Source organism: Argopecten irradians, chromosome 16 (assembly GCF_041381155.1).
Source record: "Argopecten irradians isolate NY chromosome 16, Ai_NY, whole genome shotgun sequence".
Classification (NCBI taxonomy): domain Eukaryota; kingdom Metazoa; phylum Mollusca; class Bivalvia; order Pectinida; family Pectinidae; genus Argopecten; species Argopecten irradians.
The window spans coordinates 11,246,323-11,361,073 of NC_091149.1; the positions used below are offsets into that span (position 1 = coordinate 11,246,323).

At 35.0% G+C, this 114,751-nt stretch overlaps 3 protein-coding genes across 3 annotated transcripts; 1 reads left to right on the top strand and 2 right to left on the bottom strand.

Moving 5' to 3' along the window:
* The first annotated feature begins 6,775 nt into the window (after positions 1–6,775).
* LOC138310577 (solute carrier family 23 member 2-like) lies at positions 6,776–23,751 on the top strand. The gene is made up of 11 exons (XM_069251849.1): positions 6,776–7,138; positions 7,564–7,721; positions 10,273–10,361; positions 13,277–13,395; positions 14,395–14,576; positions 16,202–16,322; positions 17,004–17,160; positions 17,637–17,890; positions 18,404–18,677; positions 19,217–19,312; positions 21,398–23,751. Exons 1-11 carry the CDS (start codon positions 6,971–6,973, stop codon positions 21,583–21,585), a joined length of 1,806 nt encoding a protein of 601 aa, XP_069107950.1. The 5' UTR covers positions 6,776–6,970; the 3' UTR covers positions 21,586–23,751.
* A 1,470-nt stretch (positions 23,752–25,221) lies between these two features.
* Positions 25,222–31,446, bottom strand: LOC138310907 (uncharacterized). The gene has a single exon (XM_069252234.1). The coding sequence runs from the start codon at positions 31,444–31,446 to the stop codon at positions 25,222–25,224; it is 6,225 nt and encodes a 2,074-aa protein (XP_069108335.1).
* Positions 31,447–110,588, bottom strand: LOC138310899 (carbohydrate sulfotransferase 15-like). Its single transcript, XM_069252225.1, has 9 exons — positions 110,314–110,588; positions 62,541–63,209; positions 43,453–43,762; positions 42,973–42,996; positions 39,843–39,944; positions 36,698–36,854; positions 35,459–35,594; positions 32,825–32,987; positions 31,447–32,448 (listed from the first exon to the last, which is right to left on the bottom strand). Exons 2-9 carry the CDS (start codon positions 62,832–62,834, stop codon positions 32,273–32,275), a joined length of 1,362 nt encoding a protein of 453 aa, XP_069108326.1. The 5' UTR covers positions 62,835–63,209; positions 110,314–110,588; the 3' UTR covers positions 31,447–32,272.
* Positions 110,589–114,751: the final 4,163 nt, after the last annotated feature.

Consider the following 114,751-nt stretch of genomic DNA (forward strand, 5'->3'; position numbering starts at 1 on the left):
TAGTTGGAGTAGACATTTATGAGAAATTACAATATGGCTGCCAATGTATAGATGTATATTCGGAAATATCAAAATGACCCTAATCTATTACTAAAATTGTTAGATCCTGTTCGCTCACTTATTCAGGAAACAGTCAATTCCCTCGACAATTGGAAATATAATTCAGATTTTTTTAACCTCCTGTTTACAACCGTGGTCGTGTGTTTAATTGGCTTTGCGTGTGAGTGGTTGACGTAAAACCGGATAACTTGGACTGTTATCAAGGTACAAAACATTTGCGGACATTTTATCAGGAAAAGTACTTAAAACGAAGCTGGACGTGATTTATATCTGGTGATATAGAAAAATAATTCAATCATGATATTCAGAATTATACAATGTAATAGTATTATCATATTCTCCCTTCCTGGCCCTTATTAGATTACAATAAGCTCTCCAATACATGATAACGAGCACGAGAGATATTACAATTTATCCATAACAAAGTCATTTCAATAAATATGTCATTCCATATCAAGGAATATTGTATCTAAAATGCAGTCGGACGATGTGTAATGCATATACAATTTTAATAATATCATTAAGTTTACATATATCATCACTGCTCTTTGGTATTTTACAATACTTCTTATGAACATTTATTTCGTTACAAATGGCTATGCTAAGGCATGAATTAAATTAAATTATATTCTTAAAACACATGCAATACTAAAAGTGTAGAAATGCAGGGAAGGGAATCACAATTTTCAGTATCTATTTGGTTTTTATACTGCCTCATTGTAAAATATATCAAACGCTGAGTCGTAGAAAAATTTCCGGTTTCCTGTATTGTTTGAACTGTTCCAGGACAAGTTGCTTTGGAGGGATTCGGCAGGGAGTATCGGGCGGGGTTCGTACTTATACAGGATATACTTGGGTCCCTGTTATGAATCTTTAACTATATACAACAGCTAGACTGGCAACTAGTCTCTAGAATATTGAAAATAATCTCTAACTTTAGCTTGATTATTTTTGTCTCCACTATATATCTGATTCTAGAGTTTTAAGTTTCAAACTAGGGAGGGGGGTAATGTATTACAAAAGACTCTGCCTAGAAAGTCTTATCAACACCTTAGGGTCTGATGGCCAGCTATACAGCAACCAACACATGTACATACGATAAAGCCATGCTTTAAGAACTACAATATTATATGTGAAGGGAGACAACCCCTGTTACACACAGCTAATACGCACACGAAACAGATCCCTGAACTAATTTACAATGTGCGTTCATATTTCAAAGCGAGTTGTAACAGGGCACCATAGCCATACAGTATCTGAACCGTTTAACTTTCTCAGTCTAACGCAAACGTAACGCAAAAAATTAATCCGTTAGCTAACTCTTACGATTGCTATCGCTAACGATCAACGATTAACGCAAAAAGGCTAACGATTAACGATAAACGCAAAACGATCAGCTAGGATGAACCGGAAATACCGTTATTATAATCACATGTATATTTTAAAATCATGAGCAGATTAAATATTTCTTCAGCAACAAAAGTCCCAGTGCACTAATGATAAAATACAAGCACAATGTCCTAGTACAATAAATATACTATGCAAACACAAACCCAAGTCCCAGAGCACTAATGATAGAATGCAAATGTAACGACTTGTTTGCTACGACCGTTGTCATTAACATATAGTAGAATGATACAATTAATTCATTTTGCCCTGGGTTTGACTGCCGCGTTAGCTTGCAGACTCTTATGTCTCGCTATAATATTCACAGGTACTGGTGAGCATGGATAATGGACGACATCAAATTCATTTTACAGTTTATTAACGTTTAACATATGCAAAGTAAACAACAACAAGAAAATACCTGCGTGGCTCAGTGGGAAGTAGTAAGTAATGGACAGTTTTGCTGCTATCGCCTATAATCTCATATCTCCGCTATCGTAATTATCACCTACCCATCAATGATAGACCAAGCACGTGGCGCAACCCACCGGGCCGATTATCGATAGTTCAACCTCCAATTTTACAAACACCGTTCTCCAGCGAAGATTCGCAAAATATCTCCTTAACGGCTACCCCGAAACTCAATACAGGAGGCTCCCACTCTTTTCCAGCCTACCAACGGCTCTCAACACAAGAGTGAAGACTATTAATTACTATCGAAACCTGTCTAAAAGCGAGACATGCCAAGTCCAACATTGCACAATTTCAAACTCAAAATCGACTGACAGCGAAAAATACACACATATTAATGTTAATGCTTTTCCACACTACAGGATAACAGCAAATTAGGGAAAGGATGGGCGACATATATTTATAAATTACATAAGATTCAAAACTCAGTCCCCACCTTTCAAGGCCCGGTAGGAAACTGAATGTCTCGGCGCAGTCCCGCAGATATCGTGCCCAGCGAAGTCTCGCCAAAGTCTCGGTTAATATTATTTCCGAAACAAATATAAAAACTTCGTCGCACAAATATAAATCCAAGTCACTCTCTCCGTCCCTCTCTCTCACTCAATTTCTCCCTCACGCATTCCCTCACTCTCACTCACTCACTCCCTCCCTCCCCCTTACACACTTCCTCCATCCCTATCACTCCCTCTCATTACCTCCCTCCCTTTTTCACTCCGCCAATCTCATCCACTGCCTCACTCTCACCCACTTCCTCACTGACTCACTCCTACAATTAGGAATTTTCCAAATGAACAGCTACTACAAATGTACTGAAGGACATATCCTATTAGAGAATACCTACGAAAATACAGTGTAGGATCTTCTAACATCTATCAAAGTCGAAGTATTCAGAGGAAAGTTTACAAACGTAGATGTAAGTGTTGTATTAGTACACTGTAACAATTTACGCGTGTATGAGGCGAAACCTGCGGGATGGCCAATCATGGTTTAGGGGAGCTTTGATAACACATTGGCATATTGCGCAACTGTGTTTGCTTAAGGAATACAGCTTCATGTTTAAATTTTATCATATAAATGGAACCGTCGATCTTTCTAAAGATTTATATAGCTCTCTGTTTATTTTTTTATCACTCAAAATTCAACTATTCAGATGAAATATTGTTTTTTATTTTCTGAGAATTCATAAATAAATTAGATTTTTTAATTTTGAAGAAATTAAAGAAGTTTTAAATATTTTCATTTAATTCTCTGTTTGTTTGTTGTTGTTTTTTTTTGGTTTTTTTTATTATTAATTAACGTCCTTTTAACAGCTAGAGTCATGGAAGGACGGCCTTCCATGCATGCGATATATTGCGTGTATGTAGTGCGAGGTGCGTGTTTTGGGAGACTGCGGTATATTCGTGTTTTTAATTCTCTGTGAGACGATGGTACATAACTCTGTACTTACTTGTATATACTTATTCATAGTGAGAAGACGAATTAAAGTTAATCCGCTTATCGGTAAGTACTGCTCCATGTTAATTATCGCCGTCGACAGCGGCAGTTAGGTAGTTAGCGTACAGGTATCACTGTACGTGTAAAAACTATACTAATACACAAGTATTCAAATGTTTAAAAGTAATAACATTAGTTTATTGTTTAAGTATCTGCTGAGCCCTCAACAATCACCAGGCATTTAGGTATAAATTCATTCAATCATTCGTCCGTTAATCCGTTCGTTCGTTCGATCAATCATTCATTTGATTAGTCGGACTATCCACCAGTCAGTATTTCAGAAACAATTATAATGTTCCTCTATATTGCATCTATGAATATTTACGTACATGTAGATTTCCATCAACGGTACTGACCATATGTACAGCGCACCCCCACCCTAAGTGTGTTTAGAAACGTTTTTTTATCAACATTTATGTTTGTTTCAGAAATAATCTACACAGGCTTCCATTCCTAATACATGTACAGACTTTCTCATAATTCATGTTACACGTTCAAAATGTTGTGTATGAGTAACAAAAATATTTATCGTATATGACGGCATGCAATCACATGTTTTGTTGTATGAATAGTTTAGTTTAAACATATTCTATTGCCATATTAGCAACAGAATCGGGCACAAATTAACTCTAAGTTACAAACACCCTCTCCATTATAATGTACAACACATGTTATATATACATCATAGGATGGCTTTATATTATAAATATTTTAACATAATTATTTTTCTTGAAGTTCAACAAATAGAGAAGAAAGAGAAAGATACATGAAGAGAGAGGAAGAAGAGTGGATATAACATCAATAGATCAAATGTTACTTATAATCATTGGTACATGGTTTGTATACAGTATAATTAACAAAGAAATTTGGTGCCATCCAGTACAGTCGACACTTAAAATACGATCACATTTCAAAAAACTAAATATTTGTCACATCCCGTGCTAAAACATGTTTGGAAATATAAAGGAATAATCTGATTCTGCTAAAAAGCAATGATGTCATAATGACGTCACTACTCATATTAAAGGTAATGAAAAATGTTACATAGTTTGTAAGGCGTGGTGATTTTTGTTCTCTAATGCCCCATTTTTCAACAAATCAGATCATATCTGTGCAAGTATTACCAAAATTACAAAAAGTAAACATAAGCACCGATAAACGTTGTCCAATTCATCAATTAGGTTTTAGAAAAAAAGAATAAGTTTTCGATACCAGTGTTCTTAAGTTTTTCAAATGTCAGGGATAGAGTTTCGGCTGCCTTTTTGCAAAACAAATGAGTCTTTGAACACAATCGTTACTAAGATTACTATTTCATGAAACTATTGTTTATGAAGAAAACAAAATTTGTGATTGCAAATGAACTATTTAGTACGTCCTGTATTAAATTAATTATTAAATTTTGAATGTGTAACGCAATTTATGGGATAACCGGCCTATATGTCGAAGAATTTGATTTTACATATATCATGAACGGTTAAGTATGATTCCATGTTGTTGTTGAAACCAGATTAATATTCAAAATCGATTAAACTTTTGTTTCAAAAAATGATTGTGAAGAAATCATTAGTATGTTCGGTGTTATATCTATTCATACATGAAAATTATGGTCACTGTAAATGTGTATTTCGGGGTTTATTGCTAATGAAATCGACACCTTTTTGTTTAAATTTATCAGTAAGTTCTGTAGCAACTCCTTACAACTGTAACAGGAACGTTATACACTATCTACTTAAAGTTGTGTGACCGCATAACGTATCAAAAAACGTGCGCACACCACACAGACATCGTGCGCACACCGTGCTCCCAGATGTGCGATGTTTGCTTGTTCGGTTCGTATCTCAAACCGCACATTGGGTTGATCAATTACATTTACAGTTAGGTAAAGGGTCATAAAAATAACACGAATAGTGTTTTTTCTTTAAAGATGCACCACCATCGACAGACCATACAGACCAACGATACTTGTCATTTAAACAATAATTGGAGCTTAATCATATATATATATATATATATCATATTATAATAATATGAATTAATTTATATTGCTTTTCATTCCGTATAGGACAAATAAAATTAAAAACACAAAGTTTTCAATGGTGGTAATGGTGTAAAGTAAGTAGCTTTTGTAACTGTAGAAAAATAATAAATCGTCTGCTCCTGTTTTGATAGAGCAAAAAAAACATTTGTCAGCGGTGGAGCATCTTTAAAATATGTACCTGGGGTCAATTTGTGAAGAGAAACTGTAATAATAGCAATATTTCGAATTTAAATACATTTTCTCCATTTCAGAAGGCAAATGGATGAGAGTAAGAGTCTAGATTCCAATTTAACTAATAGTTTCAAGATATTATCAAACTTTCTAATTAGATAATTCCGTCTTTGCATATTACAAAATTAGCTCCCTTGCGGGTTGGTATCGATTATAACGTCATTATTTTGTGAGCGCAAATCACGTGGTATGCTCCGAAAATTATGACGTTACGCTCGCAAACACATGCCGTCGCAATCAATACCTACTCGCAAGGGCAGATAACTCTGCAATATGCAAAAACAGAATGCATAATGACAAAAAACCTTGATTGTAGTGGACTGACCTTACTTATTCATAAGACGTCACATACATTACATAAACACGAATGCACAGCAAACTTGTAGTTAGCTATGGTATTGAATATATATTTGGATATGAAAGTGTTATATAAACGTTCATGACATATTACATGCCTGTGGTTACATTAAAAAAACGAAAGGTCAGACATTTTATGCATCTCGGTGTAGCTCAGGTAGACCTTATTTTTAACTGGTCACTACCTTTTTACCGGTAAGTTTCCAATTTGATTGACATATGTAGCCAAGTTCTTACTCCGTTACCTCCAACTTTGGTCCAGTTGTTCAAAAGACTTATCGCAGTTAAAGGACAGTTTTCAAATTAAGATAAAATAATTTCTGGTAATACAAATTTTGCAAAATTTTATAAGAATCTTCAGAAATGTTCTTTCCTGATCTTTTAGGTTATCAAATCAAAATGTTGAACCCTGAATACTGAATGAAAGGGGGAAATTGTCTGCTCAATAAGTTATAAAAACTACGCGGATTAACACAGTTTGCAAACAAAATTTCTTTTATACCTCGATGAATTAAAAAAAAAATCAGTGACATCGATACTTAAATGGTAGAGGAATGTTTCGTTGAATTATTTTTGACACGAACGTCATAACTACAAGATTATACCGATAATCTATACTCCGTATTCGTGCACAAGTAAGGACATATAAGCCAAGCATAAATTGACAGGTATTTAATATATTCAGGTCAACTCTTATGTATATATTTTTTGTCTTCAGTTAACAAGTCACGAAAACAATCTCAAATGACGTTTTGTTTCGGAATACATCTGTAATCACATTGCGTCGCATATATGATATTTAACTGATTTAACTATCGTAAGGACAGTTACAACGTTTCACCAGTAGACCAAATTTCTTTGCTATTGGACGATTCTCATAAAACAGTTTTCGTTTCGCTGAGGCAACCTTCCCGTATTTCTCTGAATGTATTTATGAAAGATTTCAACATGGATGATTTTGCGGCACCCATGGATATTAGAAAACCTGACGAAGATATTGATACAACAGTAGTTACAGAGTATGATAACAAGCCAAAACGACTTCTTTATAACATATCTGACCGTACTCCTGTGCAGATGGCCATCTTCTGTGCTTTTCAGGTACATGTAATATCAGTTATCATGTAATTTTTTAAAATCTTTTTTTTTTACTTTATTCAACGTGTTTGGTTTCGAAATATGAAACATAAAGCTTAAGGGTAATGTAATTGTTCATAATATAAATTACTGTTGTATTTGTCGACTTACTTATTTGAAAACTTTAAACATTATTTTTAAACTATTTTGTGTAACATTGTATCTCAACATGTTCGATTATTATATATATACACATTCTGAGTTGTATCTCAAAGGATTGCTTCTAAAAAGTAATATGGTTTGGATTTTTTGAAAACTTTAAATAGTATAGTTTTTTAACTATACTGTGTTTATACGTGTACACATTCACAGTTGCACCTAAAAGGTAATGCGGGTTAGATTTATCGTTGGGAATCCGTTCCAGTTTTGCTTCACTCTTTCTTTTGCAGCAAGTTCTGATAGTGCTATCATCCTCGTTAGCTGTCTCCTCCTTCGTAGCGGATGCCGCTTGCGCAAACGATTTTCCTGACATCAAGACGGATCTTTTGAGCTCGGCCATGTTCATGAGCGGTCTCACAACACTTCTAATGGTCACTATTGGCGTCAGGTAAGCTGAGTCATAAGCTCTATACCTCTGGTTCGTGAGTTCGAATCCCATGCGGGGAAACATCCACGGTACGATGCCCTAAATGGAATGAGGTACTGATTGCGTATGTACCAAAAGCAAAGTAAATTAATTCGTATGTATGTGTTAATTAGACATTTACATGATTAAACATCAGTTGTTGTTCAAGTGATGATTATCGTTTATGCTCGATGGCGCATCTTTAAATAAAGCCTCTTGTAGAAATTATATATCTATATAATGCCAGTAGGAAAATGTATATTTTATCATCAATGTTGTTAGTTAGCACAGGTAGGGCAATATCTCACGGATTAGGCAGAGTCATGTACAGGTATGCGATAAAACATTAACTCACACCTTTTTATCATTTTTTATCAAAAGGACTAAAGTACTGGTACTTACTGTGACCGTATAGTACAGGTGTAGCAAAGATAAATACCACCCAAGTCATTTTCTATTACTTCCTGTACTACAATTTATCTGAAATTAGCCCCTGTATCTCTCTATTGTTCATCCCCCATTGTTAAAATGGGATATGTTGGCTGAGTGTAAAAACGCCGTTAATAGGGCATTAAGATAATCAAACAAAAGCATATGTATGTTCTAACCTTAAATCTATTGGTTCGCGAATCGTACAAAATACGTTAATGACGCACTGTAACCATTCCTATGAGCTGAAAAGCCAGTAAATTACCACACAGTGTTGTACGAGCACTAGACGAGCCGGGATTCCATAGTATTGGTTTCATCTCTCGGGAGTCCAATCGCTCGAGGGTGATGCGTAGAGGTCTGTGACCGTTATTCTGTATTTGCATATTACAGAGTTATCTGCCCTTATAAGGTAGGTATTCATTGTGACGTCATGTGTTTGCGAGCGTAACGTCATACCTTTTGGAGGAAACGAAGATAATTGCGCACACAAAATAGTACGTCATCATAGATACCTACCCATAAGGGAGCTAACTCTGTAATATGATGAAATAAGATGGAATTGGTGTAGTCTACACATGGTCAGTATAACCAAACCTACACCCATTCTACAAGAAGATCTCCATAATATGGTAGCATGGTGTGATACATGGCTCTTGAAATTGCATCCTGGGAAATGTGTACACATGCACTTAGGAAGGACAAGTGTTAACGATTGCACGTACTATCTTGCTGATACAACTCTAAAGAAATCACAAGTGGAAAAAGACTTAGGAGTAATGATCGATAGCAATCTCGAATTCGAAAAACATATATTTGAAAAAATCAAAAGAGCAAATATGATGATGGCAATAATAAGAAGAGCATTTATAAATTTTGACAAAGAAACCTTTCTATTATAATATAAATCATAAGTGAGAACTCGTCTTGATTTCGCATGTGCTATCTGGTTTTCGCACAAAGCGAAATACATCGAAAAAATCGAAGGAGTACAAAGAAGGGCAACGAAGCTGGTCGCTGAAATTAAAAACCTTTCATACATAGACAGACTAAAATATCTACAGTTACCAACATTAGCGTTCAGGAGACAACGAGGACATATGATTGAAATTTACAAAATAACCAACGGAATGTACGATCGTGAAGCTACGGGATTTTTGAAGATGTGGAAAGATGTTTCGTCGCGGTCGGGAAAAAGAGGAAATTCTTTAAAAGTATACCCTCAACAATATAACACTGTAAAGAGAAAAAACAGTTTTTCACTACGTACTGCAGCGGTGTGGAACAACTTACCAGAGAGTGTTGTTTGTGCTAAGAACTTAAATTGTTTTAAAAATGAACTGTATAGACATTGGAAAAATATCGATCTATTTTATTATTTCAATTGACAACCTGAGGTGATATTACAATCAATAACTGTATTCATAAAGTATGTACAAAATTTGAGTCTGGTGTAGAGGATATATTATCCTGTACCAGAAATCTGTCATTAAATGTCATTTAATGTCATTAAATACTAATTCCAACTCCCAACCTATACTTGTGATGATATAGTGGGCTACAACTGCCGTTATCTGCACTCAATATATTTATTGAATATTTTCACCAAAATAAAATTTTACATTTTTTTTTTTTTTTTTTTTTTTTTTTTTGGGGGGGGTATTTTTCTGACACTGTTTTTGTTTACTTAATTCAAAATTAACCAATTTGACTGGTTGATTAAGCTTAAGACCCAAACAACTAACACATTTTTAAGATTGTCTCCATTGTATGTTGTTTGATGTCTCCTTCTTATAGACCAACTGAAAAATTGCCATATCACTGAAGCAAACTGACCGAAACCAAACAACACTCAAATTTCGACAGCGAACAAACCAATCGTCCCGCTCCCTCTATGTTTAGCGATCAACAATTATAACAAAAACTACTTTAGATATATTTTATCTGTTGGAAAGCGAAATTAAGAATGAACATTTATTTGACTGTCACTAAAAATATTTGAACTATGTTATTTTTTTCCAGAAATTATCCAGTATGACGTTTACATTCTCATGAAAAATGATGTATCAAATTGTTTTTCACACCAGTATATATTCTTCCACAGGCTGCCAGTGTTTCAGGGGTCGTGTGCAGATTATGTTATCCCTTTGATGGCCATACGCATGCTGAACAAAAACGTTTGTGATATCACAGGTTAGTGATTAAAGATGTATATTAGTTATGCTCTCACTCGGTATTTCAATTTTTAGAAATACCGATTCAATATTCATTTGCGAACTTCATTGCCTAAACGGTGCATTTTTCAGGGTGGCGTTCTCTAACCAATGTTTTTTTCTTGTTTTGATATGCACATTTGAGATGTTTTCGACATTTGTTAAAGAAATAACATATCTAATACAAAAAATCATGGACTTTTATTTTGGTCCATATGGTGCGATATAACACCATATGGACCTAAAAAGGTCCATAATTGATATATATACTACTCAAAATTTGCTAAGGATCACTTTTATTTTTCAGTAAATCAAATTCATGTAATTGTACAATATTCATAAAAATGATTAAATGATGTCTTTAACATGATTAAACACAGGCTACAGCAGAAAAACTATGGAATTTCCACGTGTGCTCGATATATTAATTGCGAAACAGAGCTACCCCCCAAAATCGCAAAAACACGGCAATGGGAGCGAAAATGAAATTCGCGTTAAAACAGTTTTCTCGTGTAATTTTCATTTCAGCATATTGTGTGACGTCCCCTAGTTTCAATAACACTGCGACATCGCCGACGCATGCTCGCAATTAAGTCCCGTTTCCGGTTTTGCTGGATGAATGCCCATTCCTCTCGAAGAACCGTTCCAAGTTCTTGCGGTGACCTTGGCTGGTAAACGCTGGAAGAAATGGATTCCTGAAGCATGACCCACACGTGCTCTATCAGATTTAGATCCGGAGAACGAGCAAGCCAGTCCATGCATTTGATAGTTTTCCCCTGAAGATAGGTGACAGTGACCCAAGCTATATATGGATGAGCGTTATCATCAATAAGGATGAATTTCAGACCGATAGCACCAGCATATGGTCTAATGTAGACATCGAGGACTTCATCGCAGTACCTCTGGGTTATCAAATTGCCGTTCGGGAAGACATGGAGATCTGTTTTACTTTGGACACTTATACCGCCCCAGACCATTACAGACCCGCCGCCATGTCGGTCGTGTTCGGAGACATTGGCTGTAGGAAATCGTTCATTTGGTAGTCTCCACATTCTAGCACGCCTGTCTGTGAAGTCGAGACAGAATCTGGACTTGTCTGTGAACAGAACAGGGCTCCAGTCTCTGATAGTCCATCTCGCATGATCGTGGGCCAATGAAAGTGTAGCCTGAGCATGCCTACCAGTCAAGGGAATCCTCTCTGCAGGTACGGAACTTCAGTCTGCATGATTATGTACAGATTGCGTAGATATTCGAGTTCCAGTGACGTTTATGAAGTCATTTCGTAGTGACGTAGCGTCACTAAACCTCTGACGACGAGCTTCAGAAGGAAACTATCGAACGCATGGACTGGCCTGCTCGTTCCCCGGATATAAATCCGATAGAGCACGTGTAGAACATGCTACAGTAATCCATTTCTTCCCGTGTTTACCATCATAGGTCACTGCAAAAACATGGAATAGCCCTGCAAGAGGAATGGGCATCCATCCAACAAAACCGGAAACGGGAATTAATTGCAAGCATGCGTCGGCGATGTCGAAGTCTTATTGAAGCTAGGAGACGTCACACAATATACTGAAATGAAAATTACACGAAAAAATTTTTTTAACACGAATTTCATTTTCGCTCTCATTGCAGTGTTTTTGTGATTTTTGGGGGTAGCTCTGTTTCGCAAGTAATGTATCGAGCACTCGTGAAAATTCCATAGTTTTCTTGTTGGAACCTGTGTTTAGACATCTTAAAGACATCATTAAAGTATTTTTATGAATATTGTACAATTAAATGAATTTGATATACTACAAAATAAAAGTGATCCTTAGCAAATTTTGAGTAGTATATATACAAGATAACGCTTACATAAGTGGATCTGAATTTCAATCGCTTTTTAAAATTGAAATGTTTAAAGTAGTTTGCTTTACTGTTAAGAGCTTCTATCTCGTGTTTTTTTCTGTATTTCGCTATGTTCGAAATTTGTTGCAAAACCCTAAAGACTATTAAAGTGACATGCTATTTCGTCTTCATTATTTTTTTTGAAAACCAACAGATTTGCTGAATTAAGAAATCACAGAAATAAATTGCCACGAAAATGTCTATATCGCGAAATAAAATATCCACAGAAACGCCCTTAGATATGAGAATGCGTTATAAATCACTGCGATTATACGTTGGTTGACAGCATAAATTGCCTCGTGAAAATTATTGACATACTCTAAAACCAACTTTTTTCCCCGTGCAATTGACTTTCGCGAATTTTGCGATTCAAATAAAATCGCGGAAGTTAAATTCTGCGAACTAGCATCTACATCAATGATACTGATAGGAATTTCCAGTCATTTTTTTTTAAATCTGCAAATCTTTTGAAATAGAAATCGCGAAATTAAGTAACCGCGAAAGAAAGTTTGTTAACAGTATTTGTAGGTTTATTAGAGACCGCACAACCAAATGGAGTCTAGTCATCTGTCACTAATTTTGAAGAATGGCATCTCGTATACCTCAGTGAATAAAAAGAAGATTTACCATCTTGCCAAACTTTCATGTGGGAGGTGCCATCTAATGTTGAATTCCGCACCAAATATTGACCGAAATATTTATGAAATTTCAATATTGATTTGACCTCACCCTGTCAGAAACACACTTGACAGAATTTTAAAATTTCTTTACATAATTTACATCTACATGTATTGCCCAACCCACACATTAAACATTTGAAACTGATGCGCCCTGAATATCCAATCAGCAGGCTCCAAAACATTCAACTCTCTATGAAATCTTGAGCCCAAAAGGGAATTTCCAGGAATCTATTTTTGGTTTGATTCTGCGGTACCCAGCGATGATTACATCTCACCCGTGTTATAGGTATAGTGGACATGTTTTATAATCTGTTAAAACATGTTACAGATCCACAGACCAACATCCATACCAATAACTCAACAACAAATGGTAGTCTACTCGAGAACAACACAACAATGGACATGATAAGCCTGAAAAGGGAACTAGCTTTTTCGAAACTGCAAGAGGTAAGATATTGGAAGACAACATTTTGCAGATGGCATCATTTCATTAAAGAGACAAACTTTTCAAAGTTAATTTTCATCTGACATGCGTGTTCAAGTTTATTAACCCAGCCAGGAGACAGAACCAAAAGCCTTCCTTACATGGCGAGCGTCTATTTGAAGGCCAAAAATAAGTGCCAAGGCAGACGATGGGAGAAAGAAAATCAGTTAGGAAGGAGGAAAAAAAGATCTGGTCCTAACTTAAGTCGTATTTTACGATCATGCAATAGGAGCAGCAGCCACAATGATATAGAACTATAGAAAGGACAAGATTATAAGACATTTTTCTTTTGTTTTCCAGAAGGTAGAATATTCCTATCCTTCATATCAAAATGAAAGAGAATGTTTCTTTCATACATCGACGTTAAATTGCAAATATGATATCCTGCCAGTTCAAGGAAAACCGCAACTGAAAGTCAATTCTCCATATATGAAAATTGCGTGATATTATATTACATCTATCTTGTTGCTTGCATCTTTTATAGTAAAACCAGCTAGTTCTCGAAAACAAAATTTGTTAAAGTCCCGACTTACCCTTATTATCAAAAACCTTATTTACTTTGTTGATAATAATAAATAATTAACTGGTTGCATAACATTGCCTCCTTTCACTATATTAATGATATAAATAACGTAACACAAAAAAACTAATTTGATGTAATCATATTATATAACCAGTTAATTATTTATTATAATTAACAAAGTTACTAAGGTTTTTGATAATAAGAGTAACTTTATATGTTGGTAATAATGAGTGATTATGATAATGAGGATGAGTTATGATGAGTTATGATGATTGTGATTAATCATTAAGTTTGAATGTCAATCACGGTGAGAATGAAAATGAGAATAGAAAATAGGGTTCATGAATAGAAGGACAATTTGCTTTTGTCTGTATATTGCTGTTGTTGTAAAATAAAACAATTACCGAATATGTTCTATACATGTGATAACACCTTACAGTTTCAGGGCTGTCTTATTGTGGTTGGATTAGTCCACTGCCTGATAGGGATGACAGGTACAGTCGGTTTTCTACTCCGGTTTATTGGGCCGATCACCGTTGTACCTACTATTTTACTCAGCGGCATATTTCTGTCAAGGGCGACGGCGAAGTTTGCTAAAGCCCACTGGGGAATATCAATTATGTAAGTTCTCCTGTTAGTGAGACCGGGGAACTATCCCGTTTTTTGCATATTGCAGAGTTAGCTCCCTTGTGAGTAGATATTGATTGTGACGTTATGTGTTTGCAAGCGTAGCGTCATACTTTTAGGAGAAAACGACGTGAATTTCGGACACAAATTTATGACGTCACAATAAACATCTACCTGCAAGAGGAGGTAACTCTGTAATATACAAAGACAAATTAATTTAAGTAAAGGTATGACTGTCTGTCTGTCTGTCCGTGTGTTGGTTTCCAGCCGATGACTTGAAAACACATTGACGGATTATCAACACTTCATAAAATTACATCGTATGTTCAAATATAGTTCGGAATTGATTTTGGGGTCAAAAACGTCAACCACAATGATTACTGTTACTAAAAATAAATTGTTCTTTTGGTTTCCAGATGAAAACGTATAAAGGGATTTTGGATTCCGTGTAAATTGTGGATTTACACGAAACTCTGAATAGTAACAAAATTTTGGATTGATAGGTTCGAGTTGATATTGAGGTTGAAAGGTCAACTAGATTAATCACTCACACTAATAAATATATGCTAAGACGTATTTTAGTGATTGTTTTAAACAAGCGACTGAACTTTGTTGAGAATATACATGCAAAGTGAAATACGAAACGGTTTTTTTTTAACATTCGATTACAATGAATTGATATGAAAATAACAGGGCCCGGCATCATAAAACTGTTCTCGGACAAATGTTTTACTCAAGTATATGATTAACATAGACTTGAGTAAAAACTTTGTCTGAGAAAGTTTAATGGTGCCAGGCCCAGATCACTGTAAAATAAACATGGGTTTGATTTATATTTCTGCGCTCTACTAATCAGATACAAAAACAACACGAAATACATGTATTATAGTCTACACATCAATATACAATATCATTTCTGCCATGTATGTAGAGGAATCATTTCAACATGTGCTGTTCTAACGCCCTGCCTACAGTGCTATTTTTTCTCAATCAAAAAAGGGAGTAGACGATTAAGTGTTTTCTTCATTTGCAAAAGTTACTTACTTTACAACATTACGATCATTGAAAAGTTTTAGCTTCTAATTTAACTCAAGATAAAAATATCAAAAGTATTTTAGTGCATGCCGGAAAAAAAATCCTCGGCACTATATTCTCATAGAATGAAGAACTGATTGTGCACCAAATGCAAAATAAATTATTAGTTCATAATTTTTGTGTAAATCAGACATATATACACGATTAAATATCAATTATTGTTAAAATTATTAGTATCGTCAATGCTCTGTTGGCTGTGGAGCATTTTTAACTACTAAAGACAATCGATAAAATAAAGAAGAACGAGAATGGAATGACTTATGGTGCATTGTGATGTTTTAACGTAGACGTTGAAGAAGGTAATTTGTTCTATACTTTGTATTTACATATTAAAGGTTTGCTACAATTATTTGCATATTTCATCAATCAGATTTCAATTCAGATTCCTATTCGCATTTCATTTCATAGTGATATTTTACTCTGAATACGTATGTTATATGGAATATTATGTATGATAATATTATTGAGACGGAACAAAGATCCTGTAATACATCTAAGTTATGTTTTTCGGTTTGAATTATCAGAACAGCAGGGACGGCCATTCTTTTATCACTTTACCTGGGACATAAGAAGATGCCATGGCCGGCCTGGTCAAAACGGAGAGGGTTCTATTGGTATTGGTACCCATTTCACCAAGTATTCTCGGTACGTGGTAAAAGTGTCCTTTGGCAACAGTTAGTTTGAAAGATTAGAAACAATTATCATCAACGTGTCGTCAAAATGATCTTCATTGACATCTTGATGACGTCGTTGCCTGAAGCAATCCCAGTTACCAGTTTAAAAAAAGATTGCTTGATGTGCAAATATTTGCAGTATTATCAATGACATATATTATGGCAGTTTTATGTAGTATATTGTACATAATCGTAAAGTTATATGTGACTGGGCGAACATTTTGACATGCTGTTTTCAATAATTCCTTAAAAACCACCAGGTTTGATATAAATAAAGCTGTGAGAATCATTGAAATGGACAGAGAAACATATATGATGCCTTACAAACACTAGTTACAACATAGAATGTATACACTGTAGAATTCTTGTTTTTTATGCCTTATGTATTTTTTAATATGAAATGAAATTGTAAATTTAATGTTTTTGGCATTACTGCCAGACATCATTTTCAGCTTTTATTTGTACTTGTAAAATGAAAACCTATCAATTGTAAAAATTCTAATTCCCAAAATGTTTGTGATTTATAATATGAAATATCATAAACTCATCTTGATTCTTGAGCATGACAATTACGGCAAATACAAATTTAATATAATCTTGATGTGATCAAAGAATAAGATAACCACATAGTATATTTTGTATCTATTTGCAGATTTTGATCGGCATAATGGTTGGATGGGGGTTATCGGCCATTTTGACTCTGACGGGTACATTGCCGGATGATCCTGCTAATTACCAATACGTGGCTCGTATAGATGCACGCTCGGGGATCATCAACAGTGCCACCTGGTTTAAAATGCCTTACCCAAGTTGGTATTTTAATACTATTAATATGTTTGCGCTCTTTCGTTATAACGAACATATATGGACCATCAAAATAATTTCGTTATAAACATAGTTCGCTTTATAAATATTGCAAACATCGTATAAGAACCTTGACAGGGAATGAAAAATTGCTTCGTTATAACCATGAATTCGTTGTAAGTGTGTTTATTATACGTATTTTTACTGTAATTGTTCCTGTGGTTTTTTCCAGCTGGCTTAATTATCATTAATTTCGGTAGATCGAGTGCGATTCCATGTGCAGAAGTCGATTTGTAAATTACCGGCATAGTTTTCTGACATAGCATAAATATCGGCACAACACACATCAACTTCACTAGCCAATGCAATAAACTAAGTTAACGATCACTTAAAAAACATCGCATTGGAAATTAACATGTGGTAAAATGGAAAGTTCTTTGAACAATATCAGTTATATCAGTTTGATTTTCACAAATTCCAGATCAATTTGGACCGCCATCTTTCAATGCTGGTATTTTCATTGCCTTTCTCATCGCCACCGTAACTTCAATCTTGGACTCGATTGGAGACTACTACGCATGCGCCAGAGTGTGTGACGTACCTCCCCCTCCACGACATGCAGTAAACAGGGGGATAGCTATCGAAGGGTTCGGCAGTATTCTCTCTGGCATGATTGGTTGTGGACACGCAACAACAACTTCCGGTGGTAACATAGGGGCAATAGGAGTCACAAGGGTCAGTGGCTTGAGATATCAAATGAATACGTTATTGTAGGATTAAGTGTTGTGTTACCATGTCATAATTGCGATATTATACTTTATTATGAATAGACACATTTGGATGTGGTAACGTATATGGACTAATAGAACTTCAGCCTCCAGAGGCGTTGCAATCCTAGCTAATAAAAAACTCTAGATTTCAAATTCCAGAAAAGATAAGAGATAACGATTGATGACTACTAGAATGTATAATCGATAATGATGATATGAAATTGTTTGGAAAATTGATTATTCTCTGCTTCTGACTTATATAGGTATCAGTGTTCTTGTACAGAAAAAAATACCTATGCAATATAACAATGTAATTATCAAAATGTTAGTGATTTGTTGTGGTAAATAACATATTAAAAGTTTCCCTTATTCGTATTTATAAACATTACGGCATATATAACTGTCAAGTCCATTAAACCTCCTTTTTTAAAACAACACTTTACAAAGAAAATTCACTAAAGGAATATATTGATTACAGGTAGCAAGTAGAAACGTGTTTTGGTGGGTGTCCCTCATATACATGGTGTTTGGACTTGTTGGGAAGGTCTCGGCAATCTTCATTAGCATCCCTCTGCCTGTCCTAGGCGGCGCTATGATCATTATGTTCGGGATGCTAAATGGGATCATCCTCTCTAACCTACAAGTAGTGTCCCTCTCGTCGACTCGAAACCTGGCGATAATCGGGACTAGTATTCTTGTTGGCCTGATGATACCTTACTGGGTTGAAGCTTATCCTGACGATGTTAATATTGGTTTGTATTGATTGTCTTCCCTTCAGAGAATTATAAATTAGAAAATGAGTCGGTATAAATGTAATCTGGTTTTGTGTAAAGCCCGTGCCGGTATCCCGATGCATATCACATGATTAATCCCTGTGTGTCGTTGTCCGGTGCATGGGACAACGTTTTACTCAAATATTTGACATTATGCTGTGTTAACGATTTCATATATAACTGTTAAAACCTCTTTGTCAAAAGTGCAAACAAAGTCATAAATAATGTACGTATATTCCATGGAAATAACATGGTAAATATTTAATAAATGTACATAGCTATATTTACAAAGATATCCTAAAAAAATATTTTAAATCGTTTACATATTTTGCATTTATAAACTTATTTCACGTTCATTATTTGATGTTTTTCATAATGACCCAGCTTATCGACAATAGAGACAGCATTATCGGTTCATTGTCAATACAGACATAATTAATTAATCAAAATTGAAAATAATGTATACATGTACCTTCTGATATGACATTTCATTAAGTTCCTTATGTTTATCTTTCTAGGGAATCCCTACTTCAACAATATTCTGAAAACCCTCCTGGTAAATCCCAATTTGTGCGGTGGACTGACTGCGTGTTTTCTTGATAACACAGTTCCAGGTATGGTTGCTATGAGAGCTTGTGAAGGGGAATTTCACATTTCAATTCTGATCTGATCATCAGATACCGCAAACTAAATTTCTATCGCGAACTATTTTATTTGCGAATTTCGCGATCAAGGTTAATTCGCGAAGGTTTATCTCCACGAATTTTTATCCTCCAAAAGTTTTCCTCGACTAAATTCAGTGGTATTTCCATTCAAATTTCGTAATCTTAATTTCCGCGAAAATATATTTTAAATCGAAAATGCGAAATTTTGTTTGCGCGAAAGAAAGTTGATTTACATAAGGATACCTTTCACTTCACCTATATTTGACTCCAATTTTCAAGAACACTTTCTCCTCATGGACATTTTTTTCTCCTTGTTACAGACGACTTTATTCTCCCATACGTGACAGGGTTATAACGCGGTTGCTAGGGAAAAGATATATCTGTCCTTTACCGGGGTAGGGAAAAGACAGCTCACACGCGCTAGATAATGACGTGAAGTTATCATTACATGCGGTGTCTATTGTCGACGCCGTCATTGATTTTGACGCATTGCGACATTTCTATGATGGCTCTTTGGAAATATTTCTATATAACTGTATTTTCAACATGTTTCGTGTAAGTATGGGAGAAGAAGAATCAAACATGGTCTGTCAGGTGGACAGGGATACCTCAACCTTCGTGAAAGATTTTGGCCGTCAACCCTCGGCATGCTTCGGGTTGACCAGCCATAATCTTTCACTCGGGTTGCAATATCCCTGTCCACCTGACAGACCCATGGACGATTTTATTAGTCCTTGGTGTCTTGATTTTAAATATTCATTTTTGTCATTGAGATATTCCAGCTGTCTCTCTCAGTACACCGCTGTAGTGAATACTGCAAATAGTGGCAGACAGTATCGAATGGAGACTCAGTAATATCAATATCAAGGAAAGAAATGCACATGAATCACACACAAAAAGAACCACTACCTTTCCGAAATAAAAAAAAGCTTAACAAGAGGCCCTAGGGCCTCAGGTGACAACCATGGCAAAAATCATTTAAGAAATTAATTAGATAAAGTGTCATGGTAGCCATCTTCAATTTAGGATCAACCAGAGATGTAACAACACTTTGTCGGGACCATGTCAGGATCATTTCATGAAAGTTACAGCCAAATGGCACCGGTAAAACTTGAAAAGAAGTTCAAAATGTGTTTTCAAGATGGTGGCTATGATGGCATTTGGATCAACACGAAAAATATCAACACTTTGTCGGGACCATGTCATGATCATTTCATGCAAGTATCAGCCAAATCGCATCGGTACAACTTTAGAAGAAGTTCAAAATGTGTTTTCAAAATGGCGGCTGTGACGGCCATCTTAGATTTTGGATCAACTCGAAAAATAACGACACGTTGCCGGGACAATATAAGGATCATTTCATGCAAGTTTCAGTCAAATCGCACTGGTAGAACTTGATAAGAAGTTCAAAATATGTTTTCAAGATGGCGGCTGTGGCGGTCATCTTAGATTTCGGATTAACCTTAAAAATAAGTAAGTTTCAGCTAAATCGCACATGTAGAACATGAGAAGAAGTTCAAAAATGTGGAAAGTTAACGTTCTGCGTACGGTGGACGGCGGACGACGACGAACGAAACATGATGACTATAGTTCATCCTGACCCTTCGGGTCAGATGACCTAAAAACAATAATAACATCTGAAAATTAATATCGATAGTCTAAGATAATGTTCAAACGCGAAACAAATGCTAGATTTCCTAGAATTTCATGTTAATCAAACAGTTCAGAAGTTGATGAGAAGTGTGGAATTAACGTTTTAATTATAACATTTGCTACTCCACATAATTATCAATGTTATTTACATTCCCTTTTGTGAAATTAAAAGCTGTTTTGGAAAGGTAATGGGCCTTTAGCGATATATTTATGGAAGACAACCTTATATATTTCCGTGGTAATTATAGCCTAATGCAAACATTCATGTCGAAAATACTTCAAATTGAACTTGTTGAATGTCACATTGTGATTCTTAGGTTTAGTTGATTTGACTTTGCTCCCTTTTCCAAGAATGTATATGAATGTCTATGGTATTTCTAGGTACATTAAATGAGAGAGGTATCACAGCCTGGCAGGATCCCGACGAAGGAGCCAAAATGCATCAGTACAGCGAAGGGCTGCATGTATACAACCCTCTGATTCCTAGGCGATGGATGACATTCAGGCTGTTCAAGTACATCCCATTTTGTTTGTACAACCCGAAGTATTCGGAGAGCGGTTCCATATAATACAGAAATGAATATTGATAGACCTGAATAGTGTTTTTCATGTTATAAAGATAACTCAACAATATGAGTGTACCCTTAATAAACTGTAAAGCTATAATGTGTATTTATGTTATACAACTACATTATTGTGACACGAATGAAGTTAATAAAGTGTTTGGATACATTATTGCTGCGCCGCTCTAGGCGTAGCAGTTTGTTTCATAAGAAATCCACGCCATCTTTCTGTTTCGTGAAGGATAGTCATGTAGCAAGAAGTTTGAATCAGAAGCTTGATCCGTGTGTTTCAAGCATTGCCTATTGATCAAATATTAAAACGAAATACGTAAACAGACTTGAATATGTCCGGATTCGGACGACATGTTCCTAATTTACAATGAATCATGGTCACGCAGCGCTTGCATCTGCTGATATTTAAATGTAGAACAAGTATTCATGATTAAGCTATTATGAATTTGGATTTTCCCAAAAATAACCAAACATTTTTAAGGAACCTGGTTCAATTTACAGATGGAAAAATTATATCTGTAGTAGTATACTATATTGTAGACATTATTTTTACATTTCTTAACAGAACACCATCGTGTAACAATAATATATTAGACGGAACATGGAACATTTACATGTACAAATACGGAATGCGGAATGACAGTAAATTGCGGAATGAAAACGGAACATATAAAAGAAGACAGAAGCATATTAAATAAAATGCAAATTATGAAACGGTTTCCTACAGAGCATTTCAAATTGCTAAGCAATACAATCGCATAAAATTCTAAATTCTTTCCAACCAAACAAATAAGCTTCCGCGTAGCCCATTTAGCTTTTTGGAAAGCCAATATGAATAGAAGCAGATACAAAAGATCAAAATACAAAATATCCCAGCAATATTTTGAAACTTGAGGTGACAACCTTTTCTAATTTTGCTAAAGCATAATGGTTTTTCATTAATTTCGTTACAAAGCAACCGAAAATGGGAAGTTTTACAAAAAATACTGAAATTACTGCACGTAACCGGTTTTTATATGACTTTAAAGTCAGAAGTGTTGGACATAACAATTGTTTTATAATTCTAACTTGGTCTTTACAGTTATTTCCAATAACTATCAATAGCATTTTCCGAGGTATAATCAAGAATGCTTTGAACTGATGTATTGAATTTGAATCTACTTTTTTTGTTGCAGTTGCCTATTTTTCTTTAGTAAGTGCATATGTAATTCAGAATATGTACTGCAATCTGCTTTGATAATGTCGCTCTAACGAAAATGTTGTCAAAATCAGTTTGAACCAAAACACGAAAAAAACGAAATGGCGTTTTGATGTTAGCGTAGCAGCCACATAAGGTTTTGCTTATAAACGCGAAATAGATCTGAAGACTTATTTCTTCATAGTCAAATATTTTGTGTTCTTGTACGGAGGGTAGGTAATTGTTTGCATGGTGTGTGTATGTCTATTTTGAATGATACTGTTCGGATACCTGTAGTGTTTTTTTAGAAACCTATATGTGATCTTTTAATCTATTGTTCGCTTAGAAGCTCACAGAATTATTCTCCAATCAGATGTTAAATATATTTAGGTGAGATTAGTGACCGTATACACAAACTGACGTAACTATGGAATTCCCCGAACATTCCCGAGGAAAGCCCTCCGGTTGTAGCCCCGACAGGTGGTTCATTTTGTTGTTTATTACAATGCTTGTAAAACATAATCTGTTTTGATGTCCAATACATATTGAATTGGATCTGATAACAACTCTTTATTGTATCAATCTGATTAAAATACAGATCCTTATTAACACTACTTTTGATAAGAGCATCTGAGAAAATCCCATAAGGGGTCATGTCCAGGTGACCTTTGAAAATGGCCAATCAAATTGCTGCTTGCAAAATTTTGACAGTGAATTTCAGGGGACGACATTGTTTGAAAAACTGTCAGAATTATTTTAGTTAACGTAGTCATCTCGCCCAAAGAGCCAAAGAAAGCTTATTATGTATGTTTACTGGGACGAAATATCGTTTTCAATTGATATAACAAGGTGTAGAATATGGATTTGATTTGAATTCCACGTGATATATCCTATGGAATTTTGTCAGATCCTCTATTTAACAGTCTTGAGAGCAATATAAGACTAAAAACGTCTTTGAGTGTATCATAAATCCAAAGAAAATCTTTCATCTGTGATTTTTTTTTTTAGATTATCATATATCGCAAAATCTTACCGCAGCGTGAACTAAAAGTAGTCCGATCTTGCACTGGGTTTGTATTCACACGCAATTGCAATTATGCTAATTTGAACGCAACTCCCCTCCCATTGACTATATAAGGGCATATGTAAGTATGTCCACATATAGAAAGAAGGTCCATCGAATCACAGACAGATAAAGATAGAATATCTTTATTTTCAACACAAGGTTAACACAGAATGATATCGCTCAATGTGATTGAAGAACTCAGGTATATGTATTTGTGTTTATATATGAGAACATTTGTGATGATGAGAAAACATTTTGTTTTATACGCGCATGCCAACAAAAGACATGCTTGAAACAGTGCTTGATGGATCTAAACAGGATGCGACATCAAGGACAACAAGAAAAGGTGGAGAAAAATGTAGACGAACTTCAATTCTCCGCTTGTTTGATGAATTCTTACTTATGTCTATGCGTCTTCAGTGACAACGTGTAGGATGTGTTCATTCATGTTTGATTATGGTGGAGTGTAACATGTCGTAAGTATTTAAAAATAAGTTTCCGGCAACCAGGATCATAATTGACTATACTGCAATTAGTATTGAACCTCCAAGCTCACTACAGCTTAAATCTCATATGTATAACGATAATATTTCTCAAAAAGCCTGGAAGTACAGTCAGCTAGTATGGTCTCGTGTCATTTATGTCCGAAGTTTGGTAGCACCAATGATCAACAGATTACTAAACAAGATTGAGTAGTGAACCTCAGCGAACTAGATGATGCAATTACCAAACACTACACCCTTACTTCTTTATGTCTACATAGCTGTCGGATCCGTTTTATCAGCGTTAATTCAAATCAGTCAATTCGACCACCCAACACTTTGTAAACAGTTCAAATTCACGTTTATTCATCAGTATCATCAAAAATATGCATTTCTTACCGAATACCAATGTCTCCTATCTTGATTTGCTGAGTTACACAGTAGCTGCTAACAGTAGTGGTGATAGGTTAACCAAAATGTGTTTGCTGATATCCAAAATAATCCCGACAGATTTTCCATTTCCGGTGCAGACAACCCAAGGGGCGCAACTCTCAAGGCGTGTAAAAAATAGGAGACGTCTGCCGGGCAATATATCCGGAAAAAATATTATTCACCCAAAATCGGCATTTACATACCGGCCCCTTAATTGCTGTTCTACATAGGAACACAATTATCTAGATTCTAAGTAAATGCACCAATTTTGTATCTAGATATGATAATTAACTGAAATTCAACTTATTGTGGCAAATAAAATGTTTCGAAAACACATAAAACTGTATGACTTCGAATCTTAATTTTCTGAGTCTCTTTTCCAATGTCCTACACATATTAGTAGTTTTATTCTCAATTATACGAGTCATTTTTTTTCTTCAAAGTTCACATATTACACATTAAATCATGAGTGCTCACATGTCACAAACATCAGATTCCAGAATGAGGCACAGTTTCTGAATTGGTCGCGTCAGAACCGAAGAGGCGGTCTTAACCTTTACGATTCTTACAGTGTCTTTGTTGTCCATGATAACCTCGAGCACTCGTCCCATGTTCCAAGCGTTTCTAGGAGAACTGTCCATCACTAGCACGAGATCACCGACTTTCAAGTTTTTCTCAGTTTTAGTCCATTTTTGTCTGCTCTGAAGCAAGGGTAGATACTCCTTGATCCATCTGGTCCAGAATATGTCAGCCAGATACTGAACTTGGCGCCATCTCCTCTTAACGTAATTGTCCGTTTTCTTGAAAGTTCCAGGAGGGAACCATTCACCTGGTCGAAGTAGAAGGAGGTGATTCGGTGTGAGTGCGCGCACGTCATTCGCGTCGTTCGATAACTCGGAAATTGGTCGACCATTGAGGATGGACTCGACCTCACAAAACAGAGTCTGGAGATTTTCATCGTCTAGCCGGACGGGTTGCTCGCGCATGACTGAATGTAACACCTTTCGAACAGATCTGATTAGCCTTTCCCACACACCACCGAAGTGTGAAGCCGAGGGAGGATTGAATTCCCAATGAATTCCTTTTGCAGCCATGCTGTCGCGAATCTTGTCACTATTAAGCCTCTGAACCTCTTCTCGCATTTCTCTTTCTGCACCAACTAAGTTAGTTCCGTTATCAGATCTGATGAACTCCGGTCTCCCTCGACGTGCGATGAATCTTCGAATCGCATCAATGCACGAGTCTGTGTCAAGAGAAAACGCTAACTCAAGATGAACTGCTCGCGTACTTAAACAGGTAAAGATAACTCCATATCTCTTCACGCAGCTACGACCACGCTTAGTCTCAAGTGGTCCGAAAAAGTCCATTCCGACTTTTGTAAAGGGTGGTTCGTCGGGAACCAGACGTTCGCGGGGTAGATTGGCCATCTTTTGCCTAGAACACGGCGCCTGATATTTTCGGCATATAACGCATCGCGACACCACTCGCTTTATTGACGCGTTTGCTCTGATAATCCAATACCTTTGACGAAGTACAGTCAAGATTGAGTTTTTCCCGAGATGTCCAACAGACCGATGTACGTCTTCGATTAGAAGTTGAGACATTCTTGATTCCTTGGGTAGAATTATGGGGTGTTTCGCGTCAAACGACATATCTGCGCGTTCAAGTCTTCCTCCTACACGCAAAAGGCCGTTGTCTATGTAAGGGTCCAGATCGCGAAGCTTCGATGACTTATTTACTTTACCACAATGTTGAAGTAATTCAAATTCCTCTTGAAAGTCTGTTCGCTGTACATACCGCGCGAGTGCCATCTCAGATCGGTTCAAAGCATCACTCGTCAGAAACAAAGATTTCACTCGTTTTGGCGCTTCTGCCAACCTACTTTGTCTATCGGCAAGTATCGCTGTTTCCATCATTTTTTCACGGTTCCGCGTGTTGGATTCAGATGACTTTATACGGTCAGTTATGTCTTTTGTCCGTTGAACAGCTGCTTTCAGATTTCCGATTGCCGTTAACATCCATGCGGTGATTCTTTTCAATTTCGTGTAATCCGAGAATCGCGTTAACAGTCTGTCCATTCCCTCACATGAATTGGTCTTGTCCAAGGATGCGGTGTTCACCACACGTTTCACTTCCGCGTCATCGTTTTCAATTGTTTTGTCCAGTTGGTACTCTGGCCATTCCGATTCCGATTTCCACAGGAAGTCTGGTCCGTTGATCCATTGCGGATTCTGCCGAAACTTGCCGATACTCAGACCACGAGAAGCACAATCAGCAGGGTTCTCTTTCGTATTGACGTACCTCCACTGATTTTCCTCTGTAGCTTCGCGAATGACCGATACACGATTGGCGACGAAAGTGTGGAAACGAGCGTTCTTATTGGCTATGTATCGCAACACTGATGTACTGTCTGTCCAGTAGAACGTTTCATTGATTGGGAATCCGAGTTCTTCCTTTATCATTTTACACAGCTTGACGGACGATGAAGCCGCTGTAAGCTCCATTCTTGGTACCGTTACAGTTTTCAATGGCGCAACTCGTGATTTCCCTAGTAGGAAAGAACAATGAATGCGACCGGTTTCGTCGATAAACCGAAGGTAAAACACCATTCCTAGGCCTGTATCACTCGCGTCCGAGAAGCTATGAAGCTGAACTGACGTCACATTTCCGAAGTCACTGGGTTTGTAACACCTCTCAACTTCAACGTTTTCTAGTTCATGTAGTTGCGAGATCCATGTGTTCCACTTGCGAAGATCGGTGTCAGTAATGTCGTCATCCCAACGTATTCCTTGTTTACACAAATTCTGTAGGATCGACTTGGCGGTCAAGATGAATGGCGACGCGATACCAAGAGGGTCATAGACTGAGCTGACCATCGAAAGGATTCCTCGTCGTGTAGGGGGTTGGTCTTTCACGTTTATCTGAAACCCCAGCGTATCTTTTTCTGTGAACCAATGTACACCCAAAGCACGTTCGACTGGTGAATCAGATTCAAGGTTTCGCTGTTTTGATGTCGCGCGGTTTTCCTCTGGGATTGCCTCTAGCACAGCCGCACTATTACTTGTCCATTTTGTGAGACGGAAGCCGCCTTCCTGACACAGAGCCGATAGATCGTTGATCAAAGCCTTTGCCTTTTCGTCGGATACGGTCGAAGTCAAGCAGTCGTCGACATACATGTTACGCTTGATGGTTTCCGTGATAATCGGTTCAAACTGATGACCTTTTTCTTCTGCTGTACATTTTAGCGCGAAGTTACAACAGCTCGGAGACGAGGTTGCTCCAAAGAGATGACTAACCATTCTGTACATTTTGGGTTCTTTGTCGAGATTTCCATCAGGCCACCAGAAGAACCTCAAACAGTCTCTATCACTTGGTGGAACGATCACCTGATGAAACATAGCCTCCACGTCACCTACGACAGCCACCTTTTCTTCGCGAAACCGGATTAGAACACCTAGCAGTTTGTTCGCGAGATCCGGACCTTGGAGGAGCTGACTGTTCAGAGATACGCCCATGTACGATGCAGAGCAGTCAAATACGACACGGATTTTTTCAGGCTTTTTGGGGTGGTATACACCGTGATGAGGCAAATACCAAACACGACCGTCGTTTCTCTCAAGCTGATCATCAGGAACTGGCTCTGCGTAACCTTTGCTCAAAAGATTGTCCATAAAATTCACGTAGTCCGATCTGAATTTATGGTTTTTGACCAACTTATTTTTCAGGCTTTTGAGTCTCTGCGTGCCTTGCACATTGTTGTTTGGAAGTTTGACGTTGCGATCACGAAACGGAAGAGCTATACAGTAGTGACCGTTCTCAAAATGTACAGATTCCTCTACCTGTCTGAGGAAATGTTCGTCTTCTACAGAGTTTTCACGTTTGTCGTCGATAACACGCTCCGGGAAATCATGGTTGAATGATTTTCTAACAAGTTCATTTAACGTGATATCGCTTTCTACTTCTGCCCGATTCACATCCAGTTGTGATGCATCATCTCGTATGATATTCCACACGATCCAACCCAAGCGCGTTCTTGTGGCGTGAGGCGAGCCACTCGGACCGATAAGAACCTCAAATGGGGTGTAAGCGTCTGGGACGTTATTTCCCAACATGATTCCAATGTTCGCATCAATGTTCGGTATCGATATGTCAGAAAGATGAGACCACTTCGATATTTCTTCATGTTTCGGTATATGGTGCCGCGAGACTGGCATCTCCTCTTTAGTGTACACCTTTGGCAGACTGACTACGTTTTCCATGTCTAAGTCACAAACTTGAAGTCCATTCAAGGCGTAAGTGTTCATTTTGTAGGGATTACCCATAGTGTTCAGAGTAACCTGAGTTTTTTGACCACTTCCACCCAGTTGTTTCATTACGTGCTCCGTACAGAACGATACGCTGCTTCCGGAGTCAAAGAACGCGTAGGTTTCTACAGTATGAGGTCGATTCTTAAGTTTAACTTTAACGGGGATGATCGCCATAGCACATGAAACGTCTCCGGCCCCTACTCGACCTTCTTCGGCAGAATAATTCATATTTACGACGCCTTTCACATTAGTTTCGTCGCTTTGAGATTTCAGTTTTAAGTTCACTTTCGATTTGTCATGCAAAATCGTAGGATGTTGTCTGTTGCATGTCGCGCACTTAAGTCGATTTCTACATGTTCGCGATAAGTGTCCTTTCTTCAAACATCCAAAACATAGGCCTTTCTCACGTAAGTGTTTATATTTGTCTTCAAGGCCAAGTGCCTTGATACCAGAACAGTCACCGACTGAATGTGAGCTAGAATCACAGTACGTGCACTTGAGTTCTTGACTAGGTCCAGTAGATTTGGGAGTTGCTTCAACGTTAGCTGCGTTAGAGACTGCTGTACTTCTCGATGGTTGGGAATTAGAAGTGCGTTTCGCTTGAACTTTGCTACTTTGTGAGCCGTTAACAGCTGCGGTTCCGTACGTGGGATCGTTCGCCTTCTTTGCTTCTGTTTTTACGAATGTAACAAAGTCTTTAAATCTCACACGACCTTTCATCTCTTTGGTACGGAAAACAATATTGCGCCACTTATCATGCATGTGGAAAGGTAATTTACACATAAGTCGCTTAATGTTCTCGGCGTATTCCAGAACATTCCCAGAATTCATGCTTTCCGCCGCGTTGTCGCATTCAACAAGAAATAATGCGAACTCGTCCAGCGATTTGGAGTCACCAGCACGTATTGTAGGCCAATCTAGAGCTCGTTTAATGAACGCAGTCGCTGTGACCTCATTGTCGCCATATCTCTCCTCTAACTGTCTCATAGCTGCGTTATAAGCGCGATCTCCACTCAGATGTCCGAATCCTGAAACCACTTTGTATGCTTCCCCAGAAGTTAATTGTTCTAAATAATTCATCCGCTCGTCATCATTATCAGTGTTCGCGACAATCTTTGCCTGAAACTGTCGAAGGAACCTCCTATATTCGAGCGGATCACCGGTGAACTTTTTAATCTCTGGCATCGGTTTCCTCAGATGTTGAACAACAGAGTTTATAGCATCCTTTGTTGAATTAACAAGCGTTGCGTTATCTGTAATAGGCGTTTCGACGTGAATTGCATCATTCCGTTCGGTAGTAGGCGCGACCGGTCCAACAGAGTTCGAAAAGAGAGCGCGGTTTGGATTTGTTGTGTTTTGTCCGAACGAAGGCGCACTGGTTCTAATTGAGCTTGACAAGAACGGTACGTCATAATTAGTCGTGTTCTGTCTGAACGAAGGCGCACTGGTTCTAATAGGGCTCGACAAGAATGGTACGCTAGGATTTGTCGTGTTCTGTCCGAGCAAAGGTGCACTGGTTATTATAGAGTTCAACAATAATGGGCTATTATCACTCGCGACATAACGTTCCGGGGTAGGAATGCTGGGTTTGGCGTAGTAAGTTTGGGGAACAAATGCCTGTGTCCTACATTCACTAGCGTCAGTTTGTTCTAAGTCACTGAGCATTTTACTCTTTGCATTGGCTACAGCTAAATCTGTGTTTAATTGAAGTTCTTCCTCCTGAAGTTTTAAGGACACCTTGGCTATTTCAATCTCACGCCTTTTCTGCAGTGCCAGCTTTCTGGCTGATAATTCAATTTTTAATTGCTCTTCTTTCAGTCTTTTTGCTGATATTTTGCTCGATGATGTTGACCTGCTACTACCAGTACAGGAACCTTCATCATCTTCATCATCTTGTTCATGCTGACTTTTGCTGACAGATACTTTAACGAAATACTCCTCTATCTTAGCTTTGAAGTCTCGGAGAAACTCATCGCGGGCAATAAACGATCCGGTATAGAGGTCCCTTTGATCATTATCTGTCTCTCTTTGTAAATAATGTTCATGTATTTGGAGAAAGAGTTCATAGTTTTGCATCCATGACGTGTACTTTTTGCTTATTACTTTTACTGAAACATTGTCCGAGACCATTTCACTAATATAATCAGAAAGTCTCTTTAAAACTTGATAATGGTTGTTTAATTGATCAAGACTATAGTCTCTTCCTGTTTGTGTAAAAGTTCTGACACGTTGATCATGACGTTCGAGAGACGAACTTTCATCATTTATTTGGGCATCTGACGTTTCGGCCATCATATTTTTTTGTTCTTGACCGTCGGTTTGCCTTTTGTCTGCATCGACCTTGGAGAGGTCTTCAACATTACCGTCTACATTTTGACTCATATTGTTCATTTCGGTAATGTTGACTCACAATTTTGGTTAATGTTGTCGGATCCGTTTTATCAGCGTTAATTCAAATCAGTCAATTCGACCACCCAACACTTTGTAAACAGTTCAAATTCACGTTTATTCATCAGTATCATCAAAAATATGCATTTCTTACCGAATACCAATGTCTCCTATCTTGATTTGCTGAGTTACACAGTAGCTGCTAACAGTAGTGGTGATAGGTTAACCAAAATGTGTTTGCTGATATCCAAAATAATCCCGACAGATTTTCCATTTCCGGTGCAGACAACCCAAGGGGCGCAACTCTCAAGGCGTGTAAAAAATAGGAGACGTCTGCCGGGCAATATATCCGGAAAAAATATTATTCACCCAAAATCGGCATTTACAATAGCATTGTTTCTAGGTATAAAGTAAGATATATATAATATATGAAAATTATATAAAATATTATTGTTGATCATGTCGATAAAGGGGATTGTATTTATTTTATAACTGGAGAGGAAAAACGTAGCGGCCAGACCGGTATTCGAACCCGGGACCTCCGAACACTAGCCGAATGCTGCTCTACCGCTGGTCAACGATGAACGATCCAGTCCAATTGTGCTACACTCATCCCTCCTTTTCCAAAGTCCTCGACCTCGAAGATATACGAAACCTTTATACCACCGCCGTGGGTATTTTACTTGGGCGCCAATTTTATAACAGGAGAGGAGGAAATGTAGCGCCATACCAGGATTCGAACCCCGGACCTCCGAACACAAGCCAAATGTTATATTGCTGAGCTATCTGGTCACCGATGATTGACCGAATCCAATTTCTCTACAACTTGCTAGGTCTCCCATAAAAAGACTGAATCGTTCAATAGTGTTGAGAGTGCTTGGTTAAACGGCTTGTAAAATTGTTCTAATATTACTCTGGTCTTATTGAACATCTCACCAACTCTTCTTGCAGAAAGTTTCCTTTGATTTAAAATTGGGTTTCTGTTTATGTAGTTATCAACATCTCCTTCAAAAAAAATGAATATGCATGCTGTTAAATTGAAAATAGTTTATTGTTTACAATAATAAAAAAAAAATAATATTACAATATGTTTGCCCATGTATGTCAGTAGTACTTACACACTAATATATCAAAAAGTTATTTATTCTGTTTTTAGTAATATATCGAAATGTAGCATCATAAAACAAATAATATTTATACAATTTCAACAATCCATGGACAAAGTTCGTTTATACCATTCCAGATGAGTTTTTAAGGTCATAATGTAGTTTAAACAACATCAACTATTTTCATTATTTATTTTCTTTTAGATTCATCAACAAAGAAAATCTTTATTAGCATGATAATAAATAACGTTATTAATGTGATAATTAATACTTACTTAAACGTAGAAATTTAAATATTTTAGATGCGACCAAGGTTTGGTTCTTAGAATAGTCATCCAGTGAAGTGATGAAGAATTGTTTTCTGGGAAAAACTGTCATCCAATCCTCAAGGTACACAGAATATAGACCTATAGTCAACCGTACATCTCCACATTTACCCTACAAATCCAAAGGCAATCGTAAATCTCTACAAATAAACATATTCACCCGTAAATCCTACAATAGTTACAATAAAAAAAACGTCATATAGTAAACCGTAAATCGTCTTGGAGTACTCCTAAAATGCAACGTACTGTTGTCGGCAGTAAGGCTCTATAACTACATATATGTGCCATAGTAACCAAAACAACACAATGCAGTCGGCCTAAAATATCTACTGATCACCGACCAATTCTCGCTAAGTGCCAATTTTCGCCATCATATCTATGTTAAATCTAAAAAAAAAGCCCAAACTATTATTAGCTAAACACAATGCCACATATTCAACCGTACATCCCCTTAGTGATCTCCTACCAATTTTATTTCTGGGATATATGAATTACTTTATCAGGAGATAATGACTATAGACATGTTACGGATGGCAAGCCATACTAGTCCTTACACGTTATAACAGTAGCCGCAACACGAATGATTGGATCAATTCTACAGAATTGTGACTTCTGGAACTCCATCCTTTTGTAATTTAGACTCCAAGTCACGAGACAAACATATGGTTGTATAAGCACCTTTACTCTTTAACTGTTTTGACAGAACTCTTTGCAGGCCCAAAATGGCCTTCCAAAAGAGACAGACAACTAAAGATCCTGTAATAGAGCACTTTTCATAAAACCCTGCTTCAGGAAAGCCAATACCAGAAGAAAACGTCTAACCCTACCAGCTACCCTAGTAAAGTTGTAAAAGTAATCTTATTCTTACATAGTTACCCTAGTTACAAAATAAAGTTAATAGTAAATTATAACTCTACATATCTACCGTAGTGACATAGTAAAGATGTGTAGTCAGTCTACAGTGTAGTTGTTTCATGCATTATAAGTCAACCGTCAAATCTCTTAACCCGAGATGTTGGGAATAACCCGAGGTCGGAGGTATGCAAAAGCTATTAACCAGTCAATAGTATTTGGGAATTTGTATAACATGGAAACAGTCAAAATTTCTTTATCTATATATATACACATATATATAAAGAGAGAGAGAGAGTCAGATATTAAGCAATTATACTTATACATGTTTATATGAATATCGTAGTTAAAAAGCTGTATAGTCTGCCCCTGCAAACAAAGTAAAAGTAAGTCAAAATACTCCACAGCTACCTTATATTTTAATAAAGTCTTTTGTTGGTTGATTAATCGTTTAATAAACGATTATCCTTACGGCTTTCAAGTACATGGAATGATACAATATGATATAATTGATGAAAATGCTATTAATAAATATACGGCAACTTAATTATCTGTTGATTCCTATTCTTACCTTACGAATCAGTTCAAATTGATTATAACCAGCCGTAGATCTCCATAGTTATTATAAGTAAGAGACTCACATGCCTTTATGACCAAATGATCATGCACTATTCTCTATTTGCATATTACAGAATGATCTGCCCTTGTGGGTAGGTATTGCGGGTATAATACTCATGACTCTGATTCAACTCATAAAACCCCTGAAATTCAAACTAGTACAATATATTATGATAGCAGTAACGATGACTCTGGCCATGGTTTGATGAGCCTTTAACCCAGTGTCAGTTTGATTAGCCATTTACAAAGGTCATCTAGACGTGACCCCTAATGGGATGTTGTAAGATCCTCTTATCAAACGCAGTAATGTTAACGATATGTATTTAAATCAGATTGCTGTCTAAAGAATTAAGTTCTTTATGGAAATTCTCTATGCTTGTCTTGTATTATAAAACAATAATCCAAAAATATCCAGAAGTTTTTTTTACCACTTCCAAGAGAAAGTGAACCCCGCGGTAATGAAACTGCAAACTTTATAAAGAACATTATGACCCTTCCATATCTGAGGATTATTTCATTTTATTTTACAAGGAGTTTGATAAATGTTTTATTTTAGGTTTAAGTGAAGATGGTTCCTTTGGTCCGGTTGTACAGTGTCACAAATTCGTTTGCCTACTCTAACTAAAACACTGCGAAGTCGTGTATCTAGAGTACATCAAGATGTTTGTGTTATATCTCAATAGCATCTAAAACGATCTGTTTAAGTTCAACCTTAAATATTTACAGTTTGCACTGACATGGACTCAATAAAACACGCGCGGCGATTTTATTGTTACGTGAATACTTGATGGCGTAGCAACGTGGGATCATGACCCCACTTTTGGCGGGAACATATTAATGACTCGATTCCAATCAGCTGTTCAATCGAATTCGTTGACGATGACGGGAGAGAAAATAATTTGTGTATTTAGATAAAAAAAAATATGCAACTGCCGCGGGAATTGATAACATTCATTTACTTGAAAAACTGTAAATATAAGGAATAGATGTTTATTTTGATTATTTGTTACCCGGCTTCGGGGGTTACATAACGTACACGTGCTCCATTATCATTATACCCTCCTAACCTCAACAAAATAAGCAATTATTCCTTAAATATGGCCAACAACGTACCTTGTAGGCGCAATGACGCAGACTATGTGTCATTAGGCAATCTTTAAATAAAGCCACTGAGCGGCTAACTCGGCTGTGAAACACTTCGGCTGACTTTGTTTCGTCCGGATTGAAAAACAGGTAGTCAGAATACAACCTGTAAAATTTAAATAATGATGTAGAACTATTCTGTATAAGCATACTACAGAGTTATCTGCCTTTCGGGTAGGTATTGATTGTGACGTCATGTGTTTGTGAGTGAAAGAAGAAACCGACGTCAATTGCGCTCACAAAATAAGGACGTAACAATCGATACCTACCTGCAAGGGAGCTAACTCTATAATATGCATAAACGGAATACCTTAATTAATATCATAGGATTATTTGTGATCATTTATCGAATAGTTGATTTTTTTATATATCATTTTTATATAATTACAAGCTAATATTTATTTATCTCTCATACATAAACAAAGCCAAAATAGAAATACAAAAGTTATTGATGTATGGTAGCTATATTCTCCCTTCTCTTTAAACGTATTGATAAGAATTTTATTAAATAAGAATAACTATACAATACATATTCACTTGCTGAACTTTTGTGATCTAGATTTCTATATGTACTTGGGTAGTATCAAACTATCATCGTCGATATTCCAGGGGTTACTATTACTGTCGTTATATCCATCCCCTGTACTATCTAAAAGTATAACTGGAGGTAAGAGAACAGAGCAGGTAATTAAGTCCTCTTGTGTACATCAAAAGAAATGTATAACAATACACTGACTGCGTGGCTTTTAAGTTGGGCGTCGCTCTCTCTGTAGTCTTCAAATGAAGTCTTTGCATGTGATTGGTCAGATTTATTCTCTTGATCTGCCTTCAGTTTAACTATGAGATAGTCAAAGGGTGGATATAACGACAGTAATAGTAACCCCTCAGTATCGAGGATGTCAAACTATATACGGGTATATTTACGGCAAAGTGGTATCAACATCCTGATAAAACAAACTGTTAGCATAAGCGTCAATTCTAGTTGCGTTAAGTCTAACAAAATCACAGGAATGGTCCTTTTAAAGGACGATTGTAGATATTTAGTGCATATTTATGCCGCAAATGGGAAATCGTAATAGATTCTGACACTGTCACACATTAGGGCTAGTTTCGATAGTTTCGATAGCAGTGTGCACTTCAAGCAATATTTAGCACGCCAGAATTTCTTCTGTCAACTCACCTAGAACAATTCTATTATCGGAGACTTACCGGTCAACAGGATTTCTAAGTATTACAAGTAATTTGACATCCGGGAGAAAATGACGTACTAAATGTGCATTGAGTAATCCTGGTTCCTCGTCGTTTTTATTTTCAGGGAATTTCCACCACCATTGTAGATCCCATAGCGTCGATTGGCTGCCTTCACCTTGATGTACAGTTCAAGGATAAAAACATAATCAAAGAATACAGTTCATTTCAAAGAAGTATATAATTGTATATCAGCATCAAAGATCGTTACATTATTTTTCACCACAATAGGTTGTATTTTTTAACTAAGAGTCAGTTAAAGATACTCTACCGCCGTCAGAGCATAAACGATATTTATTATTTGAACAATGATATTGATGTTTGATATATATATAAACTAGTCAGTTGTTATTGTTTTTATTTCTTATAGATTTCGTCCGTAAGGATTTTTCTTCAAATTTATTATATATGTACATATAAATCTAATTAACAAAAACAATAACCTTGCAATGGTGGTAATGGTGTGAAGTCAGTAATATCTTTCGTAACAGAAGAAAATACTAATTCATCTGCTCCTATTTTATATCGAGAATAGTACGTTTTGTCAGTGGTGGAACATCTTTAATCAGTATTAATGTTGAATAGCAACTTGTTCAAACCAGACAAGACAGGAACTCATTCGGATCGGCTGACATGCTCGATTAACTTTGACTGGATTGATCTTCTCTTCTATATCACGTCACCCTTTGTCAAGGTCATCAGTATAAATAACCTATCTTTTAACGATACTGATTACTGTATTTTCCGGAGTATATGTCTCGACTTTTTCCATCTGAAAATCGGGAGTGCGGCCTATACCCCAGTGCGACTTAAAGTGGACAACAAATAGACGAAGTTTTTTGCATTATTACGTCGTGATTCACTTAAGAAATAAATCAGCAATTCATATACAGTACTAGTTACAGCTTAAGGTAGCTCCTTTCTTTTGGGAAAACCTATGTTATCTTTTTCTAATGATAGTTCTCATCAATTTTCATTTTTCCTGTAGAATTCAAATATGCGAAAAAAGTAAGGTTTTCGAACTATTTTTTTGGAGATATTTGAGCTTGAAATATACTAATTTTGCAAATCTGCTAATAGAAAATAGAAAAATAACTTAAACTATGTTTTTTGTAGTATTAGGATAAATGTAGCTCAATCATGTTGATCTCTTTTCTTGTAACTATTGTACTATTCTAAATATGCAAATTGATTTTCTTTATTTCCCAAAATCGATGCGTAAAAAATCATGTTTTTGCGTATTTTAACCACTTAACAAATCAATGAATAAGCCAAAAAGATATATTTGAATATGATTTACCTAAGAATATATACGTGAAATCCTTGATCAATTTTTCACAATTAAGCAAGCTTAATGTTTGTAACTCATATCATACTCATTTAAAAAAAACAATCCGCGAAAACACCATTTCACATTAGTTCAAATATTTACGTTATATTACATCTGGTTTTCTATATATGAAGGGTTTTAAGAATTTTTTTTTTTTTTTACTTTTGTGGTCACGGCATATTTAATAATAAAGTTTAGTACATAAAACCTGAATAGTCCAGAACATGTCTACTCTGAAAACCGGAGTTATCTTTGTAATCTAACTATACAATTATGTAAAAATTAACTGGCGACGTGTTCACAGCACGGAGTAAACAAGGCAAACAAAACTACCGTACGATCATGATGAGTTAAAAATCTATACATTATATGTCTGTCGTAATAAAATATTGTATGCCATTTTGTTTATGGTGTACTCGCCACATTTGGTACGCGAGACTTTCAAACGAAAATAGGTATCACTTTATGATCTTCATTTGATTTACTTAATTATTTCAGATTTCGATACTATATGTAGTCAATTTTTACATGATGAAAAACTATCCAATAGCCCGGCGGATTGGTGACACAATTGTGCTATTATGGTTACAAGCATGAAACTTGGCATATATGTCAAGAAACATATTCTGAGTGAATTTTGATTAGGAGCCACTTGAAAAAAATTCCTAGACAAATATGGCGGCCATTTTTCAAAATGGCCGCTACAAACACTAAAAATATCAATTTCATTCAAATATATGAACCTTTTCATTGTCGTTTTTACTAAAAAAATGTCAAACAATGGCAGAATAAGGTACACCGAAAATATGTTATCAAATAAGAATTTGCATTATTGTCATCAAAACAACAAAATGCTGAGTCAGCAAAACGCTTTATGGGACCATATTTTACATTTCTAGTTATGAATTGATAAAGACCAATTATATAATATATTCACAAGAATGATATCTTTACTTTTGATTGGAATATTCGTCAAATATAATGGACCCATATGGATCATGTCAGAGTTCAAACAAAGGATGGACTCAGGCACTCAGATAGGGTCATCTACTTCACAAAAGAAACTCATGTTTTCAATTTTGGTGGAAATGTATCAGATATTATTTTATATGCATGATGGTATTAGGAATTTCTAGCAGATTTTTCATAGAGTAATTTATAGGAATCATTGTGGTTTATGAAGGGGAAAAGGCGACAGCAGATCACCAAGTAAGTGTCCAAATACATTAATTTAAGCATTTACTGCCCGTCTGTCTTAAAATTTATATGACTTCGCCAGTTGCAAGATGCACATTCAAGAAACGATTGTATAGTTCGAATCTGATAGTAGTAATGAGGTTTAATTCAACTTAATTCGACATCACAAACATAAACTTCCAGTCGTGAAAGGATTTGCTATCGTAGTGTATCGGAAACCATTCTGGAATTTAAAGCAAACCTCGCAGCTTCCGGTATAGACTGGCGCGGTTCTCAAACGTATCGACCTACCTTAAAACAATCAATGAGATAACTTGTTTATTGTTTAAGATTTCCAAAAAATCGTCATACAACATATTGCATTCAGGTGTATAATTTAACGTGCTAAGATATAAAATATTGTCAAAGGTATAAAAGTTAATTTTGAAAAAATCAGTGTGTTATTTATACGTCCTAATGTTTACTCATTATGGAACTTGGCTAGCCTCCTAACCAATTATTGATTGTTTTACATCTTCTCGTCTTATGCCTTTGATAGCGGATTGATTCATTAAAATAAAAAGGAAAGAAAATTCTTACCAGTAATGAAGTTCATTCTCTGAGTATTGTTTGAATCGTGAATTCGTTCAGCCGCAGAATTAAAATAATCGATATATTCTGTTAATGTCCATGGATCAGTACCTGGAACGAACGAAAACATCTATTAGTTACATATATGCTTATATTTTGACTCAGTTTAACAAAAATGTCCATACATTTCTTGTGTAAATTACGGCAAAAACAACATGTGTTCTCATGAGAAATATAGTGTACATTTCGCAAGTGAGGAGGTAATGACGACATCGCATACGGGGTTAAAGGTTACGAACATTCGTACGTTACGTAGCTTTGTGAAAAGGAACTATGGTATACAGTTCTACATTTTATGAATTACAATTTATGAACTTTGTGAAAAGGAACTATGGTATACAGTTCTACATTTTATGAATTACAATTTATGAACGCTAAGTACAGCTGGGTATTGTTTTAGTTTCCATTTTTTAAAGGAACATGATGAACTTTCCCTCTGATGAAAACACTTTTTCATTAAGCTTCTGAGCAATTATATATCCATTGCATATCCTCACGAAATATTTCACTGAACATAACCTTGACATGATAAAACTGATTCTTTGTAACTAAAGTGAACATCATGAAAGTATATTCTTTGTAGCTGTAGTAAACATCATGGAAGTAAATTCTTTGTAGCTATAGTAATAATCATGGACGTAGATTCTTTGTAGCTACAGTATAAATCATCGAAGTAGATTATTTGTAGCTATAGTAAACATCATGGAAGTAGATTCTTTGTAGCTATAGTAAACATCATGGAAGTAGATTCTTTGTAGCTATAGTAAACATCATGGAAGTAGATTCTTTGTAGCTACAGTAAACATCATGGAAGTAGATTCTTTGTAGCTAAGTAAACATCTGGAAGTGTGGAAGTAGATCTTTGTAGCTATAGTAAACATCATGGAAGTAGATTCTTTGTAGTTATATATAAATCATGGAAGTAGATTCTTTGTAGCTACAGAAAACATCAGAAGATTCTTTGTAGCTAGTAAACATCATGAAAAATTTTTGTAGCTATAGTAAACATCATGGAAGTAGATTCTTTGTAGCTATAGTAAACATCATGGAAGTAGATTCTTTGTAGCTATAGTAAACATCATGGAAGTAGATTCTTTGTAGCTACAGTAAACATCATGGAAGTAGATTCTTTGTAGCTATAGTAAACATCATGAAGTAGATTATTTGTATAGTAAACATCATGAATTAGATTCTTTGTTAGCTACAGTAAACATCATGAGAAGTAGATTCTTTGTAGCTACAGTAAACATCATGGAAGTAGATTCTTTGTAGCTACAGTAAACATCATGGAAGTAGATTATTTGTAGCTATAGTAAACATCATGGAAGTAGATTCTTTGTAGCTACAGTAAACATCATGGAAGTAGATTCTTTGTAGCTACAGTAAACATCATGGAAGTAGATTCTTTGTAGCTACAGTAAACATCATGGAAGTAGATTCTTTGTAGCTACAGTAAACATCATGGAAGTAGATTCTTTGTAGCTAAGTAAACATCATGAAGTAGATTTTTGTAGCTACAGTAAACATCATGAAGTAGATTTTGTAGTATAAACATCATGAATAATTTGTAGCTATAAACATCATGAAGTAGATTTTTGTAGTAGAAACATCATGGAAGTAGATTATTTGTAGCTATAGTAAACATCATGTAAGTAGATTCTTTGTAGCTACAGTAAACATCACGGAAGTAGATTCTATGTAGCTAACAGTGATTTTTGTAGCTACAGTAAACATTGGAAGTAGATTCTTTGTAGCTACAGTAAACATCATGAAACTAGTGACTAATTAGCTACAGTAAACATTATGAAAGTAGCCTCTTTGTAGCTACAGTAAACGCGTCTTGAAAGTAGTTGACTTTATAGCCTGTATCTGTTGTGGCGAATATGACCAATATCACAAAATATACATACTATCAAGTATATCTATAATGATGTCATAATTTCTGGTTATATAAAAAATGGAAATTAACTGTTAATTTATAGAGTTACAATAAATATTTATTCTCATAAACCTAACTATGTATATATGTTTTATATAATTGTTTGTACCACCAATATCGGGAAAAGACTAAGATAGGCTATGCCTGATGTCTAATCCAATTGACACTAACATCTTTTGTCAATAAAATATTTGGAAATTGAAATTAAAAGCAGTTAATATTTAACTACAGTAAACATCATGAAAGTAGACTCTTTGTAGCTCCAGTATACATCATAAAAGAAGTTTGTAGTTGATCTTTTCGACCAAAACTCATTCCTAGCCTGTGTGAACTACAATTAATTCTTCTCTAACATTGACCTTTTTTGTTGACCTCAAATTCCCCGTGCTTCTTCGTGAAATACCATTGCATGACGATTACACAATATTAAAGTCATCATCTGGAAACCGACTGCGCATACAAGCAGACGAAGAATAACAATACAGTCCAATAAACACGGGGCTAATAGATCTAAACTTGAAGCTTTACCAACGGATAAACACTGTTTCCAAAAGTTCTGTACCACGTGCAGTTTCACAAATATACATAAAGAAAAGAAATTTATGAACCATGTTAATACAGGCATCAGTATATATTAGTTATGAAATTATTGATCTTCTCAGGTTTTTTTTTTAAGTTTTCTAAGAAATACATTGCCAGAAATTGTAAACATATGTAACCGAACTTTTGGAGGGCAGTGTATTACAAAAGTGAAATACTTTCTGAGGTCAGCAAAATTATTTGTTTGTTTGATTCATTAATGTCCTATTAACAGCTATGGTCATGTAAGGACGGCCTCCCGTGTGTGCGGTGTGTTGCGTGTATGTTGTGCGAGATGCGTGTTTTGGGAGACTGCGGTATATTCATGTTGTGTCTACTCTACAGTTGTCGCGTACCTTGAGAGAAAGGGTGAGGGTTGTAAAGTGGAACTGTTGGAACCAGTGCTATATCACTGAAGCATGCCGCTGATGGCACCAATCTACACACACACTCGGTCACATTATACTGACAACGGGCAAACCAATCGTCCCACTCCCTGTATGCCGAGCGCTAAATTATAGTTCATATGTTAAATGATAAAATGCAACATAAAATACTTACTAGGGCAATATTCAGTATCCAAATCTGAAATACAAAAATTAAGAAAAAATATCAAATCACATATCATTAAACCATCTAAGTTCTGTCCTTTTATCTAAGCTATGTTTGAAATAAACAGAACATTGAATGATACTTCTTTTAAAGTTGATCATTTCACAGCATCAGCTACTGCATAACAAATCTTGAAGTTAGAAATTTGAATTCATTATTCTGAATTTGCATATTACAGAGTTATCTGCACTTGTTGATAGGTATTGATTGTGACGTCATGTGTTTGCGAGCGTAACGTCATACGTTTAGGAGAAAACGACGTTAATTGCGCCCACAAAATAATGACGTAACAATCGATACCTGCACGCAAGAGAGATAACTCTGTAATATGCAAAGACGGAATAAGTCCATAAGAGCGATGTCCGCACCTTAATGAGAAATACCTGCATATCATAACTGTAAGAGTGGAGTTACAATAATCATGCTTACACTGACAATGACGTCGCCTTGGTAACCAATGCGGCTCCTTAGAAATTCCAGACAACACATCTGGATGTTTCATTATACGATAGAATAAATCAGTACTTCCACTTTTAGGCTGACCAATCAGCATGAAATACGGAAGGCAGCGAAGCAAACGAATATTCTTTGGCTTCTTTCTTGGCGAGTAAATTGAACAGAGGTTTGTATTCCTTGATTTGAATTTGTTGCATAAATGCTGAATCCAGATCTCTCTACGGTTGTCATCATCACCATACCAACATGGATTTTTAATTCCAGGGAGAAATACGGGTGTTTTCTACACAACATAAGCAAAACATTATTAATTCTTAATCCCAGTAAAACCTGAGCGTGGTTTTGTATAATATAAGCACACTTTCTAGCTTAAAACAAATGGCATGACACCTACTTAAACTGCATATATTCCACAATATCACATTGCCTTACCATTATAAATCATCTGAAAACATCTAGAAAAAATGTTCTTAATACGACCGGCCTAGAAATATATGTATTAGATTTGTATGTTAACAACAAACAAAACAATGCCATTTTTTAGCGTTGACGGAAGTATCAGTTTTTTTTGTGTGTTCCGAGCGAAAAGACTCAGAAATTTAATTTGTGATTTACAATTAATGACAATTGAACTGAAACGGGAATTTCGCTTTCGTCGTCATTAATATTGACATAGCGTATACTATGAACAAAGAAACCAGTGATAGTCCGCATGTCTAAGTATCATTTCTTCGTCGCAATGGAAGACATTCTAGTTATTTTACACGCAATAAACGACAAAATTAAAATTCATCATTACTAGAACCACACAATTGTTAGATGTTAGGAATTTAAATGCGTATTATTAGACTTTTTAAGGCATCTTCAAATTTTAAACAATAACGAAACCTTTTTAGAAAAAAACCTAAATTGGAATACATCTGTAAACAATGACGTTCATACAGTACAACTCACGTGGATTTTACAAAATCCACGCGCCCGCCCACGCTATGCCCACCAGTGGACATTCGTGGGCAAAGTTTCCACGCAATGACACGGTCCGTGACGGATCGTCAGCCTACGTGGGCGTCCATGCAATAGCGCGATTCGTCGCGGAATGTCAGATAGCGTGACTTTTTATGCCCACGCAATAGCACGATCCGTCAAGGAATGCTAGATTGCGTGGACAGTGATCTTGCTTAAATATTTCCATAATTATCGTCTTCTCATCACGGTAAAAGGCAAAGATATCCCTCTCCCATTTAAGAGTTATCCCCCTTTCATTTGACAGCGGGTAATCTAATTTTTGCTCAGATTCTACTGTAGCAAGTCTCGGGATTCCCTACGTACATGTATTTTGTGATCATTGTGTGGAATACATCAATGCTTCATATTCCAATATTAAAGGGTTTTACTTATAAATGTTATATCACACATCTTGCAAATGTGTGGTTTACATTTAATGTACATATAATAAACATCTAAAGGGTGTAGGTGTCAGATTCACAGACTACGTTTAGGAAGAGTTACACAAATCAAAGGCGATATTGTCTACATATTCTTTTGTAGAAATATTCCGAGAATATGAAGATGTTTATAAGGTCTTCATTATTCATTGTTCCCATATACTAAACCATAGTTCTATGATCGTTTTTATGGAAGGATTTACAAAAGCGGTCAAAATATTTATACATGGAATGACAAAGCTAATGAATCTACAAAAATTATATGTATATCATGTTTTGCAAACGTTTACTAGGCGCACTATGAAACGTGATATATATCCCCTGTTTAAGTAAATTGAGTATTGAATAAACTAAAACCTGGTACAAACTCAAAATTGCATTTTTAAATCGTGTTGTCAACTACGGGACTGTTAGAACAAATTGATTTATGAGTGATAAATATGATAATGAATTGTATGGAATAGATTTAGATTACCTTTGGATGAAGTACACTGTAGATCGCATTTTTTATGGTATAACCAAGCAAAACTTAATGGATATGTATTGACAAGATTTTATTGAACATAAAGAGTACGAACATCTTCAAACGATCCTTTTACTCATGTCTTGAATACGAGTTTTGTTTACAATATTATTTACAAAAACCAAAATTAAAAGATAACGTTTTGAAAATGATAATCTCTGTGCACAATCTTATCTAGAAAACGGTTGTTACCATAGTATACCTATACCACATCATTTAAGTTATATGTTTTTCATTATCTATACGATGCTGTAAATGTAATTCCTATGTTAATCTGATATCCGTAAAATTTCATCAAAAAAACTTATGTTTCGCAAATCAAGTACATGTACGTATCAATTAATATAACTTTTTAACGTAAAAGAATTTGAGAAGAATGCAAAGTGCAATAAAGTCGCTTATGCAAAAAGATCTTTATCAATTAATAACATATATATACCAAGCAAGGATTTATACGTGATATCTAAGACCTTGGTTATATTCTTCCGAATGTAGTACCGTCGATATTTATGTTTGTGATGTATCACTAGGGTAAGTTAAAACAGACCCTAGTGTCCATGGTATATACCATTTAAATGTAATCGTGTATAAATATGTATATCCAGCTGATGAGTCAACATACAATGTACTCCAGTCTCCTTGTATTTGTTCCGGTTTAAACCGAAAACCGAGTATGAGACACGAAAAAAATGATTGTCACAATCATATATTTATTTCATATTAAGCTTTTACCAATAATTCATAAATCCTTGCTTTCACTTAAGTGTGAAGAAATATACACGTACTCCTTTAAAATAAAATAAATAAATGTTTATCATTGCTATTCTACGTACAAGTATAATTATGATTTATTTCTATATTGTGTTTATTCATTTATTTTAATGCATTCACGTACGTGTAAGGCAATTTACAATAACGATAATCGACGCGAATACCTTAAAGTCAAGGATTTATATTTTTTGATTGATGGGGCTTAACGTCCTTGTTCCGGTTATAACCGAGCCTAGGACACTAAGTGGGGAGGGGGTTTAATGGGGATATTAAGGGAGGCAATTTCGCACTTTACTGTATATAATAAAGGTTCCAAATTGTTTGGGCCAGAAACGCTAACACTGTGCCTTACACTATTAAAATTAATGAATAAATAAAAACAATTATAATAATAATAAATAAAAAGATAAATAACCTTGTAATTTTTGGCCTGTCACAGAATTGTCTATGCCTACATTACCCTACCTAAGCTATATTAACATAACAAATCCTACAACCTACTCTATGGCGGCTTGCAATAAGCCTTCTCTTTTCGAATACCATCAGAGGATCTTTAACGTGCATGGCGTGACTGACCGTACACCGGACCCCGGATTAACGTCCCTTCCGAAGGACAGAGGAGTGGTAGGGGAGGGACAGTTTGAAATAGTATAAAGGAAAGCAGGAAATATGAAAGTATGTTTAGATGGTTAATGGGTAGAAGTTTATTATTATTTCTTTTTAAGTGGGAATCTTAGATGCCATAGTTTTAGTGGAAACTTGGCTATCTTAAGAAGGTGTCAGATGGGGTTAAAGATTAAAAAAAATTGATAAAGGGTGGTATTTTTTAGCTCGTGCAGGGGTTATTAGAAATAGAAGAATGGGTTATATGGTGAAGTGTTTTATATTACAATGTTTTTTCTCGGGAGACTGTTGATTACTGTGTAAAATCATCCACAAGTCTGTCCTACTAAAGCATATGTTTGTATATAAATCACGTTGGATAGTAGTAAAGGTAGAATAGTATGATAGAAGATGGTAGCTAGGGATTAGGGTCGTCGGGATAGGGAGTGCTTGGGGGGAGGGGTCATATATGAAGTTTGTTATGTTGTTTGGTGTATATCAACATGGACTACATGCTCTCGTCAAAGTGGTGAAGCTACACGTTATTTCCTATCGTGGGAGATGCTATTAATGATGTGATGTTGTTGTTTTGGTATGTTTATTTAGATCAACATGGACTACATGCTCTCGTCAAAGGGGTGAAGCTACATAATACACATTATTTCCTATCGTGGGATGATGTGAATGATGTGATGTTGTTGTTTTGGTATGTTTATAACGTGATTATTGTAGATCAACATGGACTACATGCTCTCGTCAAAGGGGTGAAGCTACATAATACACATTATTTCCTATCGTGGGATGATGTGAATGATGTAATGTTGTTGTTTTGGTATGTTTATAATGTAATTATTGTAGATCAACACGGACTACATGCTCTCGTCAAAGAGGTGAAGCTACATAACACACATTATGTGGGATGATGTGAATGATGTAATGCTGTTGTTTTGGTATGTTTATAACGAGTAGGAGAAAAGAGACTTCAGAATGAGTGATATCCATTCAAGTTCACCGCCCCGACCTATTTCTAGGCATCCCATAGTAAGGAAATGGTGACGGCTTATTAAATGGACTGTACACTTAATTGAGAAAACAAATGATGGAAGTAGAGAAAAAAAAAGGGGTGATAGCCAATCAGGTACGCCGCCCCGACCTATTTCTAGGCATCCCATAGTAAGGAAATGGTGACGGCTTGCTGAATAGGATACACACTTACTTTCTAGTGCTAAGTTTTTTTTGAAGCATATGTGAAAAAAAGGCAGTAGAGAAAGAGAAAAAAAAGAAAAGGGATAGTGAAGAATAAATATATATATATATATGCGTGTATGATACGAGTATGATAGCTAATCGGGTCCACCGCCCCAACCTATTTCTAGACATCCCATAGTAAGGAAATGGTGACGGTCTACTGCATGGTTACATACCTGCGTATCTGTCTTTGTATTTGTGCTAATGTGTTGTGACGCGCGTACGGGTATTTGTATTGTTGGTAATGTGTAGATCTAAGTAGCCTAGATTTTATCTGTATAATCAATGTCAGTGAGATATGTAATTAGAAGGTCAAATATGGTTCTCAAATATTGTTTAGGAGGATTTAATATAGATTTAATATCAAATTTCACTTTATCTAGCTGTTCTACTTGGTCTTTAAAAGTTGTCCTGTGATCGTCATGGACGTTACATTCTAATAAGATGTGTTCTATCGTTTCCGGTTCACCACAGTTTATACAAAAAGGACTGACCTCTTTCTTAATTCTGTTGATGTTATGACCTAGTTTGGTATAACCTAGCCTAAGTCTGGTGATAACTGTATCCTCTGTTTTATTATAACTATATAACTGGGGTTTGAACTTAACATTATTTTCTATGTTTTGTAGCCAGTTATTAGTTAATGTCGACCAACTATCTTGCCATATCTTTTGAGTCTGATCATTAATTATACTAACGACCTCTGTGATACTCAAGTCTATATTAAGAAATATTACATTTGACCCTAAGGCTTCTTTAGCTAATTGATTTGCTATTTCATTACCTGCTATATCTACATGAGATGATATCCACTCAAATTTAAGATCAATTCCTAGTTTATCTATTTCTGAGATCATATAATAGATTGCACTAAGTAATTTAGGCCTACTACTATTGCCCGTTAACAGGGATTGTAGAGAACTGAGTGAATCTGAAAGGATAACTACTCTATCAAATAGTGTATGGTTTTTCTTTACACTTATTAAGGCTACTTGTATAGCTACAAGTTCAGCTGTATAGACTGAGGCTCTATCGCTTAATCTTAATGACTTTTTAGCATAAGGGATTCACTATAAACACCTAAGCCTACACGGTTGGAATCTGGATTTTTAGAGCCATCTGTATAGAATTTAGCAAAAGTACTTTACTTGTTATCTATCAGTTCTAAAGCTACGTTTTAGCGCCTATCGGGTTATGGTGTTTATCTACTATCTTAAGGAGGTCTAGTGATATCTCAGGGTCTACTTTTAACCATGGGATTAATAGATCTTGTTTACGGGAGATTTTAACATTATTTAAATTATACTTCTGTTTTAGTCTACGTATTTTCGATGGGTACGGGGCCCTAGTTTTAGAGACGGGATGTTCACTAATTTTAATGTCCCTGTTTAGAAGAAACTTATCGCTATGTTGTTGTGTTCTAGCCCAGTATTTTAGTGTAAGATTTTCACGCCTAAGAGTTAGTGGGATTTCACCTGCCGCTGCTAATAGACTATTACTGTTAGTATTTTTAATTGCCCTTAGCGCTACCCTTAAGGCTGAGTGTTGGATTACATCTAGATGTTTTTTATACTGAATTGCTAGCTGTATTATATACCTGACATCCATAATCTAACTTGGATCTTACTAATGCTTTATATAACATTAACTGTGTTGTCTTATTAGCACCAAACTTACAGCCTGAGATATATCGCATGGTATTAATAGCCTTTTGGCATGATTCCTTAATATATGTAATATGTTTATTCCAAGTTAGTTTATGATCTATTATAAGGCCTAAACACTTAACTTGTTTTTCAAATTTAAGTTTAGTTTGCCCTAGTTATAAATCTGGAAGTTTCTTATTGCTGGAGAAATACATAGCTACAGTTTTCTGTTTAGATGGTTTAAATCCCCACTTATTGGCCCACTCATTAATAGCTGTTAGAGTTGACCAAGGAAATCCTTGAGTTGACTGAATACACTTAGTTAAAACCCTAACGTTTTTGCCTGTAGTCCAAATACATCCGTCATCTGCATATTGAGCTCAATTGGTCTTATTATACAATGTATAGTGTGTCTTTTAGAGTATTAATATAGATGTTAAAGAGAGTATGAGATATTACGCTACCCTGAACTACACCGTTTTCAAGTTCATATTGATCTGATAACTTATTATGAATTCTAACCTGGATCTTACTATTTTTAAGAAAACTGCTGACAAATTTGAATGAGAATGAATAGTTTTACGTACCGTGACGCTAAATATAACGTTTCGGGGCACGAGAAAAGATAGGAAATGGAGTAGGAAGAGCAGAGTATATAGAGAAAGCATAGAGTGAGGAGTCGTCTGCTATACCTATATATCTATTAATTTGGAAGACGACTCCTAGATCCTAAAATGTCCTACCATGGCATCGTCTAGCAGTAACTAGCCCTACCCATCAAGAGCAGGGGGAAAGGAAGGAACCTAACCTGTCAATTTGGTAATTTGAATATGTTACCAAAGATTTATAAGCGGGACATCTCTCATGTATTAGTTTTTGTACTTGTCAATCAAAAGTTGTATCCGCATTTGATTGGTAGATGTCTGTCGTTAACCTGTCAGTCATGCTGTATAGGCAGTTGATTGGTCGATCGATGCGAGAGCGTACGTAATGGTAATTTCGTCACACTCGAGTGGGATCGCCCTGAACAGGGACCAAGATTTCTTGGCCCTGAAATATACTGTATTGTAATATTGGCCTGATCTCCACTTTCTCACTTTTAGGAAAATAGAGAAAATTGAAAACAATAGTAACATATTGGTTTACCTACACGTCCATCTAAGCTACATGTAGCCTGTTAAAAATGGGGAAATTGCTAAAACAATAAAAATTGATTTTTAACCAAACACCTGTGCCTGGATCAATCAAATCCCCGAGTAGTGTCCGTCTTTAATTCAAGGGTTTTACGTACATTCACGATAAATCGTTCAGTGTCAGTCTCAATACAGGTACAATATATGGGTAAAAATATCAGTACATGATCGGAAGTATAGCTTTTTTTTCTGTCAGACAGAATTACATTCTGATTTAGATATGTTTTCTTGAAATGTTGGTTCCAACTGGTCTTTGGTTTTTCGAACATAGAAGAGCTCGACGTATTGGCCTCAGATTTGTCTTTATAAAGCGTCGGTCAACTCAAGTCACCGGTATTTATTCAAGTTTTTTAAGATAATGCACATTTTAATTGAGCCAATTTATAAATGATTTATTAAAATAGCGCCGGACATCTTTGTCAATTCAATTTGGTAATTACACCAACGTGTCAAAAGTGGCAAACATTACCTGGCAGAAATCATCGGATGTTCATAGTTATTGTGTAATTATGTCTTAATCGTCAACAGATTAAATAATTATCGTTTATGCCTCACATCCGCAAAACTGTATTACTTTATTTACCAAAAATATATTATTTTACATCAATGGGTGTGATGGTACGGTATGTGGGCCTAGTAATACAAAACAACCAAAACGAAGACAAAAATGATTGTAAAATGTGTGCATTCCCAAATATTAGATCCCGTGTGTGATTCAACTGATCTGCTTGTAGAATGAAGAGTTTGAAATAAACTTAGTTTCATTTAAAACATAAATCGTTTAATCAGTTTTGTAGCTCTAGACTTCCTTTGGCAAAAAAGTCCTATATCCTTTGAACAGTAATTAATGATAGTTGTCATTAACAGACAGATTTGACATTCGTTTTGGTGTATTCACAAAATGATATGTCACAAAACAACATTCTCAGCAATGTAAAACTAAAGTTTCATGACGATTGTACATGTAGACCGGAATATAGATTTCTATCTCCAGGTGGATTTTACGTTATTTTGTTTCTTGTAATTTCACGGGACTTAATTAAGGTTATTACTATATTAGATCTAATGGACAATTACCTGTACATACCTGAGCCAAGATGTTAGTTACAGTGATAACTGTCAGCGTGGTTTGGGTGGGGATAAAGGTAGTCTTGATTGACAACATATACCGTACATATATAGTAATATATGGGGACAAAATAATACTTGCATACATTTCAAATAAAATAATTAAAGTAAATTTGTATAAAATATGTAGGTTTACAATTATTATTTTGTTTTGTTTGAAACACAACCACTTGGGGTAGTATGGTCACAACATGATATCAATTTAATTGAATGTTATAAACCGGTCCCCTGAGGATAATATATAATAATACGGTATACCTACATGTTGTGACGCTTGACTGGCCATCACATCGGGTAATTATATATAAGGTGTCAATTCAATTCGATTCATTTATCAATTCAATTTCTTTATTAGTTTAAGCTTTACAACTTATTACTGGTATCTAAGAACACAAATCAGTTATCATATTATGTAATAGTGTATGTAAACGCTCATACACTAATACTACATTGCACATTCACACGCACATGCACACACCCATTTTAACACGGACGGACGTACGCACGCACACACACACACACGCACGCACACACGCGCACCCTTACACGCCTTCATATACATATACAGTCACACACTCTCTCACTCATCCATATACAACATCATGGCATACTCTCTCTAGTTTCTAATTCTTAATTAATAATTATCAATGTACATGTCTGAATGAATTGTCTACTACGAAAATCATTTAATTGGTAGGAGAGTGAAAAGGACTGTTCACTTAAACAATTATAACAGCAATGGCAAATTAAAGTTACAAACTATAAGATAGTATTTAATCTAACTATCAATATTGTAATATTCACAATTTCATAAAACATTTTCCCGGCGCTTAAATGCTAAGTGTAAATATTTGCCAAGATTATGAAGTTCTTTGACATTATTCACGGATAATAATTGAACAAGTTTAAAAACACTAGATTTACGCAAGTAGTATGATTTAATATGGGTTTTTTTCCGAATATCTGAATAAAATGGACATCTTAATATAAAATGAATCTCGTCTTCCACTTCGTTTTTGTTACAAAAAGTACATGTTCTATTTTCTCTCGGAGTGTTGATATATCTTCCGCTTTCAATTTTTAGATTATGTGATGACATTCTTATTCTAGAAATACACTTCTTATATCGTTCTTCAATAGGTTTTTTAAGATAATACTGTAGATCAAAATTATCTACTTAATGCTGATATAAAAAGCCCCTAGAGGTATTACTGATATGTCAGGTCTTGAAAATATATAAGATAAAATTTGTTTTCAATCATCTTGTATATTGTTTTCCCATCTAAATATAGAGGTATCATAAGCCTAACCTATCTAATTCTGATTTTATATTTACAATCCAATTGTCGTTGCTAGACTGTCTATTTTCGTAACAGGCTTTCAGAATGCAGTTTTCAGTGTTTTTGAATTTAACCCAATATTTTAAATTTTTTAATTTTCTTTTATATTGTAATGATAACCTTCCTACTTCACAATACACCATATCATGACACGTCTTTTTACCTACCCCTAAAATATTTTTGCAAAAGTTCGAGTGTACCCTCTCGACATCTTGTGCCTTGTGAAATCCCCATATTTCACTAGCATAGCCTAAAACACTAGCCACGTATGTATCAAAAACAATTTGGTGTTAGGGTGGGGTATGGCCCCAGGGAATGACTGGAATGAGGGTGGGAAGGCCCAGGTGGTCATGACAACATACCTATGTGCCTATAGATAGATAGAGCTACAATTATCAGAGATTTAGATAGTATACTATCTAAATCTCTGCAATTATTACACAACTATATACCTGTTTCCCCATCAGTATGTTCATGTCTATAGATGCATAGCTGAGTAATGATATGAAGTGCATAATGAAATTAACGGAAATAAATAAAACAAGTAATTATTCCGTGTTGAAAGTACTAAAACAGATTGACGATTAAAGTATTTCTGACAACATGAATTTAGACACTCCACAAAATTCAAACGCTATCATTATCTGCAGCTTTTGTGTGATTTCAATGTTGATCTAATGCTGATGGGTATACCACCCAAAATTACATAATAAAGAATAAAAATGAAAAATATGAATCGTTTTTTTAAAGCGTATGATCAAGGATTTGCAAGTTCTTGGTATGATTGAATATTAATTGTCTACAATTAATATTAATGTCAAACTATACGTTTAAACAGAGATTAAGTCCCTGCTTTAATATCGCCAAAGACAAGAAAGTAGATGACTTATAAACATGTGCACGAAATAAACTCATCAAAATATATTTTTAGGTGAACATGATCTGTAACCCAATCCATGCGCCGTCCCCAGCTTAGATAGCAATCCCCCCTCCCCCACCCCGATCCTGTCCCTCCCTAACGTTTCACGCCGCAAGCGCTTCTTTGTTCATTGTGCGTCCCGTTGGTAGACGACGGTTTTCCTTTGATTTCCGCCGGCGCAACCTTTGATATAACTTCAGCGGCGTATCTAGGATTGGAAAGGCATGAGGGTCAAAATAGGTAGCTTCAGTACCGAGATACCGCCTCTGAAGTTCTCGATTTTTAAGGAATCAGTCGCTCACTCTGATTTGGGGAATAACAGATTTGACGTCATAAGTACAACTATACACAAAAGGGGGTGATGTATGTAGGACTACGTGAATTTTACAAATATTTGAACAGTTATGATGACGATGTGATTAAATGAATAATGTATAATATATTGTGAATATTTTGACACGTGTGCTAATCAACAAAGCTGGCCCTGCAGGTAGGGCGTTAGAATTGTACCTGCTGCCCCTATTGCATGATCGTAAAAGGCGACTAAATTTAGGATCTTATCTTTTCTCTTCTTCCTAACTGACTTTATCTTTCCTAATGCCTACCTTGGCAATGCCTCACTTTTTGCCTTGGGTTGAGCGTTCGCCCCTGTGAGGAAGGCTTTGGGTTCTGTCCCCTGGCCGAGACACACCAAAGTCTATAAAAGTGGTAGTTTCTACTTTTGCTTAGCGCTCAGCAAACAGGGAGTGGGACGACTGGTTCGCCCGTTGTCAGTATAATGTGACCGGGTGGGGTGTGTTGCTTTGTGTCTTCGGCGGCATGCTTCAGTGATATAGCACTATAAAAAGGGCCACAGTTCCACTATACAAGAAGACACAACACGAACATACTGCTGTCTCCCAATACACGCACAACGTACTTCACACAAACTACACACTGCATACATGGGAGGCCGTCCTTGCATGACCCTAGCTGTTAATAGGACGTTAAACTAATCAAACAAACAAACAAACTAATCAACAAAGCGTGACAGGTCACTATTAGCCCTCATTAGCCGGGGTTGACCACGCGTTTTAGTAACCACAGTATACATGTTCATGAATAGAGATTACAAAGCAGCACGACATCGGCTTTTTGGAGTGATTCTGATGTTCAATTCAATTTGTTTATTTCCGCAAGCCTTGCGGCTTATAAGACACAAAGTACAATTTTAATATATATTAAATAATTCAAATATATGTACAGGAGAGTGATTGCATACCATAAAACACAAACATTAGCACACAATTATTATACATCAGATACTATACAGTTACGGTTTATAAGAGACTGAGAACGTTTCTGAAATATAAGTTTTAAGAATTTTCCGAGATTATTTAATCTTTGACATTATTAACACTGAGTAATTGAACAAGTTTGAACACACTTGGATGATAAAAATAATAAGGTTTCAGATATCTAACTCATAGATGGGTATAAAAAGGACATTTAAGGACGAAGTGAAACTCATCTTCTATATCATTGGTATAAGACATCTTTCATTTTGCCCGACACGGACACCGACACGGACTTCCAAAATTCGAGGGTTGTCTCAAAAAACAAATTTAAGAAATTAAATTCGCCTTACTTTTTCATGTTCATTCCATGTTTATCCGAACATATATGTATTTAGAATAGAATAAAGATTATAATTCGATTCAGATAACTCAATCACGTACCAATTTAACATAAATTTCCGCGATTTTACTTACTTTTACTATTAAAAAATCGAGTTGTGGCGCATCGATATCTTTCCAATAATTCAGTTTGGCCAATGACTGTGTCGCTTTTAAAGTTCCCCGCGTAAATGTTCTGTATTAGGAAGTCATAATACCAGAGATTTAATTATATTTAAATCTCTGATAATTCTTGACGTACAATTTTTTCGGTCAATGGAAAAATATTCTCCACGATTTAACAAATAGAAATGAGTGTAACATATGAAATTAAAATATAAGGAAATGAAAAAAAACCACAAATACGTAGCTACATGTATCTATTTATCCATATTGCACTGCGTAACTCGTCCAATCGTCTAAATGAAATGTGCGCACGTGGTAACCTTTAATATGTATTTATTACTCGAAAGCACGTGTTATGTGTTCAATTATTTCTATTAATTTCGGGTAAGTCATTAAATAATTAATTAATATAATTATAATCAAGAATGTCAAAAATCTTGAGGACCTTTGCCCTCATTACGTTTTATCTTCCTTAGCCACTGATCAATTTCTCCTTTTAAGTTTTATGTATTTAAACCAAACAAATAAGATATATCAGAGAATGTTACCGGCCATGCACTGATTGATACACAGGCTTTCGACTCTGTAGATATAAGGACGTCGACACCTCTATATGTGTAATAGAGGTGTCGACAGTTTCAGTTGGCAGATGTTGGATTTATTTTGACTCTGTCTCTTTAATTGATTATCAGTCATGTGACCTGACATTTTAGCGATCGGTCCTTTGATCAGTGTTGATGCTCGCGAGCAACCACATGCCCGATACTAAATTATTTCTTGCTTAAACCAGTGCTTAGAGGTTCCTCAATCGGTCGACACAATAAATGTAATTTCTAATGTCGACCTTTAAGGCCTATGGACGATTTCTCATATTTCCGATGCTTTGCAACGCGCCAGGTTTCATGTATCAAAGTATACATTTGACAGGGCTTAAAACTATTTCACGCACCTTGCCGTTTTGAAAACTATATTCCATTCATACATAGTTAAACATTTTATGAAGCACTTAATCTGTTTATGTTTATATGTCCTTGCAATTATTATGCCCATCAATATATCCTTTTTAATCAAAATATTTTGATAATCAAAATATCTCTTAGGCGACGATTTGCCAACACTGAAAATCTCTGACTTCACCTAAGTTCATTACTTTATGTGTTCGAACAAGAATTTCATCTACGTCCTTGGTTCGAACTATCCAAAGTAAGATTTATTAGATAAAAAGTCAATGTTTTAACTATATATCACAAGCTAAGAAAAACAGTTTTTACTGGGAAAATGCGGGTTGAACTATCCATTGATGAGACATAACCAGCAGTGGTTTACCGTAACGACCTGTACGCAGTTTATTTGCTTCGCAATTAATTTTGCTTTTATATTAATTATAACTTCTATTAAATGTCCTCATTTATAAATTAAATTATATGATAATGTACTAATACATTTTACTTTATATTATCAATTCAAATAAACATTACAGTACGAATGATTTCCAATAATTATGGTCAATTTCATGTGTAAAATATTATGTTTCTGATCGCAATAAATACTTCTATCTGTCAAAGTCTATATAGACTACAGAAAAAATATATCTTTTCTCATATCTCCTAACACATCATCTAGTCTTCCGTGGTCTGAATGTAGTGGACACCGTGTTCACAGTGCACTCCGTGTCTACCTGTAGTCTAAATCTTGTGCACTCCGTGTCTATACCTGTAGTCTAAACCTCGTGCACTCCGTGTCTACCTGTAGTCTAAACCTCGTGCACTCCGTGTCTACCTGTAGTCTAAACCTCGTCCACTCCGTGTCCACTCGTAGTTCACACAGTGTGCACAATGTGTAACCTTTAGTCAAGGACGTATAAATCCTTGCTTTAGTCTACTAGCAACTGTATAGTAACGTCTATATTAATTGAGTTTACATTTGATTGATTTTCAGTGTAACCTGACATCATAAAATGAAAGAAAATGGTACCATTTTAACTAAAAACTACTTCCAGCAATAATTTCTAACTTTAATAAAAGATACGACACGACAAGAATGTTCTATTTATAACGTATTTGTTACAATTTTGCCTATTTTACATTTCATGACGGCCCCAAATTTCGGAAGTCCGTGTCGGTGTTCGTACTCTGTGTCGGACAAAATGGGAGATGTCTATAACAAACTGTACAGATTCTATTTGGCCGTGCTATATTTTGAAACCTACCACTTTCTATATTTAACTTATGACTACTTAATCGTATACTTGTAATACTGTTTTTATACATTCGATCAATGGGTTTCTTTGAATAATATTGCAAACCAAAATTGTCTACTAGATGTTGATATAAAGTTCCTTTTGAGAAATTCTGTATTCTGTATAAAATTTCTTGAGTACAAAAAATTTGCTGATGGCGATACATGTATCTGCTTTTTGGATAACTCCTGCTATATCATTCATATTTATGATATGACGGTTCTCAAAACGTGGTATATAGAATTAAACCAGTCATTTCACGGTAGAATAAAATGACAAAACACATATTTACATGTACTGTAAATTAAATCATGGAATGAAATGTGTACAAAAATCACAGTATACAATGTCAGATATCACGCAATTAGTTACATACCTCAAGCACATATATGACTTATAAATCCTTGCATACATGTACATACAAAACGTTCTGTTTAGAATTATAACTTGCTCCGTATGAACAGATTTTATGAAAAAGTAAGAAATTTGTCAATCCTTTTTGTATTGTTGATCCTTTTGTATATCATACCGAGATTTAAAAAGTATAATATATGAACATTTACCATATAATTAAAAAAGTAACCACATAAAGTGTTAATTCATACAATGTACTTAAGCCGAGATGAAAAGATTCATATATTTATAGAGGCATCGGGAGGAAGCTACTTGTATACATATATTATGAATATACAAAATATCTTGTACCTTTTTTTAGAATATACTTAGTGATATTTATATAAGTAATTAGTGTGGTAATGCTGTAGCCCTTCGTGTATGACCATAGTTATGACTATACATGTAGATTCGATACGATGAAAAATGCATTATAAGAAATATTACTTATACCTTAGAAATTACGGAAGATTGCTATATGCCACGATTCCGTAATATCAGTACTTGACTGAATAATGTTAAATAAGATTAAACATTTAGTTGAAATAGTTCTTAGAACATTTTTTCTGGATAAGTAACCTTTCATTAATGTTTTATCTGTGTACGACATACATATATGTTATATGTATTCCTAGGTATGATCAGGGATATTTTATTTCCATTTGCTTCACATTTTCATACTAAAAATCGAGGTGTCATTAAAAACCCTAGGGCATAGATGTACGGGCATTCTATAATTATAAGCAACATCCAATTAACGTATATCCTAACCTGCTTAACAGTAAGACAATGTATTAGCAAATACCCGAATAGTCCACCAAAGAGTTAATTGCCCGCCGCTAGGTAATTACAGGTGAGTTCGATGAATGGCGTTGTGTACAGGTAAACAACATCCTGGTCCAGGTTTTACATAACCATCAAACTAAAGGCATGGCTAATTATATATCTGTATCGGTGTATCTACTTTTATATCGACTGAAATTTGAAAACGACCACAGGGTCTGATATTTTGACATGCGTGCTAATCAACAAAGCGTGACAGGTCAATAAACACCTTTCTATGTAATCGGTTTAGCTGAGCACGCGTTTTAGTGGATTACAACGCAGCACGACATCGTCTAATCGGAAGGATTCTGATGCCGATACTGGGTATCTATTGTTTGGGGTTAATTATTCGCTTTACAAAATACCGTGTATAGAGAAACATATATGTATTTTACAGTATTCACTAAATGCAACATAGACGGAGGACAAACTATATAATGGAAATTTGATTTTACATAATTTTGTAGACATCGACATCTTCAGTCTCTTTTCCACTTTTGTCTCGTAAGTAAAAACACTAAGGTATGCACTTGAATGCAAATATGAACAAATCGTGCATTATAGGTGAATGTTTGCGTCATGAAAACAAATAGATTGAAAAATGTGTGATGACAGTTCTCAAAACTTGGTGTATATATATAAAGATTAAATTCTTCCATTGACTGTAGAATTAAATAAAATATATTACCAGAAACGTATATGTTTATTCTGATACTACGGGTAATAATTAATGGAATTACATGTGCATAAAGTCATACGATACAAAGTCTGACGTTACGCAATTAGCAGACGCATTTAGTTACATACATAAATGTATATACAAAACGTCTATTAAATAATTCCTAGTTCGGCCAGGAGTCGTCAGTTGACAAGGTTCCGAGTTGTCAATAATACATGTATAACCTTGTAAGTATACGCCCTTTGTTTAATCTTTTATCATGTGTTCCAAAGACCAGCTAGTGATTATGTACAGTTTATTGTGTATAATTATGCAGTAATCAGAGATGAACCAGTACTACTAGTTTATTTAAATCCCTATTGCCCAGCGTATTCCAAACTCAAATCTGCGAAAAACAATTTGATTATAATTTTGTATACGTATATATCTAATATGTATAAAGGTATATGTGTCTTCGAAATACCGATATTGTTTCACATTAGTATTGAAGACATATACTATATTCAATCATAAGCTCTGAAATAAATTCTAGTTCGTATGTGCCGTAACTGGGCAAACTATTTGACATCTATTGAAAACCGCCAGATTTCATTATTGTACTGTGAAAATCATCCAAATGAACTGCCAAACACTTATGATGCCTTGTAAACATCACTTACAACAAAGGATTTATATACTGTAAGATTTTTCTTCTTTTGTCGGTTAAGATGGAAACATACAAGCACAAATCAATTTACAATTACTAATGACACAGTAAAAATGTGAAAAAATATAGACCACAACTTGGCTTCATAATATGACTGAATGTACCCGGTACTCGTTCCACTGCGATGTAGATATAAATATAATGATTTTTTGCTGTTCTGCCAAAAATCATTTTCAGTGTTTTACAAACAAAATCATTACTTGTTTTCATTATCACCCAGTACATTTATATTATACACTTTATATCTTTAAACGAAAATAATAAATATGTATATCCAATGTATACATACTGATACGGATGAGGATACACGTAATGTTCAAACCTTTAATAATAAAAAGTCAATACACATGAACTAGATTAAAAATGTCCATCAAGGGATTTTACTATTTCTAAAAATGTCTCTTAAAAGATTTGCTTGTTTATATGTCTTAGCAAGACAATGAATTCGTTATTATTTTAAGTTACACTACAATGTGCCGATGGTGGGAAGCCGGAATGTTCAGATCGAGCAGGGTTGCATAATGATATGACGACATTCACAATTATCATTTCTAAGTGCAAGTAACTTTAAATCGAAACTTACTAACGCTTTAAAATCATCAGAATACATCGTAAAAGTCATCTCAGCCATTCTAAATCGAATTTTTTTTCCCGGGGAGATCCCCGGACCCCCGAAACACCAAAATCACCAAAATGCATAGTAAAACTCATCTCAGCCATTCTAAATCATATTTTTGTTCCTGGGTGCGACCTCCGAACCCCCCAAATAGCAATATCTCGATTGAAACAGAAATATTAAGTAATCTAGTATTCTTCGCGATAAGAAATATATGTACTTCAACCCAGCGGAATCCAATATGTTATCTTTTCTTGATATATCCTATTCTCAAATACCTGTTGGTCGATACCGATACCGTAAGACAAAGGGAGTTAACTCGTATATATTATATACTAACGAAAGGCAGCTCTTGCCCACGGCATATCCTGGACCGCGAAGGACTACTGTTATCGAAATAATATACATGCCCACGCTGTATGATGGATCGTCGCGAAACACGGTGTCTCGAGTTGAATTCAGTCCACTTCATATCGCGGATCGTCACGTACCGCGATATCATGTGGGCACCATTGATGCCCACGCTATATGACGGATCGTCGCGGACCGTCATATCCCATGGGCCGTGGGGTCCACGATGCCCACGCCCGTGACGGGCCAGTGGGAATTGTAAAATCCGCGTGAGCTGTACTGTATAGTGATATACGCTCGAGTAATACACAGTCCTGACATGTTACACTTTTTCGATAAGGAAAAGTGCATAGAATTGACATATGAATTTAAATGCAGTAATATCTTATATAGTTTTATCACATAACATATATACTGTAAATCCAACATTTTTTCGCGGTTACTAAATTTCGTGACTTCCATTTCAAAAAAAGGTCACGAAAATTAACGTTAGCTGATATTTCAATTGACTGGACATGCCTGTCAAATCAATGATATAGATATTTATATGCGGAAATAAACGATCGCAAAATTTGCGAAGTTATGTCGCACGCGAAAGAAATCTGGATTACAGTATCTTTGTCTGTTTTTTATCATGTACAAAATAGTTACATACCATCTTCAGCAGCTGTACAAACGGACCTGATCGTGTGATCCATTTAGGATGGGGATGTTCTGTGTCATTCCATTTCAGAAGTCTGGAATTGCCAATCCATTTATCCTTTGAATGCATTTGCGTTCCGTTGAAGTGGTTAAAATACACATTATTGTGTATCTTTGTTATAGTTTTCAAATACATGGAGGTGAAAATTAATCCATAAATTATAGAAATCAGAATCAGCGTGGCGAGAATGGCATAATATCGCTGAAACATACCATTTACCACTGTGTTCTTGAGTCGCGAATACATTGTGAGTATGTATCCGTCACATCTGAATACTTCACAGACTGGTTTGTAGAGGAGAGCTACAGTTTGTATAGTTCTTGCCTTGTTATATCTTGTAACAAGAACAAAAGAAAATGTGTAAGGGAATTATGTCGTTGTCGAGTCAATTGTCTTACTCCTTTGTGAAAAAGACTAATATATACTTTTCCTGTCAGCAAATTTGAAAAGTGACAATATCTTAAATAGATACTAGTGAATCAGCATTCCCACGCTTCATTCAGTTGTTTTAAAGGGTAAGGTTTATATTTTACGTAGTTCCATTTCAGCTGTATCCGCAACTAATTAATTAGCGACTTTGCTGCTAGATGTACCGAAGAGAAGCAATGTCGGGTCGATCACCTAAAAAAGACGGAAAAATGCATATATGATTACTACATCACTGTACTTATAGATCCATACAAACACGTGGAAGTCTTCACCTAAAAAAGATATTGTGCTTAATTTCCTACACAATTTCATAATGAAATTACATTTGTTTCTAAAGTGAGTAAATACCAGAGATCCATGGACATTCTATAATACAGAATTAAAACACTATTACCCCCCCCCTGTAACTAGCATTTGCACCTTCGTAAAAGTTTGTTTGTTTGATTGATTTATTAACGTCATATTAAACAGCCAGGGTAATGTTAGTAAAATTGGTAAAGCATGTATGGTTTCCTTTGAAATTTCAAAATATCTACTTGTTGATGTACAGTAGAATGGTGAGACATAAACCTTAATCGCCTGTCATAAAATCATGATTTATCAAACGCAATTATGTTGTAGTCATGGCTAAAACTTATTCCTCCCGGCACTGTTAAATTGCAAATAAGATGTTGTCTCCGTATTCTATTCCGTATTTGCATATTACAGGGTTAGCTCCCTTGCGAGTAGATATCCATTATAACCTAATGATTTTGTGGGCGCAATTCACGTCGTTTTCTCCGAAAATTATGATGTTTTGCTCACAAACACATGTCGCCACAATCAATATCTACCCGAAAGGGCAGATAACTCTGTAATGAGTAAATACAGAATAGAGCAACGGGGTCAATGCCACTTAGGCAAAAAGTCGCAATTCGAGCAAAGTGTCCGCTCTATCGACGTACCCGAGTTCAATGATGCTGCTAAAAATCTGAAAGCACATGGAAGCTCTACGAAACACGAAAGACTACTGAACATTGTTAAGTTGCAAAACGAAAACCGAATGACGTTAACATTGACTAAAAATCAAGATTTATGCACGCTCTATTTGTATGTGAAATAGTCCGTCGTGGCAAGTATTGCAACCCATCAAGCTATGTAAACGTTCTTCTTCAGTACCGACAACTTGACAATATCATGAGAAGCGAACCACACATTATGCTACATTTGACACGCAAGATACTGTGTATTTTGCTATTGCTCTAAATTGCTCTTAATAAAGATTTGAAGACATGGACAGATATTGATCCTTATTTCAAACATTTACACACTGAAAATATTTTCACCCACCGTTCAGTGTTTCTAAAATGTCAGTGTGTCATTTAACCCCTTAACTCCCAGATACGCCAAACTACGCCAATAACGTGTCGGTGTTGAACAAATCGTCATAACTCCCTTATTTTAGGAGCTATCGAGATACTGATTATATCTGCTAAAACTAGAGATAACAAGTAATATTTTGTGTTCTTATAAAATTTTCATTTAACAATGTCTTCATGATGTTTTATTGAGTTTAAAAACGATGCAGACTGTAAAACGGAACATTTTAAATTGATGACGTCGTCTTTGTCGGCGTAACATTCAGTGCACGGACCCGATATGGAATCCCTTGCTAATCAAAAAGTACTGAAAAATAATGCTTGAACTTCATACTGTTGATAACTTAGTGTCCCAATTTTATATTTATCTTGCAATATCTACAAACATTTTTTTCAAAAACAAAGATTTCATCTAAAAAGTACGTGTGATGTGTGGTTTTACGCGATACATAGCAATATGTGGTCAGTTTTAACCATTTTTTCTCACTAATCTGGCATAACTTATAGATACGATGAAAGTCAGGAAAATACTGAACAAAATAGACAAATTTATCATTCATAACATACTAACATATTAACAATACAACGACTCCATAAATCAACAGATGCATCCACGGAAAATTGCTCAGTCCCACGACTTGACGTTGATCGGTTTCACAACAAGCACCTGTGAGAAACAGATCGGCGACTTTACCAGAACACTATGGATAATGGTCCTCAATTTTGCAGTTAAAAAACTCTAAACTCTTACGCAAAAATGTCAAGAAACGTTGTTTACAGTGATTTCTTTGACTGTATTCAAAAAATAAATTAATTCAGCAAATAAATCTTGCCGACGACAGATAAAACTATCTATAGTAACGGGGATTTCCCCGGATTTTCATTTCTAAAAGTTCCATGTATTGAAGCACACGTGTCCGACGCCGATTATTTTCTATGGTGGCCCGCATCTTTATAGCTAAATTGTTAGTATTGATTGACTAGGACATCTTATGAGTGACACTTGTCATAATCACTGAGGACCTAATTAACATGGTTGTGTTATCAGCCGATATACATGTAGATCTACTGTACGTACGTGACACATGTACCATGTGCATGCGTGTAAGTATGCCGGACACGATGCGAAGTTTCCTGAACACAAAAATACGAAACATACATTGTACCTAATATGCCGTAACCTCATCGTAAATATTAATTTGTATCAATACCAATAGAACTAAACACATATATATTTATACATAAGCTACATGCACATGCCGTGTAAATATAAAAAAAACCATTGATACGATATATATACCATACATATTTTGTGGATTGGAATACTAGATTAACTTCAAATACTGACTATGATATCTTATCTTTATTTTAAATATATACATTTTGTTTGATATTTAGAAAATTACTGATTACAAGTAATGGAAATAAACAATTTAAGTGTCAATGACAAAATATATTAGATAATCTATAATGATATTTAATATCCAGATCATTTTTTTTTTATTTTTTTTTTTTTTTTTTTTTTAAATATGATTCTTCAAATTTTACTGTAATGAGTTTGTTCTTCAAATACAAACTAGAAATGTCCTCCAGGAGGAGGTCAACTGATTAATCCAGTACAGATTAGCAAAAATAGTCTATTGACATGTAAACAAAACATATGAAATGAAAACAAAGGAATCTATGTTTTGAAATTTTAGGGGGATCCTGACACAAACACAAAGTTCTACAGTTTTTTTTTACAATTCTTCAAAAAGTGTTCCAATTTGGATAGATCATGTTAACTTATGTAGTGAAAGTTGCAGAGATACAATCATTTAGAATAATGACACCTTTCATATACATACCTATACATGTACATCATGTATAGTACAGATAGATTCAGTATCAATAAAAAATCTGCTCTTAATCTCAAATCAAAGATTGATACATGCAATGCATTATTTGCACTAAAAACATTAAAAATGCAGGTTGTCTGATCATACAAATAAGTCAACTGAATCATACATCATCTTCTTTATACTGCATATGCATTTACATGTAATCCAAATTATGGTTTTCCGATGTGAAGTGACTGGGCAACTTGACCAGAGATACAAAATGTATTTAAACATATTTTGCCTGTAAAGTTCTTCATGCTTCAATTGACACAAATGTAAAATATTATGCTCTGTGATAGAAATACTACTGATATTTGTCCAGAAAAAGATTAGGCTAAAAAATGTACATGTATGTGACACAAATGTAGGGAAGTTAATTTTAAAATTACAATTTGGAAAGGGGTCAGATGTATTTAACATAACCCTGTAATGAGACTCAGCATTTTCATCATGTCTTTCTGCTTTCTTTATTAAAATAATCATATATAATTTTTGAATTGTTTCTTGTTGAAATAATACATTTTTTATCTTTAGCAAATCATTTGTAAAAAGAGCATATGTCAGAAAACAATGTTCAGATACATGTTTATGGATTTATTCATAGCTATATCAAAAGTGCACATGTAGTAAAAGTGAAGCCAATTCTTTGGATTTGTTATCACACAAGTATGACTAAACAAAGACCACATAGGTGTATGACAATACATAACATATATACAGGTAGACATTGCAGTGTGTCTACAATCTGAATAAGACATAGTACATGCAATGCACATGCATATGTAGATACTGTAATATGGTCAAGACATAACATTCATATATGGCAAAGATATGAATCATATATGTAGACACTGCAGCGTATCATTCATGTGTAGACACAGCAGTTTATCTACAATATGGTCAATGCATAAAACATATACATGTATAGACACACAGTGCATCTACAATATCGTCAGTACATAACACACATATATCTGTAGACAGTGCAGAGTACCTACAATATGGTAAGTACATAACACACATATATCTGTTGACACTTCAGAGTACCTACAATATGGTAAGTACATAACACACATATATCTGTTGACACTTCAGTGTATCTACAATATGGTCAAGACATAACACACATATATCTGTTGACACTTCAGTGTATCTACAATATGGTCAAGACATAACACACATATATCTGTTGACACTTCAGTGTACCTACAATATGGTCAGTACATAACACACATATATCTGTTGACACTTCAGTGTACCTACAATATGGTCAGTATATAACACACATATATCTGTAGACACTGCAAAGTACCTACAATATGGTAAGTACATAACACACATATATCTGTTGACACTTCAGTGTATCTACAATATGGTCAAAACATAACACACATGTATCTGTAGACATTGCAGCATATCTACAATATGGTAAGTACATAACACACATATATCTGTTGACACTTCAGTGTATCTACAATATGGTCAAAACATAACACACATGTATCTGTAGACATTGCAGCGTATCTACAATATGGTCAAGACATTAGACATATAGGCCTACATGTGTAGTCATTGCAGTGTATCTACAATAGAATATGGTATATACATAAAACATACACATGTATAGACACGGCAGTGTACATGTATCTACACTATGGTCAATACATAATTTAACACATATACATATATTTACACTTGCTAGGCTTGATCACTATACGTAAGTACTAGCCGATTTTGTTTACCATAACTGCATGGTAACATTGAACTTTGAACTTGCGTATGAAAATATTCTATGCAACGTAAAGGGGCTACTTTTTTTAAAAGAAACACATGGCTTTGTTTACATTTTGACGTAACATTACGTGTATATTGCTGTTTTTCTTAGAATTTGGGGAAAATGTAAACAATACATATATGTTTTATATTTATATATGATACAAACATTTTTAAAATTAACAATTGTATAAAGAAACGGGGAAAATATCCCGACCGGGGCGACGTGAAGCGCTTTCATTTTTATTAAAAATGATGGATGTCAAATGTAAACATTACCTCTGTGTCTGTGTCCTACGATCGAGTCTTTTGGGTTGACGGGCGTGAGACCCACTGACAGAGATAGGTCAGTTATAAACATATTCTCTTGTCTTTGTTCTTTGAGAAATTAATCATGTGTATTATAAAACATGCACCGCTTGTAATCCACGTGTTGACAGTCACACGTCAACACAAATACATTGTATCCATCGAACACAAGTGAAGTTGTTTCATCTATAGATGGCGATGGATCTAAGCGTAGATTATATAATCACATGGCTCCGAAGGATGTAATATCGTCAAGTCAGACAACAATCTCAAACAAATTTAGCTACTTGAACATCGGTGTTTTAACAACTTCGGAAAACTCCCGTGTGTTAGCGTGCGTCAGCCTCGCCTCGCTTCACAATAACGGTCACCGAGTTCACACATGTGGCCGAGTACAAATACTTTATGTCATTACGCTATATATTAACTTTTAGCAAAATTGAATACCTATTTAAAGTTCTGATATGATTAAATAAAATTATCACTGAAATTTACTCTGTTTGTCATGTTCATTTTACATTAAAATATTGAACTTTCGTCGCGGATGAATAATTCTATCCTACATGAAGAGTCATCATTCGCTGTTCTATTGAGTAAGCTCCTCCCACTTTTGACCGACTTTTATTGAATAATTACGTCACTTTCAAATGACGATTTTATTGCATAAAATATAAAAGAAAAGTCTTGTGAGTGTAAATATAGGGATTGGATTTCGTTTTTATGTTAACCATGCTTGTATGGAGCAATTCCTCTAAGAATATATTCAATATGGGGCGCTAACGCGCCCCATAGAATATATTCTTAGAGGAATTGCTCCATACAAGCATGGTTAACATAAAAACGAAATCCAATCCCTATATGCATGTTTGTAGACATTGCACTTGTATAACCAATATGGTCAAGAGATAACATATATATATATGTAGACACCACAGTGTATCTACAATATGGTCAAGACATATCACATATACATGTATTTACATACTGTATGCAGTGTATCTGCAATATGGTCAAGAGTCAATAACACACAAGTATGTGCATTACATGTAGTCCGCTAAACCTGCCCATATTATTAGGCTTCTTTTTTTATTTTGCCAAATATATAGACAAAAAAAAATATTAAAAAAGTCTAACATTATAGACAGTTTTAGCGACTACATTACATGGTATCTACAATATGGACAAGGTATACATCACATATACACGTATATGTACGATGCATTTTTTGCAAATGTATATAGATGTATATCTGGGAAAAAGTGAGGGCTTCTACCATAATATATATATGTATATATAAGGTTGTCTTTTTGGTAACCAAGCAATATAGAACTGGACATAGAACACACAGATGATAAATGATTAATAGAGATGGTTTGTGTTTCTATCAAATATAGAATATGTATATGCGTTTTTATCTTTAAAAAAATAACATGCAAATTATTATGAGTACATGTACGTGTAGAATACACAAATTTTGTCAAGAAAAAACAAAAGCTGTCTGCTAGTCTTTTACTCTGTATTCATTTATTATCTTGATGGATATTGATACTTTTGTGTGGATAAACTAAAGAAACTGGCACTATACAATGTTGGTAAGTTACAAATTACTGCAGTATACTATGAGAGTACCGCATTGCATTTTTTATTGTGTACAGATATATATTTAGATATATTATCTAAACATCTTGATAAATATTTGTAACAATGGCTACAATGGCATACATGTATGATGTTGGTTTTTGGCGTTCCAAAACATTGAAATGATCTGAGTATGAATATAAATATTGACATGTCAAACAAACGATTTTGCAACACATTACATTTCTTTTCGATATTTTAGTCAACTGGAAGCGCGTGAAAATGGTTCTATCAGTGTAAAATCGCATTTTTCAGTAATTTATATTTTGGTTGCCATGGTAACATTTTTTACGCAAAAGATTAATGATTTGATACCAGTTCTGACCACGTTCTCTTTTGAAATTAATACGAAAGGCAAAAAAATCACCAAGCCTGTTAAACATAGAACAAACTTTCTCTAGATGAAGCAAGACAGGTGAAACACTAATTTAAGCATTTTCAAAAATCATCGGTTTTTAATTTTGTTGGTAACCATGGTAATATTCAAAATTGAATTGAAATTATGGCATTCGATAAAATTGTTAACCCTTCTGCAATAATATATTTGATTGTTAGGTTGATAAATTGACATCTAAATAACTTTCATTGTCTTAAGAGTTATAAATATAAGAAACTTAAACTTTTTTGTAAAAGTCCAAAAATTCGGTTGCTATGGTAACGAAATTAATGTGAAAACACCATATTTCTTACAAAATTTGAAAAGGTTGTGATCTGAAGTTTCTAAATATATATGGGTTGATTACCAAAAATATTGCTGCAAAAGGGTGAAAAATCACTTTGAAAGAAAATGTCAGATTTTCGAGAACTCTGCTAAAAATTCTTGGGAGTTAAGGGGTTAAGCATTAAAATACTTTCCGTTGCCAACTATGTGAAGATGGATGCCAGTTAGTCAACGGTACATTTAATGAACTGCGCTAACGGTTTGTCCATCCATAATTGCCAACTGAAAGTTTATATTTACATTTAGTAACGATTTAATAACACCACCGTAAGATATGTTGCACGTTAAAAAAATGAACATGTCATTATCGTCAACAGTCATTTCATCCGCTCTCATTTCCTATGATATCTTCCAATGATAATGACGTCCTAATAAACATCAACTGTAAGGTTACATGGCGAGAGTGAAAATATAAATTTAAAAACATTTAATTCATCTTAGATATATTGTGTACTTTATAATTGAACATAATCATCAAGCACTTAAGACCTCGAAATAAACAATATATATCACCTACCTTTGTCTGGACGTCCTTTCAAATAACAGCACAACACTATACACTATACATCGCCTTTCCTCTAATAACGCTATCAACTTTATCAAAGTAATGCCATAAAATTAGACAATTGATAACAGATTTTTAATGATACCTAGTAGCAATTTACGAGTTTCGTATAGTAGAAGCTTTCATATAATCACAATTGATGATTCAGCACTGTTGTGTGTACTTGATCTTACTAAGATAACGTTCTTTATGACGTTTAAATCAATAGTAACAAATTATAGCGCAAATGAAATACAGTTAGATAAAAAATTAAAAACAATTGTCATTACTAATAACAATGATCATGAGGTTGTTTTACAGACTGCATAACGCAACCTTGTAGCAGGGTATGGAGGCAAATGTACTAAATTAATAAAAAATCTATATATGGCAATACAACCGGTATGTTGGGTCCTTTAAACATTTTATCATTTTTTTATCGTTTATATTATATTGATTTGCATTACAACATGACATTGCAAACATGAAAGAAATACACAATTAATCATTTTATAATTAAATATATGTTACAACTTATAGTGCATATTACCTCATTAAAGATATGATGTAGATGACAAGAGAATCTTGACTATGGAAGCTTTAAACTTTAGTGGTATCAAAACATATAATTATAAAAGGTGTTTACATGGTTCTAGTTGTCGACACCTTAAGGAGTGTTTCGGATGAAATGAAGAGACTTTCAAAGGGGAGATAACAATTTCACTAAGAAATTATATCCCATTTCGAAGTCATTTAAAGAGAATATGATACGTTAAGCCCCATCAATCAACACCTGTAACCCAGAATGAAGGTCGTGTCATTCTTTTGAACAAATGTGGATTCAATAAGTGCCCAATGTACCCAAATCACTCACCTGCTATCTGGTGTATACTTAAAAAAATTGAGAGAATATAAGATTTTTTTATGAATAACCAAGGTAATATAAATTGTCTATGCCTCTTGATACTATTTTAGCCTATTTAACCCAATTAACCTTGGATGAAGGCCAATGTCATTCATTTGAACAAACTTGGTAGCTCTTCATTCCTACCTATCCCAGGCTCAATATCAGGTCTCTTGGTATCTTAGTTATTCACAGAACGTTGTGTAAAGATATAAGCCGATTCGACCCCTGTGACCTTGAATGAAGTTGAAAGTAATTCATTTAAACAAACTTGGTAGCCCTGTATCCCAGCAGGCCCCATGCCCAATACAAGTACCCTGGGCTTTTTGGTTCTTGAGCAGAAGTCAATTTTAGATTTTAGCCTTTTTGATCCCTGTGACCTTGAATGAAGGTCAAGGTCATTCATTAAAAGAAACATGGTAGCCCTTCATCCCAGTAACTATAGACCAAATATCAGTACCCTGGGCCTTTCGGTAAATGAGTCGTTTGAATGAAAAGTTTACGAAAGGCGCACGACGACGGACGATGCATGATGACAGTAGATCAGATGACCTAAAAAGCAAGGATTTCATCAATACTGAATTCCATCACCAATATCAGAAAAAATCCTACTGACACTGTTGGTCTGCAATAGATAAACTGATTTTCAATCTGATATATAAATAATCATATGATATGAAATAGTTGGAGATGTCATGTATACGTATCACAAGTTTTGTATTCTTACCCTTGAATTATGTATTTTCATAAATAATCATGTAAAAGTCTCCGCTATCTTCATTTTACCGACAAGCGAAGCACTTCATAATGTCGTAGTGCAGTAACAATATCTAAAGGACTAGGTATGGTAAGGGTCTTTTATGGCCCCCAAATTCGCTATTTTCCAAAGCCTATTATTTTCAGATGTTAATCTTGCATTTCAAATATTAACTATATGCCTGACATATTTGATAGTGCTTTTAGGTAATATAGCAGTTCTAGTTGCCATGGCAACCATTTTTATTATACATAAATTATGCAAAATGTGAAAATTTCATCAAAATTGACCTTTTTATGCAGTTTTTCATCTAGTTAACAAAGAGCGCATTCTAGAACAAATTTTGTATTTCTCGAAATGACGTAACCTTTGTGTCTGCTAATTCCCTTAAAATATAAAGTTTGTTCTAGGTTGCGCTCTATTGCTTTTAAAAGAAAAACTATCAAAAAATATGCCAAAATTGACCAAATTTTCAAATTTGCATAATTTATGCAAAGTTACCATGGTTAAATAGCAAAAACAAACTTTCTGTCAACAAAAATATCACGAAGTTTTTATCAGGGGCATATTCAATATTTCAAACGCTGCAACTTAATTTCTAAATACTTAATTTGAAATTTGGTAGATTTAGGGGCCAAAAAGAGCCATTACCGTATCTAGTCCTTTGAGAAACATTTATAGAAAAAACTTAACATGGCGGTGATGGTTAAAGTAAGTGAGCTACACGATGTTTAAATGGAGTTTCTACAAAGTACGGGATACAATGCTTCCAAAGGAGATTGTGGATGGACACAGAAATGGGTATTGTTTACCACCACAAGCGTAGATTTTGTGATTTCCGCTTGGTTTTTGAGGTACTCAAATATGTCAGGTTTAGATGTTGGTGAAAAGCCAGAGTACCAGGAGAAAATCTACCGACAAGCAGTTAGTACGTATCTAGCAACTGCCGCCACATGGGATTCAAACAATTCGACTGGGAGATTAATGCCTGTGGTTATATTTATGGACATCTTTTTAAACCTTTTCGGCAACCACAGCCCTCTTTTTCTAAAAATGTTATACAGCTGTACAACACCAGCTTGCTACTGTAAAAAGAGGTGCGGGTCGGTGTGGTTTCTACGTAGTGTTATATACAGTCTTTGTCACTCAGCTGACGGGCTGTCAGTATAATGTGACCGGTTGGGGTGTGTTGCTTGGTGTCTTCGGCGGCATGCATCAGTGATATAGCACTATTAAAAGGGCAACAGTTCCACTATACAAGAAGACACCACATGAATATACCGCAGTCTCCCAAAACACGCATCTCGCACAACATACACGCAACACACCACGTACATGTACATGGGAGGCCGTCCTTACACGACCATAGCTGTTAATAGGACGTTAATTAATCAAACAAACAAACAAACAGCTGACGGGGTATGCTTTGTTTGCTCAGTATGTAGAGCCGTAGTTTTTCACACTGGAGACCCGGTTCCGATTCCTGGTCGAGGCACTCGACAGGAATCCTATTTGCGTTTTCCCTATTCTTCTACACTAAATGTACGTGTTGTATAAATATGTACATGTACAATGTTTGTTGTGGTATTGAAAAAAAAACCAAGTTAATGCAAACATTGTACTTGGTGTTGTATGAAATAAAAACAATAATATACTCGATTTTATCGCGATCAAATCACGGGATTTCCACCTATGTAATGATATAAGTAATGAACAGACGATTGCTTTAATACTCTTTTCCTTCGCTTCAAGTCGAATGAATGAACGAACGGACGATTTCACTCAATTTAATCAGAAAGCGTTTCTTTTAGGGGAGTGGGGGAGTGCTCAAAAGGGCACGGGAGTGCCCTTGGGAGGGAGTGGCAGGGGCACAAGATTTCATAGAGAGGTGAATGTATCGGAGCCTGTTTATTACATGTATTCCGGGTACTTTAGTTAATGGTTAATGTGTGGATCGGGCAAAACATGTAAATGTAAAATTTGTAAAGAATTTTGATGGGAATTTATTTGGTTCTGTGGTCTCAAAACGGCCGGGTATTTTCCCAAAATAGCACCGGTTTTGCTTAAACATCCGGTGTCACAGGTGCAACTCTGCCACACACGCAAAGTGTTTTAAACCTGTCAGTTATTGGGTTTGTGCTTTACCTTTTTTGTTTGTTTGATTAAATGTACGTCCTATTAGTAGCTAGTTTCACGTAAAGACGTCCTCCAATGCATGCGGTGTAGCTACACATGTACATGTACGTGTATTAACGCAAACATGGCGACTGTGTACATTCTTCATGCAGTATTCAAGTTGGGTATAGGTAACAACCAGCTAAATGAAAAAAAGACCTTCGAAACGGCCCGTGTGTATACAAGATTGAGCCAAGGATAGAATTTTAACCCGGCCGCTGATTGGCTGGCTAATCTTGAATTTCAAAAGTTAAAATGTTTTCTGACAGGTTATTATTCCTAGATAATGCACCTGTTTTCAATATTGCTACCATGGTCATTAAAGGTGATAAAAACAAATTTTAAAAATGCTATTTTTGTGTTTGCATTTGTTTATTGTGATGCACTTTATGATTTCCAACAAAAGTACCGGTTGTATTTGACGTAAGTTTAGCATCGCTTATCGTCCCTGATATCACCAGGTGGCTGTAGATTCGTGACGTCATCTGAGACCAACAGCTGTGACAAGAGCCGGGAAAGTCAATGGGGCAGTGTTGCGGTATTGGCGATTATGAATATTTAAAACATTCGCACTATGTGCATTTGTTACATTGATAAGTGGAAATGTAATCCGTATATAAAATACAATCTATAACTACACTGATATAATTAAAACGATCGTTTACTCATTCAAATCGTCATAGTCTGGGCTATAAAATTGCTATTTTCAATAAGTCAAAAGCCATATGACATAGTGTACGTGTGTGTCAACTCAGGTTCAAGGGGTTTGCATTCGACTTTTGTCTGTAAATTAAAACTTTAAACAAACAAGAAGAAATATATGTTTACAAGAAAATGGACCCAGACAACAATGAGACTACATGCTACATGTACATACATATAATGCATATTTATAAAAGTAGACCCCGCCACCCTATCTAAAACCCTATCATATCGCGACAAACGTATCCTTATCCCATCTTATGCATGTGCTACAAAGCTCTATATTTCCTATTTCGAAATTAATCCTTCAGAACACCGCACAGAAAGGGTTAGGCTAAGTTATGTTTTAAAAAATACACTGTGTAGAGAAACATTCAACAGAATTAATGCAACATAGATGGAAGCAAATTATTTATCTTTTTGTGAAATATACATGAGCATTGAACGGATCACTGCCTAAGATGGGATATTAAGATAAACTTAATTTATAAATGAAATCTCAATATTTTGTGCGGTTTATATGTAAATTTGTTCATTTTTTGTTTTTGTTCATACACAATACATATACCTATATTCAAATTTTCTGTACATGTAACAAGCTTTCTGCTCTTGTGATTTATATTTTATACTGAATTTACCTTATGTTGTAATCAGGGTACTAATGCAGACACATGGGGAAGAGGAGGGGGTCAGGGAATAGAGTTGAACGAGGGTGTCAGATAAGGCATTTGTTTATTTTTCGGAGTTTGGCAGATTTCAATTGAGGTCAAGCAGTCCGGGCTAATGTCATTTTTTTGTTCTGAATATCTAAAGGAGGGTGTTTATGCATATGGATGTTATTCAGCCTTGGGCTGTGATTAATTGCTTTAGGGTCTGGATAAGGAAAGTCAGTGATGTCAGAAAGGGAGTGAGGTCCTGTACGTGGTGTGGGTGTGTGTACATAATTTAGGGTATTATAGTTTAGGAGATCTAGCCTTTAACATATCAGTAGAGGACTCTTGCTTCGACAGCGTCCTTAATTAGTCTTAAGCTGATTAGTCACATGACCAAGACAGTCAATTATGATTGGGCAAATCTTATGTGACAGGAATATTAGGTACTATATAGCTGGGCTCTGGTCAATTTCATAATTTATGGAACGGAGTCATTTGCTTGTGATTGTCCCAGATACTCCTAAAGTTTATGTTGTTTTGTTAATTACATAACTTTGATTATATTTTATTGTAATATGCTTTCTGAAGATACTTATCAACATATGTTAATATGTTTTGGAGTTACTCAACAGATTACAAACAACATGTTGCAAACAACAATTTTTACCCCCAATTCAGACAATTGATAGATCAATTAAAATAATTTTCTGAAATGAATAGGTACGCAGATGATTTAAACTTGATACCGGTTGAGGTTGTACCCCTGGTAAATAAGGTTGTCCCTGAAATAAAAGTTATACCTTTATATAAGATCTATCAATTAAACCAGAGGATTTAACTTGATACCGGCTGAGATGCTATACGTGGTAAATAAAGTTGTCCCTGGTAGAAACAATTCTTAACCTGATACCGGTGGGGACGCCCTGGGTAAATAAGGTCCCGGTAGGAAACTGACTTCATACCAGATGGGTCCGCCCCTGGTAAATAAGTTCACCCAAAATGCATGGTAGAAGTCTACCTGCAATATTTCTAAAGTATAACCTGATGCCAGATGGGTCATCCCTGGTAAATAGGTTACATACCAGTGAAAAATTAAGGGTAGAAGTCTACCTATATAACAAGTATGTTTGTAGTCATACGAGTAACTCCCAAGAAGCCACATGTTAGGTTATTTAGTCATATTTTAGATTGTAGGGTTTTATTTGTACATCTCATAGTAGGATTTAATTGCTTTTGAATTAGATAGATGTATCAGTAATAAAACAATTGGAATATAATCTTGCCTCATTGTATTGTGTGTAAAGTGAAATGGAGTCACCGAGTTTTGTATAAACACGTTCTGTATATTTTATATGTAGTCATTAACACGTAACACTGTGCGCATCAGTGGCGGCCAAATCTAACAGTATTCAAAGAACGATCTATATGTTAATATTTTGAAAACGTGAAAGTACATCTTTTATTCAAAATGTTTGTCCTTTAGCAGTCTTGTAAATTCATGCTATACCTTTTGTTTCATGGCCAAAAGGACGCAATTAGAGATGATCTTCGTGACCGGGCGCGATCATATTTAACTTTGATGATCGAATTGCCTATTTCATATTTCAATATCTCTGCCATCTTGTACGAGTCGTATCATCTCAGCATGCCAAATGCCAAATATCAGGTCTCTAGGACACTTGGTTTTTAAGAAGAAGTCGTTTAAATATATTTCAGTCTATTTAACCCCCGTGACCTTGAATGAAGATCAAGGTCATTCATTAGAAGAAACCTTAGCCCTTCATCTCAGCATGCCACAGGTCCAATATCAGGTCTCTAGGCCTCTCGCTTATTAAGAAGAAATCGTTTAAAGATTTCAAGCTTTCTGACCCCTGTGACCTTGAATTAAGGTTAAGGTCAATGAAAAAGCATAAGTTCTGTAGACATTCGTCCATGCAATGTCTATTCAAAAATTTAAGCATGTATGTTAAGTATTAAAAGCGCTGTAAAGTGAAATAGAGTCACCGCTTTTGTATAAACAAGTTCTTTATATTTTACAGTATATCTAGTGATTAACACGTAACACTGTGCGCCTCAGTGGCGGCCTAATCTAACAGTATCCAAAGAACGATTATATATTAATATTTTCAAAACGTTAAAACACATCTTTATTCATAAATTTTGTCCTTATGCAGTCTTGTAAATGCCTTTTATACCTTTAGTTTCATGGCCAAAAGGACGCAATTCGAGTTGTCTTCGTGACCGGGAGCGATCGTATATCTAACTTTGATGACAGTACATGTGTTTTGATGGCAATATTTTTGCCATTTTGTATGATATGACCTTGAAACTCAAAACTGTTTTAGACATCGTTCCATAGTATATACCTACATGATAATTTGATGATAGTATTTTGATGGCAATATTTCTGCCATTTTGTATAATATGACCTTGAAACTCAAAACTGATATAGATATCGTTCCATAGTATATACCTACATGAATGTGCGACAAATGGCATTACACACCAAATTGTAAATTCGCTGAGATCCCGTGAAAATCATTCAAAGGCACGGACATACATGTATGAAGCTTTATAGGCAGCCGTAACAAGACATGTTGATGTACCATATTAGTTCTTGTCTTAACGCTTTATGTATGTTACGATGAGAGCTTTTGTGAAAAATGTGTAAAATGACCGACAAACTTGTCGATTTTAGCTACCTGGGTCTAGACAGTGAGTGCCATCATTAATTGTGGTTTAGTTGTTGTTGTCTGTTAAAGGTTTCCAAGTTTTAAAAGATTCTTTAGATTGCACTTTAATTGAACTGATGCAATAAAATCAACTGAATGGATCACTACCTGTCGTGTCTCTGGACTTTCAAACTTCAAACTTTATTATAAGCAAATTAAAAAAAAAACTGTGTACAGAAACATATTTACAACATTCAATAAATGCAACATAGATAGAGGACAAATTACAATGTACACATTTTGTATATTACTTTTTGTGAAACATGCATGTGCATTGAACGGATCACTGTCTAAGGTGGGGTAATAAGATATACTATATCTATAAATGAAACCTCAACATTTTGTGTGATTTATGTGAAACGAAGCCGCCACTTTTGTATAAACAAGTTCTGTATATATTTTATATGTGGTTATTAACACGTAACACTGCGCGTCTCAGTAGCGGTCAGATCTAACAGCATTCAAACAACGATGTACATGTATATGTTAATATTATGAAAAGTTTTGTCCTTATGCAATTCTATACCTTTGGTTTCAGTAACTAGTAAGTAAGTTAAATGATGGTCAAAAAGACGCAACTCGAGATGATCTTGGCGAACGGTCGCAATCGTATTTAACTTTGATGATGAAATTGACAATTTCATGAGCCAATATCTCTGCCAATTTGTATGATATGACATTGAAACAAAAACTGTTCTAAACAGCGTTCCATATTATATACCTACATATATGTGCAAAAAATGACCATATAAGTTTTAAAAGATTCTTTAAATTGCACTTTAATTGAACTGATGCAATAAAATCAACTGAATGGATCACTACCTGTCGTGTCTCTGGACTTTCAAACTTCAAACTTTATTATTAGTAAATTTAAAAAAAAAAAACTGTGTACAGAAACATATTTACAACATTCAACAAATGCAACATAGATAGAGGACAAATTACAATGTACATATGGTCAAAAAGACGCAACAAGAGATGATCTTGGCGAACGGTCGCAATCGTATTTAACTTTGATGACGAAATTGGCAATTTCATGAGCCAATATCTCTGCCAATTTGTATGATATGACATTGAAACAAAAACTGTTCTAAACATCGTTCTATATTATATACCTACATATATGTGCAAAAATGACCATTATACACCAAATTGTAAATGCGCTGAAATCCCGTGAAAATCATGAAGCTTTATAGGTACTCGTTACAACACAGCATTTATGCACCATATTAGTTCTTGTCTTTATGCTTTATGTATGTTTAGATGGTAGCATATGTGAAAAGGTCACTTTATAATTACTGACACCATTGTAAAAATGTAAAAAAATAAAATAGCAGACCACAACTTAGCTTCATGGTCGGACCGTGTGTATTTATTCTTCTGCACTGAAGTGGCAAATATCATCATTTTTAGGCAGTAAATATACCGCTAAAATTAATTTTGATCACTTATTTGACTTTGTAAAATTAAACTCTGTGAATTGTAAATATTGCAATTTTCAAAATGTTGGTAACTTTTGTTGGTGAATAACATATTAAAAGCTCTTCTTGTTGCGTGAGTATGAAACTTACGACACATATAACTTGAACTATGTTGTGCTCTAGGGGCAAGATTTGACCTTGAATTTATGACAACGTAATTCGATTGTAAGCGTATACATTTATACCATACATGAGCTCAGCTGATGTTTCAAACGAGTTGTGTTAATATAAAATGATATTTCAGCATATAATTCAAGAGTGATTAAGGTCATAAAATAAAAACTTATTTTGACATGCGGCAATTGGTCTTTGATGTAAAGGTGTTCTACAACAATTGTACTGATGTAGCATATGTGACTTGTATGACCTTGACTATAATTATAATTTTAATCTTAATTCATGCAGGCACACATGTATACTATAGCGCATAGGTGTTTGAAATATGAAATCTGTATAATCGAGTTTGATGACGTAAAAGAGTCACAAAGTTTTGGCGTAAAACTGTTGTAGATGTCTGTCCATGCTATGTCTATGCAAAATTCAAGCATGTATGTTAAGTATTAAAGGCGCTGAAATATCGTGCATTGTTGGCGAGAAAGCGGCAAAATCGCAGTTTTCCAAGGTCTAAATCTCCGCCATTTTTTGTTTCCGATGAACTCAAAACTTTTCATTATATATCTCTGAGAGCATGCCCTTTCAAATCTATCTTTCAAAACTTTTCTGTGGCAATTTTCGCTTTTGACCTTTGTTTGACCCCGTAGCGAGCTCTTGACCTTGACATAATCTCTGATAACATGTGATGAACAAATATCGCGCTATGTCACGATCTACCTTAATGACAGAACGGGGACAACGACAACGTACAGCGTACGGTTATGAAGTAAGGAACGTTTAAAATTTGGTCGAAAAAAGTTGTTTTTTACGTCTGTGGCCTTGACCTTAAACATTTTTTTGTAAAAAATCGAACGTACGTTATAAGATCTAATGTACCTACATAATGTGTCAAAAGTTGAGCGTCGTACTGTGTTTCGTTCGTGAGATATCCTGCTAACAAGATTTGTTTGTTTGTTTGATTTATTAACGTCCTATTAACAGCTATGGTCATGTAAGGACGGCCTCCCATGTATGCGGTGTGTTGCGTGTATGTTGTGCGAGGTGAGTGTACTGGGAGACTGCGGTATGTTTGTGTTGTGACTTCTTGTATAGTGGATCTGTTGCCCTTTTTATAGTGCTATATCACTGAAGCATGCCGCCGAAGACACCAAGAAACACACCCCACCCGGTCACATTATACTGACAACGGGCGAACCAGTCGTGGAAATAAGAAAAAAAGTAATAGTAACTAAAACACCTATGTAACGATATAAGTAATGTTAGCGAACAGGCGATTGCTTTAAAACCCATTTCCTTCGCTTCAAGTCGAATGAATGAATGAACGGACGATCTCACTCCATTAATCAGGAAGCGTTTCTTACGAAAGTAGGCTGGTCCAACCGTAAAAGATTTAGGGGCAGAAGATTTCATAGAGAGATGAATATATCGGAGCCTGTTGATTGGATATATTCAGGGTACATCAGTTAATGGTTAATGTGCGGGTCGGGCAATACCTGTAGATGTAAAATTTGTAAAGAATTTTGACGTGAATTTGTTTGGTTCTGTGGTTTCAAAACTGCCGAGTATTTCCCCCAACATAGCACCGGTTTTGCTTAAACATACGGTGTCACATGTGACAGCTCTGCCACATACATAAAAGGTTTTAAACCTGTCAGTTATTGGGTTTGTGTATTATCTTTTTTGTTTGTTTGTTTGTTTGATTAAATGTACGTCCTATTAATAGTTAGGTTCACGTAAGGAAGGCCTCCCATGCATTCGGTGTAGCTACACATGTACATGTACCTGAATTAACGCAAACATGGCGATTGTGTACATTGTTCATGTAGAACATAAAAATCATGACAATATGTGAATGTCTACATTTACAAAAATTCATCACCCTTCTTTAAGTGATAAAGGCCCTACGAGCTCACTATTTACGGAAAAAATAAGGAAATGGGACAAATTGCCATATTTGGAGAGCTATATTTCCGCCATTTTGCTTTATAGCCCCTTTAAAATCCATAAATTATGAAGACAAAAGTCCATATACCATAGGTATGAAAAATCAACACTGTACATACAGGTTTAAAGGCGCTGAAACGCCTGCCGCAAAAACCAAAATAAGCTAAATTTCGATTTTTGATATCCTTTATCTCCGCCATTTTGAATCATATGACCTTGAAATTGGTCATTTTATGTGTCTTAGATCATGCCCTTTCACATCCATTTCAAAACATTTCTCTTGAAACTTCATAAATTACGGTAAAATTTATGTTAAAAATATGAACGAAACGCCATATTTGCAAGGCTATATTTTCGCCATTTTTAAAGCTTTGTCTTTGAAATTAAAACCCTTTACAGCCTATATGCCAAAGTCTACTTTAACAAAACGTCAACACCATACATTAAATGATAAAGTCGTTACGAGCTCACAAATTACGGAAAAAAAAGGAAAGGGGACAAATTGCCCTATTTGGAGAGCTATATTTCCGTCATTTTTCTATGTAGCCCCTTTAAAATCCATAACTTTTGAAGACAAAAGTTCATACAACATAGGTATGAAAAATCAACACTGTATATACAGGTTTAAAGGCGCTGAAACACCTGCCGCAAGGGCAAATAAAACTAAAATTTCGATGAATGATGCACTATTGTCTCCGCAATTTTCAATAATTAGGGATTTCCATTCAGGATGGAAATCCCTATTGTTATTGTTCTGTTTTTTCTTATTATTCTTATTATTTCCACGAAACCTTCTTAACACTTTTTCTCAAGAACGGAACAAGGTACGACGTTCAAATTTGGACACGTTATGTAGGTACATGAGTGCTTGAAACGTACGTTCGATTTTGTACGATAAAGGTCAAGGTCAAGGTCACAGACATAAAAAACTACTTTTTTCGAACGAAGTTTAAATGCTCATAACTTCATAACTATACGCTGTACATCGTCCATGTTTAGTTATTCAGGTAGATCGCGATATTGAAAGTTTTTTTCTCATTACATGTTATCAGAGATTATGTCTAGGTCATGAGTTCGCTAGAGGGTCAAATGAGGTCAAACAAAGGTCAAATATGAACTTTACCGTAGAAATGTTCTGAAGGGCGCATATGAAAGACCATGTTCTCAGGAACATAAAATGACCTATTTCAAGGTCATATGATCAAAAATGGCGGAGATATAGGACATCAAAAATCGAAATTTTAGTTTATATTTGTCCTTGCACGAGACGTTTCAGCGCCTTTAAACCTGTATGTACAGTGTTGATTTTTCATACCTATGTTGTATGAACTTTTGTCTTCACAAGTTATTTATTTTTAAGGGGTTATATAGAAAAATGGCGAAAATATAGCTCTCCAAATATTGCAATTTGTTTCTTTTTCTTATTTTTGTCCGTTAATTTGTGAGCTCGTAGGGCCTTTATCATCTCATGTAGAGTGTTGAATTTTTGTAAATGTAAGCTTTATCCTAATGTCTGTACAGGTTTTTAATTTCAAAGACATGAATTGGAAAATGGCGGAAATATAGACCTCCGAATATGGCGTTTCGTTCATTTTTTAACGTAAATTTTAGCGTAATTCATGAAAATTCAAAGGTGAAATGTTTTGAATTTGATGTGAAAGATCATGCTTTCAGACACATAAAATGACCAAGTTCAAGGTCATAAGATTCAAAATGGCGGAGATATAGGACATCGAAAATCAAATTTTTAGTTTATATTTGTCCTTGCACGAGACGTTTCAGCGCCTTTAAACCTGTATGTACAGTGTTGATTTCTCATACCTATGTTGTATGAACTTTTGTCTTCAAAAGTTATTTATTTTTAAGGGGTTATATAGAAAAATGGCGAAAATATAGCTCTCCAAATATGGCAATTTGTTTCATTTTCTTTTTTTTGTCCGTTATTTGTGAGCTCGTAGGGCCTTTATCGTCTCATATAGGGTGTGTTGATTTTTTGTAAATGTAAACTTTAGCCTATTATCTGTAAATGTTTTTAATTTCAAAGACATGAATGTGAAAATGGCGGAAATATAGACCTCCGAATATGGCGTTTCGTTCATTTTTTAACGTAAATTTATTTTAGCGTAATTCATGAAAATTCAAAGGTGAAATGTTTTGAATTGGATGTGAAAGATCATGCTTTCAGACACATAAAATGACCAAGTTCAAGGTCATAAGATTCAAAATGGCGGAGATACAGGACATCGAAAATCGAAATTTTAGTTTATATTTGTCCTTGCACGAGACGTTTCAGCGCCTTTAAACCTGTATGTACAGTGTTTATTTTTCATACCTATGTTGTATGAACTTTTGTCTTCAAAAGTTATTTATTTTTAAGAGGTTATATAGAAAAATGGCGAAAATATAGCTCTCCAAATATGGCAATTTGTTTCATTTTCTTATTTTTTGTCCGTTATTTGTGAGCTCGTAGGGCCTTTATCGTCTCATGTAGGGTGTTGATTTTTTGTAAATGTAAACTTTAGCCTATTATCTGTAAATATTTTTAATTTCAAAGACATGAATGTGAAAATGGCGGAAATATAGACCTCCGAATATGGCGTTTCGTTCATTTTTTAACGTAAATTTTAGGGTAATTCATGAAAATTCAAAGGTGAAATGTTTTGAATTTGATGTGAAAGATCATGCTTTCAGACACATAAAATGACCAAGTTCAAGGTCATAAGATTCAAAATGGCGGAGATATAGGACATCGAAAATCGAAATTTTAGTTTATATTTGTCCTTGCCCGAGACGTTTCAGCCTTTAAACCTGTATGTACAGTGTTGATTTTTTCATACCTATGTTGTATGAACTTTTGTCTTCAAAAGTTATTTATTTTTAAGGGGTTATATAGAAAAATGGCGAAAATATAGCTCTCCAAATATGGCAATTTGTTTCTTTTTCTTATTTTTGTCCGTTATTTGTGAGCTCGTAGGGCCTTTATCATCTCATGTAGAGTGTTGAAATTTTTTTGTAAATGTAAGCTTTAGCCTATTGTCTGTACAGGTTTTTAATTTCAAAGACATGAATTTGAAAATGGCGGAAATATAGACCTCCGAATATGGCGTTTCGTTCATTTTTTAACGTAAATTTTAGCGTAATTCATGAAAATTCAAAGGTGAAATGTTTTGAATTTGATGTGAAAGATCATGCTTTCAGACACATAAAATGACCAAGTTCAAGGTCATAAGATTCAAAATGGCGGAGATATAGGACATCGAAAATCGAAATTTTAGTTTATATTTGTCCTTGCCCGAGACGTTTCAGCCTTTAAACCTGTATGTACAGTGTTGATTTTTCATACCTATGTTGTATGAACTTTTGTCTTCAAAAGTTATTTATTTTTTAAGGGGTTATATAGAAAAATGGCGGAAATATAGCTCTCCAAATATGGCAATTTGTTTCTTTTTCTTATTTTTGTCCGTTATTTGTGAGCTCGTAGGGCCTTTATCATCTCATGTAGAGTGTTGAATTTTTGTAAATGTAAGCTTTATCCTATTGTCTGTACAGGTTTTTAATTTCAAAGACATGAATGTGAAAATGGCGGAAATATAGACCTCCGAATATGGCGTTTCGTTCATTTTTTAACGTAAATTTTAGCGTAATTCATGAAAATTCAAAGGTGAAATGTTTTGAATTGGATGTGAAAGATCATGCTTTCAGACACATAAAATGACCAATTTCAATGTCATATGATTCAAAATGGCGGAGGTATAGAACTTTCAGCGATTTTGAGTTGTGATTACATGATGTGGCATGTGGCCAAAGGGAGATAATCGGTATCTAATACTAAAACTCTAACTGTACGTGTTATTCCGCATTGGTCCAAGATCTTCATAAGAAAAGGAGAATTTTTGCACTTTTAAAAAACCTGAAATTCTAATGTTTTTACCTATTCATTATCAAAATTGATATTTTGAACCTAAATCTCAATCTGAATTTCCAAATTCATATCATGGTTATCAAGGAATAATTACCTGTCAGAAAACATTTTTACTTTTGAAATTCAAGATTAGCCAGCCAATCAGCGGCCGGGTTTAAATTTCTGTCCTGGGCTCAATCTTCGTAACACACGGGCCGTTTCGAAGGTCTTTTTTTCTCATTTGGCTGGTTATTACCTATACCCAACTTGAATACTATAATTTCGAGATGTTTTAAGTTCTGCATGAACAATGTACACAATCGCCATGTTTGCGTTAATACACGTACATGTACATGTGTAGCTACACCGCATGTATGGGAGACCGTCCTTACGTGAACCTAACTATTAATAGGATGTACATTTAATCAAAGAAAGGTAATGCACAAACCCAATAACTGACAGTTTCAAAACCTTTTATGTGTGTGGCAGAGCTGTCACATGTGACACCGGCTGTTTAAGCAAAACCGGTGCTATGTTGGGGAAATACACGGCAGTTTTGCAACCACAGAACCAAACAAATTCACATCAAAATTCTTTACAAATTTTACATCTACATCTATTGCCCGACCCACACATTAACCATTAACTGATGTACCCTGAATATATCCAATCAGCAGGCTCCGATATATTCACCTCTCTATGAAATCTAGTGCCCAAAAGGGGATTCCCCTAAATCTGTTTTTCGGTTGGACCAGACTACTTTCGTAAGAAACGCTTTTTGATTAATATTGAGTCACATCGCCCATTCGTTCAAGCAATCGTCCGTTCGCTAACATTACTTATATCATTACATATGTGGAAATCCCGTGTTTTGATCGCGATCAAAACGAGTTATTATTTTTCTTTTTTTCCCTTATTTCCACAAATCTTGTCAGCAGGATCTCACGAACGAAACACAGTACGACGCTCAACTTTTGACACATTATGTAGGTACATGAGATCTTGAAACGTACGTTCGATTTTTTTGTAAAAAATGTTCAAGGTCAAGGCCACAAACGAAAAAAAAACTACCTTTTTAGACCAAATTTTAAACGTTCCTTACTTCATAACCGTACGTTGTACGTTGTCCCCGTTTTGTCTTTAAGGTAGATCGTGACATAGCGCGATTTTTGTTCATCACATGTTATCAGAGATTATGTCAAGGTCACAAGGTCAAGAGCTCGCTACGGTGTCAAACAAATGTCAAAAGCGAAAATTGCCACAGAAAAGTTCATCGGAACCAAAATGGCAGAGATATAGACCTTGGAAAACAGCGATTTTGCCGTTTCCCGCCAAAAATGCACAAGATTTCAGCGCCTTTAATACTTAACATACATGCCTGAATTTTGCATAGACATAGCATGGACAGATATCTACAACAGTTTTACGCCAAAACTTTGTGACTATGTTACGTCATCAAACTCGATTATACATATTTCATATTTCATACACCTATGGCATACATGTGTGCCTGCATGAATTAAGATTAAAAATAAAAATTATAGTCAAGGTCATACAAGTCACATATGCTACATCAGTACAATTGTTGTAGAACATCTTTACATCAAAGACTGATTGCCGCATGTCAAAATAAGTTTTTGTTGTATGACCTTAATCACTCTTGAAGGTCACGGTAGTAAAATGTTGAATTACAATGTATATTGCTGAAAATATCATTTTACATTAACACAATTCCTTTGAAACATCAGCTGAGCTCATGTATGGTATAAATGTATACGCTTACAATCGAATTACGTTGACATGAATTCAAGGTCACAATGGTCAAATCTTGCCCCAAGAGCACAACATAGTTCAAGTTATATGTGTCGTAAGTTTCATACTCACGAAACAAGAAGAGCTTTTAATATGTTATTCACCACCAATTAGTTACCAACATTTTGAGAATTGCAATATTTACAATGCACAGGATTTAATTTTTACAAAGTCAAATAAAGTGTTCAAAATTAATTTTTGCGGTATATTTACTGCCTAAAAGTGATGATATTTGCCACTTCAGTGCGGAAGAATAAATACACACGGTCCGACCATGAGCTAAGTTGTGGTCTGCTATTTTTATTTTACATTTTTTACAATGGTATCAGTAATTATAAAGTGACCTTTTCACGTATACTCTCATCTAAACATACATAAAGCATAAAGACAAGAATTAATATGGTGCATAAATGCTGTGTTGTAACGAGTGCCTATAAAGCTTCATGATTTTCACGGGATCTCAGCGCATTTACAATTTGGTGTATAATGGTCATTTTTTGCACATACATGTAGGTATATACTGTACTATGGAACGATGTTTAGAACAGTTTTTTGTTTCAATGTTATATCATACAAATTGGCAGAGATATTGGCTCATGAAATTGGCAATTGGATCATCAAAGTTAAATATGATTGCGACAGTTCGCCAAGATCATCTCGAGTTGTGTCTTTTTGACCATCATTTAACTTGCTTACTAGTTACTGAAACCAAAGGTATAGAATTGCATAAGGACAAAAAATTTTCATAATATTAACATATACATGTACATCGTTGTTTGAATGCTGTTAGATCTGGCCGCTACTGAGACGCGCAGTGTTACGTGTTAATAACCACATATGAAATACATTCAGAACTTGTTTATACAAAAGTGGTCGCTTCATTTCACATAAACCACACAAAATGTTGAGGTTTCATTTATAGATATAGTATATCTTATTACCCCATCTTAGGCAGTGATCTGTTCAATGCACATGTAATGTTTTCACAAAAAGTTATATACATTGTAATTTGTCCTCTATCTATGTTACATTTGTTGAATGTTGTAAATATGTTTCTGTACACAGTTGTCTTTTGAAAATTGACTAATAATAAAGTTTGAAGTTTGAAAGTCCAGAGACACGACAGGAAGTGATCCATTCAGTTGATTTTATTGCATCATTTCCATTAAAGTGCAATTTAAAGAATCTTTTAAAACTTAGAAACATTTAACAGATAACATCAACTAAACCACAATTATGGGCACTGTCTAGACCCAGTAGGTAGCTATATCGACAAGTTTGTCGGTCATTTTACACATTTTTCACAAAGGCTCTCATCTTAACATACATAAAGCGTAAAGACAAGAACTAATATGGTACATACATTTGGATGATGATTTAACGGGAACTCAGCGAATTTACAATTTGCTATTAAATGGCCAATTGTCGCACATTCATGTAGGTATATTCTATGGAACGATGTCTATAACAGTTTTGAGTTTCAAGGTCATATCATACAAAATGGCAGAAATATTGCCATCAAAATACTGTCATCAAAGTTATCATGTAGGTATATTACTATGGAACGATGTCTAAAACAGTTTTGAGTTGCAAGGTCATATAATACAAAATGGCAGAAATATTGCCATCAAAATACTGTCATCAAAGTTAAATACACGATCGCGCCCCGGGTCACGAAGACAACTCGAATTGCGTCCTTTTGGCCATGAAACTAAAGGTATAGAATGCATTTACAAGACTGCATAAGGACAAAAATAAGCACAATAAAGATGTGTTTTCACGTTTTGAAAATATTAATATATAATCGTTCTTTGGATACTGTTAGATTAGGCCGCCACTGAGGCGCACAGTGTTACGTGTTAATCAATAAATATATTGTAAAATATACAGAACTTGTTTATACAAAAGCGGCGGTGACTCTATTTCGCTTTACACACAATACAATGAGGCAAAATTATATTCCAATTGCTTTATTACTGATACATCTATCTAATTCAAAAGCAATTAAATCATACTATGAAATTTACAAATAAAACCCTACAATCTAAACTATGACTAAATAACCTAGCATGTGGCTTCTTGGGAGTTACTCGTATGACTACAAACATACTTGTTATACAGGTAGACTTCTACTCTTAATTTTACCAGGGATGACCCATCTGGTATCAGGTTATACTTTAGAAATATTGCAGGTAGACTTCTACCATGCATTTAGGGGTGACCTTATTTACCAGGTGCGGACCCATCTGGTTTGAAGTCAATTTTCCTACCGGGGACCTTATTTACCGGGGGCGTCCCCACCGGTATCAGGTTAAGAATTTTTTCTACCAGGGACGACTTTATTTACCAGGGATAGCACCTCAGCCGGTATCATCAGAAAGCATATTACAATAAAATATAATTAAAGTTATGTAATTAACAAAACAACATAAACTTTCGGAGTATCTGGGACAATAACAAGCAAATGACTCTGTTCCAAGAATTATGAAATTGACCAGAGCCCAGCTACCTAGTACCTAATATTCCTGTCACATAAGATTTGCCCAATCATAATTGACTGTCTTGGTCATGTGACTAATCAGCTTAAGCTAACTAAGGACGCTGTCGAAGCAAGTGTCCTCTACTGCTTGGTTAAAGGCTAGATCCCCTAAACTATAATACCCTAAATTATGTACACACACCCACACCACGTGTAAGACCCCACTCAATTTCTGACATCACTGCCCTTCCTTATCCAGACCCTAATAAACACCCCTCCCTTAGATATTCACAACAATATAATGACATTAGCCCTGACTGCTTGACCTCAATTGAAATGACCTGCCAAACTCCCATAAATAAACAAAGGCCTTATCTACTCCCTCATCCAACTATATTCCCTGACCCCCCCCCCCCTCCCCCCCTCCTCTTCCCTATGTGTCTGCATTGATGCCCTGATTACAACCTAAGGTAAATTCAGTATGAAATATAAATCACAAGAGCAGAAAGCTTGTTACAGAAAAATATGAATATAGGTATGTGTATTGTGTATAAACAAAAATTAAACAAATTTACATATAAATCGCACAAAATATTGAGATTTCATTTACAGATAAAGTTTTAAATCCCATCTTAGGCAGTGAACGTTCATCAAATTATACCAAGCTATTATTGCAAAAGGCAGATTAAGTGAGAAAAAATATTTGCACTTGGCTATAATGATTTTATATTTATACCAAATATACGTAAGATTTTCTTTTCTTTTAACACATTTTGTTATTAATACGAGTTTTGAAATGACATTTTCGGCAATGAATATTGTTTCATTATGCTAGGTTTACACTATGTTCCCGGCGACCACGGTAGCCCCGTTTGACCGAAACGTGGTGCGCCGTGGAATTTTGGCTATTTTTGTCTCAGTATTCAAGTTGAGCTAGGTCTTGTAAAGTTTTGCCACGGTCTTTTACGGATTACGTGGTGGACCGAAGATATAGGGGAAAGTGCTGTTCCGGGAGGTTTAAAGGTACACTACGGCTTTAGCACGGTCTATCAAGGATACCACTACGATCTCTCTAGGCCTGTTACGATCTGTTGAGGTCTGCTACGTTTTTACACGTTTTGATCAAGCTTCGATAAGTTTTTCACTGTAGCAATGTAGCATCAAATTGAACACGGCGGCGGTACCGCGATGTATTAGAAATATGCCGCTGACGTAGCGTAGGCCAAATCTTTCATACGATTTCATGTTTTAAGAGGCATTGCGAGCTAACTATATATTAGGCAAACACATTTTAAGAGCCTAGTGATATAGGCAGGTTTTGCGAACTAACACACGCAGTGTTGTGTGTTAATAACCACATATAGTTGTTGAAATGTGGCGTATGGAAAGCCATTACTGTCTTATGCGGTAAATCTCTAATATATTATGTGGTTTTGTCGTTATATTATGTGGTTTTGTCGTTATATTATGTGGTTTTGTCTTTATATGATGTGGTTTTGTCTTTACATTATGTGCATACACCAATATATGATGTGGTTTTGTCTTTATATGATGTGGTTTTGTCTTTATATTATGTGCATACACCAATATATGATGTGGTTTTGTCTTTATATTATGTGCATACACCAATATATGATGTGGTTTTGTCTTTATATGATGTGGTTTTGTCTTTATATTATGTGCATACACCAATATATGATGTGCTTTTGTCTTTATATTATGTGCATACACCAATATATGATGTGGTTTTGTCTTTATATGATGTGGTTTTGTCTTTATATTATGTGCATAACCAATATATGATGTGCTTTTGTCTTTATATGATGTGGTTTTGTCTTTATATTATGTGCATACACCAACATATGATGTGCAAACACCAATATATTATGTGCATACACCAATATATTACGTGGTCATTTCTTTATATCGAAACACCAATATATCAAACGTTTTAATGATTCAGTTGGAACTAAATTTCTGGGGTCGTTGTTTGACCAACACACATCTAAACGTCTTCTTGAGAAATATTTTTTCTTCAGTGGAAGCTGAATGATTTTGCTGTTTAAAATTGAAATATTTGCAAGTATGGGTGCAGAAAAAAAATAAAATGGGAAATATATGTACAACACTATTTTCCCAAACTATGAATGGTATTATTTGCACACAAATGCTACAAAAGATCTCGAGTTAATCGATAGCTATTAAGTATAAAACACTCAAAATTCATAAATCGACCCGAAGTGCCACTTTATTTACTGCAAAAAAAAAAAAAAAAAAAAAAAAAAAAAAAAAAACAAACACAAAAACGATAGCATTTGAACAGACAATATTTGCTATGCTACATCCATTTCCGACAACATTCGGTAATACTTCTATTTTTACTAGTGATGGGAATCGGTTGGAAATTGATAATCGATCAATCAAATTAACCGATTGATTTTCAATATTAAAATCGGATACGGATATTTTGTATTGATCTAATAACTCTGTTATTTAACATTCAACAGTCTTTTTCTAAATTACTCTGTTACCTACTGATGGTAAAAAACTGTTAACTGTTTTGGTCATATAAAAATTTAGCTTAGCTGTTGGAACCTTAATGTTAATAAGTCCGAAGAAGGGATAACTTATAAATTTCATTCCAAGGATGGTCATAGGTTACCGTTTCCACCCCGCCGTCCTACGGCCTCTCTGAAACGCACCCTGTCTCCGATTGTCTGTAACCAGAGGGTTATTAGCACTATGTCAGATAAACTCCGACATAGATTTGTATCGTATTTGTTCGTTTAGAAGTTAGGATGTAGGGCTGTGAGATCGATTTCTCATAGTAGCTTCTCTATTTTTTTCGCGGGAATTAAAACAGTCTCTCTCAAGAAGACGTTTGAATGCATGTCGGTCAAACACGGCCCCGGACATTTAGTTCCAACTCAATCATCAAAACGTTTGATATATTGGTGTTTCGATATAAAGAAATGACCACATAATATATTGGTGTATGCACATAATATAATGACCAAAGCACATAATATAAAGACAAGGCCACGTGCACATCATATAAAGACAAAAGCACATCATATAAAGACAAAACCACATCATATATTGGTGTATGCACATAATGTAAAGACAAAACCACATCATATAAAGACAAAACCACATCATATAAAGACAAAACCACATAATATAACGACAAAACCACATCATATAAAGACAAAACCACATAATATATTAGAGATTTACCGCATAAGACAGCTATGGCTTTCCATAGTGGCGGCTTCATTTCACATACATCACACAAAATGAGATTTCATTTTAAAATATGGTATATATTTTTAATATTCCATCTTAGGCAGTGATCCGTTCAATACACATGTATGTTTCACACGACAGGCAGCGATCCATTTAGTTGATTTTATTGCATCAGTTCCATAAAATTGTAAATTGAAAACAAAATTTCAAAACTTAAAAACTTTGTAAGTGATAACATCAACTAAAACACAACTAGGTGCTCTGTCTAGACAGTTTATGTGTCGAAGTCTAGATGAATATAACTTTTTAAGATAGTCCCTTCATCTTCAATTATTTGAGATTTTACTGTATCGTTACAGCAGGCAAAAAATATGCCAGTTCATGTATGTGTTACTATGTGTATATTTATTTCATCGTAATGCGTTCTAACTTTCAACTTTTTCAGCGCTGTTTGTTCGCCCATGTGTGCAAATTGTGATCATCGTATCGCGTGTGTCTTTCCATCTGTCTGTCCATTAATTCACGTGTTCGATTGTTTGTTTATCTGAGTTAATAAAATTATATCTGGAAGTATGTTCGTGGCAAATGCAGTGTGTCCTGTCTGTAAGGACGAGTGCACAGGCCGATTAAAAGACGGATGGAAGGAAGGACATGTTGATACCCGTGTTCAACCAGATACATTGTGTATGTAATCATTATATTCGTTCTTTCTTTCTTTTTGTTCGTTTGCTATTTTCGCTCGATAGTTATTGTTTTCTTTCTTTCTTTCGGGTGTGCGTTTGTTCGTTCTTTCGACCGTTTGTTCGTTCATTACAGATAGTTCGATTTGATGCGAAGAGAAAAATTATCAAAGCGATCGTCTGATCGATAACATGATTATTTCCTGGATGGAAATCCCGTGTTTTGATCGCGATCAAATCTAGTATAACCATGAAATTGGTCATTATATGTGGCCGAGGAGCATGCTTCTTTAACATCCAATTCAAAACAACATAGGTATGAAAAATCAACACTGTACATACAGGTTTAAAGTCGCTGAAACGCCTGTCGCAAGGACAAATATAAACTAAATTTCAATTTTTGATGTCCTGGATCTCCGCCATTTTGAATCATATGACCTTGAAATCGGTCATTTTTTGTGTTTGAGAGCATGCTCTGTCATATCCAATTCAAAACATTTCTCTTTGAAATTCCATAAATTACGGTAAGATTTACGTTAAAAAACCGAACGAAACGCCATATTCCGAGGGCTATATTTCCGCTATTTACTAATGCATGACTTTGAAATTATAACCCTGTACAGAAAATATGCAAATGTCCAGGTTTACAAAACATCAACACCCTACATTAAATGATAAAGGCCCTACGAGCTCACAAATTACGGAAAAAATAAGGAAATGGAACAAATTGCCATATTTGGAGAGCTATATTTCCGCTATTTTTCTATATAACCCCTTTAAAACCCATATCTCGAATGTACATTTCAAGATCGTATGTACATTCATTATGTGTCCAAAGTTGAGCGTCGTACCTTATTCCTTTCGTGAGATATCCTGCTAACAAGATTTGTGGAAAAAAAAAGAAAAATAACTAGATTTGATCGCGATCAAAACACGGGATTTCCACCTATGTAATGATATAAGTAATGTTAGCGAACGGACGATTGCTTGAACGAACGGGCGATCTTACTCAATATTAATCAGAAAGCGTTTCTTACGAAAGTAGTCTGGTCCAACTGAAAAACAGATTAAGGGGAATCCCCCTTTGGGCAGAAGATTTCATAGAGATGTAGCAGGGCTTGTAAATAGTTTGTGCTTTATGAGAATATATATGGTGTCGTGGTCCTGTGCTAGCTGTAAGAGTGCGTGTGTATCTTGTACACGTAGAGCTGTTGTGCACAATATGTCATTGTATCGAGCGCCTGTGTTGTATTCCGTCTTCGTATTGGTCGATCGTGCATGTATTGTTATAGTCGGGTATATATATGGGTGTTCTATCCATTTCATTGCGGTGTACTGAAGGATTGAGTTCCTGAACCTAATAGGTTTTAAATAGAGATTTTTGAGAATGCTGATTGGATATACTCAAGGTACATCAGTTAATGGTTAATGTGTGGGTCGGGCAATACATGTAGATGTAAAATTTGTAAAGAATTTTGATAACTTCATTTAACCTGAATAGTAGCAAACGTTAACACGGTCCTCTATAGGTTCTGTGATCTCAAAACGACCGGGTAGTTTCTCAAATTCAACCGGTTGTGTTTGAACATCCGGTGTCACAGGTGACAGCTCTGCCACACACATAAAAGGTTTTTAAACCTCTCAGTTATTGGGTTTGTGCATTACTTTTGTTGTTTGTTTGTTCAAATGTACGTCCTATTAACAGCTAGGATCACGTAAGGACGGCCTCCCATGTATGCGGTGTAGCTACACATGTACGTGTATTTACGCAAACATGTGTACATTGTTCATATATACGTGTACATGTATATCTTAAAACATCTCGAAAAGTATTCAAAACTAAATGAAAAAAGACCTTCGAAACGGCCCGTGTGTAACGAAGATTGAGCCCAGGACAGAATTTTAACCCGGCCGCTGATTGGCTGGCTAATTCTGAATTTCAAAATTAAAAATGTTTTCTGACAGGTAATTATTCCTAGATAACCATGATGTGAATTTTGAAATTCAGATTGAGATTTAGGTTCAAAATATCAATTTCGATAATGAATAGGTTTTCAGTATTTCATATGAAGATCTGGCACCAATGCGGAATAACTCGTACGATTAGAGTTTTAGTATTAGATACGGATTATCTCCCTTTGGCCACAGGCCACATCATGTAATCTCAACTACACAACACCCAACGCACTAAATAAAATCGCTGAAAGGACAATTGATGTTCTATACCTCCGCCATTTTGAATCATATGGCATTGAAATTGGTCAATATATGTGTCTGAGAGCGTACCCTTTCACATTCGATTCAAAACCTTTTTCTTGGAAATTTCTTAAAATACGGTAAAATTTACGCTAAAAAAGTGAACGAAACGCCATATTTGGAGGGGTGTATTTCCACCATTTTTTAAATTCCTGATTTTGAAATTATAACCCTGTACAGACAATATATCAATGTCTACATTTACATAAAATCAACACCCTGCAGGAGATGATAAAGGCCCTACGAGCTCACAAATAACGGAAAAAAATAAGGAAATGGAACAAATTGACATATTTGAAGAGCTATATTTCCGTCATTTTTCTATGTAACCCCTTAAAAATCAATAACTTTTCAAAACAAAAGTTAATACAACATAGGTATGAAAAATCAACATTGTACATACAGGTTTAAAGGCGCTGAAACGCGTGCCGCAAGGACAAATATAAGCTAAAATTTCGATATTTGATGTCCTATATCTCCGTCATTTTGAATCTTATGACCTTGAACTTGGTCATTTTATGTGTCTGAAAGCATGCTCTTTCACATCCATTTCAAAACATTTCTCTTTGAATTCTCATGAATTACGCTAAAATTTACGTTAAAAAATGAACGAAACGCCATATTCGGAGGGCTATATTTCCGACATTTTCGAATTCATGTCTTTGAAATTAAAAACCTCTACAGACGATAGGCAAAAGTTTACATTTACAAAAAATCAACACCCTACATGAGATGATAAAGGCCCTACGAGCTCACAAATAACGGAAAAAAATAAGAAAATGAAACAAATTGCCATATTTGGAGAGCTATATTTCCGCCTCATTTTTCTTTATAACCCCTTTAAAATCCATAATTTTTGAAGACAAAAGTTCATACAAGATAGATATGAAAAATCAACACTGTACATACAGGTTTAAAGGCGCTGAAACTTCTGCGCCAAGTAAAAATAAAAATTTCGATTTTTAATGTCCAATATCTCCGCCATTTTGAATCATATGACCTTGAAATTGGTCATTTTATGTGCTTGAGAGCATATTCTTTCATATGCGCCTTTCAAAACATTTCTATGGTAAAGCTCATTTTTGATCTTTGTTTGACCTCATTTGACCCTCTTGCGAATTCTTGACCCAGACATAATCTCTGATAACATGTAGTAAGAAAAAAACGTTCAACATCGCATTCAACCTAAATAATTTTTGAATCACATGACCTTGAAATTAGTCATTTTCTGTGTCTCAGATAATGCTCTTTATCATCCAATTCAAAACACTTCTCTTTGAAATTCATAAATTACGGTAAAATTTACGTTAAAAAGTTAACGAAATGCCATATTCAGAGGGCTATATTTCCGCCATTTTCAAATTCATTACTTTGAAATTAAAACTCTGTACAGAGAATATGCCAATGTCTACATTTACAAAAAAATCAACACCTTACAATAAATGATAAAGCCGCTCAGAGCTCAGAAATTACGTAAAAAAAACAGGAAATGAAACAAATTACCATATTTGGAGAGCTATATTTCCGCCATTTTTCTATATCACCCCTTGAAATTCATAACTTTTGAAGACCAAAGTTCATACATCGTAGGTATGAAAAATCAACACTGAACATACAGGTTTAAAGGCGCTGAAATGCCTGTCGCGAGGACAAAAATAAACTAAAATTTCAGTTTTTGATGTCCTATATCTCCGCCATTTTGAATCATATGACCTTGAAATTGGTCATTTTATGTATCTGGGAGAATGCTCTTCCACATCCAATTCAAAACATTTTTCTTTAAATTTTCATGAATTACGGTAAAATTTACGTTAAAAAATGAACGAAACGCCATATTCGGAGGGCTATATTTCCGCCATTTTCAAATGTATGTCTTTGAAATTAAAGACCTGTACAGACAATAGGTCAAAGTCAACATTTACAAAAAACCAACACCCTACATTAAATGATAAAGGCGCTACGAGCTCACAAATTACGGGGAAAAAAACCCAGGAAATGAAACAAATTACCATATTTGGAGAGCTATATTTCCGCCATTTTTCTATATCACCCCTTGAAATTCATAACTTTTGAAAACAAAAGTTCTTACAACACAGGTACGAAAAATCAACACTGTACATACAGCTTTAAAGGCGCTGAAACGCCTGTCGCAAGGACAAATATAAACTAAAATTTCGGTTTTTGATGTCCTATATCTCCGCCATTTTGAATCATATGACCTTGAAATTAGTCATTTTATGTGTCTGAGAGCATGCTCTTTCACATCCAATTCAAATAAATTTTCTTTGAAATTTCATAAATAACGGTAAAATTTACGTTAAAAAATGAACGAAACGCCATATTCGGAGGGCTATATTTCCTTCATTTTCAGTGTTTTGTCTTTGATATTGAAACCCGTTACAAATAATATGGCAAATTCTACATCTACAAAAAATCAAAATCCTACCTGAAATGATAAAGGCGCTACGAGCTCACAAATTACGGGGAAAAAAAACCAGGAAATGAAACAAATTGCCATATTTGGAGAGCTATATTTCCGCCATTTTTCTATAATTCAATTTTGCTTGTTACGAGCATTTTCATTGGCTTAAAAATTTACTTTATCAGCCCATAAAGGAAAAAATGGCGTCGCCGTTTATAACGTTGCTTCTGATTGGCTAAGATGACGGCGTAATGATTTCATAGACAAAAGAGTCCCAAAATGATTTTTGAATATTGAAGAGATTATCTTTAGTAAATTGAATTATAAGGATTAATTTGAATAGATTTTTTATGTTATGGAGATATAACACAAAAATCTGAGTGTACTCTCATCATAAACCGCTTCGCGGTTTATTTAGAGTACACTCAGATTTTTGTGTTATATCTCCATAACATAAAAAATCTATTCAAGTTAATCCTTAAATATCACCCCTTGAAATTCTTAACTTTCGAAAACAAATGTTCTTACAACACAGGTACGAAAAATCAACACTGTACATACAGGTTTAAAGCCGCTGAAACGCCTGTCGCAAGGACAAATATAAACTAAAATTTCGGTTTTTGATGTCCTATATCTCGGCCATTTTGAATCATATGACCTTGATATTGGTCATTTTATGTATCTGGGAGAATGCTCTTCCACATCCAATTCAAAACATTTTTCTTTAAATTTTCATGAATTACGGTAAAATTTACGTTAAAAAATGAACGAAACGCCATATTCGGAGGGCTATATTTCCGCCATTTTCAAATGTATGTCTTTGAAATTAAAGACCTGTACAGACAATAGGTCAAAGTCAACATTTACAAAAAACCAACACCCTACATTAAATGATAAAGGCGCTACGAGCTCACAAATTACGGGGAAAAAAACCCAGGAAATGAAACAAATTACCATATTTGGAGAGCTATATTTCCGCCATTTTTCTATATCACCCCTTGAAATTCATAACTTTTGAAAACAAAAGTTCTTACAACACAGGTACGAAAAATCAACACTGTACATACAGCTTTAAAGGCGCTGAAACGCCTGTCGCAAGGACAAATATAAACTAAAATTTCGGTTTTTGATGTCCTATATCTCCGCCATTTTGAATCATATGACCTTGAAATTAGTCATTTTATGTGTCTGAGAGCATGCTCTTTCACATCCAATTCAAATAAATTTTCTTTGAAATTTCATAAATAACGGTAAAATTTACGTTAAAAAATGAACGAAACGCCATATTCGGAGGGCTATATTTCCTTCATTTTCAGTGTTTTGTCTTTGATATTGAAACCCGTTACAAATAATATGGCAAATTCTACATCTACAAAAAATCAAAATCCTACCTGAAATGATAAAGGCGCTACGAGCTCACAAATTACGGGGAAAAAAAAACCAGGAAATGAAACAAATTGCCATATTTGGAGAGCTATATTTCCGCCATTTTTCTATAATTCAATTTTGCTTGTTACGAGCATTTTCATTGGCTTAAAAATTTACTTTATCAGCCCATAAAGGAAAAAATGGCGTCGCCGTTTATAACGTTGCTTCTGATTGGCTAAGATGACGGCGTAATGATTTCATAGACAAAAGAGTCCCAAAATGATTTTTGAATATTGAAGAGATTATCTTTAGTAAATTGAATTATAAGGATTAATTTGAATAGATTTTTTATGTTATGGAGATATAACACAAAAATCTGAGTGTACTCTCATCATAAACCGCTTCGCGGTTTATTTAGAGTACACTCAGATTTTTGTGTTATATCTCCATAACATAAAAAATCTATTCAAGTTAATCCTTAAATATCACCCCTTGAAATTCTTAACTTTCGAAAACAAATGTTCTTACAACACAGGTACGAAAAATCAACACTGTACATACAGGTTTAAAGCCGCTGAAACGCCTGTCGCAAGGACAAATATAAACTAAAATTTCGGTTTTTGATGTCCTATATCTCGGCCATTTTGAATCATATGACCTTGATATTGGTCATTTTATGTGTGTGAGAGCATGCTCTTTCACATCCAATTCAAAACAATTTTCTTTGAAATTTCATAAATAACGGTAAAATTTACGTTAAAAAATGAACGAAACGCCATATTCGGAGGGCTATATTTCCGCCATTTTCAGTGTTTTGTCTTTGATATTGAAACTCGTTACAAATAATATGGTAAAGTCTACATCTACAAAAAATCAACACCCTACATTAAATGATAAAGGCGCTACGAGCTCACAAATTACGGTGAAAAATAAGGAAATGGAACAAATTGCCATATTTGGAGAGCTATATTTCCGCCATTTTTCTATATAACCCCTTTGAAATTCATAACTTTTGAAGACAATAGTTCATACAACAGAGGTATGAAAAATCCACACTGTACATACAGGTTTAAAGGCGCTGAAACGTCTCGTGCAGGGAAAAATAAAAATTCAAATTTCGATTTTTGATGTCCAATATCTCCGCCATTTTGAATCATATGACCTTGAAATTAGTCATTTTATGTGTCTGAGAGCATGCTCTTTCACATCCAATTCAAAACATTTCTCTTGGAAATTTCTAAAATTACGGTAAAATGTACGTTAAAAAATGAACGAAACGCCATATTCCGAGAGCTATTTTTCCACCATTTTCAAATCGATGACTTTGAAATTACAAGCCTGTACAGACAATATGCCAAAGTCTACATTTACGAAAAATCAACACCCTACATTAAATGACAAAGGCCCTACAAGCTCACAAATTACGGTGAAAAATAAGAAAATGGAACAAATTGCCATATTTTAGAGCTATATTTCCGCCATTTTTCTATATATAGGGATTGGATTTCGTTTTTATGTTAACCATGCTTGTATGGAGCAATTCCTCTAAGAATATATTCTATGGGGCGCGTTAGTGACGTAATTATTCAAGAAAAGTCGGTCAAAAGTGGGAGGAGCTTACTCAATTGAACAGCGAATGATGACGCTGCACGTAAGGTAGAATTATTCATCCGCGACGACAAAAAGGTTCAATATTTTAGTGTAAAATAAACATGACAAACAAAGTAAATTTCAGAGATAATTTTATTTAATCAGATTAGAACTTTAAATAGGTATTAAATTTTGCAAAAAGTTCATATATAGCGTAATAACATAAAGTATTTGTTCTCGGCCACATGTGTGAACTCGGTGACCGTTATTGTGCAGCGAGGCGAGGCTGACGCACGCTTACACAGTGGAGTTTTCCGAAGTTGTCAAAACACCAGTGTTCAAGTAGCTAAATTTGTTTGAGATTGTCGTCTGACTTGACGATATTACATCCTTCGGCGCCATGTGATTATATAATCTACGCTTATATCCATCGCCATCTAGGCTATAGATGGAACAACTTCACTTGTGTTCGATGGATGTATTTGTGGTGACGCGTAACTGTCAACACGTGGATTACTAGCGGTGCATGTTTTATAATACACATGATTAAATTCTCAAAAAACAAAGAGAAGAGGATATGTTTATAACTGACCTCTATCAGGAGGTCTCACGCCCGTCCACCCAAAAGACTAGATCGTATGAGGAACACAGACACAGAGGTAATGTTTACATTTGACACCCATCATTTTTAACAAAAATGAAAGCACGTCGCCCCGGTCGGGATATTTTTCCGTTTCTTTATACAATTGTTAATTTAAGAATTGTTTGAATCATATATAAATACAAAACATGTATTTAATAACAAAATCGGCTAGTATTAGCGTATAGTGACCAAGCATAGCAAGTGTAAATATAACCCCTTGAAATTCATAAGTTTTCAAAACAAAAGTTCATACAACACAGGTACGAAAGATCAAGACTGTACATTCAGGTTTAAAGGCGCTGAAACGTCTCGTGCAGGGACAAATATAAACTAAAATTTCGATTTTTGATGTTCAATATCTCCGCCATTTTGAATCATATGACCTTGAAATTGGTCATTTTATGTACCGGAGAGCATACTCTTGCATATGCATCCTTCGAAACATTTCTATGTTAAAGTTCATTTTTGATCTTTGTTTGACCTCATTTGACCCTCTAGCGAACTCATGACCTAGATATAATCTCTGATAACATGTAATGAGAAAAAAGTTTAAATATCGCGATCTACCTGAATAACTAAACATGGATGATGTACAGCGTATAGTTATGAAGTTATGAGCGTTTAAAGTTCGTTCGAAAAAAGTATTTTTTACGTCTGTGACCTTGACCTTGAACATTTTTGTAAAAAATCGAACGTACATTTCAAGATCTTATGTACATTCATAACGTGTCCAAAGTTGAGCGTCGTACCTTATTCCGTTCCTGAGATATCCTGCTAACAAGATTTGTGGAAATAAGAAAAAAAAAGAAAAATAATAAGAAGAAACTAGATTTGATCGCGATCAAAACACGGGATTTCCACCTATGTAATGATATAAGTAATGTTAGCGAAAAGACGATCGCTATAATATTTTTCTCTTCGTATAAAATCTAACTATCTGTAATGAACGAACAAACGGTCGAAAGAACGAACAAACGCAAGCCCGAAAGAAGGAAGAAAACAATAACTATCGAACGAAAAGAGCAAACAAACAAAAAGGGAAAGAAAGAACGAATATAATGATTATATACACAATGTATCTGGTTGAACACGGGTATCAACGTGTCCTTCCTTCCACCCGTCTTTTCGTCAGCCTGTGCACACGTCCGGTCATAGACAGGACACACTTCATCATGTTCATATACCATGAACATACTTCCAGATATGATTTTATTAAGTCAGACAAACAAACAAACAAACACGCGAAAACATGAATTAATGGATAGACTGACGAACAGATGGAAGGACAGACACGCATGATATGATGTTCACAATTAACACACATGAACTAACAAACAGCGCTGAAAAAGTTGAAAGTAAGAACGCATTACGATGAAATTAATATACACATAAATAACACATAAATAAAATGGCATATTTTTTGCGTACTGTAAAGATACAGTAAAATCTCAAGTAGTCGTTTAGTTGATGTTATCACTTACAAGGTTTTTAAGTTTTGAATTTTCTTTTTCAAATTACATTTTAATGGAACCGATGCATTAAAATCAACTGAATGGATCGCTGCCTGTCGTGTGAAACATACATTTGTATTGAAAGAATCACTGCCTGTGATGAGATATTAGAGTATAATATATCTATAAATGAAATCTCAACTTTTTGTGTGATTTATGTGAAATGAAGCCGCCACTTAAAACAAATTTTGTTTTTATGTGGTTATTAACAAGCAACACTGCGCGTCTTAGTACGCTTTTAGAATGTTTTTTGGCTAATATATAGTCAGCTCGCGATACCTCTTAAAAACGTGAAATCGTAGGAAAGATTTGGCCTACGCTACGTCAGCGGCAAATTTCTAATACATCGTCCATACAATGCCGGGAAAACGATACCTATTCATCGGGATCATATGTACCCCATTGTCCCCATATTATATCTCATTTGTGAAATTAAACAACTCTGCACAATGAAATACTTCTGGACCCTTCTATTTCACACATTTGCAATGGCCGCCGACTACATATTTAGTTGAGTAAATTTGAAGCCACGTGTAGTTGAGAGGTAAAGAAAATGGTAGCCACGTGTATGCTACCAGCGATGTTCGTGTTCAATTTGAATATATTTGACAAAATGTCGTGTATGTTGACAATGATTCCACTATAACAACTTCAGGTGGCTGGCATTTTGTTTACCTCTCAATAGACAGTCTATTCATCTGTCTGCCGGCACGAAATGACAGGACACACACTGCGTACAGAACGCGCATACTTTGAGATACATTTCATTAAGTCATACAGACAAACAAACAAACACACGATTCACGAACAAACGAATGATGGATGGAGGGATGGACAGGTAGACACGCACGATCAACTTCGCTAGCCAAGTGTATTACCCTTGGCTAGCGAAGTTGACGCACGATAACGATCACAATTTGCACACAAGGACGTACGAACAGTGCTGACAAGTAAATGCTGAGCCAATCAGCGGGAGTCTGGTGAGAAAAACAAGTTCCCTATTTTAGTGGAATTTGAGTTGAAAAGTTTTGGAAATGTGTATTGATATTTTCATATTGTCATATCCTATATTTCAAACATACAGAAACTACTGATTTTTTTATACTGGGATTTTTATAATGTTTCAGTAAATGTATATAGGTTTCTGGCTCTATCTGGATCTTCAGAAGATTTTTTTAATCTGAATTTTAATTTGACTCTTTGGCTCCGCCTTATATGTACCTTTTGAACTTCTAAATGTATTCCGAATCTTTTACCAAATTACAGCTGTGTCATGGACGTGAGGTTGGGTTGGAGAACTCAGTCTACATTTCTTTAATCTTCACAACAGAAAAAAAACCAACAACAAAAAACACATCTATTTGGTTCCAAGTCTACTTTCATTCTCTTTTTTATATGAAGACCAAGGGGAATAACTGGTACAATTAGAGTTAAAATTATCTCCCTTTGACCACATTATGTAATCTTATCACATTCATACATACAAAACATGCCCTCACATAAAATAAAATTGGGCTTACACAATTTTATCCATGCGTGATTAAGATTAGAAAGAGCTTTGATGCAGAATAAACAAGAAAGAAAACAGGTAGAGAAAAGTGTCTTGTTTTAAATAGAACTTTAAGATTTTGCTGCCTTCTCACAGCAATACATGTTTCAGTATCCGTACACGGCGTGTCACGGTGATGTGTGTGTGAGTGACAAAAACTTTTGATAAATAACGTTGATAACGGTGATATTATGACCATTGAAGTGTTATATCTCCGCCATTTTGAATCATATGACCTTGAAATTAATCATTATATATGTCTAAGAACATTCTCTTTCATATACATATGTACAATCTTCAGAACATTTTTATCCTAAATCTCATAAAATGGTAAAATTTACGTTAAAAATTGAACGAAATGACATATTCGGAGGGCTATATTTCCTTCATTTTCTAATGCATGACTTTAAAATTAAAACCCTGTACAGACAATATGCCAATATCTCCATTTACAAAAAATCAGGAAATGGAACAAATTGCCATATTTGGAGAGCTATATTTCCGCCATTTTTCTATATGACCCATTTAAAATCCATAAATTTTGCAGACAAAAGTTCATAAAACATAGATATGAAAAATCAACACTGTACATACAGGTTTAAAGGCGCTGAAACGTCTGCCGCAAGGACAAATAGATATTAAAATTTCGATTTTTGATGTCCTATATATCCGCCATTTTGAATAATATGGCTTTGAAATTAGTCATTTTATGTGCTTTAGAGCATGTTCTTTCATATGCGCTCTTCAAAACATTTCTATGGTAAAGTTCATTTTTGACCTTTGTTTGACCTCATTGAACCCTCTAGCGAATTCTTGACCCAGACATAATCTCTGATAACATGTAGTAAGAAAAAAAACGTTCAACATCGCATTCAACCTAAATAATTTTTGAATCACATGACCTTGAAATTAGTCATTTTCTGTGTCTCAGATAATGCTCTTTAACATCCAATTCAAAACACTTCTCTTTGAAATTCATAAATTACGGTAAAATTTACGTTAAAAAACGAAATGCCATATTCAGAGGGCTATATTTCCGCCATTTTCAAATTCATTACTTTGAAATTAAAACTCTGTACAGAGAATATGCCAATGTCTACATTTACAAAAAAATCAACACCTTACAATAAATGATAAAGCCGCTAAGAGCTCAGAAATTACGTAAAAAAACCAGGAAATGAAACAAATTACCATATTTGGAGAGCTATATTTCCGCAATTTTTCTATATCACCCCTTGAAATTCATAACTTTTGAAGACCAAAGTTCATACAACGTAGGTATGAAAAATCAACACTGTACATACAGGTTTAAAGGCGCTGAAATGCCTGTCGCAAGGACAAAAATAAACTAAAATTTCAGTTTTTGATGTCCTATATCTCCGCCATTTTGAATCATATGACCTTGAAATTGGTCATTTTATGTATCTGAGAGAATGCTCTTCCACATCCAATTCAAAACATTTTTCTTTAAATTTTCATGAATTACTGTAAAAATTTACGTTAAAAAATGAACGAAACGCCATATTCGGAGGGCTATATTTCCGCCATTTTCAAATGTATGTCTTTGAAATTAAAGACCTGTACAGACAATAGGTCAAAGTCAACATTTACAAAAAACCAACACCCTACATTAAATGATAAAGGCGCTACGAGCTCACAAATTACGGGAAAAAAAACCAGGAAATGAAACAAATTACCATATTTGGAGAGCTATATTTCCGCCATTTTTCTATATCACCCCTTGAAATTCATAACTTTTGAAAACAAAAGTTCTTACAACACAGGTACGAAAAATCAACACTGTACATACAGGTTTAAAGGCGCTGAAACGCCTGTCGCAAGGACAAATATAAACTAAAATTTCGGTTTTTGATGTCCTATATCTCCGCCATTTTGAATCATATGACCTTGAAATTGGTCATTTTATGTGTCTGAGAGCATGCTCTTTCACATCCAATTCAAAACAATTTTCTTTGAAATTTCATAAATAACGGTAAAATTTACTTTAAAAAATGAACGAAACGCCATATTCGGAGGGCTACATTTCCGCCATTTTCAGTGCTTTGTCTTTGAAATTGAAACCCGATACAGATAATATGTTAAAGTCTACATTTGCAAAAAAATCAACACCCTACATTAAATTATGAAGGCGCTACGAGCACACAAATTACGTTGAAAAATAAGGAAATGGAACAAATTGCCATATTTGGAGAGCTATATTTCCGCCATTTTTTCTATATAATCCCTTTAAAACCCATAACTTTTGAAGACAAAAGTTCATACAACAGCGGTATGAAAAATCAACACCGTACATACAGGTATTAAGGCGCTGAAACGTCTCGGGCAGGGGCAAATATAAATTAAAATTTCGATTTTTGATGTCCTATATCTCCGCCATTTTGGATCATATGACCTTCAATTTGGTCATTTTATGTGCCTGAGAACATGCTCTTTCATATGCACCCTTCGAAACATTTCTATGGTAAAGTTCATTTTTGACCTTTGTTTGACCTCTTTTAATCCCCTAGTGAACTCGTGACCTTGACATAATTTCTGATAACATGTAATGAGAAAAAAAACGTGAATTATCGTGATCTACATGGAGAATGAAACGTACATGTTGTGTAGCGTACGGTTATGAAATTATGAGCGTTTAAAGTTCGTTCGAAAAAAGCAGTTTTTTACGTCTGTGACCTTGACCTTGAACGTTATCCTCCAAAATCGAGAGTACATTTTAAGAACTCATATACGTACATAACGTCTCCAAATTTCAGCGCTCTACACCTCTTATTTATTACGAAGATGTCGTTTAAAGATTTAAAGCTTTTTGAACCCTGCGACCTTGAATGAATGTCAAGGTCAATAAAACAGCATAAGTTCTGTAGACATTCCTCCATGCTATGTCTATACAAAAATTCAAGCATGTATGTTAAGTATTAAAGGCGCTGAAACCTTTAATATTTTTGGCGGGAAAACGCCAAAATAGCCTTTTTTCAAAGGCCTATATCTCCGCCATTTTGGATCTCATGACCTTAAAACTTGTCATTATATATTTCTGAGGGCATGCCCTTTCATATCCAACTTTCAAAATTTTTCTGTGGTGAATTTCGTTTTTGACCTTTGTTTGACCCCGTAGCGAACTCTTGACCTTGACATAATCTCTGATAGAATGGCATGGGAAAAGCATGCGCAATGTCACGATCTGTCTAAATAACAATAACGGTAATGAAGTTATGAGCGTTTAAACTTCGTTCCAAAAAATTGTTTTTTTACGTCTGTGACCTTGACCTTGAACATTTTTGTAAAAAATCGAACGTAAATTTCAAGATCTTATGTACATTCATAACGTGTCCAAAGTTGAGCGTCGTACCTTATTTCGTTCCTGAGATATCCTGCTAACAAGATTTGTGGGAAAAAAAAAAAAATAAGAAAAAAAAAAAAAAAATAATAAGAAAAAACATAACAATAACAATAGGGATTTCCATCCTCAATGGAAATCCCTAAAAACAGAACAATAACAATAGGGATTTCCATCCTGAATGGAAATCCCTAACAATAGGGATTTCCATCCGTAAATGGAAATCCCTAAAAACATAACAATTACAATAGGGATTTCCATCCGTAAATGGAAATCCCTAATAAGAATGGAAATCCCTAATTATTTTACATTCTTTGTTATAATAATTTTGTTATTCATTATGATGCATTATCAGAAACATTCTGGCCTCATTAACCAATATTGATCCATCGATATTAAATCAGCCAACTGTTGGGTGAAAATACCGTTTTGAATAACTTGAAGGCAGAACTATTCAGTTTAACACATAATTGTCAAAGCCATGTCTGTTGTTTTCCGCTATGCAGTAACATAATTATTTTTGTCAATATTTACAAAAATGTCGTCAATGAAATCAAAATTTCCTGACACTATAAATGCAATCCATTCACTGTTAAACTATTAGATCTGTGATTTCAGTCTTCAAATCATTAACTTTTACAGTAATAATATTGACTGCACTCACCGCGAACTGCTTGCTCAAACTGCAGTCGCATAACAGCTGATCAAACAATCCATACAACTAGGCCTACATTCATATGTTAAACAGGACAACAATTTAATCATACAATCAAGCAACGTATAAACAGAAACTTACCCTTAAAACGTCATCTGTAGACTCTAGTCAACTGTCAGTTTACGAGCCTTTTTTCAAATTTTCAAACCATAATTTGAACGCTTGCTTCAATGTTGTCAGGGAGTCCCGATCATGAACAGACAAGATTCGTTACAAAAACATTCATAATAGGACGACCGCAACATCTATCTCCAAATATTATATCTAATAATATATTAGGCCTAATATCCACCGATTCACAAGTAATTTATTAATGATTACACATCTACGTACCTGATACTGCCGATTGAAACCGACCATCGGGGCGGTTCTAAACGCCCAACCGGATACACACGTTACACATATCTGGTAGGGGTGCAATAGTCGTACGGCATGTCTTTGTGCGATCGAGACGCTACAAACAGTTCATTTGACTGTTTCACTCTTTGGGTGCAATCTCTAACAACTGTTAATGCATAAATTATAGATGTATTTTAAATTATTTAGGTATTTCAACAGAAAAAATCATGAACATGACTTATTTTTAAATGGCAAATTTGCCTGTTCAATCGGTCAGAATAGTTCTGAAGGAAGGCGTGCACACCTCGAAATAGCTCGTCTATTGTTGTATTTTACCGATAAACTTGCAAAATACCACCATTATTCAAGGCTGTATTAATAAATGATTTACAGGTATCAATATTAAATTTATTTACATTTGTTATGATGTCATCTAGTTGATCAAATGAACAAAAAAATATGTCTTGATGTGCAGTGATAAAAGCATCATTTAGACCCGCAATATTCGCTGTTTTGTAATCCCATGTAATTCTTACTTAGGACTGTTGTCTAGGCACTTTGTATTTTAATTTACAGTGTATGGTACAATGATCGAGCTCGCAGAGCGGGGAATTAACTCCACGATGTACAACAAAATGTGGTTTATCAACAAAAAATAGATCAAGTATGTAGGCAGATGTATTTGTAATGTGAGTTGGTTGGTCTATTATTTGGTACATGCTATTTTGTTTAGATATGTTTAACATGCGTTGTCCTATTTCACTATTGGTGCGTTGACTGTTCCAAGATAAACATCTGTTATTAAAGTCACCGACAAGGACAATATTTAACGGATTTTCAGACTGCATGGTTTGAAGGTTGTCAGCAAAACAGGTAAGGAAAGCATTTTTAGTTTTGGCATCTTGGTTGGGTGGTCTATGTAATGTGCCAAGGAAGATATTACCCGACTGGTGGTATATTTCTAGGATAATACATTCGATATTATTTGAATCGGAATCTACACGACATTTACAGGTAATGGTTACACGAATGTAAATTGGTTACAGCTCCACTATGTCTATTTCTATAATTTCCGGTGTATCTCAGCCAGGGGAAAGAACCCAGAGCCTACCCCACCGGGGCGAGCGCTCACTCTTGAATGCAGTGCGTGGATGTCTGTATGCTTTATAACGCTGCGGTTATTCGTGTTGTGTCTGTTTGCAATTGTGGAAATGCTTGTGGGAGACACTAAAGCGTATTGAAATGTTTCAGCGATTTATTGAAGATATTGAATAGGAACAAACCTCACCGGTGGTCGGCGGGGGGGGGGGGGGGGGGGGGTTAATTGTTGATTGTTCGTAAATTTGTGATTTGTGAGCTCGTAGCGACTTTATCATTTGATGTAGGGTATCGAGTTTTCGTAGATATAGACTTTAGAATGTTGTCTACAAAGGTTGTAGTTTCAATGTCATAACTTTTAAAATGACGTAAATGTTACCATGATTTATGACATTTCCGATAGAAATGTTTTGCAGATATGGTATGAAAGAGCATGCTCTCAGGCACATAAAGTGACCAATTTAGAGGTCATATCAATCAAAATGGCGGAGATATAGGGTATTGATTTTTTTTACCTTAATGCAGATATTTTCAGTGCCTTTTAAACTAGATGTCGTGTTGATTTTTCGCACATTTATTGTTTAACCTTTTTTTAAGCCATCTGACCCGTGCGTAAACTTTTCATTCAAACGATTTCTTCTCAATAACCGAAAGGCCTAGGGTACTGATATTTGGCCTGTAGCATGCTGGGATGAAGGTCTACCAAGTTTTTTTCATATAAATGACCTTGCCTTTCATTTAAGGTCACATGGGTCAAATAGGCTGCAATATTGAAATGACTTCTTGTGAATAACTTAGAGGTCTAGATACCTGATATTGAGTCTGTGGCATGCTGGGATGAAAGGCTATCATATTTGTTCAAAAACATAACCTAGACCTTCATTCAAGGTCACAGGAGTCTAAGAATTGTTTATATCTATCAAAAACTAAACTAATATGTTTGATCGTGTGGTGACAGGGATCATAGAAACCATGTGCAGCTGGATATACAATCATCATTTTATTCGTCCTATTGTTCTTTATTCCGTTCGTACATTGCTATTTTTTTTCTTTTGTTTGTTTGGCAGTTATGTCCTTCTCCCGTGCTTGCTTTTGTTCGTTCATCAAATCTAATCAAAGCAAAGCGAAAATATATGAATAAAACAATCATCTGTTCGTTAACATATTACTAATTAATTAATTAATTAATTATCTGGGTGGAAATCCCGTGTTTTGATCGCGATCAAATCTAGTTGTGATTAAAATTATTAATGAGAGAAACATACCTAGCCGCTCAGATAGTGTATGGCAATGTTTGCAATTCATGATGCTCAGGGCTCAAATCAATAGATATAGACTTTTTACACAGGCCTTAACTGCTTATTTCTATGACGCTTAAAATGTTAAGTTTCCTGTAAGGTGTAATGTTATGTATACATTCCCAGAGTTTCGTTGCACAATATTGCTTTTGATGTATTATCTATTTGCTATGTTTTGAGTTTTTGTTCGGGTGATTAGAAAAATGAAATTGATAAGAAATACAGCTTCATAGATTGATATTCGTAAGCATAATATAATAACAGAAATAAGGGAAACTTATCAATAAGATTAGCCGTTATCATACCGACAAGTTCAAATCATTAATTTCTTGAGAATATTTAATAGTTTAAGATAAATTTGTTTGTCTACATATTGTTCGAGATTCAGTCTACATTTTCAACAGCATCGTCGAGTTCCAATACATCATAGTTTTGTACGTAGTGTAAAATATTGATATTTTTCATTTTTTACTGAACAAATGTTTATTTATTAGTGTGGCCTTCGTGTAATCCTTTCAAACTGTTTTAAACAGTTTAAAATATATACATGTACTTCAAATATATATAGGATATGGCATCAATACACCAAAACGTTTCGATTCAAATCTCACTAAAATAGAGAACTTGATTTCCTCACCACACTATTTTCGCATGAATCACTTGCTGATTGACTGATTTAATTGCGCGAGACCTAGTGAGTGGCAAATAACATCGCAAGGAGACACATTGATAAAGCAATATCAAAGAATGAAATTCACATGCATCACACACATTAACGACGTTACATCCTTATATATCCTATAATGAAAAAGCTCATATCGAAAGTACCTCAAATCGAGCTTGTTGAATGTCACACGGTGATTCTTACGTTTAGTTGATGTGACTTTGCCCCCTCTTCTAAGAATGTATATGAATGTATATGGTATTTCTAGGTACACTAAATGAGAGGGGTATCACAGCCTGGCAGGATACTGACCAAGGAGCCAAAGTGGATCACTACAGCGAAGGGCTGCATGTATACACCCACAGGGACTTGTAACGTAGGTTGTGAGAAAGTCTGTTGTGTATACATGTGTTCTATATACTATATAAAAGGACAAGGGAACCAACGGTTCGCTTGGAAGAGATACACCTGCCTCTACAAAAGTCACCCGTATTCCGTCAAACATGGATAAATATGTCTACATATTTAATACCAATACAAGGTATATTCTTAAATAAATTTTCGATATGGAAAACACAAATTAAAACATGAAATAATATATTAAAATACCTTTATTTCACTTTGAACGTGGAAAATGCAGTCAGATTTTCTCACTGTCGTTATGCTTGTCCACTGAAATCAGGTCAAAAGCACTAAAATTCCCTTTAACAGATTTTGTATGCATTCAATTCACTTTCTGGTGCAAATACGAATAGGCTCCGATGACCCTTTCATTAATCCAACAACTACGCGAGTAATCCGCTTGTTCGTATAATCCGCCATATTCTAATTGATGATGGGATTTTTGATGTACTCACCCTTACTCGATTCTGCACTGAAATTCTATACCCGGACTCTGTATAAATTAAGTTTCACGGTTTAGGTTCTTAGAAATACCTATACCTGAGATACATGTATTATTAATTGAAGAACCTAACTTAATAGGAGACCCTAATATTTTACCTGACCATTACCACATTAATATAGCTTTTAGTATACAGACACTGGGTATATGGGATTTCCAGCCCGGGTCCGGATATGGGGGTACACAATATCCACATAAACGTGTTTAACCTAGGTT

Excerpts from the sequence above, each read along its gene's own strand:
- LOC138310577 (XM_069251849.1), top strand. The coding sequence starts at position 6,971 with ATGAAAGATTTCAACATGGATGATTTTGCGGCACCCATGGATATTAGA. Across the intron at positions 16,323-17,003 it reads CATTTCACCAAGTATTCTCG|ATTTTGATCGGCATAATGGT; the intron begins GTACGTGGTAAA and ends ATCTATTTGCAG. Across the intron at positions 17,161-17,636 it reads GTTTAAAATGCCTTACCCAA|ATCAATTTGGACCGCCATCT; the intron begins GTTGGTATTTTA and ends CACAAATTCCAG.
- LOC138310907 (XM_069252234.1), bottom strand. The coding sequence starts at position 31,446 with ATGAACAATATGAGTCAAAATGTAGACGGTAATGTTGAAGACCTCTCC.
- LOC138310899 (XM_069252225.1), bottom strand. The coding sequence starts at position 62,834 with ATGTATTCGCGACTCAAGAACACAGTGGTAAATGGTATGTTTCAGCGA. Across the intron at positions 43,763-62,540 it reads TTGTACAGCTGCTGAAGATG|AAAACACCCGTATTTCTCCC; the intron begins GTATGTAACTAT and ends TATGTTGTGTAG. Across the intron at positions 36,855-39,842 it reads GAGAATGAACTTCATTACTG|GTGAAGGCAGCCAATCGACG; the intron begins GTAAGAATTTTC and ends CTGTACATCAAG.